General features: G+C 37.4%; 13 protein-coding genes, 3 long non-coding RNA genes, 1 other non-coding gene and 2 pseudogenes across 18 annotated transcripts; 15 read left to right on the top strand and 4 right to left on the bottom strand.

Annotated features, from left to right (window-relative positions):
- Positions 1–8326: 8326 nt before the first annotated feature.
- Positions 8327–13533, top strand: LOC126805030 (phosphoenolpyruvate carboxykinase (ATP) 1-like). Its single transcript, XM_050532119.1, has 13 exons — positions 8327–8447; positions 8710–9005; positions 9428–9612; positions 9737–9890; positions 9983–10067; positions 10786–10886; positions 11106–11404; positions 11574–11747; positions 11856–11921; positions 12420–12598; positions 12688–12857; positions 12933–13101; positions 13190–13533. Exons 2-13 carry the CDS (start codon positions 8719–8721, stop codon positions 13331–13333), a joined length of 2013 nt encoding a protein of 670 aa, XP_050388076.1. The 5' UTR covers positions 8327–8447; positions 8710–8718; the 3' UTR covers positions 13334–13533.
- A 1929-nt stretch (positions 13534–15462) lies between these two features.
- Positions 15463–17586, top strand: LOC126799796 (phosphoenolpyruvate carboxykinase (ATP) 2). The gene is made up of 8 exons (XM_050527062.1): positions 15463–15543; positions 15650–15750; positions 15868–16166; positions 16247–16420; positions 16554–16619; positions 16715–16893; positions 16975–17313; positions 17410–17586. Exons 1-8 carry the CDS (start codon positions 15478–15480, stop codon positions 17554–17556), a joined length of 1371 nt encoding a protein of 456 aa, XP_050383019.1. The 5' UTR covers positions 15463–15477; the 3' UTR covers positions 17557–17586.
- Positions 17587–18332: 746 nt separating this feature from the next.
- On the bottom strand, positions 18333–21286 carry LOC126791526 (uncharacterized). Its single transcript, XM_050517987.1, has 8 exons — positions 21233–21286; positions 20442–20500; positions 20244–20311; positions 20007–20147; positions 19580–19621; positions 19260–19387; positions 18695–18796; positions 18333–18608 (listed from the first exon to the last, which is right to left on the bottom strand). Exons 2-8 carry the CDS (start codon positions 20498–20500, stop codon positions 18480–18482), a joined length of 669 nt encoding a protein of 222 aa, XP_050373944.1. The 5' UTR covers positions 21233–21286; the 3' UTR covers positions 18333–18479.
- An 8629-nt stretch (positions 21287–29915) lies between these two features.
- LOC126782422 (uncharacterized) lies at positions 29916–33982 on the top strand. 2 transcript variants are annotated; one of them, XM_050507675.1, is made up of 10 exons: positions 29916–30108; positions 30346–30404; positions 30517–30770; positions 30951–31068; positions 31467–31541; positions 31636–31759; positions 31863–32578; positions 32672–32814; positions 33265–33351; positions 33460–33982. In XM_050507675.1, exons 2-10 carry the CDS (start codon positions 30384–30386, stop codon positions 33566–33568), a joined length of 1647 nt encoding a protein of 548 aa, XP_050363632.1. In that variant the 5' UTR covers positions 29916–30108; positions 30346–30383; the 3' UTR covers positions 33569–33982. The 2 variants fall into 2 exon arrangements, with proteins under 2 accessions (XP_050363632.1, XP_050363624.1); XM_050507667.1 differs by having other exon boundaries at positions 32669–32814.
- A 1542-nt stretch (positions 33983–35524) lies between these two features.
- Positions 35525–38579, top strand: LOC126798616 (probable starch synthase 4, chloroplastic/amyloplastic). The gene is made up of 9 exons (XM_050525628.1): positions 35525–35782; positions 36001–36135; positions 36357–36461; positions 36571–36669; positions 36999–37128; positions 37415–37465; positions 37549–37659; positions 38128–38237; positions 38339–38579. The coding sequence occupies exons 1-9, from the start codon at positions 35622–35624 to the stop codon at positions 38535–38537; spliced, it is 1101 nt and encodes a 366-aa protein (XP_050381585.1). The 5' UTR covers positions 35525–35621; the 3' UTR covers positions 38538–38579.
- A 422-nt stretch (positions 38580–39001) lies between these two features.
- On the top strand, positions 39002–40144 carry LOC126798644 (uncharacterized). The gene is made up of 5 exons (XR_007672552.1): positions 39002–39123; positions 39360–39587; positions 39690–39802; positions 39882–39943; positions 40042–40144. It is a non-coding gene; the product is annotated as an uncharacterized LOC126798644 (long non-coding RNA).
- An 862-nt stretch (positions 40145–41006) lies between these two features.
- LOC126801578 (probable sphingolipid transporter spinster homolog 2) lies at positions 41007–45928 on the top strand (annotated as a pseudogene).
- Positions 45929–46652: 724 nt separating this feature from the next.
- Positions 46653–48785, top strand: LOC126798625 (2-alkenal reductase (NADP(+)-dependent)-like). Its single transcript, XM_050525640.1, has 5 exons — positions 46653–46957; positions 47281–47458; positions 47540–47706; positions 47935–48017; positions 48104–48785. The coding sequence occupies exons 1-5, from the start codon at positions 46712–46714 to the stop codon at positions 48483–48485; spliced, it is 1056 nt and encodes a 351-aa protein (XP_050381597.1). The 5' UTR covers positions 46653–46711; the 3' UTR covers positions 48486–48785.
- Positions 48786–50020: 1235 nt separating this feature from the next.
- LOC126798636 (2-alkenal reductase (NADP(+)-dependent)-like) lies at positions 50021–52461 on the top strand (annotated as a pseudogene).
- A 5198-nt stretch (positions 52462–57659) lies between these two features.
- On the top strand, positions 57660–63690 carry LOC126787744 (kinesin-like protein KIN-8B). The gene is made up of 15 exons (XM_050513648.1): positions 57660–58008; positions 58134–58205; positions 58282–58398; positions 58480–58568; positions 58860–59004; positions 59087–59182; positions 59388–59479; positions 59962–60210; positions 60313–60463; positions 60834–60896; positions 60979–61215; positions 61544–61648; positions 61731–61844; positions 62127–62726; positions 63127–63690. The coding sequence occupies exons 1-14, from the start codon at positions 57961–57963 to the stop codon at positions 62652–62654; spliced, it is 2106 nt and encodes a 701-aa protein (XP_050369605.1). The 5' UTR covers positions 57660–57960; the 3' UTR covers positions 62655–62726; positions 63127–63690.
- Positions 63691–64107: 417 nt separating this feature from the next.
- LOC126792378 (COMPASS-like H3K4 histone methylase component WDR5A) lies at positions 64108–66444 on the top strand. The gene is made up of 2 exons (XM_050518811.1): positions 64108–64875; positions 65894–66444. Exons 1-2 carry the CDS (start codon positions 64153–64155, stop codon positions 66182–66184), a joined length of 1014 nt encoding a protein of 337 aa, XP_050374768.1. The 5' UTR covers positions 64108–64152; the 3' UTR covers positions 66185–66444.
- Positions 66445–69439: 2995 nt separating this feature from the next.
- LOC126791129 (transcription factor bHLH18-like) lies at positions 69440–71183 on the top strand. Its single transcript, XM_050517538.1, has 5 exons — positions 69440–69472; positions 69677–69736; positions 69836–70399; positions 70576–70953; positions 71081–71183. Exons 2-5 carry the CDS (start codon positions 69701–69703, stop codon positions 71153–71155), a joined length of 1053 nt encoding a protein of 350 aa, XP_050373495.1. The 5' UTR covers positions 69440–69472; positions 69677–69700; the 3' UTR covers positions 71156–71183.
- A 1856-nt stretch (positions 71184–73039) lies between these two features.
- Positions 73040–75257, bottom strand: LOC126797487 (uncharacterized). Its single transcript, XR_007672437.1, has 3 exons — positions 74977–75257; positions 74435–74498; positions 73040–73227 (listed from the first exon to the last, which is right to left on the bottom strand). It is a non-coding gene; the product is annotated as an uncharacterized LOC126797487 (long non-coding RNA).
- Positions 75258–79079: 3822 nt separating this feature from the next.
- Positions 79080–83320, top strand: LOC126784591 (uncharacterized). The gene is made up of 3 exons (XR_007670956.1): positions 79080–79341; positions 80129–82435; positions 82547–83320. It is a non-coding gene; the product is annotated as an uncharacterized LOC126784591 (long non-coding RNA).
- A 7656-nt stretch (positions 83321–90976) lies between these two features.
- Positions 90977–93747, top strand: LOC126791457 (transcription factor bHLH18-like). The gene is made up of 5 exons (XM_050517913.1): positions 90977–91087; positions 91576–91689; positions 91877–92446; positions 92725–93096; positions 93218–93747. The coding sequence occupies exons 2-5, from the start codon at positions 91651–91653 to the stop codon at positions 93290–93292; spliced, it is 1056 nt and encodes a 351-aa protein (XP_050373870.1). The 5' UTR covers positions 90977–91087; positions 91576–91650; the 3' UTR covers positions 93293–93747.
- Positions 93748–102455: 8708 nt separating this feature from the next.
- Positions 102456–105198, top strand: LOC126801569 (probable hexokinase-like 2 protein). The gene is made up of 9 exons (XM_050528963.1): positions 102456–102736; positions 102860–103016; positions 103152–103334; positions 103435–103509; positions 103610–103765; positions 103951–104049; positions 104140–104273; positions 104652–104733; positions 104827–105198. Exons 1-9 carry the CDS (start codon positions 102456–102458, stop codon positions 105196–105198), a joined length of 1539 nt encoding a protein of 512 aa, XP_050384920.1.
- A 12589-nt stretch (positions 105199–117787) lies between these two features.
- On the top strand, positions 117788–121567 carry LOC126790669 (leucine-rich repeat receptor-like serine/threonine-protein kinase BAM1). Its single transcript, XM_050517003.1, has 2 exons — positions 117788–120450; positions 120869–121567. Exons 1-2 carry the CDS (start codon positions 117840–117842, stop codon positions 121336–121338), a joined length of 3081 nt encoding a protein of 1026 aa, XP_050372960.1. The 5' UTR covers positions 117788–117839; the 3' UTR covers positions 121339–121567.
- Positions 121568–133670: 12103 nt separating this feature from the next.
- On the bottom strand, positions 133671–133742 carry TRNAQ-UUG (transfer RNA glutamine (anticodon UUG)). Its single transcript has one exon. It is a non-coding gene; the product is annotated as a tRNA-Gln (tRNA).
- Positions 133743–133981: 239 nt separating this feature from the next.
- Positions 133982–136729, bottom strand: LOC126800430 (malate dehydrogenase, glyoxysomal). Its single transcript, XM_050527801.1, has 8 exons — positions 136371–136729; positions 135970–136284; positions 135795–135884; positions 135624–135707; positions 134751–134786; positions 134547–134636; positions 134374–134468; positions 133982–134288 (listed from the first exon to the last, which is right to left on the bottom strand). Exons 1-8 carry the CDS (start codon positions 136653–136655, stop codon positions 134216–134218), a joined length of 1068 nt encoding a protein of 355 aa, XP_050383758.1. The 5' UTR covers positions 136656–136729; the 3' UTR covers positions 133982–134215.
- Between the last annotated feature and the right edge of the window lie 5114 nt (positions 136730–141843).

The following is a 141843-nucleotide window of genomic DNA, read 5'->3' as shown; positions in this document are numbered from 1 at the left end:
ACATATGTTGAAAAGTCTCAATGCCTTGACAGAGGAATTGTATGGAGTCCATGCAAAAGAAAAAGAAAATTCGAATGAAGGAGGTGCAATGATCAAGTATGTAGAAGGTCCTGAAAGCGCGCGAGTCCCTATTTCAGTCCAAAAGGAATTAGCCTGGTGGGAATTTCACTATAAAATCGGAGATGGTTAAATGCTGCCTTCAACTTTAGCAATAGTTTCTGGCCCATATTATGGGAGATATCTTGTAAATGTTCAAGCCGAACACCCTCAGAAGCAGAAGCTATGGCTCATTGAGAATGGTTTTGTGCACAATCTTTGGACTAAGTCAAACAAGGACCTAGAGGGTCTTTCAGATATCATAACTCAGGCAGTAAGGAACATTCGCCCTGATGGATGCATCTTGAGACTAAAATTCATTTCTACCCCTTCGGAATGGGAAGTGGTGGATGGACGCAGAAGCTACATTTCTCCATATCATTATGTGAGAATTATTCAGGGTCCGATCAAGAGTTCAGAAAGTTCAGAGAAAAATGACAATCCCAACAATAGCATTCTGTGGATGAAAGCCATGGCCATAATGTGCATCAAAAACATGGTTCGAAGAGATTATGAGTCCAGTCTTTTAGCTAGCGGAGAAAAAATCATCGTCACATGCTACAATCATCCTCCACCAGATGCATGTGATTTCTTCTCTGCCATTATGAGAAACGAAATAGATTGTACTCCATAGACAACTACATGGCTAAAAAAGGTATATAAAGAAAAAGGATACGTGATTCCTTATCATTTTCCCTACGACTCAGATCTAGATGAAAAAGAAGACATAGAGCAAGAAAGTGACCACGAAGGCCAAGATTCTTTGGCAGATTATGACTGTGCAGATGCAGAATATTACAGTATCATAAACATGATGGAAAAGTGAGCTGCCGACGCATCCAAACAAAGAACGAGAGCTGCCAACGCATCCACACAAAGAACGAGAAGCTACCGACACATCCAAACAATAAAAACGTCTCTTTCTGCTTTTGTGAAATAGTTTGCCGACGCATAAGGACAACCAGCTTTTAAAAAGAAGAAGATTCTTTGTCGAAGTTTGGCCTGAAGCTTGAAGTCTGAGCTCTATATAAGGAGAATGAACTTCTTTGGGAAGGCAGAAGTTGAGAGGAAGAAAAAATCAGAAGACTATAGTATAAGATTCAAAGAGTGTCGTTCTACCAAAGGTTATGAAAATAAAAGAAATAGATAGCTTGAGCGTGAATGTGAGTGTGCTATAGTTGTGTAAAATCTTTCTGCTGTATAAATCCGGTGTAGAGTGCATTTTTCAAGTAAGTTTGTATTTTAAATATGAGTAGCTAAACAGCTGTAACTGTTTACCTAAGAGGAACGCTCTGAGTTTTATATTTATAGTTATGTTGAATAAATAAACTCTATCTGGTGCCCTAAAATCCGTCGCAACAAATATTTAATTTTACTTAGATTTTTCTAGCACTGCATATGAGTAGTTAATTTATTTCATATGTGTTTATTATGCTCTATTAGAACCCAGTTTTGCTTTCTAAGACAACAGTGATTCCACTAAAAATAACAGTTTAGACAAATAGGTCATTTAAGTAATATTGGCATGTTGAAGGCTAGTTCCTAGGAAAAACAAAATAGGTTCAAAATAAGAGTAGTAATAAACTTTTACTATCTAGTTTTTACATTTTTCATGTTACTGTGCATAAATACTGTTTGCTACTGTTCATAAGCACTATTCACATTATATGCGGCGCTGTATTATATGCCGCGCTGTATTATAGATTTTCCCCTATCATTAAGGAGAATTCTTAAACTTAATAACTCTACAACAACCAACATCAGAATAAGCTGTGGAAGCAGTAAGAGGAAGAGCAATTTCGAAATGGAAAATTGTGGTAAGGACACAAAGCAAATGACTAAACATAAAACATGTCCATTTTGTGGCCACAGCTCAAATGATATTTCCATATAAATTAAGTTATAGTCTTAACTCTTTTAAGGCCTCATATTGTTGAGCTGCATGCTTTCACTGAATGGAGTCCATTCTCCTCGAAGCTCGGAACTTCCCTGTCAACATCAGCATCATCATCTCTGTTTGGTTTATCTCTCCAAGAAATGAAACCAGTAGCCACCTGCCCACCTCCCCCCAAACCAGACAAATCAAGGCCATCCCCTCCGCATTCACACTATCCATGAATTCCATTCCTCTAATAATTTGACCCATCAATGTCACACACCAAGAGAAAGAATCATCATTTGGTAGTGGCAACAAAGCATATACATGAACTCATGGAGTTGAGCCTCTACCACATAGTCCCTCCCCTGGTTAGTGCTTACTACTTTTCTCCTCCATATTTAAGAGCCAATTCCAACCAAACCAAACCACATCAGACACTTTCATTGGAAGTTACATTCACAGTCTTTAGTTTTATGGTTTTCTTGGTGCTTTCATGTGGATGTGTCCATTGCAATTTCCAAGTTTAGGTCATGAAATTATTCTTGTCCCCATGAACTTTTCCAGAAGGTGTTGATAGATGTGTGTTTACATGAGATTCCAAAGCCAAAAGCCGATTCATATCCTTGATTTGTGTGTATAACCTTTATTTGGTTAGGATCCATAAAAATGATACAGATGTGAAGGTGACAATTGCTATAGCTGATTATGGCTCCTCCTCATATGATTTGATGGACTATCTTTTAGTATTTTTGCCACTTACTCATAAAGAATCAAGGGCATGGCTACTCTTCAAATGACAAGCAATTTATTCAATTCCATAACGATAATGAGTCCAAATCCTAAACCGTTTGTTCAAAAATTGCAATAAGTGGATTTCATATCCAGAAGTAGGCCTCATCATTTAGCCCGCGGATTCGAAAAGTCTGAAGAGACCCGCAAGTCCGATGGACTTTTACCGGGTCCGCAAGAAAGCACGTCAAAACCCGTTTCCGTGGGTAGAGGGCCGGGTTTAGTGTAGAGGTGTGAAACCCGGCCCGGCCCGCTAAAAGCCCGCAAGGCCCGGCTCGTAAAAACTAGCCAAATAAACAAATATTATATATACATACTCTATTAGTTTTAGAATAAAATTATGGCATTATGAATAAACTATATGAATGAAACTTCTCGAAATCGATCGACACCAGCCGATATGATCGGTATATATATTTAGTGACTTTGTAAAAATTTCATCCAATTCGGACCTCGTCTGACGGTCAAAATTTCCGATAAACTAAAAACAACACTAATATGCTCTAAGGAATGACCTATTACCAAGATGCAAAGGCCAAAAGTCATTTACATATCTAAAATCACCTAATTTTTGTCACCGATCGTGAGCGGTTGCACCCAGGAAACCCATTTGGTGAAGCCCCGGTTAATGAGGTTTCAATATGTCAAAATGCATTTTTTTTGTTAATCGTAAGTACGAACGGTCAAACCATGTCTAAAACGGACGAATTTTTACGAGATCCCTAAATATATATACCGATCACATCTGCTGGTATCGATCGACTATATTTTGAACTGGAGTTGTTGATTGCCGAATTGTCTACTAATGAATCATAATCTTTATATTAGGTTTAGAATAAAACTATCGCATTATGAAGCAACTATATGAAGGAAATTTATCAAGATCGATCGACACCAGCCGATGTGATCGATATATATATCTAATGACACTGTAAAAATTTCATCTAATTCAGACCACGTTTGACCGTCGAAATTTCTGGTAAACCAAAAACACTACTAATATGTCCTAAGAGAAGACCCATTACCAAGATGTGAACACTAAAAACCGTTTGCATATCTAAAATCACCTAATTTTTGTCACCAATCGTACGCAGTAGCACCAAAGAAACTCATTTGGCAAAGCCCAAGTCAATGTGGTTTTATTATGTCAAAAACGCCACATGTTCAAAACGGATAAATTTTTTACATGGTCCCTAAATATATATATATATATATATATATATATATATCAATCACATCTACTGGTGTCGATCGACAATTTTTCGAAACTAGAATTTATTTGTGACTTTTTTTTAAATATTTTCTAATAATTCTTTTATTGTTCCAAACCCTTAAATAAGAGTGTTATGTTTTTTTTTCTAATACAAGCCCGTAAGACTCACTTTAAGTAAGCGGACTTGGATCTTCATATTTATGAAAATACCCGGCCCCGCTCGTCACTTATTTAAATTAGAACTTTTTGCACATAGAGTATGCACATAAGAGCTGAAGATTTGTATGTATGATTCTAATACGGAGCATGATATATAAGTATATATCTACTAGACTGTTTTCTTATTCTTAACTTCTCTAAGAAACTTCACCGATTTCTTACATCATAAATATGAACCATTTATCTCAAAAGCATGGTTTCTGAAATTATCAAGACCAAAGAGATCGGTTAGTACCAAGAGAACCAAGTTTACTTGGTATGCATCGTATCACTTTCCCATAATGATCTGACATATATATTACGGAATGTATTAATACATGTGCACGCAAACATACCGTACTGTTCCTAAAGACAAAGAACAGAAATATATATGTAACAAATTTAACAGTAATATACTATAACATTTTCTTCATATATACCTTCATTCAGGCATACATATTTACAGAAACCAGACCCTAAAGTCCTATAGAGTATTAAGTATGCATATCAGTGGAATTTATATATAACGTTGTTTCTGTTCATGACAGGCCAACTCCGAATAATATATATTTCATCATCATGATTCACGAAAGATATCCCATCATAAACCAAATCCAGAAAAATAAATAAATCAAAGACTATTACAAGGCACAAGCTGCTTCCAAAAGTAGTAACCGACTCGTCTTGTTTTCAAAGAAAAAGAAAACGAAACAGAAACAGACCAACACTATTCATCCATATATAATCCAACCAAGCAAATTGGTGGTGATCTAAATTCTAAACCACTGCCAAACCCATGAAATTTCAGCAGCTGTTTTTTTTCCTGATTCCCTCTTCGAATGGTCCTTTTCATTTCCATAGCTTAGCTACCCAGCCAGCTATGTATAGATATAGTCTACAGGCACTTATTACTATACCGTCCATACGTGATCGATATATTACGCGGATAGTACATGTATGTGGAATGAACGATGATGTGCGTGGAACTATCACAATTGTGATGGTGTTTTATGGACCACGAGCAATATTGATGAATATCTCCAATCAGACCAAAGTTCAATCCCCATGTATATAATTGGTTTACAAGCAAATTTATGTAGAATAGATGAGATTGCTACTTAATTGATCAGGTTCTCCTAGATGGTTTTGCATGGTTCCATTAATCGAAGTCTTTTTATAAGACGCCCTGTATATGTTGATTCTCCTACATTAATCAAATTAAACCGGCCTATATCATATTTTTATACTAGCGAATACACAACTAATTCGCAACAAGTATTTGCCATATAAACGTTTTAATAACGTGTAATAATCTGAAAGTATAATCGTATATATAAATTTAGAGCGACATCATGCATATCGATTATATTCTAGAGGGGAACTTCGTAATGTGTTAAACCTCAAGTATCTTCCCAGGGAGGAGATGCCAGGACTCGACGTGGTTGTTCAGTTGGGCGGGACTGCCAGTTCAAAACTGATCGAACGATAAGCGGCTGACATGGACATAGCACAGAGCAGCAACTAGTCCATAATGGAATTGATTCTTATCAAATACCAATTAGTCCCATCGACTTTACTCGCACGCAGACACAGTCCCTGCCATTGCTTTTGTATGCTTCGGAAGAAAATCAAGAAATCATATATTCTTTACCAGATCTTCTTCACTGGTTGGTATTATCATTGTCCTTGGAACATTATTGAGACAAGTCAGACAACCTCTCTTAAAAATCTTGTCTTCTTTAAATTTTTGTTCCCATGTTAGATCTATAATTTTACCTGATGGAGTGACGATGTTACCTATGTCAACTATTCCACTTGAATTTCATGTACTTAGTGATTATGTATAAACTACTTCATTCTCGATCAGGTAATAGATAGCTAGTTGTGCCAGTCACCAACAGAGTAAACGAAAAGGAGTAAACATATCGGTTGCGACTTGTGAGTTGTGACACACATTTAAGTGAACGCAAATCTATCTCAATCTTCCATCTCTTGTTCAGTTCACATAATTAATCCCTTCAAAACTATAAGTCATGTTGTGTAACATTAGTCTATGATTACATGAATTTTGGTCTAATCCACGCATCTCATGCTAGTTACAATACCGTCTTGATCCATTTCACCTCTGAATGAGAAACCCAAATACAATTAATTACAAAACCCACCTTACCTTTCACTAGGGCCGAGATTTTCGGAGCTATAGGCGAAACGAAAAGAGGAGGCTCTTTTAATGTAGTCACAAATTATTATTTTTCTATGAATACAAGATAGTTTGTGAATTGAAATTTGCATACAAGAGTTATCCAGAAGTTGAATTCAATAGTTTTTGAAATAAAAAAAAAATACAAGAGAACCCCCATAACACGACTGTTAGGGAGATAAATCAAGTTGAATAATTAAATTTAAATTGTTATTTCTCTATTGACCAATTTCCAAATATGTTGGAAACTAAAAAAGAAAAAAATTGATTTTTTATGAAGGAGCAAATGACGAACAATTATAATAAGATAAAAATAATTAAAATATAGCCGACGAAATAATAAAATCAAAATATATAACAATATAAAACTAATTAGGATTAATTAGAACTCGCATAATCATAGCTGCAAAAAAAAAATTAAAAAATCTAAAATTCCATACTTCACTTTAACTTTATGTATATAAATAATATTATTTTTAGCTAAAATATATATACGAATTGTTTTCTTTTCAGGAGCCTATTTGAGTTGGGTGGCTAAGGCGGCCGCTGCTAAGCATAGCCCAAGAGCCGGCCCTGCCTTTCACGTTTGCGTAAAAATGTAGGGAATAAGATCAGTGTGGCGAAACGAAAACGCGTTCTGCCTAGGACAAGGTAAATATAGAAGTCATCTCATAATTTCACGAGAATCTGGCGGTAAAATCATCGGAATCGAAATCCAACATAAACTCGATTTAATAAATAGCGATTGCCGCGACGGTTGGGATAAACTCTAGTGCTGGTGTGCTGCATCCTTCACTGTTTGCGGATTCCATGATGCAGTAGTGTTCTGCTCTTACGCGGCTACCAAATTCATTATCCAGAACCAATCAAGAAGGCGCAACACTATTAACTATACCCCAGTTCTAAAAATATTTTTCATTGACCAAAAGCAAAAGAAATTTGGATAAACATTAGTCAAAAGGAAATCTGAGGAGGCATCTATATTTTATAAAACAAAATTGGGTGGTTTTTTTATATTATAATTTTGTTTTATTTCCTTGCAATTAGTTGGATCAATATGAGTAGTTTTACAATACATTAATGATTTATTTATAACACGAATGTAGAAATATTATAATATATATGGATTACATAATGTAGAATTTTTAAAATAATAAAAATTAAAACAATTTAGAAAGATTTCAGAATAAATACCCATTTCTGATGGAATTTAAGTAGGAAATTTCTATTTTAAATTCCCATTTTCTACAAAAATTTCAATTTCCACTTTTCAATACAAACAAAAAACTTTAAGGCAATAAATCCTGAAATACTGATTTTTATTTAAATTCTAGGAAATTTGAGGCTATCAAAACACACTGCTAATGTAGTTTCGCATTTCAAATGCATGAAAAGCTATAATCAATTAAAATAAACAAAGCTGGATCAAATTAGTGGTGGAACTATAAATTTATGTTTAAAAGACCATAACATAAATTTTTACCAATTCCCATTAAATTTATAACCAAATACATATGCCGTAAGAAGGATTTTCAAAATTTACAGAGGCCAAGGCCTCCTCCGGTCCTAATTAAGATACGCCGGTGAGCAACATAAAGATAAGAGTCATAAGGCCAATTAGATTTCAGAAAAAAAGAAAAAAAGAAAAGATAACACCAACAGTAACTTCTTCTTCTTCTTTTTTGATACAAGATCAACAGTTACTAAATCTAACAAATTTGCCCAGGTGTATACAGCTTAGCATGGTCTTCGGACCACAGGATCCTCACGTCTTTATCCTCCCTCGTTTAATGGGATTTTGGATTTTTCGCGTTCCGGGGAGAAGAACTTGACACCTGACCATGAGGGATAGGATCTAACCCAACCACGGTTCACTCTAACCCAGAGTCAGCTTAAACTCTGGTTAACTCGGGCCCCTTTATATACGACTCCACTTCGTTCTCATTTCCCTCACCACCTTATTTGCATCACAGCAAAACTCTCATACTCACTTTCATGGTCGATCACTCCCTCATTTCTATTTCTCATTAGCTCTCTTGCTCTTTCATCCCCCATTTTCGTCTCAACTTCTGGTTCGCCCTCTCTCTATCATCTCTAGGGTTTTTGCTTCACCATTATCATCAAGATTCAAGAAAATGGAGAATTGCCAATATAGTTTTCATGTAGCACTAAAATTCTGACAAAATGTATACGCAAGCCGGAAATATACGTATAAAATATTCATGCCTATATTCCGAACCTTTCGAATACAAAAATGGCGTCAATATATATACACACACACACGTTCCGCTGAGCTAAAATATGATGTTATCTTTGTTGTTGTTTTTGTAACAGTAGATTAAGATGGCGTCGAACGGTAACGGAGAGTTCAGCTTCAGCAAAGGACCGGCGGCGGCGAACGGGAACGGGACGGGGAGGAACGGACTGACGAAAATTCAGACGAAGAAGAACGGGAATGGGATATGTCACGACGACAGCTCGGCGCCGGTGAAGGCTCAGACGATCGACCAGCTTCATTCTCTGCAGAAGAAGAAGTCGGCACCGACGACACCTGTCAAGGGCACTCAGGCCGCCTTTGCTGTCGCTCTCTCCGAAGAGGAGCGCCAGAAGCAGCAGCTTCAGTCCATCAGGTACTCTTATATGCCATGCACGTGTCAAACCATGACGCATGCACCCACCATTTTGGACATTGCTCAAACAATATACATAGATAATTAAAAAGAATTTCTTCTTTTATGATTCGAAAATTTTGATTTACTACTTTGTTTTTTTAAGAGAAATATTATTTACCAACGACGCCGACGTGCATAATGATTTTGTATCGGCCAATAAGTGATTGACACGTTAAGGATGGAGGGATTCTGTATCTCTGGGCCTTGGACTCTAGTTAGCATGGGTCCCGATTCCCAGGAATCTTAAATCATGATTTTTCTTTACTAAACGACTCAAAAGTCCGGCAAATATCTCGGAGTTAGTTTTCCGGCGGTGTGTGAAAACCTCTTGAATTGGGTTTGTGACTTAATGGGCTGGCTTTTTGTTTGGTTGGGTGCAGTAACTCTCTGGCGTCGCTGACGAGAGAGACAGGACCGAAGGTAGTGAGAGGAGACCCGGCCAACCAATCTGAAACGCCGAAGGTCTCATCCCACGTGGAGCACCACCACCACTTCACTCCCACTATTAGCGTCAGCGACAGTTCCCTCAAGTTCACACATGTCCTCTACAACCTCTCTCCTGCCGGTAACAAAAGAATCACATCTCAGTTTTACTGCGTTTTCGTTTTACCCAGAAAAATCAAAAGAATTGGAATCAAGTAATTTGTTCATTGATGTAAATCATGTAATATTGGTGGTATGTGGTGCAGAGCTATATGAGCAGGCGATCAAATACGAAAAGGGGTCGTTTATTACGTCAACCGGCGCATTAGCAACGCTTTCTGGAGCCAAGACTGGTCGGTCTCCGAGGGATAAGCGCGTCGTGAAAGATGAAATCACTGAGGACGAGCTTTGGTGGGGGAGGTAAGTTTATAAATCACCCACCCATATCCCTTTTCAATTTTCACTCATTGACCATTGAGGTAATTAAAGATGGTGTTTTTGATATGTTTTAGGGGTTCACCCAACATTGAAATGGACGAGCACACTTTCCTGGTCAATAGGGAAAGAGCTGTGGATTACTTGAACTCTTTGGACAAGGTTTGTGTTTGTTTTTTTTTTTTTTTTAAATTTCACTGCCGTATATGAACATCTTGCTGGAAATCTAAGGATATATATATATATATATATATATATGTGCTCATCTTGGAGTTTATTACTTTTAGGAGATAGTGATGGGTAATGGTGTATGTGCATCATATTTGTCTTCTTATTCAATTTGACTTTGATATCCATTGGGAGGAGCAATTTTGTCTTCTTCTGAAAATTTGGTTTTTTCTGGAATCAAATGTTATCTGCATAAATGTAATCGTTCATGTTTAGCGGGTGGTCTGAATTTATTGTGGTTCTATTCAACCTTACCAATTCCAGCAGCTATCTCTGGAACAGCCTATAGTTCTGGATATACACAAGACTCTGATAAATACTAGTCAGACTGATACGAGTACAATGAATTGGTTCAGTAGGATGACATCAGAATTAGATTCAGTTTGATTTCATTTGGTAATAAATGATTTACAAGATTAACAAATGTTTAGAGTTTAGAGTTTAGATCCCTCTGCTGTGAATTATGAATCTTTATCAGCTTAATATGGTAATTAGATGGTGAAAATGGGAGAAAATTAGTTGGTTGGTATAAGTATAACCCAAGATGTAATGATGTATTGGCACGGATGATTTTAATTGAGATATGCTATTATGATTCATGCGTAGATATAGAACAGAAACTATATAATGGATTTGAACTTTTTGTTTACAGGTCTTTGTAAATGATCAATTCTTGAACTGGGATCCAGAAAACAGAATCAAAGTGCGGATTGTGTCTGCCAGGGCTTACCATTCTTTGTTCATGCACAACATGTGAGTAAAACATAAAACTTAATAACTCTTTGTTATGTCATCAGTATATGTATCTCTATACCTTCATTGAGGTATATGCCGGCCAGATAAGTCCTCTTAACGTTGACGTGAATTTTTGTTGAGTATTATCGTCCCTAAATAGTCCAGTCCAGGAGAATATAGGTAGGGGGCATGTGTGTATTAGCTTAGTGTGCATTCGATAACTGGGTGGGATGACAGGTGTATCCGACCCAGTCCTGAAGAGCTGGAGAATTTTGGTACTCCGGACTTCACTATATACAATGCTGGTCAGTTCCCGTGTAATCGTTACACTCACTACATGACATCCTCCACTAGCATAGATCTTAATCTTGGTAGGAGGGAAATGGTCATCCTCGGCACCATGTATGCCGGGGAAATGAAGAAAGGCCTTTTCAGTGTCATGCATTATCTCATGCCTAAGCGGCAAATCCTATCCCTACATTCTGGCTGCAATATGGGGAAAGATGGAGATGTCGCACTCTTCTTTGGATTGTCAGGTATAGTATAAATGATCGTGGTAAACTATGGCTCTGCTCTGGCAGCTACCCAAATGATATGTGCCCTCTTACTCTGTCTTGCCATCCTTGGCTCTTTTACGTGTTTGTGACAGTAGAAGGTGGTTCAATTCCTATTAATAAGTTCTAATTCTGTTTTTTTTTAAATCAGGTACTGGGAAGACAACACTGTCTACTGATCACAATAGATACCTAATTGGAGATGATGAACACTGTTGGACTGAGACCGGTGTATCAAACATCGAAGGTGGTTGCTATGCCAAGTGTATTGATCTTGCGAGGGAGAAAGAACCTGATATTTGGAATGCCATCAAGTTTGGTGCTGGTAATATTTCATTCCAACGCATGCATATGTAGAATTGTACTTTGTTTGGTCTTTTCATAATCAAGTGATCTCATCAAGAAAATGATTTGTTTTGATCCTTGCTTGCAGTGTTGGAAAATATTGTCTTTGATGAGCATACTCGAGAAGTAGATTACTCTGACAAATCTGTTACAGGTAATTGTTTATTCATCTGAGGATTAGTCCTTTGTGTTTAAATAACTAAACTTTTGACTTATAGATGTTCTAAATGATAAGTATCGACCTGGTCATGCCAGGGAACTTCTGACTTCGAATTATGTAGTTGTTTCAGAAGATCATGTATTAAAATGAGAGTTGACAAAATTAAAATCATATTGAACTTCAGCATGACAAGGTACAGCTTATCTAACTTCCGTACTTAGTTGTACTAAGTCACCGGGGTCTTAGTTCTATTCAATAACCAATTTATTGGTTTGTAATTAACTCATCTGCTTAATAATAATCTATCTGTGATATAAACTATCAAATTGAGATAGAGTGCTCAATTCATTAAGTTTAACAGCCGCTAACTTTGGTATAAGATAGAATAGAAGGAGCAAGTCAATTAATGCCATCTATTTTTGACGAAACAGTGATCAAAATAATAGAGTACGTTATTTAGATTTTACTGAGTCCTCTTTGGTTTGCTGGCAGAGAATACTCGGGCAGCCTACCCTATTGAATTCATCCCCAATGCAAAAATACCATGTGTTGGTCCTCATCCAAAGAATGTGATACTTTTAGCTTGTGATGCATTTGGTGTGCTCCCACCTGTGAGCAAGTTAAACCTCGCACAGACCATGTACCATTTCATCAGTGGTTATACTGCTCTGGTAAGTTCAACTTTCAATCTTATTTCTTAATTATGAATAAATTGGATTTCAATTTACAGTCTCCTAATTCAATAATGAACTACTTAAAGGTTGCTGGAACTGAAGATGGCATTAAGGAGCCACAGGCAACATTCTCGGCTTGCTTTGGTGCTGCATTTATAATGTTGCATCCGACTAAGTATGCAGCAATGCTAGCTCAAAAAATGCAGCAACATGGTGCAACTGGATGGCTGGTTAACACTGGCTGGTCTGGTGGGAGGTATGGAAATAAAAATATCATTATAAGTTAAACCATCACAAGTGATGCTGAACTACATATTGTTCTCTTCTCCAGGTATGGATCGGGAAAGCGCATTAAGCTACCCTACACCAGGAAAATCATTGATGCTATACACTCGGGTAGCCTCCTGAATGCAAATTACAAGAAGACTGAAGTGTTTGGACTTGAGATCCCCACTGAGATTGAGGGAGTGCCTTCAGAGATACTTGATCCTGTGAACACTGTAAGTGGTTAACCTATTCTCTATCCATTTTAATGCTTGATGTCATTCGAAATTTCTAATTTTATTTTGACTTGAATTGTGATTGTAGTGGTCAGACAAGAAGGCATACCAGGAAACACTGCTGAAGTTGGCTGGCCTATTCAAAACCAACTTTGAGACTTTTACAAACTACAAGATTGGCAAGGACAACAAGCTGACTGAAGACATCCTTGCCGCTGGTCCAAATTTCTGATGAAGTTGTGGTGATTGCAGTAGAAAATAAAATAGAGGGGTAGTCATCATATTATAGATATTATACTGTCCCCTTTGGGTGAAATCATCATGTGTTCAATAGGTGTAATATTGTTATTGTTCAGTAATTGAGCAAAATGACCCTCTGTAGCTCTATATTTCTAAATTCTAATACAGTGCAATGAAAAAGCCTTTCCTATGTGTCATAGCTCCTGCCCTTGTCCAAATCGCTACTTTAAGTTCACAAATTAGAAAAAGTTGGAACAACTTCAAGTTCAACTTTCAGAAGTGTTAAAAAGAAGGGAAAAAAAATCGAAGCCTAAAAGTATTACCAAACTTGCTGTAACAAGGGGGATTGGGTAGAGCACAGTCACTGCACTAAAAAATTATGAGCCCTTTCTTTCATTTCTACAATCTCTGTTACTAGCTAGGCTGTACTATCCTCTGTCCAACAAAAGACTACTATTTCCTCTAGTTATTGGCTCCTGGTTAATTTTATTTTTCTATAAACTTCATTCATAATATTTTACTGATTAGAACGAATTTGGGGCAACAATCTGGATAAGATTGGCCACACTAGACTTCACACCTGAAATCTATGTTGACTGAGCCACACAGATGACTTCAAAGATCCTAGCATGATCGATAATTTGCCTGTCTAACTCCATAATCAGATGCAAGCTAGAAGTAAAAGCAACAAGCTAAGATCCCGGGTCATCAAAACAAAATAGTAAGAATAAGAGAATTAGTAGATTAGGAGAATGGATAAGTACGTAGTACTCGGACCACAAGGCATAATACTGACATACTGTTTGATGTGGATTATGCCGGCATGAGATCTAACAACTAAATTCACCATGTAAGTTTTACGGTTAATCTATATATAGTAGCTACAAGCCAGCTTTACAATAATCTGGATTAGAATCTGATCCCCTATTCTTCAGTTTCATTTCAAACCGCTAATAGTGTAATATGCATGATATGGTAAACGTACGTAGTTCAGTAACGAATAAGAAAAAGGTGGAAGTACAGCTGAGCTGAGAGTGTGTTTAACCTATAACTAGACAACAATTATCCTTATTCAACCCTATAATTAGCAAAACAGATGAAGAAGACTTGGATAAGGAGGATATAAAGGAAATTACCTACTTTGATATTGATCATCTCATACTGAGAGTATTTAGGCCCATAATTAGAACTACAACCACATCTGAAATGTTCTAAATTTGGAACATTTCCTCCACTCTTCTCTCCATGTCAGTTGGGACCTTTCTACCAACTACGCTATATAAAACGTGATGAGTAATAGAGAAATCTACTAGCTCTCGATTTTCCATTTCTCTCCGTTTGCAAACAAGTTTGAATTAGCCCTCTCTGTTCTCTAGCTCGATATCTAAGTTAGATAATTTAGTACAAACAAGACAATGGCTATCGGTGAAACCATAGTCCCTCAACAGGAATGCCAGGTTTGTTTTTTGCCTTAGTTCAGAGTTTCTAATTTTTATTTTCGCAAATGATCGAGCAATGTCATATTAACTTTGGAGGTAATTGCTTATAAGGTTGTGAAAGGAGATCTGTCATCGAATATTACTAAGGCTGATAACCTCAAACGTACTCACCATTTCGCACCAACTATTTGTGTTGCTGATAGTGCCTCAAAGTTCACTAAGGTCCTATATAACCTCACTCCAGCCGGTAAACATCTCTTCTTGCATTACATATTCAGTTGGAGCAAGAGCAATGCTTGTTAGTCATATCTTTATAAAACTTGTTACATGTTAACAAGAGAAAGTAACGCACAGAAACATAGAGGTTCTAACTTCTAAGGCCACGTCAATGGTGGCCTTTATGAATGTGGTGCAGAGCTATATGAGCAGGCTCTTCAGCACGAGAAAGGGTCTTTCATCAGTTCCACTGGCGCATTGGCAACTCTCTCTGGAGCAAAAACCGGTCGGTCTCCGAGAGACAAACGTGTTGTCAAGGATGAGTCCACCGAGCAAGAGCTTTGGTGGGGAACGTAAGTGCCCATTTTTCTTTACTTTTAAGTGCTATATTACTAATTACTTCAGTGTATGAATGATCTCATAACCTCATATATTGATCAAACTCGGTGCTTTCAATTGTAGTGGTTCACCCAACATTGAAATGGATGAACACACTTTCATGCTCAACAGAGAAACAGCTGTGGAGTACTTGAACTCTTTGGACAGGGTAAATTTTTTGATCTTATTGTCAAATTGTTCATGAATGTGTTTATGTTCTTATAGGTTAAAAACATTAAGTGACATTCTCGGTCTTGAATATGTAATCATTGCAGGTCTTTGTAAACGACCAATTTCTGAACTGGGATTCTGAAAATAGAATCAGAGTGCGGATTGTCTCTGCAAAGGCCTATCATTCATTGTTCATGCACAACATGTAAGTAAAGAATACAAGTAATGAACAATATAATCTATCCAGTACTATGATTCCTGAAGAGGTTCAGCATCATGTGTATCATTTTGATGTAATACAATTGGCATGTGTGGGTGGCAGGTGTATCCGACCTACTCCTGAAGAGCTCGAGAATTTCGGTACTCCAGACTTCACTATATACAATGCCGGTCAGTTCCCCTGTAACAAATACACTCAGTACATGACATCCTCTACTAGCATAAACATCAACCTTGCTCGAAAGGAAATGGTCATCCTTGGCACCATGTACGCCGGGGAAATGAAGAAAGGCCTTTTTAGTTTAATGCACTATCTCATGCCTAAACGACGCATCCTCTCATTACATTCTGGCTGCAACATGGGGAAAGATGGAGATGTTGCCATTTTCTTTGGATTGTCAGGTATCATCATCTTCTCAATGTTTGACAGATAATTAGATATGACATGTGTTACTAATGTTCTGGTAATTGCTAATGAGTAGGCACTGGAAAGACAACTCTATCTACGGATCACAATAGGTACTTAATTGGAGATGATGAACACTGCTGGGGTGAGAATGGTGTATCAAACATTGAAGGCGGTTGCTATGCTAAGTGCATTAATCTATCAAGGGAGAATGAGCGGGATATCTGGAATGCCATCAAGTTTGGCTCTGGTAAGACCTTATTCTCACATCTTGTATAATGTAAACGTGAAGATGATTGCATTATTGCATGTAATATCTCTGTTTAATCTTGTGTTTTCTACCGAAGTCCTAAGAAAGTCTGATTGAAATGTCCCATTTGCAGTGCTGGAAAATGTCATATTTGATAAGCACACACGAGAGGTGGATTATAATGATGGTTCTATTACAGGTAACTATCAGCATTTTGAGTTTCAATGCTAAAATTATATGTGAAGTTCTGATACACCAGATTTGTGAACTGAGATGTGTTTAATATGGTTGCAGAGAACACTCGAGTAGCCTATCCCATTGAGTACATCCCCAACGCAAAGATACCATGTGTTGGTCCTCATCCTACGAATGTGATCCTTTTGGCTTGTGACGCATTTGGTGTACTCCCACCTGTGAGCAAGTTAAACCTGGCACAGACCATGTACCATTTCATCAGTGGCTACACTGCCTTGGTAATTTTCATATGCATCCAAATCTACAATTAAAACAGGTTAATGCAGTAGAGTCTGATGATGCTTTTTGGTAATTCAAAGGTTGCTGGAACTGAAGAGGGTGTCAAGGAGCCACGAGCGACATTCTCGGCTTGCTTTGGTGCTGCATTTTTGATGTTGCATCCTACCAAGTACGCAGCAATGCTGGCTGAGAAGATGCAGAAGCATGGTGCAACTGCATGGCTGGTTAACACTGGCTGGTCCGGTGGAAGGTACGGATCCGGAAAGCGCATCAAGCTAGTTCACACCCGGAAAATTATTGATGCCATACACTCCGGCAGCCTCTTGAATGCTAAGTACAAGAAGACTGAAGTGTTTGGACTTGAGATCCCCGATGAGGTTGAGGGAGTTCCTAAAGAGATACTAGATCCTGTGAACACTGTAAGTAGCTTGGATGTTAATCTTTTCAGTTTATATTATACTGTTTAGTGTCATTCCATAAATCTGATGCCATTTCGATCTTAATTTGAATTGCAGTGGTCGGACAAGAAGGCATACCAGGAAACACTGCTGAAGTTGGCTGGCCTGTTCAAGATCAACTTCGAGACTTTCACAGACTATAAGATTGGCAAGGACAACAAGCTGACCGAAGACATCCTCGCAGCTGGTCCGAAATTTGAGTGAACTTGTGGTTGTTGCAGTGGAGAATAAGATTGAAGAGTAGTCATGGTTTTCTTCTTTTTTCTCGTGTGAAATAATCCCAAGTCATATCTTGACACATTTTTTCAATAGGAGAAGTCGTCATTTTTCAGTAGTTGAGCGTATCAATTCTCTGTAGCCCCCGTTCCATTTCTAATATGAAGGATCGTTTATTTTTGGCTTATCTCTTGACCTCGTCCATATTGCTTCTTTTGGTTAACAAATTAGAAAACATAATGCGTAATGAGATGCAAGCAAAAAGTAAAAAGAAAAACAAGATCTCCGGTCATAAATCCAACCACCAGTTTGACAATAGGAAGAACGAAACTACAGAAGAATTAGGAGATTAGGAGAATGAAGCATGACTTAGAAGTCGGATCAAGGGCTTTCAGCTCTGAAAAGATAAGAGGATCAAGAACTTAAAGGAATTTTATCAGCGTCAAGAAGAAAGAAAGCTGCTAACATACTCTAACAAGACAGTGACTTTTGTTTTGAAGAGAAGACTGTGAGTCTGTGACCTTATACTACAGTTATCAAATACTTGAGACGATCATTAATTGAAGAAAATGTTTGTGTCCCAATGGCTAAGATCACATATCAGTAAGAAACTCTTGCTTTCGCAAAAATAAAAAAGATGAAATCCTAATTGAACACCTAAATCTCCTCCCATATTGAACACCCTAATTGCAATTTCAGAACTTTCACTGAGCGTATCCTAATTTACAACCAGACAATTTCCTAATCCGTCAAAAAGTAAAAGTTTTAAAGAATAAATATCTAATTATTACTCTCTGATATTTGTTTGGTTATTCTACAAGAATCTTTCAGCTACAAATAACTTTGACAAATCATGAGATTACAGTAAGAACCTCTAGTAAAAGTTAACATTGCTACTCAAATTCCGCATTTCAGTGTACAAGTTTCCAAGCACGACCAATAATCTCTTCGTCTATGTAAGGACGCAAAGACCACATAAGGCAGTAGCTCTCTAGTTCTCCTGAAGATAACTTAAGACTTAAAGCAGAAACAACTCTTTCCTGCAGCAATGTGAGACATTTAGGCATATGTAGAAATCGAAAACATTGTACACAAGTGATGGGGAATGGTGGATGAGAGTTTATACCTGCATCATATATTCTTGCTTGATCATACTATAAATGACTGCCATCAGGACAGCATAATCAGAAACTTCATTTTTTCTGGGATAGGGCATGGCAATTTCCTCCTACATAAGATGTTATGTTGGTATTTTGGTGTTTCACATATACATATCTGAACTAAGAATGAAATAATTCAGACCATTTTAACACTAATCAAGGGAAAATGAACAAAACTTGAGACAAATAAAAGTTCAGCCAAACTATCCTGAACTCAATGAAGAAAGATAGAGCGTACTAAAGACTAGCTATATTAGAACTCCCTCTGATGAAAGTACCTAACTATGGCCAAAATGTCTTGCTTACATGTCTTGTTGGCAGTATTTGCTTCTATGCTACGTGTAGGGGATTTCAGCTTATGAATACAAAGAAATATAAAGAGATGCTATGCCAAATTTCTCATCCCCCGTGCAGGAGATTCATTTTTCAGTTGGAGTCTCAACAAAATTCCAAGCAAGCAATTATCACATATACGAATTGAAAGTATTTATAGCACAAAAGTAGTCCTCCAAAAATAAATGAGGAAGGTACCTTGTCATTGATAGTTGCTTGTTCATTCAGCCTTTCACCCAAATCGTCATCCTGGAACAAAGATATATCTTGCATTGCACCCCTTACATCTTCTAGTAGGCATTCCAGTTCGTTAAGTATACCTTTTCCTATTCCACAAGTTGGCCAAGTGTGATAATGCAAAGAGTAAGATAATATGCCAACATCTATGTAAAAATGAACAACCCAGATATACAAACAGATATAACAATTTTGATGTCATGGTATCAGAATCTCACTTTCCCTTTCTTAGTAAAAGAAGTTCTGATACACAACTGAAGAAACAAATAGTGGTAAATCACCTTTACATATATGGTCATGAAGTCCAAGTTGGCATGATTGCACTTCTATATGCGTATGTCCCCATGTAGAAGCATACATTGCATTCAGACCAAAACTTATCAGTTATTTGCAACACTCAAAGTAACGAGTCATACTAATGCAATGAAAAAGTAGCATAGTAGGTGAAAATTGAAACCGCTAGCAAAAACAGGGCAATAATTAGAAATTCAAATATTCAATGTAATCAATAGATTGAAGTATGCTGGAGAAGGTAGCAAAAGTAAGAACAGTCGAAGTTAATAGAGTCAAAGAAAGAGAATTGAGCAGACTTGAGATAAGATCATATTTTGAATTGTAAAGAGTAGTTGGAAAAAAGACTGATACAAGGCTAGGAGGGCATCAAATTATATGGTATAGAACCCAAATACCAAAATCATCTGCACTTACACTTGGTTATATTGTGCTTGCCATCATCAGTGTTGATACATCCAGCTTCAATGTATGATTTAACCCTCTTTGTTTCGTTGGATTGGATTATATTTTTAACCAACTCAGATGATTTATCTATCGGTGGCCGTTGAAGAAACTCTAGGGAAAAGGTAAATTTTGATAAGAAAAATGGCAAGGAAAATATAGACTCGTGCAAATAAAAACATCACGGAGAAGAAAAAACAGAACACCTACCCAGTGCATGCTGAAAGCCATTGAGAAATGTGCCTCCCATCGGCACTAGTTCCTCAAACTTAGCAATCCTACGACATTGAAGGTAAAGCATTATCAGATATAAAACAGACAGACAAAAAAAAATACACAGCAAAATGTTGATGAAAATCAATTTCTCATAGTAGAGCCCACGACACAGCAGCTGAAATAAGCAAATACCCCATCATAAATTCTTTGAACAAGCTGAAGATCTTTTCCTCTACTTCAGAATCCGACATCTGCAAAGAGAATGTTTTTAAGATTTTCTCAATGTAAGTAAACCAACTTCAGAAAAGCCCCAACCCTAAAGAGTTGAAAGTGCAGATAGATGGGTTATTGGACCAAGGGTTCATTAGACCTAGTATCCCACCTTGGGGTGCGCCAGTGTTGTTTGTGAGAAAAGAAAGATAGTTCCCTGCGGTTGTGTGTGGACTATAAGGAATTGAATAACACTTTTACTCAACCGTAACAGCAATTATTGTATATGGGGTGGAGTTAAACCTCAAAACACAAAACACTCTCTCGCCGACTAAATTCTGTCTAGTACTGTCTGAACATGATTCCAGAAAAGCTTCGAAACTCAGACACCCAGAACAAACACGAGTTCCTGTTCACCCCCAGTGGCTTAATATTCGATATTTCAACTCGAACATTAACAATAGTACAGAGATGAAGCGCATATTGACATAGGTTTATCTCATTCTTATGAAAAACACCAATCAATTACTGCTACTATGCATTGCTTATGAAACTCATTCTTCACATCAAATTATGCAACTTTGGGTTCTCACTTCTGAATCTATGAACTTAAATAGGAAATTAATCCCTAAAAAAATAGAAAAATAAATTTTCCCGACCAGTTTAAACCCTTTCAAGCTGAAATGTTAAACCCTTAAGCAACAAAACAGTAAACTAAAACTAACTATTGGAAAAGAGAACAACCTAAGAAGATGAGGAAGAAGAAGAAGTACCTGTACAGGTGGTAGAAGGCTAGAAGCTAAACAGCAACACAAAGCCTCCCAATAGTTAGCTAAACAGAGAATTGATTTCGTCTCGCAGTCAAATACTAGGACTTATATGAACACCTAATAATCTAACGGTTCTTATTAATCCCTAGAGGGATCCAACGGTGTTTCGGTTTCGAATCATCGATCTCTGACCCTGAAAGAGACAAGGCTTGGTTTTTACTTTTTATCAATTTTATTTCAATAACTTATCTTTATTACTATAAAACGAGCATCATAGTTTTATCAAATTACGAACGGATAGATTTACATTTTTATATTATAAGTTTTTTCTCTATTATAAGTTTTTCATAAACAAACATGTGACTATCTTTACTTAAAACTAGCAGCAGAGTACTATCAAATTACGAACTGACTGATTTATTTATCTCTATTATAAGTTTCTCATAAGGGATGTTCTATTCATACCTCCTAAATCAGCCAAAATATTTTTTTTTCAAAGTTGGTGTTGACTTTGTCAATAGATGTGAAATTACCGGTACAAATAATTATAAATAAAAAAATAAAAATTTCAATATAATACAACTGATTTCTCAATTTTTCTTTACAAAATAATAAGAGAAATTTCAAAAGTAGGAAGATCTAACTATACTGTGATATTCTTGTGTTCAATAATTTCATATATGGATCGTAATAAAAATATTGTTCTCACTTTATGTTCTTTTAGTTTATTGTGATCTGTCCGTTTGAATGCGTTTGTTGTTATACATTGTATATAAAATTTATTGTACTATGATTCTACTTAAGTTTGAGAAATTCGATATAGTTAATTAGTTATAATGCGTTTGAACCAAATGAATTATAATAGATTTGAATTAATTGAACAAATTTTTAAGTAAAAATTAGAATTTTATTGATTTTGTTGAACTGTGGACATTTTTGGAAAATTAGAGAGATCTAAATATCATTTGAGAAGTTTTAAATACACACCCATAAACTCTTGATACACACCCATATTATTCAATAATTCAAATAACATTTTGCATGTATGTTGAATGACCAAAATAGGTACATGTAATAATTCAAAAAAATTAAAAATTGTTTCAGGATGAAATAATTGTGTATTATTGAATGATATGGGGGCCTATATATAGGCATTACCAAACCACAATCCCGTAGGATTCGGAGTCCTAATCTATTACGGAGATGCTAATCTATCTCCTAACAGGAAACCTATTAGGTTAAGACACACAAGGGTAGAATAATAATTCTCCCGAAACACTCCCCCTTGTGTCACATGCCTAGGTTGCATGGTGCACACATCGTTGCCTCGGTAAAACCTTGTCAAGCAAAATAAAAACCTCTTGGGTAAAAACAAAAGCTTGATCGAAGGGAAAAAAAGTACAACGCACCGTCTACATTTGATACTTTGATAGCATCATGTGAGGTAGACTCCCCCTGAAATCTACGAAACAACTCCCCCTGATTAGTGCCATAATCATGGAGTACAAAGAACAACGTATACAACGTTCATTACATGCTTCTCAAACGTAGTCTTGAGCTAATGATTAATCATTAATCTAACCGCACATCCTTAGATCATCCATGCTATACATAGCCAAACTTAGATCTTAGGAAACAAGATTGCATAACAACTCAATACAAGAGTTTGCAATGAAAATCAGATTCTCGGATAGAATGACCTTCACTCACTTAAATGGCCATAAATTCTTTGTCAACATAGGTATCAGCGAACCGTAAAATGTTATGAAAAGTAGACACCCGTGGCTTTCCAGTGACATAAGGTTCACAACCTCATCCGATCGGAGCAGTTCACAATGCTCTGTCGAAGTTGACTGACTTGCAAATTTCCTGACAGAACTGTCATACTTTCCTAAAATGGCCATAACTCACTCAATATGATAGCTATGAACGAATGGTTGGTGTCCCTGGAAAGTAAACACATGGGCCTTTCCAACGGTACCAATTTCACCATATTTCATCGAGCGAGCTGTCTTGTATGTCTCATTGAAGTTTACCTACGAAACTGGACAGATTCTGATTTGCCACATTCAATGTGTCTTTCGCAAAAAAGAATGGGGGAATTGACAAATGAATGACTGATTTTGGTCCGAGACGGAACCGTACGCATCCTCTACGCTACCAGTGTCAACTACTACACCAAGGCGTACGTTGATGTTGCTGGAGCTGCTGGCGGCGTTAGTGTGGATAGGATTTGTGTTGGTTCACTAAGTGTAGAACTAAACCCATGTCAAAGAAGCAATGCAAGTCCAATGACGATGCATAGGCGCATAATAGTGGCCCAACAACACTTACATATATGAATCTATTGCTCATTGAATCTCTTCATTATCTATACTTAGACGTAATAGAGAATCAAGAATTAGCTTTCATATGAACACATATGGGTATGAGTTCTTGCAACCGATTGTACTACGTTCTCTCGAACGTCGAAATCTGGTTACATAAGCTCTCCATGGTCTGGAGGCATTTAAAGTCCCTCGGGCACTCTCATATCTGCGTCAAGATCCCTTTACAGATATTCTATGACCACTATCATATGCTGCAAATCAGTTTTCATGGACACAACTACTGATCAAGTAGCGGAAAGCAATTATGTCCATAACGAGATAATATAACTCATCGTAGTCAATACTAGGATAATGAGACAATCTTTGCACCATAAGTCCGGCATATATCGCATGACTTCATCTTTCACATTACACTTACGAACAACGACCAACATAACAAGTCTAGTTTAGCCTATATTGATTCTTTCCACTTCGGTCAAGTTGCTCATCGTTGATACTTTACAACGGAATAAGAGCATAAGCGAATATATCATCAATCATGGGAGATCAATCCATTAAACACATGCGCGCGTTGTCTACGATCAATTTGTGAGAATTCGATTCTTCTCTAACATCAACAAAAGGAGTCTGTAGCGTCCCATAGAAACGTAGTTGATAAACATGTTTAGAGAATATCTCTTGATGATGAGCGAAATACTTGTGCCTATGCATCTCGCTTCTTTCTGGTTTTGATTCCAGAGAATAATGGTCCCCCCTCATCTAGGTAGGAGCCAAGACCGAAGCTATGACCCTTACTAGTCCATCTTTGCGTTTGCCACCCTTGTTTTGTGGTGCAATACCACGGGCGTCGACAACACCACAGCGTACGATGGTGCCATCGCCGGCTTCCTTCCCACTATCAGGGATGGTGCCAACGGTGCTAGGACCTGGTCATATCAAATTCTCTCATATTCTTAGAGTTCCAACCTTACCGGCACATCACAACATTTATGTGCGATCTCGTCACTTTCGCAATATCGGTAAAGTCAATGAGCATCGAATCTTTGACTTTCTGGAGGTAGATAATGCGTTGCACATTTGCTCACTTTGAGTAGTGCGGGATCTTAATGAGACATAGTGCCACACCACGTCAATTCCTGGCGTTAAAATTGGAATGAGAGCAATCCATATCTCCCCCTAACGACGGGAAGTATATCTCATCAAAGTGACCGTCTGCTAATATCGTAGGATAGAGATCAACGGCTGTAGATTGGAAATAGCGGACAAGTGTTGGTGATTCATAAATCATAACCAACCAGAATACTTAATCATTTCAAGTAGACACAGTGAGATAACTACAATAGAGGCACATAAACAACTTTAACCAAATAGGCGTTTAATGAAAAGAACGTTTGGAGTGTATCCAGTAACCATCTGGTACGCACTAAACGCTTGGCAAGTTGTGGGTCTAAAACGAATAAGTGTCGTTGCATGCAACATCATTACATATCCCTATGCAAAAATCGGCATGTTAGTACCCATAACCAAGTCCGAGCTCTGCTGGATCGTACAGTGAATGAACATGAGGAATAATATGTTCAACGATGATCCCAGTAGACATGCAGAATGAAATCATCAAAGTCGTGGAGGTGAACTCTCCAACGGTATCAATCAAATAGATTTGAGAGGATAGGAAGGGTGGTGAGCCCTTAGAATGATGATCATAGCTAAAAACTTTAGCGAATGCAGCGTTTCTTGTGGAAAGCAAAGCGATGTGTGACCAATGCGTCGATGCTCTTAACATATACCATAAAAATACCGAAAAATGTCCGCATTCGGTTGGATATGGTCCACTAATGTCAGTTTAAGTACTTCGTAAGAATGGAATGTTCTCGGTTGGAGCCTTAGCAAATAAGGACTTCCTTGAAATATAGCAAAAGAACAAGCTTTGCAAAATGAGCGATGGGCATCAGAGATTGTCATGGAGGCATTAGAAAATACGGGAGGCATCACAAGCTCCTGTGAAGGATGGGATGTCACCACCGACGGCCTAAATGCCATGGAGCCACCGAGAGGGGTAGGCTCGGCCTCATCGTGCATGGCATAGATAGGCCCGGCCTCACCGTGTGGAGCACGGGTGAGGTGATCCTCTAATCGCTTCGTGAACATGAAAAATTGATAATCATGTGAATTGCAAAGAACTCGAATCATCATATCTTGTTCAAAATGACCAAAAAATGAGCATGTCAAAACCGAGGAGACAGCGAAACCAAACCCATGATTCAAAGAATCTTGAGTTACATAAAGCTACTGCTGCAGGCAAGCAAAATTATGTCTGCAGGCTAACAAAGCTATTGTCTAAGCTTGAAAAAGCTACTGTCAATGAAATCTGACAGATTTATTCCTCTCCATTCTTAACACAAATATCAAGATGAAAATCCATCATTGGCATGTATGGCCTTTAAAACTTAGCAAGGCACGAAGATATAGAACACAATCTCCACACGAGATCCGGAAAACAACTACCTGCGCCGTAGGACAATGTGGGTGGTTACGCAATTAGCAAGACACTCGATTTCACAGCGGGACATGCTCAAAATGAAGATTAAGAGAGTCAACGACGCTGTGAATTTCTCTAGACAATACGCCGTAGGATATTGTAAAAAGGGGGATTGAAACAAATCGTCATCCCATCGAGTGTATCACATGGCAATAGAACTACATTCTTCAACTTAAGAGTTGGAAAAACATGGTATTAGAGCAGTTGAATACCAAACAAATAAGGTGGAAAACCATCCATTTGGTGCGGGTGGTCACCAATAATAATAAAATCGTTTGAGCTATGAAACGACTTGGAGAAAACTGGAAAATTAACCGAAAAACCATGTCACAATAACTCAAAACCGGGTGAAATTTGGACTGAGAAAACGTGGCAGCAAGAACTGCTGAAATATGCAGGAAAAATGACGAGAAACGACGAAAAAAAAACGTCGGAAAAACTCGCCGGAAGCCGGCGGCACCGATTGCGGGAAATCCGGCCGGCGGCGGCCGGAGCTGGCCGGTATGGAGGCCGTAACTTCAGGTCCGACAGGGAACGCCGTCCAGAACCGGATGGCGGTGCCGGAAACGCCGGAAAATGGCCAGAAGGCGGCTAATACGCCGGAAAACGTTCCGGAAACGCCGGACCAGTAACCGGGAAAAACGACGACAATTTTGACGTTCCGAGGTCCGTTTTCCAAATTTCAAGGTCCAAAATCACAATGTAGTGCTATTGGGGTCCCATGTAACCCAAAAGCGGCCAATTTAAAAACCACGTGAGTTGCAAACGTTGACCATGCATGCTAAGCAAAGACAAATAAAATTCTCACGAGTCCATCTTGTAAACAAGAAATACGAGAAATTTTATTGAATATGCCAATATTTAATACAACACAAGTAAACTTCCAATTCCAATAGACGACTTAAGCTAAAGTCGAGCAATAATCATGGCAATGCCAACGTCATACTTGTAAAATAGTAAGCAGAAAACATAGTCAATATAGATTGACTAATTAAAAGTCCGTAGCAACAAAATATTGCATATCGGATTGGGCAGAACCTTAGCCTGAAGCTCAAAAATGTGCTTACTTGAGAATTGAAGAATGTTACGTTTCCATCTCCAAAATTCCCTCAAGAAATAGATACATGTGCCAAAAATGGCATGCGTTTCTTGGATGTGGAGTATGCATCAAGATCAACTCTGATAATACAACGTCATAGACGTTCATTAAATCACTTGAAGTGTGTCTCATATAATTCGTTATTTTTGGGATATTTTGTCAGCAAATAGTACTGTTTCAGAGTAATGAATTTCAACTCAAATAAAATGAGTACGTAGACCTTGTGATTATCGTTTATAGGCATGAGTTTAAGAAAACTCAAATATTCAAATAACAGTCGCGATGGCGACGCATCCATAAGAAACGAGGGTTGTATTGGTTTCGAATAATCGAAATATTCAAGTATGTAACCGGAATTAGGAGGGTTGTGATGTATATGGTCACAAAATAATCGATGCATATCGGCGATTCTCATGATCGCACCCAAAACAGCGGTGTACTCAGACAACCACACGAAATCGATTTCTTCCCTTTAAATAATAACGTGACTCCCCCAGGACCGTCACACGAAAAATATCGACCAAGAGGGGAATCATATCCCTCTTTGATCGTATCGGCGTAATAAGAAGGCCGGAAAAGAAGACATGAAAAAGGCTAATAGCGCCCGATAATTTATATATATATGTTCAAAAGCAGCAACTTTAAGAAAAACATACTTGTTGCTCTGCCAAATAGACCGCATATAAGTAAGTTGCTCTGCAAATTGATCGTCATGCATGAAGTTGCTTGATGAAGTCCTTTTCGATCTTTATCCGATGACATAAAAATCTTGGGAGGATACGATCAAAATCGTATGTAGATGACAAAAGTATCGTCCATCTCGGCATGAATGTCATCACCATAGTACGACGAGTGATGATTTTACCTATATGAGCACGTGAAATATCGTTAGAAATAAAAACGTGCCAATGAACATTTAAATAATGAAATAGGAAAAATGAAAAGGAAAAGAAAATATAGTATGAAGCCCAAATGACTATTGTGCTCGGTAGGCCATATGCCTAAAAGGGTAGAGAAGACGGGAGTAGCTTCTCTTGAGCGACGAATTTGCTTGTGCAGTTCGCGTTTCTTGCGTATATATGCGGGAGGATCAATTTTGAATCCTATGATGCGGGGTCTTGCGGGGCAAAAAGATGTTTATGCGGAGCGAATGCGGAAGAGACCCTGCGGAGCTGCATGCGGGGCTGCAGAGAGGGTCGCAAGGGCTGCAGGGTAGGATCTGCGGCGTGCGGGGCTGTAGGGGGGAGTCGCATGGGCTACAGTGCAGCAAGGGGGTCGCAGGGCAGGATCTGCGTGCGGGGCTGCGATGCGGGAGCTGTAGGGGTGCGTGCATGGGTGATGCAGGGGCAGCGGGGCTGCAGGAGCTGCGATGCGGGGCTGCAGAGGTAGCAGCGGGGGGGGGGGGGGGGGGGCTGCAGCGACGGAGAGCAGGGGCTGCGCCGACGAGGAACGCCGACGGGAAGATGTCGGAGGCCGGAGACGACGGCGGCCGGCGGTGGAGAAGAGAAAAAATTTCTAGGGCTCTAAAAGTTCAGAGTTTTAGGGCAAAGTGCGTGATAACGTGTTTCAGGATGAAATAATTGTGTATTATTGAATGATATGAGGGCTTATATATAGACATTACAAAACCACAATCCCGTAGGATTCGGAGTCCTAATCTATTACGGAGATGCTAATCTATCTCCCAACAAGATACCTATTAGGCTAAGACACGCACAAGGGTAGAATAATAATTCTCCCGGAACAAAAACAAATTAAATTATCAAAACTAAGAATTTATTTTTAGAAAAAATTAAAATAAGAAAATTTACAGAGAAATTTAAATTAGTATATATTTTGATGGAAAATTAAGTGGGAGATTAAAACAATCAATTCATTCCTTAATTTTCACCGAAAAATATCATTTCTATTTTTAGAGTTCCAAACAAGGTAATTCATGAAAAAGAATGATGATGTTTCATCCTTTATTAAATTTCATCTTCATATATTTTTAATAAAGAAATGTTCATCTTTTTCAAACAATCAATTCATCTATTTCTCTTATATATATATATATATTCTTCGTGTTGTTTATCATTTTTATGGTTAAATAATTTAAAAAAAAAACAATTACAATCTATAATGATTCGTAAGAACAAACAAGAATCGATATATACATTTATACGATGTTAATATATATATATATATTAATATACTAATCACTGTAAAAAGTAGCTTTGTATATCCAAATAATGACGTATTTTGTGATTTTTAATTCAAGAATATTTTAGGTTTTTTATGTGGTGTATTTAGTAAAAATATTAGAATGAGAATTGAAATATGTGATATATTAAGTATGAATGTGTATTAAGATATTTGAGCTGTGTATTTAAAATCTCTCGCATCATTTTTAGAAGTATGAATATAAATAAACACGTGGTTATAAGATAAAAAATAAAATAGTTAGTAATGAAAAGTTATAATTAAAATTAATTTTCATAAAAATATTCACGGTAAACTAATACACACTAAAAAAAGGGCGCCATTTAGTCATTTAGATACTTTCGTAAGGAAAGAAAAAGAAAAACATATAAATAAGGAAATTAATTTCCATTACCAAAATAAATGTTTTCTTTGACGAAATTGGAATTATATATATAAAATTTTCCATATAATGCAAGCTCCTCTCGTTTTTTTGTACAGTAATCGACGAGGTCCAAACCCCCCCCCCCCCCCCCCCAAACCTTGTTTTTAGAGCTCACAAGACGCTCGACTTTCTCCTCCCGATTCTCTCATCGCTTTGTTTTCATTGAAAAATTTGCTCTCTTTCGATTGCCCAGGTGTCAGAATTCGTAGCCGGATTAAATTAGGGTTTGGTTTTTGCGCGAGGCTTGGTGTTTTCGATCGCGATTTGGGGCCAGACGACTTTCTGGTAAGTAATTCGTGAGATTTGTTGAATTGGGTTTATGGTCTTTTGGGGTTTCTGTTTGAATTTGAGGATTGGAGCTTTCGATTTCGGATTGGATTGGAGAATGTTGAAATTTGGGGATGAATGGGATAAGGGTTTGATTTGATGGGTTGGAAAATTTGGGGGTTTTGTTTGGAATTTGATGAATCGGTTGAAAGGTTTGATTTTGAAGGTTTAATTTGAGTTCTTGGTGATTTCCAGGTATACCCAGAATTTGGAATTGTTGAGTTGGGATAGAAATGCAGGGGTATAGTAGACAGGTAAGAAAATTGTCAATCTTTGGTTTTGTTTGATCATTTGTTTATTTGTATATTGCTAGTTGTAATCTGGTTTTTGTTTGACAGAAATTTACTGGTGATTTTGTTGATGCAGAGATATGAGCGACCAGTTGAGTATGATGGTTATGGATACGAGGATGATGGGTATGGATATGAGGAGGAAGGAGATGAGTATGAGGAGGATGAGGAAGAGGAAGAGGTAGAGGAAGAAGCTCGAAAACCTACCAAAGAAGCAATGGAGTATCTCGAGTTGAGACAACGGTTGAAGGAGCGGGTTCGAAGAGAGAAGATGAAGAAAGAAGGTGGTTATAGGGCCAGCGGTGAGAGGAGACGACTTCCCTATGATAAGTGAGTGATTGCTACAACTGTCCTTATCCTGTGAATCAAACTTTGCCTCCCAAGTTCTTTGCTTGAGTACTGTAGTCTTCTTTTATTGTATTTATAAATTGTGGTAGTTTGTATTGCATACGAAAGTAGCAAATTACGGCTCTAGTATTGTTTCTGAATTCATGCCTGCTTATACTGCAGTTTTGGATCGTTCTTTGGCCCTCCTCAACCAGTTATCGCTGAGAGAGTGATTCAAGAAAGCAAGTCGTTATTGGAAAACCAGCATCTGGCATCTAGGGTCACAAATTCTGTCCATCATGTATGTACTGTTATATCTTTCTTTTGGAATAGCTTGTAGCATTACAATCTCTCTGGTCCACGTATATGCTTCTTGTTGCTTTCCGATTTACCCTCTTAATGGTTGTGTTATGTAAATTCTTGGATTGGGAAAGATGGGGGACCAAATCTAGATCAGTTGGATTGCTTAACATGTATTACTGCTGTTAATCTTTTTATTTGGTATATTTGAGGAGCATAAGATTGTTCATAGGGTTTGGTCACATTCATGTTTGCGAATACTATTCTTTATTTTGTGTATTTGCTTTTAGGATGGAACTTCACAATTTTCCCCTGATGGATATATAGATAGTGTTTTATGATTGTAATAGGTGCCTGGACTTGATTTAACTTTTTCACTTTTTTCACTTTTCTCTGTAGAACAAGAAGAGCTCTGGGTCCTCTTCTGGCTCTAAGCCCGTAGCACATACCCAGAAACCCAAAGTTATTGATGAGGTATGAGAGCAATTTGATTTTATGCTGTAATTTTTTTTAAAAAGTCCCTTTTCATGAGCTTAGTATATGTTAATGAATTTTCTGGTATTTGCAGCAAAAACTTAAAGTCCAAAAGCGTAAAGATACCAGGGATTACTCATTTTTGTTATCTGACAATGCGGAGCTTCCTGCTCCTTTAAAGGATTGGTCCCCTCGAAGTGCCTCTGCTCCAAAGTCTGGTAGTTACTTAAAAAATTATCTTGTTCTTGATATGTGGTGTTTAAAACCTCTGTTTCCCATTGAGTATCTTATACTTTTTTTTTCTTTGGTGCTGATGTGAAGAGGTGCGATCAAGTCAATCAGTGATGAAAAGTAAACATTCTTCCGCCAGTAATGGTAGACCTGTTCATGGTAGTCGTGAAAATGGTGTGCCTGTTCATGGCAGTCGTGAAAATGGTAGGCCTGTTCATGGCAGTCGAGAAAATGGTAGGCCTGTTCCAGGCAATCGTGAAAATGGTAGGCCTGTTCAAGGCAGTCGTGAAAATGGTAGGTCTGCTCAAGGCAGTCGTGACAATGGGAGGCCTGCTCAAGGCAGTCGTGACAATGGGAGACCTGCTCAAGGCTTTCGTGACAATGGGAGGCCTGTTCAAGGTAGCCGTGAAAATGGGAGACCTGGTCGTGATGAAACTCATGAAAGGAAAGCAGCTCCCACTAATGGGCAGATACATTCTAAAGTTGCGCCCACTAGGCCAAGTTCTGCCAGTGGCAGACCTGGTTCAACATCCATGGACTCTAGAAAACAACTTGGCAGCAACATTGCGAATGGCCCAGGCCGGCCCCTAGGACCAAAAGGTCTCCCATCAAAGATTCCTGCATCTACCTCAGAGAGGAGGGCTTCTGCACCTGGTTTGAAGAATTCCAAGTCTTCAGTGCAGAGGACATCATTAAAGTCAGAGTCTTCACTTCTGAAGCAGCCAGTACAGCAAAGAAAGGATGTACGAGAATCTTATAAGCCCACTATATTATCAAAACAGTCCAGAGGATCGCCAAAACATCAGGTCTGGTACTCCTCATCTGCTATGTATATATGCTTTTGTTTGCATGGTCAACTGTTTACATGTTTTATATCCGACTTTCATGGATTTTAGCAGAACCAAAAGCCGCAAATGCATAAGAAAATCCCACCACGTCCTATGTCACAAGAGTATCGTCCCAAAAAAAGGCCTACAAGTGGATTTGCACATGATGAGTATGACCCTGGGGATATTAGTCGTGAGATCAGAAGCTTGTTTGGGTAAGAAGTTGATGGTTTTTGTTAATCACTACTACTGCCACTACTACTACGACTAGTCTACTGATGCATTCATAATTCTCAAGTTAAATGATTTGAAATTGTTGGGTTGTAAAATTCAATTTTGGTGAAGAATACCTTGACCTGGTGAAACAATTTTACTCCTTTTGGCAGTTTTCACAGTTGACCACAATAATCACAATCCACAGCAAATTTCTTATGCTTTTGTGTCAGTGTGCTAAGTAGACTTTTGTATTGATAATATCATCATTCTATATATTTACCTTATTTAAATTTCTTATGCTTTTGTATTAAAATGGTGGAGGCATTGCAAGTTCATTCTAGGAAGGATTTAGTTAAGTGGAAGATGTCATTGATGTTACTTTTAAAAACTTAATGGTTGTTGAGGAATTATTCTGTCCTGTTACTGAATAGCATTCTGAAAATTTGCAGCTACAATCCAAGCGCATATGCTGACGATGATGACATTAGTGACATGGAGGCAGGATTTGAAGACATTCAGAGGGAGGAGAGGAGAAGGTAAGCAGCTCATTTCCTGTTGATATTTTGTTGTTCCATGACTTGATTTCAATTCTAAAGTCATTTGGATTTTTAATTGATCTGGTATTTTGTATTACTGTGGTGTAGTGCAAAAATTGCAAGACGGGAGGATGAAGAACAAGCTAGGTTGATTGAAGAAGAAGAAAGGAGGGAACGTATGGCCGCCAAGATGAGGAAAAAGAGGAGACTTGAGTAGTAGCGACCATTCGGAGGGCAAACTTGCCTTACTATAAGTTGTTTGGTCACCAATTAAGTGGTCTGGTGCAAAAGGGGAGTTAAAGTGGAGTTGACAATGATTGGGCTAATTATTCTCCAGATGTAGGTTTACCTGCATTGATAATTCAAATGTATTCTTGGTGAATGATGTGAAGCATAAGAAGTTTTGGGTCTTGTTGGAGAGTGATTTTCTTTGCCCAAAGTTCGGTATCCTATCCTAATTGTATAGCAAAGAGGAAAAAAAGAGAGAGGAGAAGATAATGTGGTTAACATAATAACAAGATACAGCAGCAATCCATTGCAAGTTTATAGTTGTAATGTGTGGGAACTGGGAAGTGTGTGTTGGCGGGCTGACCTGTATAACTGTATTCAATATTGAATAGCAAATGGTTTTTCCTTCCCATGATTCTTTTTCTTTTCTTATTGTGGGGAAAAATTACGAATAATCTTGGCTTTTATTCGCTTTTGCATATCACTAGCTACACTTAAACAACTATTCGTTCCTGTGCTCCTTTCTAGTTGTGTAGCATACACAACCTAGGATGGAACTCCAAGCTGTCGAAGTGCCCACTACCGAGAGACCAACTTCTAGGTTTAGGGCTTCTTAAGCCTAGAAGCCCTAATCCTACTTGAGTAGTATCTTCTAGGCTTTCTAGTATCAATGTATGTTATATATTTCATATCCGACGGTTGATATTATTTTATGAGTGAGATCGAAAAAATTAAAACCGTTGCCACCTGTTGTCGAATGTGTGATGTATAACAATAACATTAACGTAGAAACTGACGATATAGAAATGGTAATTTCGGATGAAATATAAAAATGTAAATTTGGGTGGAAGGTAAATAAAAGTAGTGTGCTTTTTAATTTCAAAAGGAAGCCTCGTGTGTATAGTTTACAGAAAACGAAAAGAAGAGAGTGGACTTGAATCTCTGGTAAAGTTGAGACCTGGAAGCTTTAGAAGCTTCCGGAGAAGAATGAAGGCAACGTTGCTGATCCCATGGCAGCCTCCGCCGCACCACCACAAGCCTTTCAAACCTCTCTGCTTCTCCAAGCTTAACGGAGCCTCCTCCTCCTCCTCGCCGTCGTCACAAATCAAGTGAGCTTTCTGCTGCTGAATTCCGATTTCCATTTTCATCATTCTCATTTCTAGAGTTATCTGAGTAATTGCATTGATCTCAGGTTACAAGGTGGCGACGATGAAGAGGTGGCTCGGTCTCCGATTCAGGTAGTGAATTGAACTGCTTCAAAACGCAGCGTTTTAGTGTGTTACTGACGCTTTTGCTGTTTCTGGTGATAAATTTGAAGTCTGGGGAAGCAAAAGAGACTGACATTTGGCGGCTCTTCAGAGAAGCTCAGAAGAGTGAGTCCAAATTTGTTAGATCAAATTCGTGTGAAATTTGTGCTTCATTTTAATTTGCATTCATTTTGAGTCGATTTTCGGTTTCGATATGTAGATGTTCTGCAGTTGAATCAGTGAATTTGAGTACTTGTGTGTTCTAACATTAGATGTTTGATTCCTCAGATTTTTTTAGTTTGGTTCAGTTTGATGTGCCGATGATGATTTGTTGATGTCTTCATCATGTTTTTAGTTCAGCCCGCTGCATTTTGGTACCTTTAGTTGTAGTAACAACAAATTGATTCTAATAGACTTGCACTGAAAGCTTTAATCTTTCAGCCCCAAACAGAAAATTTAATTGGAAGGGTAGATTTGGAAAGCGTTGGAAGTGAGAGCTAACTAAAAGGCCACTTCGTTGGAACTTGAATTACAAGGGGATAAGTGGAACTGACACAACTATAGTGGGAACGGCTTTCAGACTTTTACGCTAATATAGCATCCCTGTATATCCACTTGAGGAAAAGATTGGTTCTTAAGTCGGCAAAATCATAGGGAAATTTTCTGTGATCATATTTTTGGGAAACTGGAAACAACTCCTGAGATGAGAGTGAAGCTTAATAGTGTCTATCTCTTGTGTCCTGTAAACCAGATAGGCTCCCAAGTTGTTGGGAAGTACTTCTTCGGATAGATTCAATGGTTCTCACTGGAATGATTGCTACCGAGGAGGCATCAGATTTGAGAAAGTTGATCATGGATCATAAAGTTGGTCTAGCTGAAATATTTAATGGCACCTTGCGAAAAACAGATGCCGAGCTTCTAGCAGAACTCAGACATTTCTTTGCAAGAAGTAGAAGGTAAAACTGTTATTGTGTAAAACCTTGACTCACGGAAGCATGTTATGTTTTTTTCTTATTTAACATCATCTTCATGTATGAAATCTTCTGCATAAGTGGAAATTATTGTGCATCATGATTCTTGAGATACCCATGTCTTTTCCTATTCATTTTGTCACCAATTTTATCTTTTCAGAAAATGATGTAGTCAATCTCATCTTTCTTATAAAAAAAATCAGGAATGGCTATCACATTGTGCACATATGTACGGAAATGGCACCGTTGGTCTCCATTGGATCTTTGGCATCATATGTGACAGGATTGTCTTGTGCACTACAGAGGAAGGGGCATTTGGTGGAGGTGATACTTCCAAAGTAAATTTTGACCTCCTTTCTCATTTCACTTTTGCTCGGATTGAGACATCTTGTTCTCATTTGATCTCATCAGAAAGGAGAAGTGGAAACTGTTCCAGTTATTCTCTTGCTGGACTATGTGGCTTCTATATCAGTTGTCATGTACCTGTATGTAGTATCTATTAGATTTTATGATCCATACGGTACAAATTGATTTACTAGATAAATGTATCTTGCACCAGGTATTCAAGCCTGGACCTAAATGAAGTTAAAGGGTTACAAGAAATTGAGGCAGAGTCTTTTTCATATTTCAATGGTCAACTTCATGGAAACAGAATTTGGACTGGGTAAGTTTCTGTTGCTTAGCTCCAATGAACCCAATTGTGAACTTCAAAAACCGCTTTCATTAGGTAAGGACATGACATTATGGTCTCACTTTAACTACTCATTGTACAGTGTTGTCTTTGGCGTTGGAGTAACCTTAATTCAACCTCTAGAATATTCTGAGTTTTTCAATCGTGAAAAGGTTTATGGCTACTCGGATGACTTTGAAAGGTCAGTAGAATCTTTTTTCAATAATATTCTTAACCGATGAAGTTAACTTAAGGTTCTCTTTGATGTCATGCTTGTTTAACCAAAATAGATAAATTCGAATTGAAAATAAGATATTCTAATGTTAGAGAAACTTGTAATAATATTCCAACTAGAATATGAAATTCTGACACATGAATACATGATATCTATGGGTTTAGTTCTTAATCACTAAGAGTTATATTGGGCTCTACGCTCTTTTTGTACAATAATCTCTGGGACCTTTGAGTTATGGTTTCTGGTTTTCCTCTACCATTTCTTCCATGATGATTAATCTGGTTTGATGCATTCAGGTTTACCTATTTCTCTCGTGCTTCATTAGATTATATTGTAAAATGCGGAAAGCAGCCTGATGTGATACATATCCACAACTGGGAGACTGCTATTATAGGGCCACTTTTCTGGGATATTTTTGCTAAACAGGTACAACTTACTTCTTTGTTCAGGATGTTTTGTATTTCTGTATAATTATATCCTAAGAAGATATGAGCGCCAAAGCTTTATGTTAAACATCTCTTAGATAACTGATGGTCCAAAGATGCTCTGGTTTTTCTTCCACATGGAAAATGGCAATATCTATTTGTTTTAAGACATCTCTTACCTAATTTTGTTTCAACACCTCTTCCAGTTACTGATTAGAAAATTTATTTTTAGCGTATTCTACAGATAGAATTATTTCCTGCATTTTAATGATTTTCTTTATATGTAGGGGCTTGAAGGTACTAGAATCCTATTGACCTGCCACAACCTGAATTCACAGGCAAGTAGCTCTATGTACTCATTTTTTCTTTTGCATATTCTTTTGGTTCTAATCAGGTGATGGCCTGTCTTGTACTTCTATAGTGTCTTGAGCATCCAGATAAACTAGCATTATGCGGACTTGATCCTTCTTCACTTCATCGTCCTGATCGCTTGCAAGATAATACTAAGTCACATTTGGTTAATGTTTTGAAGGTAAATATGATAGCCGACTATCTCTCATATCTCCACTAGTTTGGTAATTTATATTAGCTGATCCTTTCATAACTGATGACTTCTCAGTATGGTTCTTGCATATGATATCTATTTTGGCCCTTTATATGACCTTTCAACATCTATCGAATCACTTGTCAGTAAGAGTTGAGTCTTGTGAGGAACATGAGTTGTATACTGTTAACTTCCCAATGGATATTATGCATAGACAATGAGTTCACATGCAGACTTTCTAGTTCGTACAATATCGCCTCTTTTTAGTTCTGTCAAGTTTTTTTTTTGGTTCCACTAGTTTTTTTTAGGGGATGTAACTCTTGGGTTTTGGGCGAGCACAAAATCCAAGAGAAAAAAAACAATGGAGCATCCTGTATTGGATTCTTTTCCTTCCTCATTTTTATTTAGAACTATAGTCAAGGCCAGCATACCTTAAGGTTTCATTTGATTTTGCAGGGTGGAGTTGTTTACTCCAATAAAGTTGTCATAATGTCATCCATACTATCAAAGGGCAGGGTTATACATAACCTGAGTCATGGGTTGGACCCTACCTTAATCATTCACAAGTAGGTCCATCAAATTATTATGTAGGTTTTTTCCTTTTAATTTTTACTTTCTAAGACTCATATTGAAAGCATACCCCACCTTTTGTTTTCATTTTCTTCAGGAACAAGTTGATGTTTCTCCTTATGGATTTGACAATTCCACCTGAGATCCATCTGAGGACAACTTTATCCCCCAAAACTTCAGTGTTGAAGATATGGAAGGGAAAGCAGCTTGCAAAGCTGCATTGCAGCAACACCTTGGATTATTTGAGCATGCTTCTTCTATTCTTGTATGTGTGCACCTCAAGTTGTCTGAGCTAGAGTCTTGGTTAACTGGCACTTAATTTGTTAGACCCTAATAATTTATAGAGGTAACGAAGTTGATCTGCAGATGTAAAATAATGATCTTGCGATAGTATGCGGGCTTTCCTTTACTTCGAAAACAAAATTATTGAGCAGTTGTCAAAGTGGAGCTTAGACACAAAGAGGTACTTAAAAGCAGTAAAATTGAATCTTCATATAGGCATCTGCAAGCAATATCCACTGGTACATGTATTATGTATTACTAAAACCTTAATGTATTCCTTTGAAAGCCAAGTCCAGTAGCACCTAGGTACTTTGTAGAAACAATTCCCTGGGAAGGGCACCTTATTTAAGATCTTGAAAGACATGAAGTTTTCTAGCAGCATATAGGATTTATTTGCATTGTAACGTCTTTCCATTCATCCAATTTACCTTAGATATCTTTAAATAGCTAGATTATGAATTCTGTCTGATTTTCACTGGAAGCATGACCAGATTATGAATTCTGTTTGATTAGATTGGATGCATTCTGTCAGAAGTATTAGATGTTGATCTGGAGAACCTGAGGGAAGCAATCATGAAAGCTAGCAAGAGCGATGTACAGGTGCTACTTTTCTCCATATTTTTCTTTTCTATAAGGAAGATGCATTGCTTATTAGTTGCAAATGAGGCCCTTAGTAGTAGATCTAGCGAGGGTAATTTCAGAATGAATTATTGATGTGCTTGATAACAAGGGATGAAGCTGCTTTATTTTATAGATCTTTCTTTATAGTATCTGTTATGTGTCTTGCTCTTAGATATTATTTCTCGTGGTTGTGATTGCTTAGTGTTTTCGTGCAGTTCATCATCATGGGTAGTAGCAAAATATCAAGTAGACACAAGCTTGGATCGTTGCAGGAACCACTGAAGGCATAGACGATAATAGCTATTCTTCATTGCATCAATGGACACAACTGAATGTTACATTTGTCGGAAAGCACTGTAGAATATTGCCATTGTCATCAGATCATTTTGTTTCGGACAAGTTTCGACATATTTCAAACTAATTGGCAAGTAAATTGAATAATGGTAGGGTATCTCTTTGATGCCAGAATATAGGTGTCTTTTATGATTAACCTCTCACTGTTAACTTTAAATGCAACTTGGTATATATTGTGTCTATGGCTGCAGGATGAACAAGTGAAATTCGTAAATGGTGTGATGAAGCAACAACACATTTGCTTTTTGCCGGAGCTGATATTATCTTGTGCCAGTCTTTTCATGATCCTGTTCTGCAAGTTCCAGTTAGCTCACTTTTCTCTCCCTCAGATTTATATCATCACTTATTTGATGTCATACTCATTATGCTCCAAAATTATGTAGCTAAAGGCCTTAAAGTACGAAACTGCTCCAATTGCATTAAACTCCTCCCATGACAACTTCAGGTAAGTCTTTTTCGTCAGAATGACAACTTGGAGGTGTATGGTTGAACTATTTTTACTCAAAGGACGATCATGTATGTTTTCGTGATATTGTGTAACAGGAACTTCGCATAACATGACTACGAGACCACTAATTTCTCACGTTTCATCAGCTCTACATTTGGAAATACGTCGATAAGCAAAGCGCTAGATGTCCGAATTAGATGAAATTTTGTAGAGATGATCTTGAATAACATACCTAAATATTGAATAACTTATGGTGAAAACATTTGACCAAAAAGTGTACTAAAATTGGAACTTCACTCTGTAATTTAAGAGTGAAGCTTCACTCTGGATATGGACCGTATATATATATATATTCATGACTGCTTCTCTACTTAGAGAGAAAAAGTTTCAAATTGCACCTTAATTTTTTTTCAAATATGTGAAGAAAACCCACCCCTCAAAGTGGAAGAGAAAGATGCTGGACGCCATGGAAATGGACTTCTCATGGGATGCCGAGTGCTGCGACGTCCACAATTCTGCTTACACAGCTATAAAGAAATTGTGAATGTAAGAATTTTCTCATATATATGCCTCATTGTGCTTTCATTGTACAGTATGTAGATTGTAAATTACTAGCTTGGGTTTAGAGATTACTTACATATTAGGATTTCAAATAAAGAAGGGATCTGCATGTGCAGTTAGTATTCTTGTATCTAGTAACTTATAAGATGGGAAGAACTACTACATGGCCTGACTATACTACATATTATATATTATCAGCTTGCCCAACCTTTTTGAGAAGAAGGTTAAAAAAAAAACCATAAATCCAAGAATTCCCATTTGTGAGAACTGAAAAGAGGGGGATTGGGGAAAAGAGGTTGCTTGCGTAAGAAACAAAGAACCCCCTCTCTCCAATGATACATTAAATCATATCTTTCATCTTCATATTTGCTATTGATCATGGCAGAACCACCACAATCACCCTCAAAATTCACCCAAATCCCCAATCCTAATTCACTACCACCGATGACCAAGTCCCCCAAAGCAGCAATCTCAGCTACAAAGCCTACCTGGTTCTCCCCCCGAAAGGTAAGCCTTGAATACTCATTTGAAACATTTCGGGTTTCCTGAAATTAATTATGTACATTTCATCAGCATAAATGATTTAACAGGAAGTGTTTTGAACTTTTAATAGGTTGCTGTTAATCCTGTGTCTGGTTAATGTGATAAATTATATTGATCAAGAAATAGCCAGCAATGGGGTCAACGGGAGCATTGGCATTTGTGATGAGAGCGGAATTTGCCATGCCGGTACCGGAATTCAGTAAGAATTTTAATGAATGAATGCCATACATGGCATTTTAATGATTAATTCTCATGCAATCTTTGAGGCCTTAACTTGGACCGAAGGTTTACCTGAGTTAATCTGAGAGATAGCTTTTATCGAAGCTGTTATATTGGTCAGTTGGTGTAGGAAGGTTTTGCCTTTCACCACATATTAAAAGGATTACAGTGATGTTATAGCTGCATTTTTTTATGTGCTCGAAGTGGATTACATGCATTCATGGTTCCTTGTGTTCATTGACTGCATATGGCTTATGATATTGTGTTTCTGCTTACAAGGGGGGAGTTTAAATTGAACAACTTTCAAGATGGTGTCTTGTCATGTGCGTTTATGGTTGGCCTTCTTCTGGCCTCACCCATCTTTGCTTCTTTGGCAAAGAGGTGAGTGCACTTGTGTTACTGGATGAGTTTTAAAATTAGCTCATTTGGTTTATAAGTTGATGTGCACTATTGTTCTTGCAGCCACAATCCTTTTAGGCTGATTGGAGTCGGGTTATCTATTTGGACATTTGCCATAGTTGGATGTGGTAGTTCATTCAATTTCTGGTCTATTGCAATATGTCGAATGTGAGTCTGACTATGTTGACACTATGTTTTGATTTCAGTTGGCTTTGTGTTACAGCTAGTATCTCTCTGTATTAGATTCTAAGTTATAACTAGGTTTTCCCATTGTAGGCTAGTTGGCGTCGGTGAGGCATCTTTCATAAGTCTTGCAGCTCCATTCATTGATGATCATGCCCCTGCCGATCAGGTATGATTACTCTTCTACATCTATTTACTTTCCTATTGATTTTATAATTAGCAAATTGGGATTATGCCTAGAACTGTGAAATAAATATGATATACTTCTTGACATGAGTGTACCAACTGGAGTTGCTATAGGCTATGTTTATGGCGGATGTGTAAGTTTCTAGATTTGCCAAGCTATCTTCATATCTTTGTAATACATATGGATCTTTGTTGTTTGAGAATGGAATATCCTTTAAAGAGAATCAAATTTCCTACATGTTCAGAGTTGATGTTGGAGCTTGTTAATAGGGCTAATGAATACAATTTTAGATATGGGTAATTTGCAACCTGATTTTGGAATTCTGACTGTAGGTTTAATAGAATATTTGCCTTTACAGCCTCGTGGATGAGTATTTATTGGTGCTTTTACAATTTTTACGGTAATCATTATGAAAAAGCTAACCCTAAACTCTTTTGTGTATTTCAGTCATCATAAGGATGATGATTTTATTACTTTATGGATATTGATATACTGTAGATATGTATCAATATAACATCATGCTTTGACTCACTGCCCAGGTTGGAGAAAGCATAATTGGCGTTGTGCATTCTGGGGAGAGGCCCTATTAATGCTTCCATTTGCTGTTCTGAATTTTTCGGTGAAACCATTACAACGGAAAGGTGTCCCTTTTCTTGTGCTTCCTCATGATCAATAACTAATTTTGATTTACTGATCCATCAGAATTTTATTTAACCTTCTACGCAATATTCTTTGGTGATGTTGGTTTACACTTTCACATGGTAATATATTTCCACTTCTTTTAGTTCATAATTACCTGAATAGCCTTTATCATTAGGAGAATACAGTTTCTGTGGTTTTGTTTACGAGCTAGCAGCCTAGCAGTATGGCAGTTTAGTACGTAAACACTTCCTTAAGCTAATTACATTGAAACATCTTGCTAATCCAGAAAGACAAACAGCCCATCCTCTTCATCTTTCTAATTTCTTTGTCGTCATTCTGTGTGACACCATAAATGCTTTGTTTCTTGAAATTCTGGTTGGCTTCAAATTGCAGGTTCAGAGATCCCAAACATGAATGATTGTGATAGTTGCCTCCCATGAGGCTTCGAGGTAAGTACTAATTATATTTATATTGGCGTGCAAGTACTAGTTATGTCACTTGATCTTACACTATTATAAACTCTTTCAATGTTGACCAACCACAGAATCCATCACAATCTGTTTTCTTCTAACTCCTGATCGGAAATTACTAAAGTTTGCCAGTACTTGCACGTTAATTACCCTTTCTAGTTCACATCTTCAAAGATAGTTCTCATAAATTCAGATTAAGAGAACAAATGTTTCAATTAAAAGGCTGGACAGGTACACGTCTAGCATCCTTGTGATCATTCTCAGTGGTGTGTTATTGTTCCTGTTGTGTATCACAGGTCATGCCCTATAAACGAATATTTGAACAACTTTCAAGCTTCTCTAAGGATTTGAAAGTACTGTTGCTGGATAAAGTTTACATTGTTAATGTACTAGGTATTTCCTTTACCTATGTCTCTCTCCTCAAACTCTCATTGCTTATGTGTCTGATTTTAAGTATATGATTCATCAATCCAAGGATCCTCACATCTTGATCATGTGTTCATTTTTGATATATGTGTACTGATCCGAATTCTTTGTCAGGATGCAATATAACAATGTGATAGTTTCCAGTTTTATCGCCTTACTAATTCATTGGAAGCTTGTCTATTACCCCTTATATTATTAATGTATTTTGTGTTCCAAAATATGATCACTGGCAGGTTATGTGTCAATCAACTTTGTCATCGGAACCTACTCATACTGGGGGCCACAAAAGCTGGTTATAACATTTACCATATGGTATAGCTCTCTGCCAAAACTTTTTCTTAACACTGTTCCCTGCCTTGTTTTGGTTCCAATCTAATTTTCAATCCATTGCATGTCATTAATACTTGTTCAAAGAAAACTGGTTTTAGCAATTATTTATTATTCATCCAATAGGATGGTAGACTAACATAGACGCCTACAACAGTTTTGACAAATACCTATCTATTGGAACTTTTGACAGAGCAATCCTGATCTGATGTTCGGAGGTATTACTATTTTCTCTGGACTTGTTGGAGCTTTATCTGGAGGTCTCATCCTTGATGCAGTGGGTGCCACGATTCAAAATGCTTTCAAGGTAAGTTCTGCATTTTTCCAGGACCAGATCACCAGAACTTGTCCTTTTGTAAAGCTTACAAGTGAGTTCCAACTTCCAATTGCTGCTTTTATAGCTTCTCGCTGGAGCAACAATGCTGGTGGAATGTTTTGCTTCTGTGCGTTTTCTGCAAAGAACTTGTACACTTTTGCAGTCCTTTCCGCTCTGGGGGAGCTACTTCTGTTTTCAGCACAGGTAGCCTTTACTGCGCATTTCTCTACTATATATACAAAATGGGACTAAATTAGTTGTTGATAAGTACGATATAGTAGATTGGAAATATTTTAATATAAAAAACTTGTGGGCATATGCAAAATAGAAGAGTATACAAACAGCAAGCTGGCTGACCTGCAGATTCATATGTTGTCATTGCTGATTTCTGATGACTAATATATGCTTAGCGAATTGATTAACCTCATTTCTTTATCTTTCTGCTTTATCATGAACTCTGTTCATTTGATGCCTTTATTTTTTGCTTGTTAATGACTTTGGCAGGCTCCAGTAAATTATGTGTCTGCACTGTGTCAAGCCAGGGCTAAGGCCATTGTCTATGGCTATCTCGACTCTTTCCATCCACATCTTTGGTGATGTTCCTTCCTCACCCCTTGTCGGAGTTGTTCAGGTCTGATTTCAAAGTTTCTTCAATTCAAATTTAAGGAATTGGAGAGTATTGCTGATATTTTAGTTGATACAATAAGTGTACTGTTAACACTGATATTGGCAAAAGCAGAACCTGACATTATGCTGGCATGAAGAGAATCCAGTTTATTATGCTGATAATTTCTGCTTTATGATACACTAATTGCACATGTTAGTGTCGTTGTCAACATGGTTCCTATGCGACTATAAATCTCCACAATGACATGAGTACAAAACTCCCATCTTCTTTGATTTTTTGTGTGTCGTGTTTTATGATCCTTCTTTTAGTTTATTTCTTATGACATATTGCATATGCTCAGCACTAGAGTAATTTTCCTATATTGCATCTGCATCTGCTCAGCACTATAAACCTCATCTCTGATGTAATCGTTTTGAACTTTTCATATACAGAATTATGTTGAAAACTGGAGGAAAACGACTCTAATTGTTACTTCTGTTTACTTTGTTGCATCAGGAGTATGGTTCATACTTCATAGGTTAGTTTAGCTGTATTTTCTATAAATAAGTTGGCCAAACTGAGTATTGATCAGAGTTTAACGAAGCTTGTGCCATCTTTCATAGGGATCTTCCTTAAAAGTGTGGACAAGTTTGAAGAAGATGATGAAGATGGTGAAGTCTCTACAATAGTGCAAACCAACAAAGAACCCTTGCTATAAGACACACAAGTAAGGGCGGGCTAGACTCTGGTGAACTATGATAAGTTTTCGTTAGTCTATGTCTTCAGGTATTTTGCTTCATCTCTGAGGTAATACCGATTAAATAACTTGTTTGCATGTTTATTTTACTGCTCACTTAAGCTGGAAGTTCCTAGTTTACACTTGCATATTTGTTGGGTTGCTTCAGTGAAAAAAAAGAAAAAAGATTTAAATTACATTTCCAGCTTATTTCAGTCAAACAGACATGCAAGCAAACTATGAAATTTCAGCACCAGAGAGCACAAAATCGTTACATGTTGTTAATCTTAGGGATATGATTTCAACAGTACAGTGTTGTACAGCGATGTATATATTTGTTCCTAAAATGTCTAATGGAAAAGTTTGGCCAGATTTCCATCTCTCTCTCTCTCTCTCTCTCTCTCTCTCTCTCTCTAACCCCTTGGAATCTGATATATAAAAAGGATACATATGTTATATTTGATTTCTCATGGATTGCCTCAATATTGCATCCCATTTTTTATTGGCAAACTAGATGAAAAGAAGTTGGTTATGCCGGAATGTGGAAATGAATCTAGTTATTTTTACCTCCAAATGTTACAAGTTCCAGCTTTACTATATATTAATTTGACAAACACTATTTATGACACTGTTCATAAACTTTGTGTAAATTACACTTTTATCCTTATTTTATTTTAATCACATATTTACCACTGACCAATGTATAAAATTCCATATTGATTGTGAAGGCGCTGAAGTTGCTTTGATTTTCATGTTGAATTTGTATATATGAAGCTTAATTTTATTTTACCATTCTGATCATAGGCCCAATCGCAACACGCGTACGTATTCTAACATGAACATTAACATTAACACAACCGCAGCAACGTGCGGCCCCTATACCTAGTCCCTTCGAATTTCACCGAGATTGTAAGAATACTTTACAAACCACTGGCAACAATAAAAGTGTAACTGGAAATTAGACTTTTCTGGACGGCTAAAAACCTGTCTATTCTTGAGCCAAAAGTCAAGTATATATCACTACACGTGGCCCCTACCGGCCCCAAGACCTCAAAAGGAGACGTTTTGAAAAATCAAACTGGATGAGCATAGTTCATAGTTGTATTATCGGTGTGCTAAGGAACAGACATCGGATCATAGAGTTCAGCAATGGCAAGTAGTGGTGAAGAGGAGGTGAGGAACAAGCAGGTGATATTCAGGGACTATGTGACCGGCAATCCGAAAGAGTCGGACATGTATGTGACTACCAGTAGCACCATCAAGCTTAAGGTTCCACAAGGCTCAGCTGCAGTGCTGGTCAAGAACCTTTACTTGTCCTGTGATCCTTATTTGAGGATCCGGATGGGGCGAATCGAGGGGTCTAGTAATGTCTTCACTTCCTTCACCCCTGGCTCTGTAAGTTCTGATACCCTTACCATGTATTGGATTTCTCAAGCTTGTCTTAATCTCCAGCTAGGTGTATCCATAAAATTGGGCTCTTCTTCCTCTGTCAAAGGTTCTTTGTCTTTGTATGTATATTGGTAAGATCGTAGTGAAGAACTAATCATTAATATATATGTTGTAAAAAGAATTACTTTACTGATACAGTACCTAAGGGATTTTCTTCATTAAGCACATTTTACTTGACTAAAAAGGGTTTGATATCATCAATTGAGAGAATGAAAGAAAGTTAATCTAGTAGTAAAGTTTTGGAATTACTGATGCATTCACCTTTGCAGCCATTGAGTGGGTATGGAGTGGCAAAAGTTTTGGATTCGGGGAATCCTGAGTTTAAGGAAGGTGACTTTGTTTGGGGAACAACCGGATGGGAAGAGTATAGTCTCATCACAGAAACAGAACAACTCTTCAAGATCCATAACACCGATGTGCCCCTTTCCTACTACACTGGACTTCTTGGTAACTTAATATACACTGTTCATTTCAGGAATCATTAGATTTCACTGTGATTAACTCTAAGCAATTTCCTTTTCTCATTAGGAATGCCGGGTATGACTGCCTATGCTGGTTTCCATGAAGTGTGCTCGCCTAAAACAGGAGATTATGTGTTCATTTCGTCAGCAGCTGGTGCAGTTGGTCAGCTTGTTGGGCAATTTGCAAAGTTGATGGGGTGCTATGTTGTTGGGAGTGTTGGAAGCAAAGAGAAGGTGACGTCGCTACAATATTGATGAACACTTTGAGATATATATATATATATATATATATATATATGTGTGTGTGTGTGTGTGTGTGTGTGTGTGTGTGTGTGTGTGTGTGTGTTTGTGTGTAATCTTATACAATAAAGATTCATTATCAGAGCTTTTAGATGCTTGCGTTTGTGTTTGTTTTGAGACCTAAAGTCTTTCAATGTTTCATTATGATTTTGGTTATTATAGGTTGATCTATTAAAGAACAAGCTAGGGTTTGATGAGGCTTTCAACTATAAGGAAGAGCATGATCTTGATGCTGCTTTGAAAAGGTCAGTATTTCCCTACACTCCAAATCGACAAAGTTCGATAAGAGTATGGAGATAATAGTCATGCTTGATCAATTGTGACCCTGCAGGTACTTCCCGAAAGGCATTGATATTTACTTCGAAAATGTTGGAGGGAAAATGCTGGATGCAGTGCTTCTTAACATGAAACCTCATGGCCATATTGCTGCGTGTGGAATGATCTCACATTACAATCTGAGTCAGCCACAAGGGTTTAGCAATCTCATATCTCTCATCTACAATCGAATTCGTATGGAAGGCTTCAATGTTTTCGACCACTTCCATCTCTATCCCAAGTTCTTCGAAATGGTGTTATCTTACATCAAGGAAGGAAAGATAGTGTATCTGGAAGATATAGTTGAAGGCCTCGAGAGTGCTCCGGCTGCTCTAGTAGGGCTTTTTAGCGGTCGTAGTGTCGGAAAACAAGTAGTTTTGGTTGCTCCGGCCAGCTGAACGAGTTTCATGTATCATCCTTTCAGGTGCCTTGTTCATCATATTCTCATGGTGCCTATAATGCCAGACAGCGGCATATATAGTTGGCGATTATGCATGGTTAGGGTTTAAATAACTTGTGTTCAATGTGACAATGTTTGGATTTCTTGATTGAATTTGTAGATGTGCTACATTGTAACTACAAGAATATGATGAAGGTCCACTAGATAATAATTGTCGTATAGTATAGTAAGATATATATGTTCGTCTTGTATGGTCTAAAATTCATAAAATTAAGTACTGAACCGAATCACGAGTTTAGTTTTTTCGTAATTAATTTTTCTTATGAAACATTCGTTATAGAGAATGAAGGAATCGATATATAGACTCATTTTCATATGTCATTATTAGACCTAATCGACATGTAACATCAGTATTCAGTATTCAGTATTCAGTATTCACTAACATGAGCTTGTGGAGAAGGGTATTTAATTTTTGCAAAATTGCCAAAATACACCATAAATTTGACTAAAATTGTCAATTTGCACCTCAAACTTGTATTTGAGTTAATTTACCTCCTAAACTTGGTAAAAATTGTCGATTTGCACCCCATCTGTTAAATTTAATTGTTTCTATCCAATTTTGCGTCACATGTCATGCACATGAGGGGTAATGTTATTATTTTCTATTTATATTTTTCTTAAAAACAAATAAAAATATTCCTTAAAATGAGGATTATTTTTTAATCAAATTATTTATTTATATTTTTTTCTACATACTTAACCATACTTCGAACTATATATTCAACATACCTACCCATTCAAATATAGTGTGTTGGGTATATGTATATATATATATACACATAGTTGGAGGAGGAACAAAACGAAAATAATAACAACGTAATGTAACAAAACGTAACCGTTTAATTATTGATAATGAGGCCTATATATAGGCATTACATAACCACAATCTCGTAGGATTCGGAGTCCTAATCTATTACCAGAGATGTGAATCTATCTCTAACAGGAAACCTAATAAGGCTAAGACACACACAATGGTAGAATAGTAATTCTCCCAGTACACATTTATTTTTAATTTTCAATGTATTTATTTATATTTTTCTAATATCTTTTAACATATCATATCACGTAAAATAAAAAATTTATAAATCAATAACATGTTTCGAAAAAAACATTGTAACAATTGTTTATCTTAAGTAATTTTATTAATTTATTTCATTATTAAATATAAATAACTATATAATGACAATATTGCCCCTCAAATGCATGACATGTGACTTAAAATTGGATGGAAAATATTAAATTTAACGGATATGGTGCAAATCGGCAATTTTTACCAAGTTTAGGAGGTAAATTGACTCAAATACAAATTCATGATGCAAATTGATAATTATAACTAAGTTTGGAGTGCGAATCGGTATTTTTACCTTTAATTTTACTTCGCTATAAAGTAAAAACCACAGGACTGTCGAAGTAAAATCTCATTCTTCTACTCTATAAGTTCATAACTATTCTTCCCCGTCTCTTTAAGCTAAGAAAGCATTTTCAATGATTCATATGCCATGAATCGTTGAGTTTTAGAAAGTCTTGGAATTGCTATTTGGTTGTTGAGCTGCAATTCCTGCAAATGTGAAGAGTGGGTCAACACTATACCCAGAACAAGAAGAAGACACCATTCTTAGTTTCCTCACCGAATATCATATTCTGCAATCAGAGAAATCGGTAAGAATAATACGATTGACTGGGTGGGGGGCAAGTTTATCAGATACTCTAAGAAGTTGAATGGTTACGATTCTACAGCAACCGGTTTGTTCATTTCTCTTTTCTTTTCTTGGGTTTCTTAAACTTTATTCCCTTTTTTGTTTTTCCTCTATTGTTCTTCGCCTCCTTGATGTCTCTCTTTCTTATTGTGCCACTGTGTTGTAATTTGTCCAGGACATTGAACATAATTGGAAGTTGAAGTGTTGGTTATGCTTTGATGTAGTTGAGCAGTTCCCAACTGAAATGCAGTGATATATAGCTTTGGTGTTCAACTGCTGATGGGCTTGTTCCTAATTAGTTCCTGTTATCCATTTCTTTGATCTCAATTATTAAGGACTACTGTTTTGGGATTAGGCTTTTCCGGATAGCTTCAGAGTCACAGAGCTGTCTGTGGTGGAACCAGGACGTAGCTTTCTCGAGCATAAAGTTCAGATAGACGGATACAGCTCTTATACCTCAAAAGTACACAAAGAAAGTTAGGAAACAAATCAAACAGGATAAGTTGGTGTGCTAAGGAAAATACAGGGTCATAGAGTTCACCATCAAGCTCAAGGTTCCACAAGGCTCAGTTGCAGTCCTTGTAAAGAACCTTTACTTATCGTGTGACCCTTATTTGAGGATTCGAATGGGGCGGCTTGACGCTTCTAATTTCTTCACATCCTTCACCCCTGGCTCTGTAAGTTCTGAGGACTCTCGCCCTGTTTTGCATTTCTCAGAGTCTTGGCTTAGTAGTCCCTATGAGTATCCATAAAATTGGGTTCTTATTCCCCTGTCACAAGGTTCTTTGTCTTAGTTTGTAATTTTGTAATAGATTGTAGTCTCTGTGAAGAACTAAACATAACATGTATATACACTTATTAGTATATAGAACAAATAGAAAGAATGAAAGAAAGAAAATGATGAACGAGTGGTACAGTTGGATACTGAAGCAGTGAAGTTTGAACACAGACCAATACTGATGCATTGATTCATGCAGCCATTGAGTGGGTTTGGAGTGGCTAAAGTTTTGGATTCCAGGCATCCAGAATTTAAGGAAGGTGACTTGGTTTGGGGAACAACTGGATGGGAAGAGTATACTCTCATCACAGAACCAGAACAACTCCTCAAGATCCACCACACCGATGTGCCCCTTTCCTATTATACTGGACTTCTTGGTATACATATTAATATACATTGTTCACTTCAGAAGTCGATAGACGTGACTGTGTCTTTCATTGTGAAAATAACTATACTCCTTCTCCTTCGGATCAGGAATGCAGGGTATGACTGCCCTTGCAGGTTTCCATGAAGTGTGCTCGCCTAAAAAGGGAGATTATGTGTTCGTTTCTGCAGCAGCTGGTGCAACTGGTCAGCTTGTTGGGCAATTTGCAAAGTTGATGGGTTGCTATGTTGTTGGAAGTGTTGGAAGCAAAGAGAAAGTGAGCTTGCTATAATTTTATCTATATATGTCTGCTCATATACAATAAAGATTTGTTACCTAGTAAAGCTTTTATTTGTGTTTGTTTTGGAATCTCAAGTCTTTTAATATATATGTTACATTATTGTTTCGATTTTTATAGGTCGATCTATTAAAGAACAAGCTGGGGTTTGATGAGGCTTTCAATTATAAGGAAGAGCATGACCTTAATGCTGCTTTGAAAAGGTCAGTATTTCCCTACACTCAAAATAACATACAGTAGTTCAATTTGGACATGATCGATAAATCTGAACTATGAAAAATTTATGATGGCTCAATTGTGACCCTGCAGGTACTTCCCAAAAGGCATTGACATTTACTTCGAGAATGTTGGATGCAGTGCTTCTTAAATGAGACCTCATGGACAAATTGCGGCATGTGGAATGATCTCACAGTACAATAATCCCAGTCAGTCACAAGGCAATAGCAACTCATGTCACTCATCTACAATCGGGTTCGCATGGAAGGCTTCACTGTTTTCGACTATCTCCATCTCTATCCTAAGTTCTTGGACATGGTGTTGCCTTACATCAAGGAAGGACAAATAGTGTATCTGGAAGATACTGTTGAAGGCCTTGAGAGTGGGCCGGCTGCAATTGTAGGGCTTTTTAGTGGTCGTAATGTCGGAAAGCAATTAGTTTTAGTTGCTCCGGCCAGCTGAATGAGTTTGATGCATCTTCCTTTCGATCAGGGTGGCTTCATCATATAGGAATGGTGCCGGACGGTTCAAAGTTGTGTTCAATGTGACATTCTTCATTTTTTTAAATAAATGTGACAATCTTCGTTGTAACAAGAAGAATGTGATGAGGGTCTATTATTATCACTAGTCTATAGGGGCCGCGCACTGCGCTGGCCTTTGTGTTGAGTCTCAAAAATGCAGTTCCAAATTTTGCATACATCTGATATATACATTACACTGAATTTAAGCTACAAAGTAACCATGGATACAAAATAACTCAAAAACCTTTTCATTATAATAATGTATTGGGTTTTATGATGTTCACACGACACGGCACAGCAAAAGCAAATAAATCAAATGAAAAACAGTATATGGTCCCCTTGCCACAAAAGGCAATATAGTGGAACTACAGTACTATATAGTTAGAGTCAATGTATCCCAAAAAATTTTGAGGCTCGTATACAACTATTTGGGATTAATGGCCAACACCAATAAAAGCTCACTTAATCTTGCAGCAATAAAACACCCCAAGTAAATGTAGAGTTCCACAGACATTAGTAACCCAAAAGCAATCCTATCGAGCTATCCAGGAAGCACAAAATATAGAAAACACAAAGGGAATGAAAATAGTAATAACACTAAATAACAAACAAACAAAATTACACTTGTTTTCACACTTGTCCAAAACATTTCAACTTATGTAACATTGATTAATAGTGAGCCACTTTACAAAACAAAACAGTGATGGTAAAATTCATGTTGAAAAGCTAGTTAATTTTGTTGGAAAAATGGTTAATAAACTATTTTAAAACCAAATTTTAATTGATTAATTTAATTAAGTTAAACTTATAATTAATCAAAGATGAACATAGATTTGAGTTCTCCATAATGAGGGCTACAAGATCATATGTTTGTTTGTGTAATTTGGTTTGTGGGTGAATAAGAAATTGTCACTCAAAGATGACTACTTAGAATGAGGGAAATCTGAGGGAAATGTGTTTGTCCCACATAGGAAAAGAGAAGTGTTGAAAAAACTTTATATAGAATCCATTGTGTATGGATTGTAAAGTGTGTAAGCCCCCTTATACCCTCTCGCGCACGCGCAGCGGGGGTGCAAATCTCAGGTCACAAGGGAAACTCGTGTATGCCCGTGCGACATGCGGACACAAATGCAACACCGAATTGAGGGTCGGAACGCATATTTTTTATGCATTTCAAATTATTCTTTTGTAACAATTGTGTTATTGTGTGTGATGGAGAATTATAACAGATTGAAATCAGTGCTTGTAACATATGTAACTCATATCTGTTATGATTTTTTAATTTCTATAACAGCCATCTTATTCATTGCTGATTGCAAGTCCTCACTGTATAAATAGCCACCATCCTTTCTTATTTTTTCATCCATTCGAAACACAATTTGCTGTCCCACTCTCAAAGTTCTTAGCTATTCTCTGGTGATAGAAAAAGGTACCTTTCGAGTTCGTTGATGGTTCTAGTTAGTAGTGCAACTTCCTATAATTGTTTAGTCGTTATATCCTGGGAGACAAGCGCTAAGCATCCTTGCACCGGTAGAGGAGGCGTAAACGTCTTAAGGACAGTGTGGTATCACACACGTCTCGACTAGTTCTTCCATCACTAATTATTCGGTATTTTGGTTGAATTTCTTTTCGTGTTCTCAGTTTAAGAGTTACATATTTAACTTCTGCTTTTATAATTATTTATAATTCAGGTTATTAAATTATATACGCAATATATCACTGTTTTTTCTAACAAATTTAACCTACGTTCCAGCAGTTTGACATTAGATGACTTAATTGCATTACTTCAAAAGTGCAATCACAATTGGTACGTGACTCCATATATAAAATCGTGCTAGCAGTTTGACATTGGATAATCTGATTGCCATATTTCAAAAGTGCAATAATAATTGTTGCGCGACTCCATATATACAAAAGCACCCTCTATACATAGGGACACATATCTGCCTCCACTCCACCTTTTCTTTTCCAAATGGTTCCCAAGTTGACAAACTTATTGCGGGGAATGAAGTCAATGTTGTTCCAATTGATATATATTTATGTGGAATTTATATAATCATATTATCAACATAACAATCTCTTTATTTAAATTAGTACCTCTTTGATTTTTTTTGTCCAGATCTGCGGCAGTTCTTGTCCATGACTTGTATCATTTGATGACCGTTGCCGCTGCCTTCGGACACACCTCCTACGTTTACCATTCACCTACGCTCTGATATCATCTCTTTGTAAAAATAATTCCACACTTGCTATTAAAAATCAACCATCTAATTTAGAAAACCAAATACATATCATAACTCTTAAATACTGATTACAACTACCCAAATAACAAGAACAAATATATTACTTGCTCGTCAAAAAGCAGATAATGTATTCCACCAAAGTGGTGAGCTTGAAATTTTGTTGGTCTCCAAACTCGGGACACGTGAACCCATCTAGTTAAAATACTGTGAATCTTTTATAGAGGTTAGTGTAGTTATCGACAATACTTTAGAAACCTACCAACAACAATAAGTATGAATGCAGAACTTAAATGAGATAGAAGCAAGTATATAAACAAATGTAAATAACAACAATGATGCCATAAAACCCAGACACAAAATAGGCAAAAACCAACAGTTGCAAGGATTTTTCAACAAATTGACAAAGTGGGCAGCAAATTAACAAAGAATCTAAATTACCCACTCTGTAACACCGAAGTGAAAGATGCTTATGATATTCAAAACAAATCAATAGACAATTGATCAAAATAGAATTATGAGCTATAAAGATCTACCCAGAGAGCAGATACTTTATAAAAAAAAAAGGGGGAGGGGGAGGGAGAAGAAAAAAGGAACTATGATCAATCAGCCAAAAAGAAGAGATGAGAACCAATTCAACTATCCTAATATCTTTTACATCCTAGCCTCTCCAATTTCTATCCTTTTATCATGTAATTGTTACTTATATTTTATCTATCAAATTATTTTGTTTTACCTTCCACATTATGATGATATTGAGGGATGTTGTATTGGATTGATTTAGCTCTCAACCTTGTTGTTGAAAAGAGACGGAAAAAAGAGAGAAAAACCATTAATATAATCAGATAGGTGGACAAATAAATAAAAAACCACTGATAGAGTAATTATCAATTTATTTAGCCACTAATTACTCACTCCAATGAGAACAACAATGCTATAAAGCTATGAACTTGAGAACAAAACAGCTGCCCACCGCAAATCAGAGATTGCTATACAGAGCAGCAGCACAACCTACCCAAAAAAATATAACTAACATTAGGGTCAAAAATATATAGAGTAAAAATAAAAATAGCATCTATTCACATCATATCAATTCACAGTCCTTATAATCCATCTCAAAAAAAAAAAAATTCAAACATGCAGTAACCAATCACTTCGGAAAATTATAATCCATATTTAATGTTCAAGCCTACTCCCAAGTTCTGTTGAACACTTGAACATGTACTCTCTCACTTTCCCTCAACTACAAAGAAAAGTCAAACCAATTTATACCAAATGAGCATGATTATAAATGCCTAACATCTGCTATCTCTGAAACTTATATAACACCTAAAGTTTCCTATCACAGTGGCGCTGGACCTCCTCCCATGCCTCGAAGGATCTCTCCACCGACCTAAGGGTCAAAGATTGGAGCTGTATCTATTCCTTTGGATTAGGCAGAGCTTATTCATAAGGGTGTGAGCTTTTCTGGGGTTGTTACAGTTGAGAGGAAATAAGGTGGAGTCTTAATGTAAGAGATGATGGAAGATCATTGGGAAATGATTTCATAAGAAGAAAGGAAGTGAGAGAAAGGGAGAGACATGGAGGAATAGAAAACAACACAGCCTTGTTCAAAAAAAAAAAACAACACAGCCTTGTTCAAAAAAAAAAAACAACACAGCTAGCAAAATAAAAAAGCGTCAACTAAAACTAAATCGCGTTGAATGACAAAACTGTAAATAAACTAAAAATTCTTATAAACAATACCATTTTCACGGCGCTTAATAATTTAGTAAATTTTCACGGCGCTTAATAATTTAATAAATATCATATAATGCGCCTTGTTTATTTTTTGTTCAATAAGGATTGCTGGATTGATTTGCTTGTTTAAATCCGGAAATAAAATCTTCATACCGTAATTGCTGTCTTATCAAACACAAAAGGATGATCGTCGGCAGGAAACTGGAGCAATTTGAAAGAAAGAAGCTAGATAATCCAAGATTTGAATACTGTTCTTGTTGGTATTTGCATTTAGTTCCAAAAAAGAACCTGCATATATAAAACAAGAACAGACCATGAAGAAACTTCTCAACAGATCCAGCTGCCGTGTTCCTGACATATTAGGGTCGAAGACATCCAATTTCAATTTAATTGATTCCTCCTCGGTACCTAATAAGTACTATATACTAATCATAGGCTACTGAAACTCCAGCAATTAATAGAAAATAAAAAGAATCAAATCTCTGCAACACTATTTTGTGTACTCAGTTCTGCTCAACCCATTTTAAATGCCAAACCCATACATGATACATGCAATGCACTAACGACCAACAATAATTTTACTATATATTTGGCTTGATGGAAACCCCACTCGACAACGAAAGCTCACCCGTACTTTGTGGTTGCGAGCAAGGTAGTAATAAATCGAGTCCAGCCAAACAGTGAGATGTTTATGTTCGACTCGCATTAAATCTAAATTCTAAATTCATAAGCAAAGTTTCATCCTGACTGCTTCAACTAGTCAGGTATTATCCACTACGTCCTTAATATATTGTTTCTTGCTAACAAAATGAACGTCTCACTATTTTTTTGATGATATAGAAAACGAGCCGAACATGAGTTGAATTCGATTCTTATCGAACTTCTCCATTTTGGTCACGTAGAAGAGGTATGCAAGGCAATACACTTTCCCACTTCCCATTCCTGTACGCCACATGCTCAACACAAGGTAGCCATCCCCCATTTTCAACCCACAAACGACCCAAACACACCACTTTCCTAATCATCATCATCATCATCATCATTTCCTAACCAAAAAAGGCCACCGAGAACACTCCTTAGATCATCATCCTAATCATCAAAATCCAACGGCTCTTCCCCACCCCCGTTTCTCACTCCCCGCGTTAATTCCGTAAACCACCTCCCCAGCTGGGCCCCACGTAGCTTCCCCCATTTTATATTACAATAAACTTTAAACCAGAGTGCTCTCTCTCTCTCTCTCTCTCTGAGCTCACCACTGTCCTATTACGCCGGCGAAGCACCGAATCTTTGCCCCACTGAAGACTTCCTTTGTCTCTTCCTCTTCCTCTCAACGCGTCGTTGAATCGTTCGCTACGGTTTCTCTTGATTCACGCTCGGATTCTGGTCCAGGTCGCGCTTTGAATGCACCAAGGAGCCGAAGCGCAAATGACCTTTTTAACCTCCTGATTCTGAAACCGGCCGCATTTCAACTCCTTCCGGCTTCACTTTGGCCAAGGTTTAGGATTAGGTTTTGGCTCGTTTTGGTGGCCGGTGCTGGCAAAAATCGATGTTGATCAACCATGCCGAGCATTAGAGCTCCGGCGGCGAAGAAGGCCACAACTCTAACGGTCAGTGATTTCAATTTTCGTTTCTATTTTTGTCAAAACTGAAAGAAAAGCTTCTGGTTCGAATCGTTTGGCTTTGAATTGGTTTTGGTTCAGTAGATTGATGCTGTGGCTGTGTTTTGGTGCAGGTTGCGGTGAAATGCAGGCCGTTCAGGGAGAGAGGACTCGGCCGCGACATTGTTAAAGTGATTGACAATAAGGTTTGTGGTTTTTCGAGCTTTTTCGGTTGCGATTTGTGGAGTTTTGTGATGTGTGGATTGGATTTTGAGGGTGTAGGAGGTGCTTGTTTTGGATCCTGATCTGTCCAAGGACTACCTGGAGAGGATACAGAATCGGACCAAGGAGAAGAAGTATTGTTTCGATCATGCGTTTGATGCTGAGTGTACTAATTTGGTATATTGATTTCTCCAAACTCGTTGTTGATTTTGGTTTGTTGTAGTAGTTTTCAACTGTGTTTTGTATGTGTATATGCAGGATGTCTATACCAAATGCATATCGTCGGTGGTCTCAGGGGTTGTTCATGGTCTGAATGCCACTGTGTTTGCGTATGGTTCTACCGGAAGGTACTAAGAAGTTGTATTATTGCGTTTTGTTTTCTTTCTTATGCTCTCTGTATGATCTGTGATGCTACTTAATTCACCAACTTGGCTCAAATAACTGTTCATTGTTGTTTTACTAATATTGCTGATTGGGGATATTCGTCTGTGTTCTGAGGTTTGATGTCCAAATTTTAAGCAATTTGTTGGAGTTTGTGATTTCACCGTGCTTTTTGTCATTTGCATCGTCAGTGACTTGTTTGATGTATTCGATAATGTCTTACATCTTTCTGTTTCTGTTTCTGTTTCTGTCTCCAGTGGTAAAACATATACTATGGTGGGGACACAAAGTGATCCTGGACTCATGGTTCTCAGTTTGCATACAATATTTGATCTAATAAAGAAGGACAAGTGCGCTGATGAATATGAAGTTACCTGTTCCTATCTTGAAGTCTATAATGAAGTGGGTCACGCAATCGAATTTATTAAGCTTTACGTATATTCTTTTAGAAAGTTGTGTAATAGTCTAATCTTATCAAATATAGGTTATCTACGATTTGCTTGAAAAGTCATCCGGCCATTTGGAACTCAGAGAGGATCCGGTGCAAGGAATCATTGTTGCTGGCCTGAGGTGTATAAAGGTTCACACTTGGCCACTTACTTACATCTCATTTGACTGCCATAAGCCCATAACTATTGTCAATCTACCATTCTGCCATAGGTTTTCTTAAAATATGTTAGTTTTTATATCACATGAAGCAAAATATTTATTATTTCAATGTGCTACTATGACTGTACTGTGGCAGAACTTTTACTGATCTTTTATGACATGTGCCACCAATTCAGGTTCAGTCAGCTGATAAGATCCTTGAACTCTTAAACATGGGGAATAGCCGACGGAAAACTGAAAGCACGGAGGCTAATGCAACATCATCCAGGTAGGCTGAATTCTTCAGTAATTCTTTAAATACTTGAACATGCAACTAGTGTTGTTCCTTTATAAAAAAAAAAAAGTTTATACCACAGAGCCTACTTTCACTTGAATGCTAAGAGATGTAGAGGTTTTAGGTTAAAGTGCCTCAGTGCCTGTTCAAAAGGTTATTTGAATCATTCTCTAGATAGGTATTTGGGCTTTCACATGTATACCTCTTCTGAATAGTACAGCGGCTACTTGAGTCGTGAATGTGCTCATCAGATAGCAAAGATTATTCTGGTCTGCAGTTTGTTTTCAAATGGTAAGAATTTCTACCACTAGATTCGCATTTCACAGAATGAGTAACAAAACAATCTAAAGTAATTGGTGCTATTACTAGTACTAATCGAACATTTTTTAATTGTTTTATCTCTAGTCATCATCAATACCACGTTAAATTTGAAAATTTTGATGCAGTCACATTCTTACATAGTTATCTCTCCATAGGTCACATGCAGTGCTAGAAATAAAAATTAAAAGAAAACAGAAAAATAAATACCGGAATCAAATCATGCGAGGCAAACTCGCTCTTGTGGATCTCGCTGGCAGTGAACGAGCTTCTGAAACAAATAATGGAGGCCAAAAGTTAAGGGATGGCGCCAATATTAACCGTTCACTTCTTGCCTTAGCAAACTGCATAAATGCTCTGGGGAAACAGCAAAAGAAGGGTCTTGCTTACGTTCCATATCGCAACAGGTATTTAATAGTTCTTCTGAAAAGTTAGGTACTTGATGGTTATTACTTTCCATTTTTATTGCTGCCTTCCGAGCAACAATAGTTAATGTGACTCTTTTACAGCAAATTGACACGAATACTCAAAGATGGTCTGAGTGGTAATTCGCAGACAGTCATGGTTGCTACTGTATCCCCTGTTGACAATCAATATCATCATACCGTGAATACTTTGAAGTATGCTGATCGAGCAAAGGAGATAAAGACACACATCCAGGTGAGAGACATTATACATAGACATATCTAACTTCAGTCTATAATACACCATTTTGGAACTTATTTGCAGCTTTCAGTGGTTTGAACCTTTTAAATAATGTACCAGTTGAACTATTTATAGTTGGTTCTCATTCTATCATAGCTTAAATGAACTATCATGCTATTCTTGTCTCATTTCATAATCAACTAATAATTTCTCTTATAAGTGACACTGGATCAGCTTCTACTTGTATTGCACATGATACTGGTAGTATGTTACTTCCCAATGGGTTTCTGTACATTTGCAGCAGTTAGTTAGAAAGCTTCTTTTTCTTATGTGTAAGACTTATATTTGTTATACAGACAATGATATAAGTTTCATTTCCTTGTAGAAAAACATTGGCACTGTTGATACACATGTATCAGACTACCAACAAATGATTGACAGCCTTCAGGCAAGCAGTTCAATTATATTTATCTGTTGAAATTTATTTATGATTCTATTTTTGGTGAGGGATGACATATTTTACATTTCAGATTGAGGTTGGCCGTTTGAAAAAAGAACTAGCTGAAAAGGAAACACAACTAAGTGTCAAACCAGTTGAGAAGGCTGCAGACGATGAGCTTTCTTGGTTAAATATTTTGAGCCATGAAACCAGTGAAAATGTTCAGGAAAGAATAAACCTACAGAAGGCATCATTTGAGCTCGAGGAAACCAACCGTCGTAACCACACTGAACTACAACAGCTTGACGATGCAATAGCAAAACAACAGGTCAGAATGTCTCACTTATAATGTTACCATATGAATAAACTTTATCCTACAATTTTTATCACCTAGAGTCCTCCTCACCTTTTGATACTTCTAACAAAAAACTTGGGTTATATTCCTCAGAAGACATAATTTGGAGGACTGAGATCTAGTATTACTCTTTTTCCCTTCTTACCACTTGCTTTGTAAGGACTGGGTTTGTCAAAAGGACGGCAGAAAAGAAAAAAAAAATTAATGATGGATCATCATTCATCTAAACAAAAAACATGATGAAAAAAACAACAACAACAATAACAATAGCTAATTGCTGGATATTTATTCTGTATCTCAGACTCTTGGAAAAGATGGAGAAGTTGTAGGCGCTTTGAGAGCAAGACAGCAAGTCATTTTAGATAACATTCGTGACAATGATGAAGCGGGTGTCAATTACCAGACAGTAATATCTCTGTTTCTACTTAGACTCATAAACATTACAACAATAGTTGCCTTCTAATCTCATTACAACACCATATTTACAGGAAATTGAAGCAAATGAGAAGCATAGATTTCAACTCCAACATATGATTGAGGAAGCCATCAGTAACAATGGCAACAAAACTTACTTGCGCATCCTTAGCCAACACAGGCTATTGGTGAGTCAATACTAAACCAATGCTGAATAGACTCTTTTTTGACCTGGCAAAGTAAATTGGAAGCAAATGTTTTCTATTTAATACAAAAAGTTGTAAATCTCAAGGAAGATGATGGTTGAATGTGTTATACAGATATTTGGATACAAATGCAAAAAAAAAAAAAATAGTGGTTATCCTATGAGTTTTGGTTTACCAAACCTAGATTTCTAAAGGCTCAATGTAGGATTCAGATATATGCTATGGATTTTATTTACACTGATAGTTTTGCTTTATTACCCATAGGGAATGGCTAATGCGGAGCTTCAATTGGAAATGGCAGTGAGGGATCAATTCATTAACAACCAACGGGAAACACTGAAAATCATGTGGGACTTGCTGATGGGGTTAGGACTTGATGAAAGGCAGGTCTTGGATCTTGCTGGTAAGCAGGGAATCACAATAGAAGATGGAGCCACAACTCCCCTTGGTCCTTCTGCAAGAGAGCAGTCCCCAGATTTAGGTCATGGCAGCAGACATACTGCTTTTGGTCATTCTCCTGGCATGGGGCAGTTGTATTCTAGATCATCTTGTATCTTTCAGCAAACTCAAGACTTCGGTTCGAGGTCATCCCCCCAGGGACATTCAGATATGGCTCAGTCTTTTTGCAGGGAGGAGCGCTCCTTCTACTTAATGTCTCATGACCATTCCCCTTCAGCATTTATGAGGATGAGGAGAAGTAGTGAGCACTGGATCGCTGGCAGGCCTAGTTTGTTTGGTAATCTTGATCAAAATCCTCAAGGTTCGCAGACTTCATATCCAGTCAGTAGGTAACACAAGCTTTGCCTTGTAGTAAACTCAGAACACCAGCTTCATCTCTGGGTGATTTTTGACAAGCAGAACAAGGTAGGAGCAACTAATTGTGATGTGATGGTATATTCTTTTTCCTTAAAATTTTTATGGGTTTCATTGCCGGGTTATCGTGTTTCTTAAATAAATTTAAAAGGTATGGGGACTGTCTAGCACAGAGCAGAATGTTTATCTTTTGGTGTGTGAGTGTGTTTGTGTGTATGGGGAAGAGGCGGAGGTTCTATTATTATGAGTCCTACTTGTGGGAAACAGATGAGTGTTTGAAGCATTTTAGCATCATCATCCTTGTTTACCTTTTCACAAAAGGATATATATCCTAACAAACAGTGTTCTGAAAATCCGATTGGTTATTGATTCCTTATTAACTTGTATTATCATCTTTTATTGCGTATAGAAGTGTTTATTAATTTCTAAATTGAATTTGTCTTCTGCACAGGATGGATTAAATACTACTCTGAGGCAACCCACCTCCACAATATGGATACATCCCATTGAAGCAAGATCCTGACATGTGCAGCTCAAAGTATACGGATTTCACTGTATTGAAAACCTTATACTTTCCAGCTTGCCTCCGGTTACAGGGTGGAATTCTTTTGGCTCCATTAACTGCTTGGTGTATCATTTTTCCACCCCATCTCTTCCTCATTACTTTCTCAACCCTCTCTTCTTCCACTATTGTACATATCTCTACCGTTCTTGGGAATTCACTTGGTTATGCAAAAGAGCTGGGGTTTTAGGATAAGGAGGAAGAAGAGAAGAAAGAGGGTAGATAGCACATATGACACTTCTACTTGCAGAACGTAGTTCTAGATCTTTGTACGTATATTTTGTTAGCAGGATCCAAGTCTGACGTCAGGTCAATCAAAGCGAGAGTCTGTACAGTGCTAAGAAAAAGTTGTAGCATAGAACACCCTTTCTTTTCTTTATCATGAATCTCCTGGATCAATTTCCTTTGTATATTCAGTGCCGTGTTCTTTAATTCCTCTCCCGTTAAAAGACCCGGAGTTTCAGCTGTGTACAAAATGCAGAGATCCAATTCTAACCCTCCCTTTTCTTATCGAATGAGCAAACTGAATTTGGATCTAGAGTCATGAAACGCAATCTATGGAAGCCATGAGAAACCAACAATGCTTCAATCTGGGGATGAACAAAGATTATCACCTTTTTTTTGAACAAAAATTGCTATGTTGTTTACGTTGGAGGGAATTGGAACTTTGATATTTGCCCAATTGATCGGTTTCCTAAAAAGGAAAAGAGCCTTGGTTCCCTCCATTAACATTTGATTCTACTTCATTTCCCCGCCAAAATTTCTAACCTAAGCGCCAATGCATTTAATTTAATTTAAATTAAAAAAAACAAATTCCTGCTTTAAAGAAAATCTTTAATGTCTGAGTCTAGAACCCTCTTACTAAACCTTTTGAGAGTTGAGACTTGAGACCCCAAAAATAGTGGAGAAACGACAATGGAGCCAATGGCTTCGGGTCTAATCTCGACCGACCCGAATCCGCCAATGACGACGACGGAGCCTCCCTCCGATTACAAACCCTACACTCTCTTCCAAACCCTAAGCCGCCACACCGGCGCCATCTCCTGCATCAAATTCTCCTCCGACGGCCGCCTCCTCGGCTCCGCCTCCGCCGACAAGACCATCCGCACCTACTCCCTCGCCTTCTCCGACGACGACTCCCCCACCATCACCCCCTCCCAGACCTTCGAGGGCCACGACCAAGGCGTCTCCGTCTCCGACCTCGCCTTCTCCGCCGACTCCCGCCTCCTCGTCTCCGCCTCCGACGACAAAACCCTCCGCCTCTGGGACCTCGACTCCGGCCGCCGCCTCCAAACCCTCCGCGGCCACACCAACTACGTCTTCTGCGTCAATTTCAACCCCCAGGCCAACATGATCGTCTCCGGCTCCTTCGACGAAACCGTGCGCATTTGGGATGTGAAGACCGGCAAGTGCCTGAAGGTGTTGCCGGCGCATTCGGATCCGGTGACGGCGGTTGATTTCAACCGCGACGGGTCGATTATCGTGTCGAGTAGTTATGATGGGCTGTGTAGGATATGGGATGCCCACACTGGGCATTGTATCAAGACTTTGATTGATGATGAGAATCCACCTGTTTCCTTTGTCAAGTTTTCGCCCAATGGCAAGTACATTCTTGTTGGCACTCTGGATAATACTCTGGTAAACACCCCAATTTAAAAGCCACATCATTCATTTTGTGTTCATTGTTGGATCAAGTTATTCAAAAGATTATAGGAGTGTTGAGAGATTAAGAAAGTAGTGAGATTTTAGAAGAAACAGTGTGTTAGATACAGGCACTTGAACTACTGTGGAGAGACAGAGGGTTTAGACCAACAAGGGTTAGGCTTAGCCACAGAGAGGATATTTCCTTTTCAGTTAACTCATGGCTGATCCTTTTATTGAAGAATAGGATGTTTGTGTGGAAAGGAGCTCATTTTAATATACTGAGTCTACACAGATTCTTACTAAAGTTTAAATCTTTTTGGGTGATGCTGGTTGGTTTAGAGTCATTGAGAATTTGTAGCTATGCTGATCCAGTGTGTCTAGATTGCAGTTATCTTTAAAATATGTGCAGCTGATAAATTTCAAAGTCATTGGTATGCTGTTAGTTAAGAATGACATTGAAAAGGCTGAGGTTTAGCTTTAGCTTCAGGGCATCAACATTGAAATGTGGATTACTATTTGTGTGTGTGTGTGTGTGTGTGTGTGTGTGTGATATGCACGTTTAAGCGCATATGGATGTATAAGCTGCATTACAAGTACATGATAAAAAGGGAAGATGTCACTATGTGAATAAATTGAAACACTTATTGTGTGCTCATTTGTTAATGCTTACATTTTTTTGGTCAAAAAAAAAATGAGGCAGATCATAGACAAAGAATTGGTGTGAGTTATGACATAAGAAATGAAAGCCATCTAATTTTTTTTTTTTTAGTCTTGGCACATTTTGCTTGTCCCATTCTCTAGCCCTTGTTACCTAATTGTCTCTACCCCATTCAATTATCATAATAGATAAGAGAGAACAAAGCTATTCGTGTGTCAAGATTTTTTGTTTAGTTGACAGTAAGTTGCAGGTACTTTTTTTTTTCCTTTAGTAGGGTTACGGGAACATGTTTTCTTTTAATTGTTATGTCTTTCAAGTTATAACTCATGTGGGATTTCTGTGATGTCTCTGCAGAGGCTCTGGAACTTTCAAACTGGCAAATGTCTAAAGACATACACAGGCCACAAGAGTTCAAAATTCTGCATTTCTTCCACCTTTTCTGTGACAAATGGGAAGTATATTGTAAGCGGTTCTGAAGATCATTGTTTATACTTGTGGGATTTGCAAAGCAGGAAAATAATTCAAAAATTGGAAGGTCACACTGATACTGTTATATCAGTTTCTTGTCACCCTAAAAAGAACATAATTGCATCTGGTGCACTGGGAAATGACAAGACGGTGAAAATCTGGACTCAGCAGAAGTGATCAATTTCAGTGTGCTGTAAATGTTTGCAAGTCTCAAGGAAAGTCAAGCCGTACTTGGCCTGAAAGTTGAGTAGTGGTCGAAGATAGTCAGATAGATTGTTGTATAAACAGACCGTGTCCCTGCAAAGGCCATTGCTATTAGTTTCTTACCTTCTAACTTAGTTCAGTAACTACCTGGTTGTATTTTTGAAGATTGCATTTTTTAAGTTATCAGTTTTTAAACTTGATCCTCTGAATTATTAAGCCATTCTGTTTTATTTTGGTTTGATGTGTCTGGTGCTCTGTGGTGGATTAGGAGCTATGAAGCTCAAATGCTCACATAACCCTATTTGGCTATTTGCCTTGATGTATGGTAAACTATATTTATTTATCTGTCATAACAAAGTGGTAAATTAGGTTGTGCACTATTTTGTATATCTTATGTTTGTGTATAAAAGTTTGACAGAATAGTAGGTGTGAAATCTAAAGAATACTGAAGAGTGTTTGGTCTGCTGGCTCACTCAAGGAGAAAGATCGTGCGGTATGAAATTCGTGCGTAGTCCTGGTTTTTGAATTTTTCTGTCCTACAGTTTACCCATCATCTTCAAAGATCTGACTTGAATGATCTTTAGTCTCTGATGCTTACAAGATGATGTGCATATGTACCCATAGATCAGTTTACTGAAGGAAACCAGGTACCTAACCTAGCCTTGGCCTCTTTATGCTGCTTTGGAATTACTCTTATCATTCATTGACTCCTATTTGTTGAATTAATCACAATGAAAATTTTGTATTGCAAAACGAAATAATGAGTGGAACAGAAAAGATCAGGTGCTTGAATCGACTGTCGGAAGAAGGAAAACCGAATGCAGGAAGATAAAATGTGATTCTCCTATCGGATTTTGGTAGGGGATGCCAGAGAAGCGTTAGAGCTTTCTCTCACATCTTGAACTGGATGTCATCTGCATCTGGAGAATTCATCTGTAGAATGTAGATAGATGGCGATACCGTACTCTACCTAGACCTGGTGTGGAATGGGATATGGAAAATCTAAACAGCACATTACATACAAATTGCTTACCAAATAAAACTTTTAAAACCCATTACTGATCTCAACTCACCGGACAAAGACAAACTTGGACTTGCTTGCTTCCATATCCTCCTATTCTTTATGTGGTTTTGCCAGATTGTCCCGGGAATTCTTCAACGTGACCTTAAAACAACCAAAACCACGGTGCCCCATTCGTGTGGGAATCAAGCCATTACCAACTTTCTAGTTTATACTTAAACCAAAGATACGGATCTGAATAACCAATCTTGATCATCACATCTAAATACACAATTAATTTAAGTACACACTAATCATGTTCCTAATTTCAGTGACGTGGTCATTGAATGGGGAACCTTTTGTATCCACCTGAATAAAGAACACTTCAGAATTGCGTATCACCTGCACATGTTAAAATGAGCATCAAATTTTCGTTTCTAAGTTTCACCAAAAACCCTTGGTTTGTACTTCTTTCTTGGTGAGTATTGCTTTGCTGGTTGATAACGATGACCGGAGACTTTCCTTTGTCGTTATTCGGAAGTTTGTTTGACCATCAGATGAGCATTGGGTGGTATAGCACATTTAAAATGAGTCCAATGATCATGGACAAGATCAATTTTATTATTATTGCATTAGCTAGGATCATAACTATGACAAATTGAGGGAATATATATTAGGATATACTTGATCAAGTCTCCATTTAGTATTTGTTTACTATTCTGATATGCATTGTTGATCTGTTCTCTGTACCTTTGGTTTTTGGAGTTCAAACTAGCTTTCTGATCGAAATTTTTTATTTCAGTAGCTTAATCACAGTGAAAATCTAGTGAACTAATTCTTCAGGGGTTGTTCATCCTTGCCATATTTATTGAGAGTTGGAGCTAGCTAGTTTGTACAGATATAATGTAGGTTAGTATGACTCAGAAGGAAAATGTATGCACCACCATATAATAGCAGGCACATGCAGCTTTACAGCATAGGAATATAGCACAGTAAACTAATCCCTTTGATGTGTTCTTCACCAAAAAGAAGAAGAAATCCCTTGCACATTTGAGAAAATATATTTTGAAAATCTGCATAAGAATGATACGCAGACTGTCGCAATCTGAAGCTATCCATCAGAATCACAGAGAGTTTAGGCCAAAAATTTAGCTACACCGAAGAGTGTGATTGATTCAATATCTTTTGCCATCACTTGGTGAAGAATCAATCTTTGACCATATAACCTTAACATCTCTCTAGTAATAACTTCTGAATGGGCATATTTTTAAATCCTGTAAAAGTTAAATTTAATCTCAAGCACTCTTTCTTTTTATCAAAATAAGGCTACAGAATCAAAGAGAAGAAGAGGGCCAAACCTCATGGGCATAGGAAATTTAATATTCACTTAAATTTAAAAGCAGAAGTAATTTCATCTAATGATTGTAGGATGGCATGAACAATTCCGTTCCAGAATTTTATTACCTCCCCTCATCTTCCACAAGTACTTCATCACAACTCCAAGCAAACCAAATAGCAAAGTATCACAGATTTTAAGTACATGAAAGTAGATTCAACCAGTAACTTTAGCTTTCACTCTGGTGGCCTTTCTGTATCATAGAACTATGAACAATCTCTTCAACCAATACTTAAATAGTTTTATTACTTGCTTTGGTCGGTTGAAATTCTTCTGCTGTCATGAAACCAGAGTAAGGAGGACAATACTACAAGGCCAAAACAAAAGGAAACAGACAGCAGTACAACCGCCCCTGGTCTATGAAACCCAATCAAAAGGAAATCCAGTAAATAAATTTGATATCGACCCATGATTACTCATCAGCATGTAATCATTAAAATTAGCTGTATTTCTTTGTCAGAAAATTCATAGAGATTCATTGGCCAGAGTAAACAATTCAAGTAGTAGAACTTCAATTTTTATATTGAGAATTTGGTTGGCAAAGTTATGGGAATAGACAATATAATGTTTCTTTTGTCATTTCTAAAATCTGTCAATCTCTTCACAGATCAAGTTGTCAATTTACTTATCCTGCCCGTATGATTTCACCTCACATCAACGACTATGTTATGTGACAGACAAGCTAACCCTACTTATCTTTTAAATAATGATTCTCCAGAATAAACAAGTAAAATTTTAATTCGGATTCAGAATTAGAAAACCAATCATGGAAGGATGTTCAAATACTATAAAAAACGCAGTTGGAGTTCATATTAGGCCAACTGGAAAAATAGTAGAGCAGTTTGTGAATATTAAGGAAAAGGGGGTAAGCTTCTATTTCTCCCTATTTCTCTTGTTTCATTTGATTTTGGTGTCAAAAAGACCTTTGGTTTCATCCTTTATTCGATCTGAGATTCAAAGACTTTGTTACACATCTCAACCTTGGACATTCGATCTGGACATCTGATTATGTTTCTCATGTTCAGTTTTCATTAATACTGGTATGTTGACATTACTTCTTGTTTTTCAGGATCCTTTGTTCCATAGTCACATAATGGACGTATCATCGGCAAAATGGTTTTCATATTTGGTAATTTTTTTTCAACATTTGGTGCGATAATATGTCTTTGCTAGCAATTCACTTGCTCACAGTTTCTTGTAGCTTATTCTGTGTACTGCGATTTTTCAGGGATTAGATGATTACAACTTCATTCATGAAGGGCTCACAGAACAGGACATAGCAACTGCACTTGGGGGAAATTTCAAGAAATCTTTCTCTAATGAGAGTTATTCCTCTTATCCAACTTTGGCTACCCAAAATACCACTACAAGTGGTGGTTCATCTATCAACGAGACTAATTCCCAGACGAGCTTTGAGAGACCAGCCAAACTGGTTAAGACCAACGGCTGGAACTCTGGTATTACAGAACATTTTTCACCAAAGCCTTCTTCCAATTCTTCTTCCTCCCACATTCTTTCTTTCGAGAACGCAAATTTGAATTCTTCACCACCTTCCAAGCCTCATCAGCAGTTCCCTAATGGTTTTGATACCACCCTGAAGCCAAAAGATGAGGTACCATCCCAAATATGTATGCAGTTTGAGAACCAAGCGTATGGGACTAATAAGAAGCCTTACTCAATGACTAGAACACCTTCACATGCTCAAGACCACATAATGGCTGAGAGGAAGAGAAGAGAAAAGCTCAGTCAGAGATTCATAGCTCTGTCTGCCATTGTTCCTGGCCTAAAAAAGGTACTAGCCCTTTTCTTTTTGTATAATATATTGGATGGATATTATTGCAGGATATTGGTCTTAAAACTTAAGCTCTTAGAACACGGAATACAATTGATTGTATTAACACGTAAATTGAAATGATCATACTGGATCCTGCCTAATTAAAACTACTATACTGACATCTTTGGTTATAGATGGACAAAGCTTCTGTTCTTGGAGATGCAATCAAGTATGTGAAGCAGCTCCAAGAAAGTATCAAAGTTCTTGAGGAACAAACCAAGATAAAAACCATGGAATCCGTGGTGTTCGTGAAGAAGTCTCAGCTGGTCTCTTCTGACGATGACACTTCTTCATGTAACGAGAACTTTGATGGTTGCAGCTCTGATGAACCACTCCCACAGATTGAAGCAAGAGTTTCAGAGAAGGATGTATTGATTCGAATTCATTGCGAGAACCAGAAAGGATATGTGGTGAAAATTCTAAGCGAAATAGAAAATTTTCAACTATCTGTGGTTAATAGTAGTGTCTTGGCATTTGGAAAGTCCACTCTAGACATAACCATTATTGCTCAGGTATATAACTTCACTGCTACTATTTCAGCCAGTCTGGCCATGGCCATTAACTAATATCATTTAACTTCAACTGTACGTCCAATCACTGGTGTAGTACGTAAGACATACGTTTACCATTTTCTTGCAGATGGATGATGAGTTCAACATGACTGTGACGGATCTTGCCAAAAGCTTGAGAGTGGCTCTGTTGAAGTTCATGTGACATGCAATGGGGCATGTTCATATGTTCTCAAAGTAGCTGCAGTTTCTCTTTTTTTTTTTCCAACCTCTAAAGACTATTCTAGTATGCCTGTGAGTCTCTCCCTCCAAATTTCAGACCAATATCCACCCATTGCCAAAGCTTGTTTTGCCACGAGGGTTTCTCTATGTGTTTGCTGGAGGTTCTTGTTCCTTTTTTTTTTTTGCGTGGTGAACTTGCTGCTACCACGTTGACTTACCCACCAGCTGTTACGAGCGAGGAACCCCAAGGCCTGTAGAGTTTTATACTTCTTTTTTTATGAGGTTTGATTGTTCATGTTGGCAATGAATACCTCTTTCCCGCTTCTTTTCTGGCTTTGTAATGGAATCTAAAACATGGTTTAGTTTCTTCTAGCTAGAGGGGGAAACAATCAAGCATTTGTAGAGGTTGGTTATTCCACTCTTTTTTATTTTGTTGGCTTGATCAGTGTGGACTTGTCGGTGAGGCTCAATGTAATAACTTTTTCTTCAATTTAAGCTGTTTTTTTACGCAATTTCAGAATTTTAGTTCCCTATTAATCTATTATGCAATAGATCATTGCAAAACTTGTTCCTCAATTGTTAACCAAACAATAGATTGAACCAATTATTGGAGGTCGAAAATTATTTCACATGGTTGGGTCTGACATAGTAGAACAAATTTGGACAAGAGTAAAGCGAAGCTCTTGCACTGACTAGATGTTTACAACGATAGTTCAAGAGCATTCAATTCTTTTTCTTCATATTGAAAACTTAAATTTATACGAGACCCCTTTCCCTTAAAAAAAAAAAACTTAAAACTATACTCCAGAAACCAGTGCTATTTTGATTCTTGAAAAAATGAAAGTAACGTTAATTTTCCGTAGTGAACCAATCTCATTAGAATAAAAATACCGAGTTAATAATATCACATTAGACAACCAAGTATATATTTATACAGTGATACCTGAAATGACTTTGGAGTAAGATGAGAATGACATTTATAGTTTTATACCAGCTTTATACGCCAAGTCCTAAATCCTTCCTATCAAACTCAGTTTGTAGGGAGCTTCTAATAACTTCTTCAATTATATTAGTATTTCATTAATTGTCGCCTGTAATTATAATTTCATCCATTTATTAAAAAAACAAGTAGACGTACACTCAATGATCCTGACACTAGTGGGGGCAAAATATTCTCTCCGTCAAGTTCGGAGAGGACAAAAACCAAACCCTAGGGTTTGCGTTGAAGGGCAGCGGCGGCTTCGTGTCTCGCCTGCATAGGGTTATTTCCGACGCCATTCTCTTCTAAAGGTGTCGGGTGAGAGCCCCTCTGGATTTTTTTTTTTTGATATAGAGGTGTTGAAGCTGAGAGTTTGCTGCTTCACTGTGTGGAGGTAGGGTTCCGGGTTTCTTCTAAGCTTGTGACGTGCGACGCATACAAGGGAACTGAATCGGCTTCGATTTGGATTTATAGCAGCGCATCTATGCAGCAGTGGGATTTGAGTTTCAGATCGCAACATATCAGGTTTGTTTGGATTTTGATTGAGCGGTGCCCTGCTTCAAGCAAATCAGTAACGTCGGGGCCTGTCTTTTGAACTCTCCGTCTGGTTGCATCATGGCTTCCAGGCCAGCTAATCCCCCGAATTGAGGTGGCAGCAACACCCCGATGGGTAGAGGCCAGCTGGATCTGCCTGTAGGGGGGGGCTCGATTTTTGCCCCTTAGAGGCAAAGATCCTCCATATTCCTAGTCTTCCCAGATCATCCAATCTTGGTGTAACGACCCCAAAATTTCGAGCTTAAAAACTCAAAATTTCAGAGTCGTTAGACACCAAACAATTTCAACGAATCATTTAAAATGCCACAGCGGATCATCTCTGAGTTTAAAATACAACTCAGTTAAACCGATTATTACAACCCAAATTATAATTCAATATTATAACAAATGGAATTGCGTAATCCTCACAACAAACTCACAAGATAGTCACACAAAATCCTCACACAAGCTGGAGATAAATAACTTCAAGTCCTCTGAGCGGTCCGTCAATTCCCGCTAATCCACACCTGCGGAGTTATCCACTACACCATCGAATTGGTGCACCGGGATTGTAAACACAAACCCGGTAAGCTTTACAGCTCGTATGAGTAAAATAAAAATATATAACTCGCATATCAATATATACGAAAATCCAGAAATCAAACAAATATAAATGCACTCATGAGTCAATGGACGGCCCATCTGGTTGTCCCAAAGAAATATGAAAAGAAGCGCTCATGAGAAATTAAGTAATCCTTCTGGTTATCCAAATGCATTTATAATACGGGTACCAAGAACGCTGGTACACATCTGTTACCCCTCTCGTAATACACCGCCGATATTGAATAGCCACCCGCTACCCAACATCCAAAACAATCTGAGTACCCATGAGCAGATAACCACCCGTTACCTCACATGCAGTACTACGGCAGACAGACTAGAGCTCTAACTGTATCGTAACTTTCGCCCGGCCAAAGGCTAGGTTTCGACTTGCCAAACACGTACAATAATCTCACATCATATTGTACCAAATCACGTCCGAAGACAAATCAACATTTTAACAATCTCAATGTTAAAATCACGTACAATAATCTCACATCATATTGTACCAAATCACGTCCGAAGACAAATCAACATTTTAACAATCTCAATGTTAAAATCACGTACAATAATCTCACATCATATTGTACCAAAAATCAAGTCCGAAGACAAATCAACATTTTAACAATCTCCATGTTAAAATCACGTACAATAATCTCACATCATATTGTACAAATCAAAATCACATGCTCGATATATAAATCTCGTCATCAAAATGACATAAAACACGATAAAATCATAACAGTATATTATATAGCAAACTATATATATATGTACATATTTACCATTTATACAATATATATATAATCCATTATATCATATACATGTCATATTTCATAAACACGTCCGAAGACAAAACGTTTCAACAAACACCATGTTAAAACCACGTACAATAATCACACCTCATATTGTACAAATTAAATCACATGCTCAATATTTAATTCTCGTCATCGAAATGACAAATCCCAATGAATTTATAACAGTATATAATATAGCAAACTATATATATATATATGTACTTATTACCATTTATACAATATATATATAATCCACTATATCGTATACATGTCGTAATTCAATATTAAAAACTCTTGTAAAATCTTAAATCTCCGCAAGGGTAGATTCGTAAATATGTGAGATTTTACTCACCTTCTTTCCTGCGTGCAACTTCCACGACCATGAAAGTAATTTCCTCACTCGTTTCGTCAGTCACCTAATAGCACGATAAATGCTTAAAAATGATACTTAAAATATCAGGTGACGAGTTCAGCACAGCTAAATGTTGTTCATAAAACATTGTTCACGGGAACACTGTTCACATTTACTATTCACTGTTTTTACTAAACCGCTGTTCATAGTACTGTTTTACCACGCCACTGTTCACATTTACTGTTACAGATCACTATTCACAGTACTGTTACAGATCACTATTCACAGTTACTGTTACAGATCACTATTCATAGGTACTGTTACAGATCACTATTCACAATTACTATTCATTCGGCGTTACTGTTCACCGACCGCCACCAATCATCACCGAATTTCACCACCACAACCTAAACAACATTTCCAACAACTTCCTAGTTGACACCAAGGTCTAAATCCGAGCCTAAACAGTCCAAACAACGAATAACATAAAATAGGCACTATTCACAAATCCTAGAAATTGAAATTTTGATTCGGGTACTTACACTTCGATTTGGCTCGATTTCTTTTGTGGGAATGTTGCTGGGACTGAGACAAGCAAAACCCCCCAAGAATCTCGAGCCATGGTGGCCGGAGGAGGCGGCGCCGCCACAACAGTAACTTCCGGCGGTTGCTACACCGTGTGTGGTTGTCGCCGGAGTGCAAGGCGTAGCCCAAAAGATGGAGCTCGTCGAGCCCGTCAGTTTGATAGGTGGCACGACACGAGGCGACGTCGGATGGTGGAGAAATCGGCCGGAGAAGGTTTTTGGGTCGGGTGAACATTACCCGAGCTGATTTTTAGAAAAAATCTGATTTTCTGATTTTTAATCTCCTCTCCTTCCTTTTATACTATTTCCAAAATCGGAAACGAACTTCCGACGTTAATAACTTTCGCGTCCGACGTCCGATTCGAACGCATGACGTGTCCACGAATTCGTATCGATGAGCTCTACGACTTTCGTGAAGGAAGTTTTCACAACCGAGCGACGGAATAAAAGTCGATCTATACGTTGCGGTAACGTTACGTTTCTAATTAAACGATCCGAGAACGTTTCCGTTTTCGTTTCGAAATGTCGCAAACCTCCAATTGTCGTCTTGAATTAATTTCACAAGTTTAACACTTTGAAAATACTCGACATTTAGTTTCTAAAAATTCGAGTTATTACACTTGGGTCCACAATTGTTGTTTGGCTCGATTTTTGTTGTTCTATGTTTTCTAGGTTTGGTAGAGTTAATTAGCTTGCTTTTGCTTTTAGTTTGAACTCTGGTAATATCCGTTATTTGGACGCATTTTAATTTTTGAATTTTTGAATTTCATTTTTTTTCAATTTAGTGCCTAGTGTTAGTGCATGCATGAGGTGGTCTGTCACTTTTTATGTCTGATCCTTGTGGTTGTCAATGAGCCTAATGCTCGAAGCGACTTTTCGCCAAATGAATTCGTTGCACTTGTTTAAAAAAAAAAATCCTGACACTTCAACAAAGATAGAGCCAGAGGGGTCTGCATAAGAAAAATGAAACCCAATTGTTGGAAGAATGCTTGTGAAGCTATGAGCTGATCTTGAATATTGAGTTATGGACAATTTTTTTAAAGAGGATTATGGACAATTTGAAATTAATTAGTATACTACGTACGTTTTCTTTTTGGTTTTAATGGACCGGAGGATGCGTACTGATTGAAATCAGGTACATGTTAGTTTGTTAAGTCGAACTATACAGTTAACGTTACTGGAAGCCTACGTACTGCATGCAGGTGTTGTCATAGAAACTAGAATGCAAGTATATAAGAAATTTAGAATATATGTCATCGTTGCAGGTTGGATAAGACTGAGATTTCAGATTTCACCGTGTTAACCGTTTCAGGACACCTAACAGGCTAAGTGGCTAACTGAACCATTCAAGGGGATGGGATCGAAAACAATTGTCTATGTACCATTGCTAGCTATAATTCCTCACTCCAAACTCAAGAAGTTCGATACAACTAATTGATGATATCCTTATGACATGTATTTGTATCTCTTTTTATTGGACGAACATGTATTTGTCTCTTCATTAGGCCAAAATATGGATTAAACATACCGGATAAACAATACTTACTAAAATAACTATTGTCTGAATTCTGGAGAACAACAACGGTTTTAAAGTGATTATTGTTTGGAAATATTATAGACAATGGTTTATCTTGTACATGAATACCATTGTTATGGATTTCGCTTCCAACAATGGTTTTTATTTTTACCATTGTTTGTATGTTAAGCATAGACAATGTTTTTCCATATATACGTAGCATTGTCTGGATGATTTTAAGACTGGTCTTTATATTTATTCAAATTACATTGTTTTAGGTTGAAAGAGACAATAATTTTCAAAACGTTAAGCAATATTATGAGAAACCCTCGCTACTTCTTTGTGGCGCCATCTAAGATTTTTTCTAAAATATTCTCCCGTCTACCCCATTGATTAGATTTGAAATTTACAGCTAACCGTATCACTTACACCGAAACCAGAGCTCCTGTTTTCATTGAAACGTAGAGCTCTCGTTTTCACTAAATTGAAGCCCATTTCATGGCAACCAATCTCGGTTTCACTCAGAGCTCTCTCGACATAGCTTATCTCGTTCTTCATAACAATCTCTCTCTCTCTCTCTCTCTCTCTCTCTCTCTCTCTCTTCTCTCTCTCTCTCTCTCTCTCTCTCTCTCTCTCTCTCTCTCTCTCTCTCTCTCTCTCTCTCTCTCTCTCTCTCTCTCTCTCTCTCTCTCTCTCTCTCTCTCTCTCTCTCTCTCTCTCTCTCTACTACTACAATATAGTCATCAAAAGAATTAAAACATGACGTTTTCCAACAAATGTCATTGATTATTTTTAAGAAACTATATGTGTAATGGAGATAGCATTTTCCAAACGCCATGAAATAATTGTATCATCAATAGTGTTTTAAAATGCCATAAAATTTTGATGGCATTTGAGAAAACACTATTGTATCTATTTGTAATACCCCGATTTTTCGGGTTTAATTCGTAAAATTCCTCTAGACTATTAAGCTCGGTAATTTGAGTAAAATTGCATTTTTTGCCTTCTCGTCGAGGTCAGGCGAAACAAAACTGATTTCAGAAAAATTAAGTTGAAAAACGTTACGTTTTATGTGGCTTGAGAGTTAACTTTTATTCCGTCGCTCGTCTCTGAAACCTTCCTTCACGGAAGTTGTAGAGCTCGTCGATACGAGTATGTTGACACGTAGCACACCTTAATCGGATGTCGTATGTGAAAGTAATTATCAACGGAAGTTAGTTTCCGATTTTAGAAGGCTATAAAAAGACTTTTTGGAAACTTTCCAAAAAAATAAAAAATTCCCCAATTTCTCTCTCCTCTCCCTCGACCCTCTCTCACGTCGCCGATTTCTTCACTGATGATTTCCCTCCTCCGGCCACCGTGCACGACACCGCCGGTGTGGTTGGGACCGCACGACCGAGTCATGTTGATATGTGGTAGTGGCGAACCACCCCGCACCGTGTCGCGTCGTGTCGCCACCGAGGGAGAGCAGCTGCTGCACCGGCGAAATTGTCATCACCGGCGACGCTGGAGCTTAAGGCCACGACGGTGAGTCCTCCTTCTTCCTCCTAGGCGCGGTTCCACCGGTGGTGAGGCATCAGCTCCGATCTTCAAATCTTAATCCAAGATGTTATGGCGGCGATTTCGGCGGTTTCCAGCCGGCTTGGGACGAACTAAAGGTATGGTTGTGTCTCTCTCCTTGTGATCTACGTTTTTCATGTTGGGAGGTTGTTGATTGGAGGAGGTTTGGGCGGAGGTGGTGGTGGCGCGCGTGCCGCCTTCTTGGCAGTGCGTGGGAGTAGGTGAGGGTGGTAGGGGATCGACTATCGATCTAGGAGGGTGTAGGAGGAGAAATGGCGGAGTTTTGGGGGCTGCGTGTTAGGTCACCCGTTCCTGTTGGTGAATAGTAATGAATCGTCGCCTGTGATTTTACGTATGATGTTTTTTTTCTAAGCACTTTATCATGCTATTAGGTGACCGATGAAACAAGTGAGAGAATCATTTTCGGTGTCTTGGAAGTTGCACGCATGAAATAAGATGAGTAAATCTCACTATAACAAGTCTACCATTACTAAGTAAATCTCACTTAGCAACTCACTTATGTTAAGTCAGCCTTAGTCCTGCAACACCTGGTTAGAACAATTGAAAGGCAAAGAGAATATCTCTAAAAAGAACTTGTATTGAACAAAGAAAGCTTACAAGAGTGTTTACAAGTATGCTTGAAGGCAACTTACTTGATGACTCAAATGTGAGGGGTGCCTTGCTATTTATAAGCATCCACATCCTACCTCAATAGTTATAGAGAATTCTAGGACTATGTTCAAGTGTAGATGACTAGAGAATTATATACAAGTCTACATAAAGCTAAGAGCTACCTTGAGTATTCTAGAGACTTCCAGAGTGGTTTTGTTTCCTTAACCTCTCTATAATTCTAGAGAAATTCGGAGATGTCTCAAGGCTTCCACATTTTCCGGAGACTTCTAACGTCCTCTAGATTATTCTATGAACTTTCAAAGAGTTCTAAAGAGTTCTACCATTATCCGGATCCGCGCTAAGTGTTTCAAAAACCATGTCCGATCTTTCCTCAAAACAAATTTCACTCTCTTCCCTCCCCCAGCAATCCTTTGCTCCAAACACATCCCCAAAATCAAAACCCCCAAAATCAAAACCATCCTCTCCATTCACGACTTTGAAGGTTTTGACAGTGATGAAAATCTTTGTATTCCCATTGATTTGCAGATGGGACATCGATCCCCTCCGCCTCTCTACGACTTCGAGGTGATCGAGCTCAACCTCTACAACGATTCTCCGCTCTCTATTCTCTGCTGGTAAGTCTAGAAATGTTTCAAATTTGATTTACTAGATTCCCGATTTGGATTGGGAATGTTCCTCTTCGTAGAACCTTTGTTTGTTTTGGGATCCATGATTTCCCACCGTATGAGCCGGTGGCGGTGGAATCTACTGGGGTAGCAAGGAGACTCCGACTCCAAAGGCATCTTTGTCAGGGTTTTGGTTCCCGACCGGTACCTGAAGAGCTATCGTCGTCTCGGTTGGAACTCCCTCGTCTGCCAATCGTTTCTGCTTTTTCTATTCTACTGTGTTTGGATCTCGTTGTTCTCTTTTTCAAGTTTATTTTCGCCTGTTTGGATCTGATTAGGTCATTTTTGGTTGGTAGATTGTTCATTGTGCGGAATTTGTTTTTTTGTTCTTTTGAATTTGTATTTAGGTTATGATATTTAGTGTGATTTTGAAGTTTGGTATGAGCTTCAGCGGAAAGCTGCTCTAACTGTTATGTTTTTGGTGCATCGATACGATTTGTAGAGTTAATTGAGTGTACACATACAATTGAGCTCGAACAGAGCCGATATAGTGTAGCATAAACAGAATTTATGAGATTCTTTGCGGCATTATGACCCTAACTGGATGTTGCATTGTAGGTTGGGTAGATTGGAATTGCTATAATGCATTATTGATGTACAACTTTAGCTTTGGTATCTTTGTTAGCTAATAGCTGTGCGGGAAGGTTCTTTTGGTTTTGGAGATCTTGTATGTTTCTGTATCAATCACAGTACTTGTGAGTCGTGACTGATGTAAAATTTGAACCTTTTTCCACAGTGCCCTTTGAAGAAGATGACAAGGACCCAAGTATCTGGTTTCTTGATCACAACTACCATGAAGCCATGTAGTCTATGTCGGAAAGAATTAACCGTACTACTAATTATATTTGTCTATGTTCGTTTATTTCATGTACAAGATATACTTTGAGATCGATTTCTTTTGGTGAGTGACTCAGTGTTTGTTTTCATTCAATCATTTATTAGGAAACTTTGGAGCCTGGTAATGTTGTTGAGTGTTAACTCATTGGTTTTGTTGGGGGTATAACATGCCAATTTGGTTATTCCTTGTTGTTATGTTTATTTTTTTCAATTGAAATTCAGCAGATTGTAGGCAAGATGTAACTGACATGTGTTTCTGATTTTGTGTTTCATTCTAAATTTGATTCTTTAATTTTGATTCTGTAAATTGATATTTTAGTTCAGCTTTTGATTCATTGATGTTTTGCAGCAAGAGAACCCAGCCAAAATTGCATATAGTTATAATAAAATTACATTCAGCCCATCTACTCTACTTTTTCTCTGTAAGTGTCAATGATTATTGGTTGAGTGCATATGCATTAGCAGGTTGCATATATAATTCTTTGTGTTTATAGTTTTTTCACTTGCATGGTCATGTTGCTAACTATTCACATTGATTTGAGCTTGATTAATCCATTTAGTTTTTCTGTTGGGTGACTACTATTCACTTTGCTTCATACAGATGGTTGATGATTTACATCCTAAAACAATATATGCTTCTTGAGGATTGTATGAGGTTGACCCTTATTAATTCTATCACTAGTATTTATTATACTTAACTCATGAAATTGTAGTGCATATTGCCTCTTTTGTAGCTTTACTTCTAACATTCACAAGTTTTGTAATCCTTCGTTTTATTTTAGTTTTGCAGCCATAATGAGATTTGCCAATGTCTATCAATCATACATTGTTTTAGCTTCCGTAGACCGACATCTTTTCTCTGTCATTATTTCCACTTAGCCAACAATTGTGAATTTGTGGAGGAACTTAAACATTCCAATAATGTACTTGTCGTACGGCGCCGTGTTCTCACGCGTTGTGCAGCAGAAGCGGGTAGCGCAGCAGGAGGCAGAGAGGTCTAAGTGGGCAAGGCCGAGCAGGAGAGGAGGGCTGCGATCATCAGGGCTCAAGGAGAGAGTGAGGCTGCCAAGCTGATTCGGAGGCGACTGCTTCGGCTGGGAATGACCTGATTGAGCTGAGGAGGATTGGGACCAGCAGAGAGATTGCGGCCACGCTCGCCAAGTCGCCGAATATGAGCTACTTGCCTAAGGGGAACTATGTCCTCTTTGGCCTCGGTCGTTGAAGGTAATGCCTTCTAATTCACCTCAGTCGATTATGTTAGGCTTGTACTTCAATTTGTTGTTTCAGTCGATTATGTTATGCTTTGGTTTTCTATACATTTGCTTGACTTTGAGTTGAGATTTGAAGATTATACAGCAACACCCTATATATGTTTTCATTGTGAATTGATAACTGATTGGCATGCATCTTTGTTATGTCGGACTACGGTATCTGCATGTGGGTTTTCAGTGTTGTACGTTGCCAAGAGTAGTTTTTTGGTATTGAAGTCTGGCGTAGTCCTTTTTCTTCAAGGTTTATGCATTCAGATATTCCACATTTAATTCAGGTTTTCTGAGTACTTGTTAGTTTACTTTCAAAAAACATTATGCCATCTTTTGTAGGCTATTTCAAGTAACATGCTTCTGTTGTATAGGTGACTGTTATCGATTCTATTCTTTATCTAAATATGATCACCTATGTTTTCATCCTTAATGCATGTCAGTTTGTTAGGAATTAGTGTTTTTCATGTAATTGTGTCATATTTCATGCAGTTATAGATAAACAACAATACTAACTAGTAGAGAAGGTCATGAAGGGTCTGGGATATTAGGATGCTTGATGATGATTGAGAGACTAAATGCTAACCATCTTTATGTTGGCTCAACTGATGGTAAGTGTCCTACTGTTTTTGAGTTTTTATTTTAGATTTCATTCCAGTACTTTTCCCATTACTAAGTACCTTTACATTATAAAATTGGCTTAGAAAATAAACTCTTTCTTAAAACAATTGTAGCTAGTATCAATTAAATTCATCCATCTTCATCAATAATTGATTGAGATCTTTTTCTCTCTTTGAATGTTTCATTTACACCCTCACATGGGATGGGGCAATCATTTATATATTATCTTACTCATAATCAATGGTGTATCTCTGTGTGGTTTATACGCATAAAGAATATTACGAACACAAGACAATATAAAGCTTGGAGGAATGCACCAACATAAGGTACAAATCAAAACCCAGCTGGAATCTTATATTGTGAAGTTATCTGAAAATTATCGGCTTATATATTATGATTTATAGAATGTGTAATTGGCTACTTTGTGTAATATGCAGGCAGATCAGTTTGTCTTGTAATAGAACTGTCATTCAAGATTCTGAGTTAACTGACATTTGTTCCTTTCTTTTAGTTGATTGCAGTTCAAGTTGTATTCATACATAAGAATGTTCTATAGACTGGAATATTGATTGGTACAATGACATGCCTCTGTTTGTTATTTGAGTTTTAATATGATCACTTATATGCCTCATGCTTGAATGATTCGATCAAAACATCGGAATTGATGGAAAGTTTCTCTATTTTTATTTGCAAAAACTTAGTGAGCTTCCAAACATTAAAGGAGTTTGTGCATCCCCCTAAAGCTCAGCGTCTCATAGTCAATTTACTAGTTACTGATGGACAAAGTTTGTACCAACTTGACCACAATTTATAATTACTAGTTATGTGTGTTTAGGCAAGATAATGTAACAATATTTGATGGAGATTTGATTCTGATTATATATATATATTATGAATTGGTATATGCATGTTGTTGGTTTAGGTCTGAATTGGTTCAGATGGATTTGTAATCTGTTGGGACAATATGGCAAATTTAAACTATTGTCTAGCAATTCCATTTCTAAAATAAAACCATTGTCTATAGATAGGAAAACAATAGTGTCTCAAACCTTGAAAATTAAAAAGCATTGTTAGAATGACCTATACGACAATAGATTTTAAAGAAAAAAACATTGTATGGACACCATATAGTCAATAGTATAGGAGAATAACCATTGTCTTCTGTCATTTAGACCATGTAATGCTTAGTCTGTATCATTGTAAAACATAACCTTATATAATGGCTTTTTATAAATATGTATGATTTGTTCTAGTATTCAGACAATACGTATTTTTTAACCAAGCATTGTCTGAAGTTCCTTTTAGACAATGTTTTCCAATCACTGTCCGAGTCGCATATCAGACAATTGTTGAATAGACAATGATCAAGAGCTATATTAGACAATAGTTAAAAACCATTGTTAACATTAAATTTTGGCCAGTGCTTGTTCGTTGGTTCCATAAAAAAAATCATGTCATCATGATTTGTAATCACTGCACCATCACCAATCTAGCTAGGGCGGTTGCCCCATCAACGTTCAAATTCCACGGAAGCCTAGAAGTTAATCCATATATGTGTGTCTGCGTACACATACTTTTTCATGTTAAAAACTCAATTGCTAGGAGAAAACAAACAATCGTTGAAGCAGTTAATTAGGAAAAATCTTTATTGATTAGTCACCCGGATACACTTAGTGTTAACACATACAAATAAGGCATACATGGGTGTTGTGTGTGTATTTATATATACATGGCATTTTTAGTGAGAGATTCTTTTTTTTTTTTGCTTAAAAAATGGATAGGTCATTTGATTAACTTCTCGATTACATTTTCACATCTCCACCATTCAACTTTTAAAGTCTAATGTGTAGATCATCTCTGTAAAATTTCAGCCAAAATGTAGGTGTTTAAGACATTTAAAACTGGAATTTAAACTTATAAACATGAACGGTTCATGTTTGACGGATTTTGTGCCTCCATTACTTTTACCAAGTTTGATACCTTAACGATCATCATTTTGATTAAAATTTTACATATGTGATCTACACATTAGACTCTAAAAGTTGAACGGTGGAGATATAAAAATGTAATCGAAAAGTTAATGAATGAGCTATCATTTTAAAATACCAAAAAAAAATCCCTTAATGAAAAAGCCTGATATATATAGAGCGGCTGCTCTAAATTTTCATGTGAAACAGACTGATCGATTGGTCGTGATACACACTATGATCATCAACAAACATAGAAAGCTATATATGATGAAAATGAAGGACGACGAAGACTTTAGATTTATACCTTATCAATATGGAGACAAAAAGAAATGTGTATATTTATTTGAGATAAAATAACTCTAAACTTGACCTATACAGACAGTTCTAGTTAATATAAGCAAAAGAAATGCTCTTTTTGTTTTTGCATTCGTTTTCTGTCTGACGCCGAGTACAAGAAGCTTCTTCATTCATTTCCTCAAGCTACTCAAAATTCATCAGCACCAAGGACAGAGCCAGGATTTCATAATAGGTTGGGTTAGAAAAAATTTACGATTATTTATGAACTATATATAGAAATTTAGGATGAGCTAATATTTAAAATTAAAAATTTTACACTAAAATTTAGCTAGAAAGACAAGTTTTTTAGTAATTTGAAGTGGGCTACAGCCCATCGTAGTCCTGTGTAGCTACGTCATTGATCAGCACTCGACCTCCCAATAAATTTACCAACCCTAGCCTTCTTTTAAATATATGTCATTAGCCATGCTTGTATTTCAAAGTTAGAACTTATTATATATTTCAAAGTCGAATCGAGTTGATCAATCAAAAGCTCAATTTCACTGGATGACAGATGAATGCAACAAAGTAGAAGGATTAATATATATATATATATAGAGAGAGAGAGAGAGAGAGAGAGAGCAAATTACTGTTGTTAGCTAGGTGCGTGGCCGGTGGATGGATCGATCCCGGTTTGGAGATAATTATTGATCAATAACACGTTTATCATGTGAGTGAAGCCGGCTTTATTCCACGACCAATATATTCGTAAAACAAATACACATCTGGATTCTGGAATACATTTCTTTCCGTATTTGGATAGATCTTAGGTTATAATCTTTCTCAATCCATCTCCTTTCGTAAATCATTTTCCTTACATCATCAGTTCTGACTACGATTGCTAAACTAACATTGTTAGGCTACTGCAGCTTTAATTTTGCCAAGTAAATGTCCCTATATAAGAAAGCATACTTCCAGAATGATGATTCCATCCGAAGTAATTAAGGTTACAGCAGGATAACCGGATAGGTGTCTTTACATATTAAAAATGAAAATGGACTCTCACAAGGATGAAACTTTTGAGTTTTCTGAAGGGTTATATTTGTTTCTTAGTGATCATGGAAAACACAAAGCCAACCACCTCAAGATCGTGGTTCACTGATCGGGTACTTGTACGTAACTCCTGGAATGACCGAGTGATAGAGCGTTCTAAGACGTCTATAATAAACCATGTAAAACATCATCGTTAGTATAGAATAAGCATGAATCGTTCAGTTTAGAGAATTGAAGAAAACTCTAAACTTTTAGTATTAACAAATAATAGGGGGTTTAAGATTGATTATTAACTACTAAAATAAAACCTAAATTACTATTTACATGATCGACTTTTCTTTACCAAACTAAACTAAATTCACTAATGCACTAAATAATTACAAGTTTGGTTTTATCATGCATTATAATTCATCTGATTACATACTTTTAGACACCAATACAATTAGAGCCTTAGGGTAACATCTAATCATGCAAGATTTTTATTGACGTTTAAGTTGACTTAGGGCCTCAACTAAATTGCATGCAATCAAGTTTAATAACACTTATGGTAGAAATCAAACAAGATTACATTTAAGCACCAAATCTTTGTTGGAGACATGTTTTATGTATGACGTCACCCACCATGGTTTCACATGTAAATTTCCAGAATTTTTACCACTTTTAATCAACACAAACCGAACCTACTTAGGGCATGATTCGATTTGTGTCAATATGGTTGATGAATCTAGCACTCAAACACAATCTTAGGGACTGCATCCAAGCACTAAATTCATATGCACATATATGAAAATTATCTAAAAGTATGAGAAAGATGATTAGAACACAACAATAGAAATACAAACTTTAATAATTATAAGAACATAGATTCGGCATAGTCTCAAAAACATATCAAATACAATCTGAAAATTCTAAAACAAATACAAGACCAATACTTCCACATAAACAACAACTTACAATCTTCATAGACAAAGAATTGTAGATTGACACAAATAAACGAAGCCATAGAGATGAGTTGTCTGAATCACACGTTGTAGGAACCTCAGAGGTACGGCTACAATAGGTGAAACTCAGTGAAGATGATGATGGTTTTGGGGTGGACGGTTTGGCTGATTTGTGAGAGAAGTTTATGGTGGTGTTTTAGTAGAGTTTTGGCTCTTAAGTGCTAATGAGAAGTGATGATTTTTCTTTGTGAATGATGTGCTATTTATAGAAGAGTTTTGGCTCCTTGAATATTATAACTTGGACTTTTTCTCCTCAATTTCTTTCACATATTTTTGTCATTGGTGGATGCAATCTCCTTTGATAAATTTCTTCTTTTTCTCCTTTGATAAATTTCTTATTTTTCTCCTTTTTAAGTGTCTCATTCTTTCTCTCAAGCATTATCTCTTTTTATTCTCTTCCTTTTTCTTTCTCCTCAATTTCTTTCACTTATTTTTGTCATTGGTGGGTGCAATCTCTTTTGATAAAATCTTTTTTTTTTCTCCTTTTTAGGTGTCTCATTCTTTCTCTGTTGCATTATCTCTTTTTATTCTCTTCATTTTTTTCTCCTCAATTTCTTTCACTTATTTTTGTCATTGGTGGGTCCAATCTCATTTGATAAATTCTTTTTTTCTTCTTTTTAGGTGTCTCCTTCTTTCTCTTTTGCATTATCTCTTTTTATTCTCTTCATTTTGCTTTCTCTCTTTTTCTTTTACTTATTTTTGTCATTGGTGGGTGCAATCTCTTTTGATAAATTCTTTCTTTTTCTCCTTTTTAGGTGTCTCATTCTTTTTTTATTTTCCTCATTTGCTTGACTTTTCTCTATTTTTTTCTTTCATTGTACAATCTGAAAATAATAAAAGACAAGATAATTCATATAAAAAGATCAAGTAAGTTACTAGAATATGAGCATAAGATTAGGAAAGTTACGGAATAAAAGTTAAAGTTCAAGTAAGATTTTCTCAAATTGTATGTTTTCTAGTCTAAAAAGGATTCCTAATACAAGAAGGACTCTCAAAATATCGCCAATACGACCAAAACGTAGAAAGATGAAGACTCCTAATCCAACTAGGTTTCCTAGTCCTACAAGGATTCCTACTCAAACTAGGAGTTTAGACCAATTCTGCGTTTTTAACTCATGTAAGCACAAAAATGCATCCAATATCGCCCAAGACTCTTACTACGACTCAATAACTCAATAGTACAACAATAAGGGCTAAGCAAAGTACAAATGGAGGTAAAAACATGTTAAGAACATCGCACAAAATGCTTATATCACCGAGCTCGACTGTGTTTAGCCAGAGTTAAGATGGTTAAACAAACAAAAAGTAAAGACTAATACTAATTCAATATGATCAAGCCAGGGCCGGCTCTTAGTGTGTGCAATGTGGCACTCACACAAGGCTCTTAATCTATGTAGTACGGACACGTGCATTCACTCACGTATCGCGTGTCCGACACGGATACGTAATGGACACGCCGTATCTCGAATGCACAAGCGTATTCTCTAAATTGAACACGCGAAGATAATAAATTCGGATAAAAATACACATGGTGTGATTCGAACTTGGGTTGTAAATGCACAAGGGGAACTTCTCACCATTTCTACTAAATGTTTTTGTTAATAGTTATGCACAATTTAACATATATAACAATCTAAATAGTTCTATAGAATATAAATCGATTTTTTTTTAAGTTCATCAATATCTTTTTTTATAATGTCAAATTTTCCTCAAAAATCAATATTTTTAGTCATTGGTTTAACTCTTTGTTTAAATTTTTTAAGTTAAGAAACTATATCACTTATGTTTTAATTTTTTTAATATTCATATATATTAAAAAATAATAATTAATTAACGTGTCCACAACGTGTTCGTGTCCAAAAAACTTTTGATTTGCCGTGTCCTCGTATCGTATTGTGTCGAATACGGACACTCTGTTCATTCTAATTTTGGTAGAGGATTAAGAGGTGAACAAACCATCTGTTCATTCTAAAATTTAGGGCCCCAAACTCATCGATCCCTTCTGATAAGGTGAGTTTTCACTTCCCAATAATAATTGTTTACACCTTTAGCTTATACTAATCTGGAGCAATAGTGTGCTACTCAACCTACTTTGTCTGTGATCTTCAGAGGTGATGATATTCTTATAAGTTTGTTGTTTATGGCTTTATTCTACTGTTTGAAACAAAGATGATGAAGAAGACTCTTGTAAGTTGCAACATAGATGTTGTCAATGGAGCTATGTACGATAAGAGTTCTCAAGTTGTAAGAGGTTCAAACTTTTGTATTTTCTTGGCAACAACAACTTAATTCTTTAAACGCACGAAGGGCCGCATTTTGAATCTTTGCACAGGGCCGCGCGCAAAAAAGTTTGAGCCAACCCTGATCAAGGCTAAGACGTGCATGGTTCGGTTCAAGTCTTTGCCGATCGGTATGTTAGATACAGACAAGTGACAGAACAAACTGGAACTTAACCAAGGAATCCGACCACATGCATGAAGTCATTGATTGCCTGAATCGAAAAGTAGGTTAATTATACATAATATGCTCTTTAATTAATGATATATATGCAACTAGCTGAATTAGCTAGATAATGCAAAGCACAAGATCAAATCGATGCTTGCTTATGTATTTATAAAGATATCCTGAATTTTAATTAAATCTGCTCACCTCTGAATACAGATCTCTCGCACCTCGAATATCTAGTTGTTTTTCCTCACCATTCCCTATTGTATTGATCAGGGAAACCACCATTATATATATAAACCCTAGCTTGCCTTGTTTGTTCCAATTAATTATTTCCTCCTTGTACGTATGTATCTCAAACTTATTGTTGTGCTTTATTAATTTGGGGTCTGATTACTCTAATGTAATGTAATTGGTTGTCATCATAGTCGAGGAAGACTACTACTGCAGGAGGACTACGTATGTATGGATTTATAGCCCAGTTTTCGCCGTTAAAAGCTGCAGATATGCTCATATGCTCTAGCTAGCCAGGCTAAGGTGTACGTGGGTACGTACGTTAATGCATATATATACCTTCAAATTAAAATTTTCTTAACATCTCTTAAATCTCATGTGCGTAAATATCAGGGTTTTATATGACTAATTTTAGATTGGTTAGTGACCTTAATTGCAGCCACTTCGATGCCACGTTCTTGATCTACTCCGATATATATTTAATTACAGCATCGAATCCGTCGATCATATCCGACTGATTGCTTCAAGTTTGATCAGAAGTTCAGAACTGGTAACCTTTCTGCCGTGACAACTACACGCTACCGTCGGTCTCTGTTGGATAAGAACTACCTGCGGTGTGGCCTGCGATTTGTAAGCTAGGGCCATGAGTTTTGTAGTTCTGTTCATATTTTGATAAGAAGAAGAAGAAGAAGAAGATCAAAGATGATGATAAGATTTTTACGTAGTTCTGTTCTGAACATGCATGCATGAATGAATTGAATTTTTTTTTTTCAATTTTCTTGTTGATGACTGAGGATGATGAACTGGCGCTAATATTATCTGTGCTAAACTGCTATTATTTCAGATATTATTCAAAAGGGATGATCGATGAGATAGAGAACTAGCCATATATCACGCGACAATTCGTTTGGCCTGAACTGATTGAGGAGAAAGTGCATGCATGTGAATGCACCCATGTACTTTAATAAGCTAATATGTCTCATGAGTCATGACAAAAGAAGATAAAACCTGAAACTCTACTAAAGATGTATTTGGGACAAATTAACTCTATTAATAAAAATCATATCGCTCACCCACAGTTCTCTGATAATTTTCTTTTCTTGTATTTCCTTTGATCGATATCTTTAATCTTGTGCTTCTTTTGATCAATATCTCATATTTCAGCATGCAAACAAAATGCAACCTTATTTCAATGTTTGACTAAATACTTTGATCTACATGTATCTTGTTGAAGATGAGAGACCTCATATTTGAAGAGTGACAAATAAATTACAACGTATAAGTGAGTGAATAATACTCAATTATACCAAAGTCTTTTGAGATTAAACTTTAACAATTTTAAAGTGATTAAGTTTGGACAGTATCGGTATATTGATGATCCACGGACCACGTTTGTCATTTGACGTGCAATACATGCATACTGACTCCTACGTGTTCACCATAAATTATAATGTTTTATGAGTACATTTTGGGATAATGCTCGAGTTAAACAAGGGATGCTTAATTATGAGATCAACCGTGTAATATATGATGCAACGCGAATATGTTCAATTCCATCCAAGTTAGTTATCCTGCTCTGGCTAGTTATGAACCGAAAGACGATAAACAGATGCTCAAATACTAACATTTATTTATGTCTTTAATTGGTCAAATTCAAAACGTAGAGGAAAAGAGGTACTCAGAAGTTGACCAAGTGATCAAGAAAGAGCGCCTCCAAATGAACAGTGACAATTAACCAGAAAGCACACAAATAGTTTCACACGTGCCACTAAAATTGATATTAATAAATAATAAATATATATATATATATGTGAAAATTTCACACATACAATATTGTCAATTCTTGCTTTCTCCTCGAATCATTTTGCTTAATGTGGACCGCGTTCAACAATCATCTATAAATTAAAGCACTGCACTGCTCCTCTTCCCTGCGAATTGGAAAAGAACAATACAACTACTCCTCAGTCTTTCGATCTCATATTAAGTCTCAGCTCTCAAGGTAAACTCGATTACCTTTCTAATCCTTTCCGAAGAACTGCTTGGAAAGGCAGCTGTACTTAATTTCTGGGTGTTCTTTGATTCATTTCCTTAGTACTATTCTGAATCAAAAGGCAATAAATTTAATTTCATTGATAATTTTTGAGATTCGAGTGAATCTTCGATCTTCCTATATTATTATCGATCCATATCTTAGTAACCTTATTCATTAATTTGTTTTCTTTTGTCTGAAATTTTTACATATGATCATGATAATGATTTAACTTAGATGAAGTGTGATCTACACTATCCAGAGCTTGGATTCACTTTTCGGAAGATGATTTTATTTCGTTCTCTTGTTTCAACGGAAGAAACTGTGAAATCTGTGCTTGTTTAAGTTAGAAACACAAATTCATTATAAAAAATAATTGCATAATTAGATTTCACTGTCTAATCTGAAATACACTATCCCTTCGCATATCACTAATTAGATTTTACTGTCTTGTCTAGTTAGCTCGAAAGGTGCTATCAAGATCTACTGTGATCGAGCGAGGAAAGAACGTACAGCAGGAATTTTGAATATTAATGGAGATGATCTCATCAGCAAAATGGGTATCTGAATTGGTACGACGTCTATTGATTATGCTAGCTTTATCATAGCCTTAATTACCAGCGATCAAAGGAACGTAGTAACTAAGAATGGACCATGATTTGAAAGAAATTCAGCAAGTTCTGTGTCAATTTGACGTATCCAATGTGTATATTATTGTGCCGTATTTTCATACAAGTGTTTTGGTTTTGCTATTTATAGGAAATGGAAGATCCCACTTTCCTGAATCAGTATGAGATGAACTCTCATCTGGACTACTCATTTGAAGATCTCAATTTCCAGTCTTTTTCTACTGAGAGCCACTCATCTTACCCAGATTTTACCCCTCATCAAAATGATGTTGATCAAAGGCCAGCAAAACAGCCCAAGATTAACCACAGTAACTGGAACTCTTGCACTACCACTCATGACCACATAATTACAGTCCCAAAGGCATCCTCTTCTGCCTCCTCACACCTTATTTCTTTCGACAATTCCAACTCATCAGAATATGGATCTCTTGATTGCACTACTGCTGTGAGGCCAAGAACTGAGGTCGTGGGTTCTGGTGGAAAATTGAGTTCAATTCCAACTTTGATTTCAAAAGGTAATTCCTATGATCCCCAAGCTTGTTCACCAAACCGTGCATATGGTCAAGGGGTCAAGAGAGCTGCTACTGTCACCAGAAGTCCCTTACATGCTCAAGATCATGTTCTTGCTGAGCGAAAGCGCAGAGAAAAGCTCAGCCAGCGGTTCATCGCTCTATCAGCCCTAGTACCAGGTCTAAAGAAGGTAACCATCACCTCTTTACTACACATTCAGCACGTAGATTATTAATTAGGGCAGATGTTGTTATCTTTATCTGTTAAGTGGTTTACAACTTTGCATATCTGACTACATCAACATACAGTATTAGATATGCATGAAAAACACACAACGCTGTGTGCATAATCATCACAAAAATAAAATATTTTAATTGATCTTTTATTGGCATTTCCAGTACTAAGATATAGTAGCGTTGTGATTGAACATAAATTGTTAATGGCAAACCCTTTTTACAAATTTTCTAGATGGACAAGGCCTCAGTGCTTGGAGATGCCATAAAATATGTGAAACAGATGCAAGACCGTATGAAGATACTAGAGGAACAAGCGGCAAAGAAAAACGTGGAGTCGGTGGTGTTTGTGAAGAGAATTCAATACTCTGCAGACGAGGATATCTCCTCATCCGATGAGAACTTCGACAGCTGCTCCAGTCAACCACTTCCTGAAATCGAAGCTAGGGTTTCGGACAAAGAGGTTCTCTTGAGAATCCACTGTGAGAAAAAGAAAGGGTGTCTGGCTAACATACTAAGGGAAATAGAGAAGCTTGGTCTCACCATTCTTAATAGCGGCGTCTTACCGTTTGGCAATTCAACTCTTGATATTACCGTCGTTTCTGAGGTACATGTACTTTCTTGAAGATTATATATTTTCTGTTCTTCATGATTATAGTAAGGAATTAACATGTTCGATCAACGTAAGTACCTACAACTAATAATTGGTAGTATTCTCTTAATTACAGATGGATATCGAGTACAGCATGACAGTGAAGGAGCTTGTAAAAACGCTAAGACAAGCTTTGCTCGAGTTGGTTTGACCTGTAGAATATATGATCTTGTTCCCTAGACATCGGGTTTGCAAGATGGAGATTATTGTAAATTAGGAGAATAAATTCATGTCATGTATGATTAGTCTTTAACGAAGTTCTTTTCTTTTGGTTTTGAGGAAGGAAGGAAAGCCCTGTATACATCTCTCTCATGCACGCACAGATCGCTATACTCTATCAGCTAGCCAAGCGATATATTGCCATGGCGTGGCTTCTTGATCAGTTCGCTGCGGGGAATCGTGTATATGTTGGAGGAGGGTTTATCCATTTTTGCGTGGTTTACCGCGTTCAGTTACCCTCCTGCGAAAATTAACTTAGCTGCAGCTTTTTCATTTGAGGGATTTTTTGAGGTTATTGTGAAAACTTCCATTGTAATCACTTTGTTGTGCTGATGATTAGCTACTGTTGTTTCTTCAAGTTGTTGAATATTTATCCATTTCTCGGCTTCTCGCTTTAACATTCACTACTATACGTACTTTATTACATCAATGATTGAAATTTATTGATCGACCAAAGAAATGGATCTAAGAGGAAAATCAAATATATATACATACATATATAGCTAGATATCCGCTCAAAGCTTTCATTCTATTCTTTGCTTTAGACCTAATGCTTAATTACTTCAACGTTCTGTTAACTGAGGAGTTTCTAACTAACAACACATGAAATGATAAGCGATCATCAAGGTTCTAGACGTCTACGTACATGAACAGTAAAATGTTAAATTATTACGATTAGCTTAGGGTAGAAACCTCGAATTTGTTCCCATTCTAGCAATTCTATATTCTAGGTATAGATCGATGTAACTCAAAGTCTCAAACTGTTAACATATGACAACTATATTCTAGCAATTCCAGGTAGCGTTCGATATATTTTAACTTATTATAAAGCGTTTCTTCTCCTTCTCTTGCATGACAGGAGAAATTTGAACTTTATCAGCACTTTCGTAGAAATAACTCACTTTAACAAACTTTTCTTTTATGGAAAGAAATTTGACAAACTTGTTCTATCTGTTTTTCTGTTTTACATGACTAATCAGATTCATTTATCATACGATTTAATTTATTTCAAACTTAGAAATAACTAATCCAATTTGTAATAATTTATATTGAAGTGTCATATTCATATATCTTCACATAATCTGATTTAAGTGCAGTTGAAGGCACATCAATAAAATGATATGTTAAGTCCAATTATTGCTTAGGTAAGGGACAATATTAGCCCCGCTAGAGATTGTGCGATCTTGCAAGTTTGGTTTCTAGCTTCTAGATACAACCCGCAGCTGTCCTAAACTTAAGGTATCTGCAGTTTAATTATTATTACAAACCTCCAACATTATGTGACAATTATTTTGTTTAGATTAATCACACTGGGGTTATTATTAACAATGTCATGTCTTCTCGCTTAATTGGTGCGTATTTGTTGGTGGGAACTGGGAAGGATCAGATCATCTGATCATCATCAGATTTGTGTTAAATACTTAATAATCGTTGGCAAGGATTATCGATCATTAATATGACACTCGGTGGTGCTATTGTACGTAAATCAAGCGATGTAATTAGCCAAAAATAGAAATCAAGCAATGGCCATTTTTTATTGACTTGTTGCTGTAAACTATATGATATGCATCTCATTATGAAGAGATTGAAGTAAATTTTAAAGGATCGACTTCCATCATTCATAATATTATCTTAATTATAAATATATATATATATATATATATATATATATATAACTCGATCAACTACATCGTGTTTATTATTAGTTTTGGCAACCACAAGATAAAAAGAAAATTTGATGTAACTACCACCAAGCAATTTGGAGATGATGGCGAAAAATATGTAATAATTATAAATAAATATATAAAAAACCAAATGGTTTCTTAAAAATGTAACGACCCCAAAATTTCGAGCTTAAAAACTCAAAATTCTAAAGTCGTTAAACACAAAATAATCTCAACAAAATCGAAATCATTTAAGTGCACAGCGGATCATCACTGAGTTATCAATACAACTCAGAAAACCAATTATTATAACCCAAATTTATAATTTACATTACGTAAGTTGGAATGTAATAATCCTCACAATCTCTCACAAAATAGTCACACAAAATCCTCACACAAGCTGGAGGTAAATCACTTCAAGTCCTCTGAGCGGTTCGTCAATTCCCGCTAATCTACACCTGCGGAGTCATCCACTACACCATCGAATTGGTGCACCGGGATTGTAAACACAAACCCGGTAAGCTTTACAGCTCGTATGAGTAAAATCACAATACAGTTCGCATATCAATATATACGAAAGATCACAAAACAACAAATATAAATGCCCTCATGAGTCAATAGTCAGCTCATCTGGTTGACCCAAGAAATATGAAATAAAACGCTCATGAGGAAATTAAGTAACCCTTCTGGTTACCCAATGCATTTATAATACGGGTACCAAGAACGCTGGTACACATCTGTTACCCCTCTCGTAATACACCGCTGATATTGGATAGCCACCCGCTACCCAACATACAAAACAATCTGAGTACCCATGAGCAGATAACCACCCGTTACCTCACATGCAGTACTACTCTGATATTGGGTAACCACCCGCTACCCAACATCCAAAACAATCTGAGTACTCATGAGTAGATAACCACCCGTTACCTCACATGAAGTACTATGGCTGACAGACTAGAGCTCTAACTGTATCGTAACTTTCGCCCGGCCAAAGGCTAGGTTTCGACTTGCCAAACACGTACAATAATCTCACATCATATTGTACCAAAAATCAGGTCCGAAGACAATTCACATTTTAACAATCTCAATGTTAAAAATCATGTACAATAATCTCACATGCTCAAAATAATCACAATAAAATCATAACAGTATAATATATAGCAAACTATATATATTCGTACTTATTTACCATTTATACAATATATATATAGTCCGCTACATCTTATACATGTCATATTTCACCACACATGCTCAATTCACAAACTTCCGTCACCTAAATGACTATTTTTAATAAATTAATAACAGTACGTAATTTAATGAACTATATATATATATATGTACTTATTACCATTATACTATATATATGTAGTCCACTAAATTATATACATGTTGTAATTCATTTGATAAACACACTTACAAAAATGTTGAATCACCACGAGGGTAGATTCGTAATTCAGTGAGATTTTACTCACCTTATCGACTCGGGCGTAATTCCACAATTTCTGATGATAATTCCTTTTCTCGGTTTAACGATCACCTTGAAAAGATAAGAAAATAATTTAGATTCGTTTCGTAAACCTTTAAATGCCACAACAGTAATAATCGGTTACTGTTCAGCAAATTTTCGGTTTTACGAAGTTACTGTTCCGGGTTACTGTTCACTGTTACTGTACAAATATACCATTAATACGTATTTCTGTACGTATAAGTGCTATATACGTATTTCTGTACGTATAAATAATATATACGTATTTCTGTACGCATAATATTATATACGTATTATATACATATACGTACTGTTTAAAGGTAAATACAATCTCAGTAAATAAAATTTACTAAATTACCCTTTTACAAATTACTTTTACATTTACTGAAAGTAATTTATATTTACATTTACCGAAGGTAAAATTTAATTACATTTACCGTAGTAAATAAAATTTACATTTACATTTAAGTAAATTACCAAAATACCCCTATCGGAAAATACTGTCACACCGCCGCACGTGGCGGCGCGTGGGTTGCACGCACCACCTCCGGTAGGCAGCGCGTGGGGCCCACGCGCCGAGCCCAAATCCGACGCGTGTGACGTCACCACCACCCCAAAACTATCCTCCTTTCTCCCCTCTTCCTTCCTCCGATCCTAGGCAGCCCCTACGCCACCCAACACCTCCACACGCGCCGCCTAGGGCGGCGGTATCCCTATCTCTCCTCCTCCTCCGATCCTCCATCAATTCACCTCCGATTCAAACCAATTTCACAACAACAATCAACAAAACCAAATAAAATCAAGCCCTCACCTAATCGACGTCTTGAGAGTGTCGGAGTCGATCGTGCTTGAGTCAAGACGAGGTGGGGTGCGGCGGTTGGTTCCCCTCCGATTGTAGGTGACGACGCGTGATGCAGCGATGACCTCCGAGCTTGTCGATGCTCGTGGCAGTGAGGCACGGTGTGGGGGAACTCGGGGCTGCTTGCTGCGGAGCTCACAAGGCCGTAGGGGCGGCGGTGCAAGCCACGATGGACAGGGGTGGAGATCGGTGAGGGAGATCGATTCGGAAGAGGGAGGAACCGAGAGAGAGAGAGAGAGAGAGAGGGCTCGGGAAGAGATGAGAGGGAGAGAGGACTGAGGGAGGCGGGTGAGTGAGGGGTGAAAGGGTTTCCAATTATGGGAACCCTAGCTCCAAAACATTTCCTTTTATACCCCCTCCCAAAATCAGAAACTAACTTCCGTCGTTAATAACTTTCACGTACGTCGTCCGATTAGAACGCGTCACATACTATCGAACTCGTATCGACGAGCTCTACAACTTTCGTGAAGGAAGTTTTCGCAACCGATCGACGGAATAAAAGTCGATATATACGTTGCGGAAATGTAACGTTTTTCAAATTAAACGTTCCGAGAACGTATCCGTCGCTCGTTTTATAACATCGCAACCAATCACATTCATTCATATTGAAATTGCAAATTTTATAGAATTCAAATCAAACTTAAAATTGTTTGAAATTTAGGGTTATTACAAAAAAAAAAACAATTTGGACATGGGACATATCGGAGTAGACCCCAAGCTCAATCTTTAACTTATAATCTAGAGAAGCGGGCTAGGGCTAGCTAGCCCTCACCAACTTATGTTCAAAAACACAACCCCTTGTCAAGATTCCATATGTTTAATCTAGTTCGTTGTGTGTATTAGTTCATCACTCCAATTTTCGCATATAGAAAGGAAGAACAATGTATCTGTCTATATGTGTTGTTCCAAAAGAGAAGTTCTTTGATGTGAATGACGACGATAATAGATGGGTTCTAAAGACTAGAGCAATCAATTTGAAGGAGATTATGCAGAAGCCACTGCACTTATGATCGAAGCAACAAAAACACCGACCAAAGTGGACGGCGTCTGCTCATACATAGATAATGGTCAAAGTCATACCTACATACGTGTTCATTAGATATATTACTGCGTTGCTTGCCTTTTGAAAATTTCATTAGCTCTCTCCTACCGAGTTCTTGGGACTCTGTTGGACTTTTGACCCAAAATGGATCTAATTATTGGTCGGTGTTTATATAATTATAGATTAATTAGCAGAAGCTACTCAATTAATCAATTATTCAAAGAGCAAATAAAATTCACCAAGACAAACAAAGGGTTGACAGCACTATTTGGCAATCTTGTTTTAGTATAGTTCATAGTATTACGATGTCAACGAGGTAGCTAGTACGTATTTTTTAAGAACGATAGTAACATCATAAGTTCTAAATGTAATATCCCACATCGGTCAACGAAGAGGGGGTGATGCGCCTTATATGTACATGCACACCTCTATCTAACACGAGGCTTTTTGGGGGCTCAACGTCTTCGGAGGAGAGGAGAACTCCGAAGTTAAACATGCTTGGCCCAGGGCAATCCCAGGCTGGGTGACCCACTGGGAATGTGCTTCTGAGCTCCCAAAAATAAAACCGTGAGGGCTATGCCCAAAGCGGACAATATCGTGTTACGATCAATGGTCTAAATAGCGGTTACCGGCATCGTATCGGTTCCTTAAAATAAGGATATAACGGGGATATATCGAGATATATCGGATTTATTGTTTTTGTTAATTTTTAATTTAAATTTAATATATTTATAAACATATACTTCAAAATATTCAAAATATACCAAATAATATTAACTACTAAGTATTAATTGAACAAAAATAGGTGCACAAAAGATAGATTGAGATATTGATTATGCATTAAAACTCTCTCATCATCAGAATCAAAGTCAAACTCATCTTCTCCATTATCTTCATCCTCATCTTCTGAGATAAAATCATCTTCATAAATCACCTTCTGCCTATTTACGTTGAAATTCCTCAAAACGACATCGTGTCTCCTTAAAAAAATCACCGAAAAAATAATAACAAGAAAAAAAGTCAACAAAAAAAGTCAACAAAAAAATCATCGAAAAAAAAAGTCTCCGAAAAAAAAAGTCAACGGAAAAAAAAAGTCAAACAAAAAATCCACCGATATATCGCATGTTCACCTGATATTTTGAGTTGACCGATATATTAAGGCGATATGACATTTATCCTATCGGTTTCTAAATAACACCGATATATCCTAATATTTAGAACACTGGTTACGGCGGAGCGGTCCAGGTCGTGACATTTGGTATCAGAGCCACTCTGCCGTGTGGTGCGAGTGTGCCGACGAGGGCGTCGAACTCGCAAGGGGGTGGATTGTAATATCCTACATCGGCCAACGTAGAGGGGGTGATGCGCCTTATATGTACATGCTCACCTCTATCTAACACGAGGCTTTTTGGGGGCTCAACGGCTTCGGAGGAGAGGAGAACTCTGAAGTTAAGCATGCTTGGCCCAGGGCAATCCCAGAATGGGGGACCCACTCGGAAGGTGCTTCTGAGCTCCCAAAAACAATACTGTGAGGACTATGCCCAAAGCGGACAATATCGTGTTACGGCGGAGCGGTCCGGGTCGTGACATTTGGTATCAGAGCCACTCTGTCGTGTGGTGCGAGTGTGCCGACGAGGGCGTCGGACTCCCAGCGGGGGGTGGATTGTAATATCCTACATCGGCCAACGGAGAGGGGGTGATGCGCCTTATATGTACATGCTCACCTCTATCTAACACGAGGCTTTTTGGGGGCTCAACGGCTTCGGAGGAGAGGAGAACTTTGAAGTTAAGCATGCTTGGCCCAGGGCAATCCCAGGATGGGGGACCCACTCAGAAGGTGCTTCTGAGCTCCCAAAAACAAAACCGTGAGGACTATGCCCAGAGCGGACAATATCGTGTTACGGCGGAGCGGTCCGGGTCGTGACATTTGGTATCAGAGCCACTCTACCGTGTGGTGCGAGTGTGCCGACGAGGGCGTCGGACTCCTAGGGGGTGGATTGTAATATCCCACATCGGCCAACGGAGATGGGGTGATGCGCCTTATATGTACATGTGCACCTCTATCTAACACGATGCATTTTGGGGGCTCAACGGTTTCGAAGGAGAGGAGAACTCCGAAGTTAAGCATGTTTGGTCCAGGGCAATTCCAGTATGGGTGACCCACTGGGAAGGTGATTCTGAGCTCCCAAAAATAAAACCGTGAGAGCTATATCCAAAACGGATCGGGTCGGGACACTAAACCCTAAATATTATCATCGTGTTAGAGATAAAGGGAGAGATCGAAGAAAATTTGCTGGATTCCAATTTGTTATGTGGGATTGTGGGATATGGAGGTACTAATTTCACCTAATTTACCTGGCAGTTTGACTATATTGGATGAGAGAAATAATTATAAGGGGGGACAGTCAATACGTCCAAAACCACCTTTTACGAAAAGTAAATGATCTTTTAGCACACTTGATTTGACTTGATGTATTTGACAAAAAAAAAATTTGACAAAAAAAATGATTTGACTTGATGTATACTTTCGATAATTGATTTCCTTTTGTAAACCACCTTAATTAATTAATTTGTCGCTAATTAATCCACATGCATTTCTACTTTTAGGATTATATATGTTGTCAATAAGGACGTTGATCGATGGCTACATCGGCCTTTTGACGTGGTGGGAATTGAAATGTGAAGCCAGCTGACAGATTAAACGATAAAAATGTGCGTAACTGTGCTACGGATATGGATTGCAAGTTTGGATGTTTCAAGTTTTCATACTGTAAACGTACTGACATTCAGAGTTTTCATTCTATTACAAGTGAAAATAAATACAGCAGCGAATGCATAAACTTGATGATAAGAGAGTATCTTTGCTCCTTAAAAGCATTGAATAGTACTAAAAAGATAAAGAGGAAAAAAAATGGAAAATGCAGAGCTTCTTTGATTAAAGTATCTGCTAGGTTACAGAGAAGAGAGTAGCTCCAAATATTCAAACAGCTGTAGGCCACAAATGAAAGGGACATGCATGAATAGGACAATACTAATTGATACAATTAACAGACTACTAATGATGTCCTAAGCATAATTAGGTAGAAAAATGTGAAAAATGAATCATTTCTCTAACACTCCTAAATGAAAACTGCGTACGAACTCTACTGATGATGTCTTCATTCCGTTTTCTTACTTTCTGCGAACCAAATGAGATCGAAAAACCAACTTTTAAAGCATAGCCAATGAATTAACCGGCTAAGCATCACACCATATTAAAAGGGAACGAGTTAATATCACTCAACAGGATATGATCGAGTTCTCTTTTCTCCAACTCTCCCACAGCGGCATATTGTTTCTTCGGCACGTCTTTGAATTCCTATTTGCAAGGCCCATAGTTTCGGCCCGAAGTGACAACTAGCATTTGGATCAGAACTAACTTCCAAAAGACAATTTTGAAGTGTTTTTTTTTTATCTTGTTGTATCTCTTGTCATATTGGTTATAGATTTGCTATAATGTTGTCGCAGTTTGGACATGGCATACCATATATTCAACACTTGATACCAGAACAAACAAACAAAACAAGAGAAAAGAATGGTATATATTAAAATAATATTCAAATTAAACATTTCTATTGAAAATCAAGATTAGTCAAAATAGCAAATGCTACATGAATTATCAATCATAAATTATCTTAAATGTCTAAATTAGTCATTTGATAAATTAAAAATATAAGCGAATTTGAGTTTACCAAAAGTATTATCACGGCTTCTACTACAAACAGTCACTTATAAAAGTTAGTTTACCAAACACTCAGTTATTTTACTTATCAGCTACTTATTCTAAAAAATAAGCATAAATAAACTTTTTTAATAAGTTCAGCTGTATCAAACAGAGCCTATATATTATTTCCCTCCATCATACTCGTTCCTCTATGCACAAAAAACGGGTTTCTGTTACTCTCCCCTCTCAAATCACCAAAAAAAAACAACACAAAAATAGACGGGAAATGCAGAGCTTCATTATCATTCGGATCACACAGTACTCCTCAGATTGACAAAATGAGGAAGGAGGTGGTGGCAGCAGCAGCATTGACCGCAGCCGCTGCAATAACAGCCGTAGCTGCCTTAGTAAGGCATAAGAAGCGCAAAAGAGAGCAACAATGGAAAGAAACTCAGAGCATGCTACGCAAATTCGCCAGAGACTGCGCCACTCCTGTGCCAAAGCTATGGCTGGTGGCGAATGCCTTCGTTGCTGACATGCGAAGTTCCCTCATCGCTTCCAATGGAACTAACACAAGTCTTAATATGCTGATTTCCTATGTGGCTTCACTCCCATCTGGGTACTTAATTCGTATGATCTCTCTCGATCTCTTGGGAACTTTGCTAGCTAGGGTAGCAAAAAATTGGTTTTTATGGTTCATTTTGGTTAGGTTTTGATATTTGAGTTATTGATCCGATGGCAGAGATGAGGAAGGAATGTACTATGGAGTGAATCTGCGGCGGACCAACTTCTTGCTCTTATGTGCAAGACTTCGAGGGAAGAATGATCCCATTTCTGATGTACATAGGGAGGAGATTAACATTCCCACTAATCTCTTGGATGGTACCGGTAGTACTAAGGTATAAGATGCCTCTTGTACACTAGATTTGTATATGATTGATTATCTTAAAAAAAAACATACAAAAATAGATTGTGCATTATAGGCTTCATAGATTTGTGTACAAGATTGCATTTGAACTTTTCTGGCTTGTTAGGAATTGTTTGGTTTCATTGCTGTGGAGCTGGGAAAATTTGTTGAAGCACATCCAAATAGTGAAATGAAGGGTAAACCAGCCAAGTATAACAAGCTGGGTTTTATAATCTCATGTCCAGTGGACCAAGCTGTGGCCACTTCTGGAACCGCTATCACATGGAAGAGTTTCGCGGCGGATAGCACAGTTGAGTTTATTTGAAATTACCCCCTCTCTAAATTTATTTTTCATGAAGCAACAAAAAGAAATTTCCTCAAGTTGATTTATATGTTATGTATGAGATCAGTTGGGAAAGAAGTTGGTGAATGACTTTAATAGAGCTCTGGAGGAACATGGAGTAAAATTAAGTGTTTATGCAATGGTAAGCAACTCCTTTTGGTTTTGATGTGCATTAGTTCCAGGTGTTGCATGACTCCACTGCAACATATTGATTCAGCTATGTCAATAATCATGTTGAGCAGGTTGATGACACTGTAGGGACTTTAGCTGGAGGCAGATACTATAACAGAGAAAGCGTGGCTGCGATTACTCTAGGGATGGGTACAGATGCTGCTTATGTTGAACCAGCGGATGCAGCTCTGCAGTGGCATGGTCCGTCGCCTAAGTTAGGCGAGATGGTTAGTGACTACAACACTTTCTATGTAGTAGAGATGAAAATAAGAAGTCACACATGCAAAATTCTAAGCCGTGCATTACGAATTTGTTTGTCATCACCACTATTTTTCCCCATAGATTTTCTAAATTTAACATGTTTATTCGGTAGAGCAGCACATTCAACATGTATATCTACTTAGTTTTGCAGGTAATTAGTACACAGTGGGGAGAATTCAGCACTCCTCATCTTCCAATAACAATCTTTGATACTTGTCTCGATGCTGAAAGCTCAAATCCTGGATTCCGGGTAAGGCAAGAGATCCCTTGCATTCTAAGGTCGCTTTATAAAATTGACAATCTATTCTTCTGCTCTTGTTTTAATCCTGTTTTACCTCAGAGATTCGAGAAGTTGGTATCGGGAATGTACTTGGGAGAGGTTGTGAGAAGGGTATTACTGAAGATGGCAAAAGAGACGGCATTATTTGGCCACCGTGTTGTGCCTTCAAAACTTATGACTCCTTACCAACTCAGGTGCAGAACAAAATATAACGTCAATGCAGTATTGGTATTAGGAACGTGGACTTCCAAAACTGAGAATATACTACTGGGATTTAGCCAAAAACCTAATGGCATTGATTTTGTGGGGGGGGGGGGGGGGGGGGGACTAATATCTTATAAAATTTCACACCATCTGTGTTAGATGATGGAAAGCAAAATAGTATTTTACACCATCTTATACTTTCACTAAATGCTACCTCCTTAAATATAACAGAACAGTGACTGAAATGCTGCAACAAATTTTGAAAGCTGCATGCAGCACATATATAAGCACTTTTGTAATTTTGTATCTAAGAGAATCATTTCAGCTAAACTAGCTACTAATTAAATTTCACTTGCCATTTCTTCTAGCTCACCCGATATGGCTGCCATGCATCAAGACACATCAGATACTCGTGAAGTTGTCGGAGAAAAACTTAATGAAATTTTTGGGGTAAGGTGTTTTTAGTTGAAGCAGTTTTGATCTTTAACTATATGCCAAATACTTAATTACTTGAAACTTATATGCATGCTTCATCATTCCTAGATCAAGAAATCTACTCCAATGGTGAGGGAAGTTGTTGCCGAGGTTTGTGATATTGTCACAGAACGCGGTGCTCGTCTTGCTGGTGCTGGAATTCTTGGGATCATAAAGAAGCTTGGGAGAATTGAAAACAAGAGAAGCATAGTGACAGTGGAAGGCGGACTTTACGAGCACTACCGAGTCTTCAGAAATTACCTAAACAGTGGTGTCTGGGAAATGCTTGGGGATAATCTTTCGGACAATGTTGTTATTGAAAATTCTCATGGAGGTTCAGGAACTGGCGCTTTATATCTTGCTGCTTCACAAATGAAGGATGCTGATACATCCCAAATGCAGGATTCTGATCCTGTACAAGAAGCCAAACCTGAAATATAAACATGCAATTCTTTTGTCACTCCTTTTATTTTGAACTTTAAAGGAAATAAAATTGTAGCTTTGTAATGCATGTTTTTTGGTTGCAGAACAAATCAAGCCTGTAAACTGCAATCTCCAGTATTCAACTAAGATCAATTTTTCTTCTTTTTTTCGGCAAACAAACCATAATCAATAACTTTGTTTTCATCACGAGTGTGGGTCAAGACTTCGAATAAGATCATTGCACAGAAGAGAAAGAAAGAATTGAGAGTGACTTGTGCACTGGGATGATAACATCTAACAGATTAGACTACAGATTAAGAGTATCCAAATTTACAGAAACAACATAGAGAATTCTGTCACAATTTGTAGTTGAAGCTCCTCCAACACATGAAGACAGGCATGCAAACAAAGATTGCCTCTCAGTGAGTCTGAATTAGTGGGTGGCACGCAAACTATTACAAATTGGTGCAACCGAGTTTGGGTTTAGGTTGGAAGTATCTTCACTAAGAGATCAAACAAGTCCATCATAGAAGCCCACAACAGTTATTTTCAATGCAGCTCGATCTACAGCTGTTGTTAAAAAATTAAAAACTTCATTTGAGGATTGTTGGTGGAAATTGGAATTTGATTTTGGGCATGCAGTATGTATTCCAATTAGAGGCCCCCTTGAACTTTTATTGGCCTTATATAGCTGGACACAAATTACTAATGAAAATTGAGAAGAAAACACAAGGATTTAGTTACCACGAACGAGAAGGAATCCACTACTAGATAGGGGAATTGAACTACTGCTCTACTATGAAGGCCTCTTATGTGGTCTGATCTACCTAGACAGAATTCATGATCTGCTATACAGGTTACACACTTACAATTCATGATTGAGATTGTTACTTCTCCCACGTTATACAGAATTAGTTGTTTCCTTCTTGTGCATAGGGACAATGCAATTAAGTTGTCATTATGGAATCGCTAATTATATGCGTGCTTATATGCTACTAAGCATTTGAAAATCCCATGACAATGAATTATATCATTTTACATCAATAATCAATGTTCCTAGAGATGCTTCTTTTTCATAAACAAACTGTCATCACATCATTGCATTTGGCTCTGTAAATAAATATATCGACAAACATGTAAAAGATAATCATAAGGAAGAGGACTTGGAAATGCTGTTGTTACATGTTAAAAAGAGAAGAATAAATGGTAATAATTGTAGATAAAGTGATAAACACACACAAACACACCTTGTAGATAAATGGTAATTATACTTTTGTCCTCTTTTTTTTTTGTCAAGGACAAAAGTGAGTTTGATCCCAAAACGAACAAATAATCCACCAATTTTAACTGAATGAGATTGAAGGCTCTACGTAAACATGAGTACTAATCAATATGTTGAGCCACTTTCTGTCACATTGTGACTATGTACGTCCCTTTTAATTATTCATCAACATGATATGTGGCTCTTCTATGCCTTTGGCAAAGGGTAACTGGCCGGGTTATTAATATTGGTGATCGAAGTGCTTTGTGGGGGTTGGAGAAGATCGATTCAAGCTACATATTAAGCAACAAATGCGTGCATGGTGTTCTTGTTAATTTCATAGCCTTTCAGAGATAGAGAAATTTTGTATTGTTAGGATGATGTACGTGTTAAGCTAACTAGTATTCTGCCGATCCAACCATATACAAGGAAATGCAACAAATGTGCATATATGCTTCAACAAATGTACGTGATAAACAACCAATTACAGAACGATAAGTGTGCTTAAGTTTGGTGATGATAGTGTCAGCCAAACTACAATCAATGTGTACTTGTTTTTCAAATGGATGTAATGTGTGAATTGAACATGATTTTCAAACGAATGTAATGTGTTCGATGTACATGTTCAAAATCATTTACAATATCCAATTAGTGACAAACTTTCTACTCGGATAGTAAACATATATACCATGCTTCGAATCAAATGATGCTCATCGAAGCAATTATTCCATATGATCCACAATGACAAAAGAGAAAAGATCAAAGACTAAGAAACGAAGTGGCTTTTTCAGGCTCGGATTATTTGCCTTTGTGCTCGCGTCGTAATCATCGTTTCCATGTTATCATCCAATTCCCACGCTCATTCTTCTCTCTCATTCTTAGACTCTCACCCCAGGTCGGCAGGTCCCTCCAAATACCAAATCTAGTAGAACTGTAGAAAGAACATGCATGTTTCCATGACTCGGAAGTAATCAAGCTCTCTCTCCTAAACCCTAGACTGGAAAACGTACAATGCTTGTTATGGGACTCTGTTTTCTTTGTTTCTTCTTGTTTGTTGGTTGCCTATGTTCACTAATAAGTACTCCCCACTAAATCCAAAGCTCTATATCTTCTTAATTCCATCCCAGCTATGCTTTTTCAACTTGTTCACAAAGTTCAAACCCTAACACAGTTAACACAGAATCGAAGCTCAATGGTTATTAAAAAAATCGAGGCACCCAACTCATACCAGATCCTACACATTAACCAAAAGCCAGAAATATTTGTATACAGTTGGTGATCGAGTACTTAAAGACTATCATGGTTTTCAATGGGAATTTTCAATTTCAGATTTCTGGACTAGAGGGTTTATTTTCCAGATTTCCAAAGGTGAGGAGACAAGAGGAGCACAGTTCAAGGCTTAAAATAGTGATGCATGCAACGTGTTTTCTGGGATAAAAGAGCTTGGGGCTTAGGGCTTTTAGCTTAGCCCAAAGTTTTCTTTCTAGTTCTAAGTGAATAGAGTTTAACAAAAGCTTAAATGAAGATAGCTATCGAATCTCATCCTGCCCACTCTACCTTTATCTGCAGTTTGCATTTCTATATACACTTCTTTAGTATTTCCTTTTTGCCCTACCCAAATATATAATGAGTACCATTCTGTATTTAAAATTTTAAAGGTGTATTAGCTTCAAATTTCACAAAACAGAGCATGAAGGGAGGAGTTTAATTCTTTTTAAAATTGAGAATTGCATTCCTTGTGTGATTCACCAAGCAGAACCCTTCACACTCGCTAAGAGACATTAGAACGAAATGTTACATAATATACATTAATTGCATTACTAAGCACGCCAAAAATAATGGGGTACCAATCTACTCATTGTGCTAATATTTTTTTTTTCAAAAATTTATATAAGTGTTGAAATAATGCTCGTAAGGCACAATATTATATGCCATCCTCATGCTAAGTAAGTCTAGCATGAAGGCTACAAGCACCATGATGCACATCTTCATTGATTACGAGTTAGCTATGCTCGATCAGACGAGCTTGCACCATAAGAGAGTAACCTAACAACCTAACTCTTTAAGCAAATAATATGATTTAAAAAAACTCTTTAAACAAAATTTTAACTTCTTACTTAAGACCACGATCAATTGATGTACACCTAATAGACATTCTCTAAATTAGATTACAACTACATGTTGAGGCTAAAAATATGAGGCTTAATTTTACCCTTGTCCTTAGCATTAGGGCTTGCAAGCAATAGGATAGGTGACACTGGACTGCTTCCCCAACTTCTAAACACTACCACCCATCTCTCGATTCACCACCGTGTAGATCCAACCAATCGTACATGGCAAAAAAGAGTAAAAGATCCAATATATATAGATCGTTGTTTTGGATTTTATGATTGACAGGCCAGGCCGTGTTGCGAGACGCCGAAGAGAGCTGTGGCTTGTTGATCCGATTGCAAGGTTGGAGGGTCATTTCGGATTAAAGCTAGCATTTCTCTAAACAGAGAGTTTTATATCACTCATTGTACTCCTTTTAACGTTCAAATTACTCTTCATGTTGGTTGTCTTTAGTTGAACCACTTCTCTCCTTCACTTTGGTCACAAACTAACCAATTCAACCTAAAAAGAAAGTTGCAGGCACAATACACCACTGTTGAAGATAAATCGGATGGATATTACAAAATATGACAACACTATTCATATATGGTATAATGTAAGGGACGAAATGGCCATTCCAAAACCATAGTTGGTAAAATGGGACAAAAATGACATGTAGGTAAAACCCTAGAACATTTGGAGTTTGTTCTTTCCAATAATCCACCAAATACCACGCTATGTGTGACAAATAAGTTCAACCACCACATGTGGTGGTCCTTTTCAACCATATTTTGGGTGATGTCCTCTATTTTAGGCAGACGGTAACAGTTTCCCCCATAACATAAACTCTGCAGCACAATATTAGCTAGAAGGAAGTAGCTACTTCAAGACCAGAACCTCACCATTTGGGCACAAGTTGAATATTTTTACCATACTAATTTTACCCAATGGCTCAACAACCACATCCATGTTGTGGTCCATTTATCCCAACTTCAATCAATTGGTGATAAATTTACGCTTCACTCACTTCCTCTAAAACTTAGCCAAAATTAGGATCACAGTCATAAACCCTATACGAGTATACGACCTAGGTCAATCTCCCAAAAATTTCAAACTCGGAGTGAATATTAATTACCAATCCCGGAGACTTTTCTTACAGGCTGGAGTTCTGCAGAGAAAGTTACTATTTAGCCTCGCCAGCTAAGACTGCCCGAAGGCGACACTTGCTCTGAATGGCATAATTGGTCAGGCAAATACGGTATCGCTTTCGATGGCGTGGAGGGACTGAACGGTCATTTTTTGCGGCTCTTTTACAGAATGCAAAGCAGCTTCAGTGTCTGCTATGCGGGACAAATTTTACCATTTTAGGACCAGCCTGACTAGTGGAGCAGGGGCTGTACTATAGGAACCAAGACTGTAAAATTGATAGGGGTTTAGGGGTAAACGAGTAATATCGATGGGGGTTTGGTGGTACAGACGGGAGGATGGGTCTTAACGAAAACACCATGTCTCGGGGTCCCAACATGTCAGTCAACATTGTTTGACCAGAAAGCTTTATCCAACCCAGCAACATTATTACTGTTTAATAATTACCTATAATTGTCTTTAATCTTGATCCTTTCTTCCTTTATAATTTTGGGCCTCATGATCATTGATTTTATCTTTTTGCTCTTTCTCTATCTCAAGATTCTTTTACCCACCTGTAAAGTAAAAAAAAATCAGAACTTTGCACTTTAGACAAAGATGCAAAGATTATGAAAAGTGAATCGTTCAAATATAAACGCACGCGATGGTAAAACCTATGTATTTCAGTATTTCTAGTATCTCAAATTTCTTTAGACAGCAACGCAGTGAATTGACATCAAAAAGGATTTTAATAAAACCACTGCACAAAGTAGTGGATATGGTTTTCACTACGTTACTATATTATTTTTCTAAACCGATGGATTAAAAATTGGACATAAGAAATAAAAGTTCAAGTCATATTTCATTTAACTTGGAATGTTGGTGTAGTGAAGCTTGTAGGGTACTTGTAGTGAACATTATCTCGTACAACTATACAAGAACTTTAAACCCTTCAATAACACTTACCGAATTCACAACCATCTTAGACAATCACCGAGTTGCTTCAACCTTAAAATGTTGGATCACAAAATAGAAAAAATCTGCAGTCCAAACAAGTGAAATACATTCATTCACCGTACTTGTTTTTTTTTCAACTTACTCTAATTTGATAGGTAAATTCATCCTGGGATGGGCAATGGGACCCTTAAGGTAAATAATGGATTGCAGACGTGGCACCGTTATAGCCCCCGTTGATTGAACAAGATGGTCCCCACGTTTGAGGGATGAGAGAATATGTGAGATGACCAGACCGGCGGACCAGATGGATCGCTCAGCTCCAGCAACCAGATCATCATTAATCAATAAAGTTGAAACTTGAAACTGTATCATATCTATCCAGTTCATCATCACCATGATAATACACTATCACCCCTTCAAAGTTCATACGACTATAATGTATGCGAGTATGCGACTGTGGTATTTGACCGTATTTCTCAAAATGAACCCACATTTTTCGAAGACCCGTCTTTTATGCATATTGAATTTAACCGATGAATGCAAGTTTTCACGATGATTTGGTGATTGATCGAAGATTGTTTTAGACCTTGAATACACTAAACCACCATCAAGATCAAATCCCTACTTGTATATGAAATAAAACAACCGACTTCCTATGTTTGGTGTATCCGGCCATTCGTGTATATAACATTGCGATGTATTTGTTTGAAATATATGAAAACAAAAACTGTACGTACATTGTAGATGGATTGCATCGATCAATGATACGTAAATTATTGATGTTCAACACTTCAACATACTGAAAGGGATCCAAGGGCTTTCCCTCCAAAATGATAATCTGACATGACATGCAACACATAATAAAAAGGAGAAAACACATAGTTATAATTCGCTGATGAAACTAATGATTAATTCGATCATCATCAATTAGTGCACTTCTAAATAGTGAGCTATGACCCTAATTAGTTTAAGTGTTTAACACATGGGATTCACATTTTAATAATCAATGGAGATATCTCGTCGAGGAATTGTTAACGGCAATCATATGTTCTCCACTGTTTCTACAAATTGTAGATTTTTTAGTGCATTAATCTCACAATTAGTGAATCAGCCATGTAATTTTATGAATTGATATGTTACGTGGGGACTTAAATATGAGAAATTTGATCAACGAATATAAGATTACTTTTATCACAAATACTGCAGGCCTGTACATATTACTATCATGGTAATACGAATGGAAGCATTGCAGACACGTATTCTACATGGGAACAAAATTGCTGTATATTTGCACAATAAGAACAAAGAATGTTTGCCTTAATTAATTAAGCTAAACAAAATAAAGGACGAAAACTAGGAACAAAACGACATGTCTTCGTCGTTTATTTCCGAAAAAATATCTGATCAACAACCAGCAATAATAGACTGGGAAAACGAAGTACCAATATGTATTATTTACAATTATGGATCAAACAAAAAAAAACACTTGCAGGCCTGTGAAAACAAACCAGTGATCAAAATCAGAACAAGCTTGAAAGAAAAATAAGTTTGGTCTGTTCTGAAATTTAAGAATCCATCAAATGATACATGATATATTCGATCAACGTGTTTATACTAACAAAAAAATATAAACAACATGTATATGTATAAATTTAGAGGATGAGATGAAATATGTTGCACAATAATTTACGTTCGCTCTCTTTGAAAATATCTATAGAAACTGATTTATCAGGTTTATATTTAACTCAAGATTAATTGTGTGTTAGGGATTTTTCCTTGGCCTTGGCCCTTGGGGGTTAAAAATAAGCTAAAAATAAACTAAATTTGCCAGAAAAGACCAGTCACATGATTAATTAAGCCGCCGTGGAAAAATCTAACGTAGCTAATGCCGTGATGATTGCATGTTCTTACAACATATGGATCTCATTTCCTAATTAATTAGGCCTCAATATGGAAAACGGTGGTAATAACTATAGCCTATTAATTTCGATGAGAAATCTAATGGAAACAGTTGACAAAATCACTAGCCACACTGACCTAATTGCATTATTCGGAGTGGTTAATGCTCCCAGATGTTTTGGCGCTCTACAAGTACGTAATGTACTGGATTACCCAATTCTTGTAGTAGAGGAGAAAGAATTCAAGACTATTACACATAAAAAACACAAAGACCAAAATCACTGCAACAAATGCGTAGAAACAGAGCAGACCCTAAACATATAATTTGTTTTTGTTTCGAGTGGTGAATATAACCTCGAAACTGTTTCAGCAAGATTCGGAGTCTTAATCTATTACGGAGATGCTAATTTATCTCTTAACAGGAAAGCTATTAGGCTAAGACACACATAATGGTAGAATAGTAATTCTCCTGGAACACTCCCCCTTGTGTCACATGCCTAGGTTGCATGGTGCACACATCGTTGCCTCGGTAAAAACCTTGTCAAGCAAAATAAAAACCTATTGGGTAAAAACAAAAGCTTGATCGAAGGGAAAAAGAGCACAACGCACCGTCTACATTTGATAGCATCATGTGAGGTAGACTCCCCCTGAAGTCTACGAAATAACTCCCTCTAATTAGTGTCATATCATGGAGTACAAAGAACAATGTATACAACGTTCATTACATGCTTCTCAAACGTAATCTTGGGCTAATGATTAATCATTAATCTAACCACACATCCTTATATCATTCATGCTATACTTAGACAAACTTAGATCTTAGGAAACAAGATTGCATAACAACTCAAAACAAGAGTTTCCAATAAAAATCAGATTCTCGGGTAGAATGACCTTCACTCACTTAAACGACCATAACTTCTTCGTCAAAATAGGTATCAGCGAACCGTAAAATGTTCTGGAAAGTAGACACCCTTGGCTTTCTAATGACATAAAGTTCATAACCTAATCCAATCGGAGCAGTTCACAGTGCTCTTTCGAAATTGACTGACTTGCAAATTTCCGGACATAACTATCCTATTTTGCTAAAACGGCCATAACTCACTCAATATGATAGCTATGAACAAATGGTTAGTGTCCCTGGAATGTAGACACATAGACCTTTCCAACGGTACTAATTTCACCATAATTCATTGAGCAAGCTATCTTGTAGGTCTCATTGAAGTTGACCTACGAAACTGGACATATTCTGATTTGTCACATTCAATGTGTCTTTCGCAAAAAAAAGGGGGAATGGACCAATGAAGGACTGATTTTGGTCCGAAGCGGAACAATATGTATCATTTACGCTACCAGTGTCGACTTATACACCAAGGCGTACGTTGATGTTGCTGGAGCTGATGGCAGCGTTAGTGTGGATATGATTTGTGTTGGTTCACTAAGTGTAGAACTAAACCCATGTCAAAGGAGCAATGCAAGTCCAATAACGATGCATAGGCGCATAGTTAATCACATCATAATGAAAGCAATAGTGTCCCAACAACACTTACATATATGAATGTATACCTCATTGAATCTCTTCATCATCTATACTTAGACGGAATAGAGAATCAAGAATTAAATTTCATATGAATACATATGAGTATGAGTTCTTACAACCGATTGTACTACGTTCTCTCGAACGTCGCAATCTGATTACATAAGCTCTCCGTGGTCTGGAGGCATTTAAAGTCCCTCGGGTACTCTCATATCTGCGCCAAGATCCCTTTACAGATATTCTATGACCACTATCATATGCTGGAAATCAGTTTTCATGGACACTACTAATGATCAAGTAGCGGAAAACAATTATGTCCATAACGAGAGAATATAACTCATCGTAGTCAATACTAGGATAATGAGACAATCTTTGCGCCATAAGTCTTGCATATATCGCATTACTTCATCTTTCTCATTACACTTACGAACAACGACCAACATAACAAGTCTAGTTCAGCCTATATTGATTCTTTCCACTTCGGTCAAGTTGCTCATCGTTGATGCTTTACAACGGAATAAGAGCATAAGAGAATACATCATCAATCATGGGAGATCAATCCATTAAACATATGCGCGCGCTGTATACGATCAATTTGTGAGATTTATATTCTTCTCTAACATCAACAAAATGAGTTTGTAGCGTCCCACAGAAACTTAGTTGATACACATGTTTAGAGAATATCTCTTGATGATGGGCGAAATACTTGCGCTTATGCACTTCGCTTCTTTCTGGTTTTGATTCCAGAGAATAATGGTATCCCTCTCATCTAGGCAGGAGCCAAGACCGAAGCTATAACCCTTACTAGTCCATCTTTACGTTTGCCGCCCTTGTTTTGTGGTGCAATACCACTGGCGCTGACAACACCACGGCGTACGATGGTGCCATCGCCGACATCCTTCCCAGTGTCAGGGATGGTGCCAACGGTGCTAGGAGCAGGTCATATGAAATTCTCTTATATTCTGAGAGTTCTAACCTTACCGGCACATCACAGCATTTACGTGCGATCTCGTCACTTTCGCAATATCGGTAAATCATTGAGCATCGAAACTTTGACTTTCTGGAGGTAGATAATGCTTTGCACATTTGCTCACTTTGAGTAGTGCGGGATCTTAATGAGACAATAGTGCCACACCACATCAATTTCTGGCGTTAAAACCGGAATGGGAGCATTCCATATCTCCCCCTAACGATGGGAAGTATGTCTCATCAAAGTGACCGTCTGCTAATATCGCAGGATAGAGATTCACAGTTGTAGATTGGAAATAGCGGACAAGTGTTGGTGATTCATAAATCATAACCAACCCAAAAACTTAATCGTTTCAAGTAGACCCATTGAGATAACTACAATAGAGGCACATAAACAACTTTAACCAAATAGGCGTTAGTCAAAAGAACGTTGAGACCGTATCCAGTGACCATCTGGTACGCACTAAACGCTTGGCAAGTTGTGGGTCTGAAACGAATAAGTGTCGTTGCATGTAACATCATTACATATCCCCATGCAAAAATCGGCAGGTTAGTACCCATAACCAAGTCCGAGCTCTGTTGGATCGTGCAATGAATGAACATGAGGAATAATATGTTCAACGACGATCCCAGTAGATATGCAAAACGAAAGCATCAAAATCGTGGAGGTGAACTCTCCAACGGTATCCAATCAAATAGATTTGAGAGGATGGGAAGGGTGGTGAGCCCTTAGTATGATGATCATAGCTAAAAACTTAGCAAAATCACAATGTAGTGCTATTAGGGTCCCATGTAACCCAAAACCGGCCAATTTAAAAACCACGTGAGTTGCAAACGTTGACTATTCATGCTAAGTCAAGACAAATAATATTCTCATAAGATCATCTTGTAAACAAGGAATACGCGAAATTTTATTGAATATGCCAATATTTAATACAACACAAACAAGCTTCCAATTCTAATAGACGACTTAAGCTAAAGTCGAGCAAGAATCATGGTAATGCCAACGTCATACTTGAAAAATAGTAAGTAGAAAACATAGTCAAAATAAATTGATTAATCAAAAGTCCGTAGCAACAAAATCTTGCATATCGGATCGGGTGAAGCCTTAGCCTGAGGCTAAAGAATGTGCTTACTTAAAAATGGAAGAATGTTACGTTTCCATCTCCAAAATTCCCTCAATAAATAGATACAGGTGCCAAAAATGGCATGTGTTTCTCGGATGTGGAGCATGGTTCAAGGTCAACTCTGGTAATACAACGCCATAGACGTTTATTGAATCACTTTAAGTGTGTCCCATAGAATGTGTTAATTTTGAGATCTTTTGTCAGCAAATAGTGTTGTATCAGAGTAATGAATCAACTCAAATAAATGAGTACGTAGACCTTGAGATTATCGTTTATAGACAAGAGTTTAAGAAAACTCAAATATTCAAATAACAGTCGTGATGGCGACGCATCCATAAGAAACGAGGGTTGAATTAGAAGGGTTGAATCAAAACTATTCAAGTATGTAACCAGAATTAGAAGGGTTGTGATGTATATGGTCACAAAATAATCGATGCATATCGGCGATTCTCATGATCGTACCCAAAACAGCGGTGTACTCAGACAACCACACGAAATCGATTTCTTCCCTTTAAATAATAACGTGACTCCCCCAGGACCGTCACACGAAAAACGTCGACCAAAAGGGAAATCATATCCCTCTTTGGTCTCATCGGCGTTATAAGAAGGCCGGAAAAGAGACATGAAGAAGGCTAATAGCGCCCGATAATTTATATATATGTTCAAAAGCGGGAACGTTTATGAAAAATTTACCTTTGAATGTTTGTAGAAGACGGGAGTAGCTTCTCTTCAGCGAAGACTTTGCTTATGAAATTCGCATTTCTTGCGTGAATATGTGGGGGAAGCAATTTTGAATGCTTTGATGCGGGGACTTGCGGGGCAAAAAGATATTTTTACGGAGCGAATGCGGAGAAGACCCTGCGGGAGCTGCGGAGGCTGCGTGCAGGAGCTGCGAGGGCTGCGTGCAGGGGCTTGCGGTGGCTGCAAGGGGTCTGCAGCCGCGGCGAGTAGGAGCGGCGGCCGACGGGAAGATGTCGGAGGCCGGAGACGAATGCGGCTGGCGGTGGAGAAGAAAAAAAAATCTAATGCTCTAAAAGTTTAGGGTTTTATGGCAAAGTGAGTGATAACGTGTTTCAAGATGAAATAATTGTGTTTTATTGAATAATATAGGGGTTATAGGCATTACAAAACCACAATCCCGTAGGATTCAGAGTCCTAATCTATTACGGAGATGTAAATCTATCTCCTAACATAAAACTATTAAGCTAAGACACACATAATGATTTTATAGTAATTTTCTCGGAACATAAACATCATATTAACGTTCTCAAAAATATACGATTTCATTTCTTTCCGACAAAATTTACTTTGGTTACAACTTGTTCACGATCGATTGAAAAACCGCCCGAATGTGGTGCCAATTGCGGATAAAAATAGTCGCGGAACGAAAGGAATTCAAATCCGAAAAGACTCAACTCACTCAAGTCACCAAGGAACTACATCTAAAATATGATTTCCTACAAAAGAACAATAACAGTCCAAAAATAGACAAGTATTTCAAAACAAAAATCATTTATATAAAAAAACAATTAAAGAAAAAGACAATATTAAATCACACAAACCTCACCCTCCTCTCTACCTCTTATATTATTTACTTCCCTCTTCTCAGACAGAACCTCACTCACTCTCTCACTCCCCCCCCCTTTCTTCTTCTCCTTTACACACACCACCGCAGAAACCCCCCCAATAAAACACAATGCGGCGGCTCCTCCTCGTCTTCCGCCTCCTCCTCCTCCTCCGCCACTCTCTCTCCTCACCCCACCGTCTCCTCTCCACACCCACCCGCCCAGTGTCCGCCTACCGCGCCCTCCTCTCCCTCAAAGCCTCCATCACCGACGACCCCGACTCCCGCCTCGCCTCCTGGACACCCAACACCAGCCACTGCACCTGGACCGGCGTCACGTGCGACTCTCACCATCACGTGACCTCACTCGACCTTTCCGGCTTAAACCTCTCCGGGTATCTCTCCCCCGACATCGCCCACCTCGTCTACCTCTCCAATCTCACCCTCGCCGAGAACACCTTCTCCGGCCCCATTCCCCCGGAAATCTCGGCGCTCACTTCGCTCCGCGTCCTCAACCTCTCCAACAACGTCTTCAACCTCACGTTCCCGCCGGAGCTCTCCAGACTCACCAACCTCCGTGTTCTTGACCTCTACAACAACAACCTCACCGGAGCATTGCCGGTCTCGGTGGCCCAGATGAAGAACCTAAGGCATTTGCACTTGGGAGGCAACTTTTTCGAGGGCTCCATCCCACCGGAGTACGGCCAGTTCCCTTTTCTCGAGTACCTCGCCGTCTCCGGGAACTCCATCACCGGAAAAATCCCCAAAGAGATCGGAAACTTGACCCGGCTCCAGGAGCTCTACATTGGCTACTACAACAGCTACGATGGCGGCATCCCCGCCGAGATCGGAAACTTAACCCAGCTCGTCCGGTTCGACGCCGCCAACTGCAATTTATCCGGCGAGATCCCACCCGAGCTGGGCCGGTTGCAGAATGTGGACACTCTGTTTCTCCAGGTGAATGCGTTTTCCGGGTCTTTAACTTCTGAGCTGGGCAGCCTCAAGAGCTTGAAATCCATGGACTTATCCAACAACTTATTCTCCGGCGAGATTCCGGCCTCTTTCGCAGAGCTAAAGAACCTGACGCTCCTCAATCTCTTCCGGAACCAGCTCCACGGCGCCATTCCGGACTTCATCGGAGAGTTGCCGGAGCTCCAGGTTCTGCAGCTGTGGGAGAACAACTTCACTGGGTCTATTCCTCAAAGCTTAGGCAGAAATGGGAAGCTTCAAATCCTCGACTTGTCTTCGAACAAATTGACCGGCACTCTGCCGCCGGATATGTGCTACGGGAACAATCTTCAGACCCTAATCACTCTCGGCAACTTTCTGTTCGGCCCTATTCCGGAGTCACTGGGAGATTGTCAGTCACTGAGTCGAATTCGAATGGGTGAGAACTTTCTAAATGGGTCTATTCCTAAAGGCCTGTTGGGGTTGCCAAACCTAACTCAAGTCGAGCTGCAAGACAACTTCCTAGGTGGTCAGTTTCCGGAGTCGGAGTCTGTCTCTGCTGGTCTTGGTCAGATTTGTCTCTCAAACAACAGGTTGTCCGGTCCCTTGCCGCCGACTATTGGCAACTTCTCCGGCGTCCAGAAGCTTCTGCTTGACGGGAATAAGTTCTCCGGTAGGATTCCTCCTGAGATTGGACGACTAGACCAGCTGTCGAAGATTGATTTTAGCCACAACTTGTTTTCGGGTCCGATAACGCCGGAGATTAGCAAATGCAAGCTGCTGACGTATGTTGATCTTAGTCGAAACGAGCTGTCGGGTGAGATTTCGAAGGAGCTTACTGGTATGAGGATACTGAATTACCTCAATCTTTCGAGGAACCATCTTGTGGGGAACATCCCAACTCCCATTTCAGCAATGCAGAGCTTAACTTCAGTGGATTTTTCGTATAACAATCTTTCGGGTTTGGTTCCGGGGACTGGTCAGTTCAGCTACTTCAATTACACTTCGTTTGAGGGTAACCCTGATCTTTGCGGTCCTTATTTAGTTCCTTGCAAAGATGGGGTTGCAAATGCCAATCATCAGCCTCATGTTAAAAGCTCATTCACTGCTTCTCTGAAGCTGTTACTTGTTGTTGGGCTGTTACTTTGCTCGATCATATTTGCAGTCATTACGATAATCAAAGCTCGATCGTACAAGAGAGAAAGGGATTCCAGAGCTTGGAAATTGACTGCATTCCAGCGCTTGGATTTCACTGTTGATGATGTCTTGGATTCACTGAAGGAGGACAACATTATAGGCAAAGGTGGTGCTGGGATTGTGTACAAAGGGGCTATGCCTAGTGGTGAGAATGTGGCTGTGAAGAGACTCCCTGCAATGAGCAGAGGCTCCTCTCATGATCATGGATTCAATGCCGAGATACAGACTCTGGGTAAAATTCGACACCGTCACATTGTTAGACTTCTGGGTTTCTGTTCAAACCACGAGACAAATCTTCTGGTCTATGAGTACATGCCTAATGGGAGTCTGGGTGAGGTTCTTCATGGCAAGAAAGGAGGTCATTTGCATTGGGATACAAGGTACAAGATTGCCATTGAAGCTGCAAAGGGGCTTTGTTATCTTCACCATGACTGTTCGCCTTTGATCGTCCACAGAGATGTGAAATCGAATAACATCCTCCTCGACTCCAGTTTTGAGGCTCATGTTGCTGATTTTGGCCTCGCCAAGTTCCTTCAGGATTCGGGCACGTCCGAGTGCATGTCTGCCATTGCTGGTTCTTATGGATACATTGCTCCAGGTACATATGATTCATTCAGACTTTGGAATTTTGGTACTTTATTACTGTTGAAAATGTACTAAAACTCCCACCAGCTTAGTCTTGATTAAAATTTGACTTCTTACCCCGTAATATCTTGTAGGGAGGGTCCGGCATTTATTTCTTAGAAGTCTTCTTTGTCATTTGGTGAAGTTGATTTTTGACATGTTAGTCCTATATTGTTTTAAGTTTTGACAAAGAAAGTGTAGTGTTCTAGTAGGTTTTACTTTGAAAGTACATGAATTTAATGAGTTCCATCTCCCTACGAAATGATTGAGATTCTTAACTTGGAAAACATATCGTGACAAAATTTATATGAAGTTGGAAATTGCCCTGTACTGATTTAAAGCTTGCATGGCTTTTGGATTTTGATTGTGATCCATTATTCGTTTGTCTGCAGAGTATGCTTACACGTTGAAGGTTGATGAGAAGAGCGACGTCTACAGTTTCGGTGTTGTTCTGTTGGAGCTTGTGACTGGCAAGAAGCCAGTTGGAGAATTTGGGGATGGAGTCGACATCGTGCAATGGGTTCGCAAAATGACGGACTCAAACAAGGAAGGAGTCCTGAAGATCCTTGATTCCAGACTCCCGTCTGTGCCCCTCCATGAGGTTATGCACGTGTTTTACGTTGCAATGCTCTGTGTCGAAGAACAAGCAGTTGAGCGTCCCACAATGAGAGAAGTGGTTCAAATCCTTACAGAGCTTCCGATTCCACCAGGCTCAAAGCTAGTAGGAGAGACAACAACAATCGCAGACTCCCCTCAACAATCTGCTATTACTGCATTTGAATCACCGACTACCACAAAAGACACGAAAGACCAGCAACAGCCACCGCCGCAATCACCCCCGCCGGATCTTCTAAGCATTTGATGAAGTGTTAGTTTGCTGGAGGATTGAAAGTTTCTGTTCTATTCTATGAACTATCTTAGCTTCTTTCTTTTTTTACTGTTTTGTGTTCTTTTTTTGGGAGGGGTAATAGTTTGGTCTAATTTTCAGGTGTTAATGGAATTGATGTACAGTAGGACTTGGGTTAATTTCCGTAAGTTTGGCTTCTTCATCATGTAGCTAGCAGTACACTAGTACTGGTGTTGATTTCTACTTCACAGTGCTCTCTGTTTATGGCCATGGCTGCTGTTATTACTGTTTTTGACCCTGGAAAGATTAGTCCCTCAGTGAAAACACCTAGGGTAAAACTAATTTTAATCCCCCATGTTTTGATTGCTTGTGACTTGTGAGAGAGGGAAAGACAAAAATGTCAAGTTAAAAGGAAGTGCTTTTCTAAAAGGTGTTTCTTTTTAAATAAGATTTGTGATGACTTGTGAGAGTGAAAGAATTGGGTCGAGTATGGAAAGATGTGCTAAGGTTCTTTCTTCATCTTCTCCTTTAAAAAAACAAAAAATAATTTTCTTTTTTATAATCTGAGCTTAGGAAAACTGTTTAGTTAAGGGACAACCTGGCTGCACTACCAAGTGAGTGCCCTTCATTTTAGGGGTTAATATATTCAAGGCATTTGAGTCAACATTTGCTGGGTTTTGCCTTGTAAAATAAGGGTCTGTCTTAAATGACTCCACTAGGACTTTCCCAAGAACAATGGGGGGACTTCAAATTTGGGGCCATATTTCAGAGATAAGATTTTGGTTAGCATGTGGTAGGCCCTTGATTATCCTTTATTTTCATAGCTGCTTTTTAGTGAAAAGCTGTGTTTATTCTCTCTATTTATTTCACTTCATATTTTAAATTTAATATTTAATTTATTTATTTTATTCTCTTATTTTTTAAACTGTCTTTAGATGACATATTGAAATGAAAATGTCAAAAATATAATTTGTAGAGACAATTTTTCAATTATTTTACAGCAATATAAAAAGATAGATACAGTTTTCAAATAAAATCATAATATAATTTATATTTTTTTTTCTTAATTATATATATATTTTTAATTTATTCTATAAAAAATTAAGTGTTTATCTAATAATATAAATGCAAAAAAAATCATAGATTAACAACTTTGAGTTGTGAAAAAAAATCATAGATTATCAATTTTGAGCAATGAAAAAATATTGATTTTGGTGTTAGAATTTTTATTTATGATATTCTCTAGGTATTATAAAGATGTTAGTAAGTTAACAGTACTGATTTATGATTTGAATAACAAATATCAAACAGAAAAGATGAAAATTTGCAATGAATAAGAAAAAAATATTTTTAGATCGGGTGAAAAAAATTAATATTTTATGACAAATTAAGAATTATTATATATATATAATTAATTGATTATATATTTTTAAAAATTGGTGTACTTAATAATCATTTTATACTTTATTAATATAATCTTTCAGTAATTAAAATCCTTATGATGTGAACTAAAAAACTAGTGGGGTGACAATAATCACACCTTATATCAAAATGTCCTCTAAAAATAAATATTTTCAAAACCTTTCTATCAGATATTTTCATTAATGGAAATTATATGCTAATTGTAGAAGTATCTCCCTGAATTGATATTATGAGTATCTAGAATGGATGAAGTTTAGGAGAATCATGCCGGGATAGAAGCAGTGTCATGCTTAATTTTAGCAGCAGATTGATTTATGCTAACACTAACCACACCATTATTTCGTTGAATTTTAAAAAATTTCATGTCCCAGATAAAATGCCTTCGATAAAAAGTTTCCTGGAATATAGAGCAGTAACCCTAAATTACGTATTACCATAAGTACTGTATAATAACATTTTTTTTTTGGAAATACTGTATAATAACATGAACTAACTGATAATTGATCACTAATTTTGCTAACTCTACGGTGAGTGACTCAACTTTATCCCGTGCATGCATGCTTCATTTCTTATTAAGATCTAAGGAACATAACATCGTGTAACATTATTGGATAGACAATTCCAAACCTGCAAAGCCGATCAACTTTCATGATTGAGAATCATCAAATCAAGTCGGTAGTGCTTTCAGTTCATCCCAGCTACCCTCAGGGACCCTGACAAAAGCTCACACGTCCCATTTGACGCTGCTCTCGCTTTATTGCCTCTCTAAATTTAAATATATATATATATATATATATATTTTTTTTGGTAATGAAAGAAACTTCATTAAGGACCAGCCCGCTCTAAATTCAAATATAAACGTAGAAAATTAGCAAAGATGCCGCCATGACTTGACAATCCAAGTCTCTCTATTTCCTTTCACTTTGTTTTCATCAATAAACAAACTGAATGCAAATGTCCATGCCAATGCACAAGATAGATTAGATATTTGGATTGATTGATTGATTTATACAGCACGTCCCATCTCTGTAAGAAAGTGATAAAGCGGTGCGCACCGTTTTATCCATCAAGGTAACTATGCACACGGTAGAAGGATTTGTTCGGTTGCTTCTGTGTTTTGCTAGTTATAGTAAGCCAATGGGTTGGTAAATAGTTGAATTAGGGCCGGGAGTTGGTACCGAAAAAATGGTACCGAAACCGTTCGTCTCGTACCGAATTCTAACGGGACGGGATGAATCGGTATAAATTTTCAATCCCGAACCGATACAGATATCGAAAGTATATAATCGGTACGAGTCAGTTCTATTAGATCTGATACCGAATATACTGAACCGTACCGAAACTATAAAAACTCATATTTTGAGGGGGTTTAGGGTTCACAAAAGTCAATATACCCTAACCCATTCCATCGAAAACTCATCGCCTCCATTCACTTCGCGACTTCATTCTTTCACTTTGCGTCTTCACTCTCATTATCAAGTCTCAATCGTAGTATCTCGGAATCTCGATGTGATATTATGTCTCCGACGATATAAGTATTTGACTGTATTTCCAAGACCCTGGCATCTTATGGTAAAATGATTAATATGCGAGTATCGTGCAATGTCACATAATACAATGGTGGCTTTCTAATTCCCAAATTGTTTACGAGCATTTGTTGCCGTGGAGTTAAGTTTGACATTGATACTGAAATTGATCATTCATCTTTTTTTAAATGATTTTAGAAAATGAGACAAAAGGCTCTTGCCCCGTGTTGTATTCCTCTAACTTGCTTCACATTTTAGAAAGAAACATGTATATGTGTTCACTATTATCTGGTTCAACTTTACTACACTTATTTAGCAAATCTTTATTATTATAAAGCGAACATCAAGAGTTTTACTAAAAAATGAACTTCCGTATTTGCTCATCTATCACTTCCATTAATAAACAAACAAGCATGGCTATAACGGTAAAGAAAACAATATATATTTTCAAACACCTTGTTTCTACCGTGTACACTTTCTGAAACATTTTTTAGTGATAGATGAGTTTGTCAAAACCTTGTTTACACCGGTAAGAAACAAGAGAAACTTCTCTTAATATATGAGTCTACTAATAACTTGAATTCATACCATCAAATTACAATATATGATGTATCTATATATAGACATCGAAATAAACATATTCTTACTACAACGAGGAACTAATACCTTATTATATGCTAAGATTAGAAATCTATATTATAAAGGAAACTTAAAATCCTAATTAAAACATAAATCCCGAATTTACTCCAATTTGATTCAAGATATAAAATCTGACTTTTGCCAAAGTATCTCGATATATCAAAAATAGTAATTTGCGATTGATTGCATCATTAAGAAGCCTATTTGAATATCAATTTCTAATATTCAAATAATTTTTCTTAACGTGACGCTCTTTTTTTTTCGAGATTTTTTGTCGAAATTGTCCAAAATCTCATCCTATATCAGTCTCCTCCACTTCAAAACAACTCGACCTCGAGTTCATCTTGAATTCAGCTCGATCCTTTGTAGGAATGAAACATGATAATCCATTAGTTTTCATACTCTCGAATTTAGAAGGTATCACCATGAAACCAATACCATATACAAGTTTAGAATAAGCATCTTGACAGTTAAACTCCTCCACTTGAAAATAAATTATTTGTAACTCTTCTTTAGATTGATCTCGAATAAAACTAAGTACTCATGACATGGGTAACGATGTAGCGAATGGATCGGTTTCCTTGTCATCAATGAGTTTCTCTTTATGTTTGTTTTTACACAACTCTAGGTGATCTTCAACATTTTAAAGTAGCCTCTTCATGTTTCTTTTTGAACACCTCAAGATGGTCTTTCTTAGGGAGAACATCGTTAGGCATAATTCTAATTTTGGGCGAGTCTTGCCTAATCAAATGAGCCATCTTTGCAATAACCACCATTGATGCTTTAATGCCATGGTCTTCCAAAATACACATGAGTGTCGTCCATATCAATAACCAGATAAGGAATCTTCTCTTTATAAGATTTTCCCATAGAAACAGGAAGCTTACAAACTTTTGATACTTGTACACATCCATCAACCCAATATGGATCAATCAACTTCACTGTGGGCAATCGAAAATAATCCACAACCTTTTGTGTTACAAATTCTCTCGTAGCTCGTAATCAAGTATTACCGAGCATGCCTTATCTTTGATGATACATGTTGTTCGGAAATCGTTGTTCTCTGGTGTTGTGAATATCCAGTGACGTTCCATCATTCTCTTTCTCTCTGTTTATTTTTGTATTTTTTTTGTATTGATGAGGCTTTCCTATGGAAAATCACTTGGCATGTTCCTCTTAAATGAAATTTGGATAAATAATCTACGATCTACATCGAGGAGGTTGGCAGTGGTGAACTTCTCCCTTGGATTGTTGGTTTGTTAAAAAGCGGGCGAATCTTGTTCTGATACCAAATAATGCGGGAAGCGTGCATGGTAGAAATAAGGTTTAGACAAACGTCAAAAACCTAATGGAAAAACACTAGAATCCATTAGTAACAAACTAGCAACTATGGGCACACCCGTAAGAACTAAGAGAAACTTCTCTTAATACATGAGTTTACTAATAACTTGAATCCATCTCCATCAAATTACAAACTATGATGTGCCTTTATATAAACATCGAAATAAACCTATTCTTACTACAACTAGAAAATAATACCTTATATGCTAAGACTAGAAATCTATATTATAAAGGAAACTTAGAATCCTAATTAAAACATAAATCTCGAAGTATCTCAATCTCAAATTATCTTGATCTCAATTAAAACATAAATCTCAAATGAAACTAATCCTGACTTTTGCCCGAGTATCTCGATATACGAAAAATAGTAATTTGTGATTGATTGCATCATTAAGAAGCCTATTTGAATATCAATTTTAAATATTCAATTCATTTTTCTTATGTGACGAGATTTTTTTTTCTTTTCGAAATTCTTTGTCAAAATTATCTAAAATCTCGTTCTACATAAATATGAGAGAATAATAATTCACTCACTCACTAAACTGACAATAACCACTAACGTTTCCACACTCATAGGGTATGTGCAGTTTCTAGTGTATATAAATTAAAGAAAAATGTCTTGTAAGCAAAGTTATTATCTCATACTAATATATAATATATATGTTTCGACCTATATAGTGTTAAATAAATGATATTAAATTGGATAATTCGATCACAAAGAAAATGGAAATTCAATTCTGGTAGCCGACCGAACACTGTGTAGTAGAAACATGATCAATCATGTGGTAGAAGCATCCTTACTCTCCAGGTTTCTCCACAAATCTTCATAGGAATCTGAGTTGGAGGAATTTAGCTACGGGTTTTAGCCTCTGAAGTGAACTTAGAAGATTAATCTGTATATATATACAGACGGTAGGTTAAAAGATAAAGGAAGCGCCTATGATCAAACTTACCGACCTCCTCACCTGCCCACACTCAGATTATAAACTATATGCCATGATCTGAGCAACTAATTGTCAGTATCTCAGTGCCAATTAAGTAAACAAAAAGTCAGGTTGAAGTTGATATGTGAGTTGCTGATTTCGTTCTAAGCACATGAGCCAACAAAAACGTCAGTACAAAAACGTATGGTGTCAACTAGTGTACGTGAAGCAGAAATATATATAGATAGATCGGTTGATAGAATACCCTAGTAACTAATTACGAATATTCATGAATTAATATCGATCATTGCCAAATGAATTTGAAGATTTAGTTTGGATGAATTCCGTCATAAAAATCGTATCTTACATTTATATAACACCAAACAAAGAGGACAAAATTAATTGGTTCCAGCATACCATTAACCATGTCGAATTTTCAAATGTGGGTATAAGTTTTATAGTTTTGGAGAGAAAGTTTGGCCCCAACATGACAAACAACTTTAACAGAAATCTAATTAGAGCATGGGTGTCCACTAAGGCCCTACATTCTTTAAATCTGTCTCGTTAAATCGATCGATCGATCTATTCCTCTCTTCACCAATTTTGTAGAAATGAAAAATTACCAGAATTGTGCAGTCCTTAAGATTAGGATTAGATTCTCCTATTCGAATCTGAATGTTCCACAACTTCCACTATATTTATATATTTGTTTCATGCTAGCCTTTTTCGGTGATAAGACAAAACGTTGTAATGGGATTGCATTAGAAAACGCATGAAATTAGGAAATTTGTCTATGTTTCCCATTTTAATTTGTAGCCTTCTGATCTTTATTAGTAGTGTGGCATTATCAATTGTTCCAGACATTAATTAAGAAGCTTATCTACTGCCGTACAACTTGACAATGTTCCTTACAATTTTCGAATTTAAAACCTGTATGTTTTAATATAACACCAAAACTTGAGAAAATTTTAAGAATATACCATGGTGATGTTACTTACCCAGCAATCTAGCTCCTCGCGAATGTGTCAAAAAATTTAGATTCAATGTCATAATATCAAAACTAAATCCCGGTCGATATACACTTCACTACACTAATGATCGAAGATAACTGGTTCTAATTTTTAGTAAAAAAAATTTGAGACTAGTAATTTTAGTGTGGTTAAAAACGTGTAAACCGATATATTAATTAAGCTTCATCAATTGACAAAGGTTGACCTCGATCTTTTATTAATCAGCGGAAAACTTGGGTAGAGACATTACTACTGCATGAATGATGAAGAAATTTCTCCTTTTGATGGATACGAAGATTTTCTAACTAATTTACAAGTGTTTGATGAAAAAGATGAAAGAAAGATAGATCAGTCCTTCTCATCATTAAAATGCATGCAGCTCGTTCAGCTGGGAGCGAGGAAGTTCTGGTGTGTGTAATAAAAGCAGCAACTGATATCAGAAATACTGGAAGAGATCGAAGGGAACTACAACTACTGCAAGTCCACGAACTGGATAGCTATGGCTCAGCTAGTCTTATTAATTCGATCTCTTCAGAGTTCTCAGCCCACATGGATATGCATGTAACCCTAATTTATTGTAAATCGCCATCTTCAATCTGCTTCCTTGACTTCATTCAATGTTGTGGACCTGATGATGAACTGAAGTTGATGAACTTGTAAATGATGATAGCTTGAGACCAGAAATACATGATGAAGAGATGAATCCTAACTGAGAAACGTACTGGCCAGGAGGCAGCGTTAATGCGATTTCTTTCGAAGTCTCTATCACTGTAAATAGTTTCTTGAAACACTACAAAGAAGAGATGAAAGATATAAGATGAAGAACAGAGATAATTACCTTTCAACAAAATAATCGCCGACAGAACCCACGTACAACTATAGTGACAACATTCCTGAGGAAAATAATTGGTGTGTGTGGAATCTGCTCACCATTTCGGAAAGATATCATCCACAAAACAGAATTTGCGATGATGAACTCATCGTAAAATCATTCCATAAAACAGAATCAAAGATTTAATTTGAATCGACTATATATACAGCGGTAATAAGCCTCACATTTTTGCTGATGAAATGTCAAACATATTCTGAAACAGATGACTGTCTTTAGTTAAAGAGGTTACTAAAGAACTGGCAGGGGGAACTGTGGTCTTCTTGTGATACGTACGTAATAAGAAACAGTAGTTCATATTTTAATATTTATACACAGACGGGCAGCTGCATCATTAGGGTTTGGGGTAGTACGTACGTAGAACATGGACAAATATAAAGATCGACACGAAGGAAAACGTTGTATAAGCAAAAGGGATCGATCGAGCTAGGAACGGACGTGATCGACTACGCCTTCCAAGTTCATAACATTTGAAACTTCATTGCAATTATGCAACAGGTAGGCCAACGCAGGCTAGGACATATATACAAATCAATAAAGCTGTAATGCTGAGGGAGATTTTTTTTGGCCTTCAGGTTAGTTTTACTAGAAAGTACGTCGGTCAATTATACATGCAGAAAGTGGAAGCTAGTGCAATTTTACTGTAGAAAATGCAAGTGATTGATACATTTACGTAAAAGATAACGTTTTCGTTTTTACTCATCGGTCTGGGTAAATAAACTGCAGGTAATTAACTATAACCTTTGCAGTACTTCAGTATTTGAAAGAAGCATATATACTGTAATATATATCAACACACATAACTTGTATTAAATTAAAGAAATGCAGATTGTATCCAAATTGGTAGTAACTAAACTTTCATGATTTAGGTTCAATATCTTAACCAATTAAGATTGGTAGTACTATTACATGTTTGTAGTGCATGTTAGAATGTTGGAATTGATTAGCTAGCTAGCAGGCAGGAGATTGAGAAAGAGATTGATCAGAGAATGACAAATTGATTGGATGTTCTCCACGGATGTCTATAAATACAAAACATGTAGAATCGATGAATCGATCTCACAAAACATTAGAAGAATTGAGAAAAGGGCAGTTCCTACTTTAATAATGGAATTGTCTAGCTCTCTCTTTCACGGGCCCTTGTTCTTCCCAATCTTGCCAATACTGTGTTTTGCCCTATCATTCCGGGGATCTAGTCAAATTAATTCGAAGGTTCAATTGGTTGTAGATCTCAATCATATCATATCTAATGTTCTTCATCCAATCCACCACCAACCAACGAAACAAAGATCGAGCATTACATTTTGGCACGGCCATATATTCTTATGTTTTTGTGATGAACGTTAAAGAAGGCAAAGATTATGTTTGTCATGAAAAAGGAGCACACCACATATGTCTATGAACTTGTTTTCTAAACTTTATTATCACATCAATTACTCGCATGCAACAATTTAATTTTCTGTAATTCAAATTTACGACCTCTTAGTTTCTACACAATGTAAATCAAATTTACTAGCTTGATAGAGCACCAAGACTCTAGACCAAAATACCTCTATTGAGGGTTTATAGACTCCAAAACCACCGTCCGGTAACTTTGCCAAGCTAGCAAACATGGTAAATATATATGTCGTGTGGTTGACACCGATCATCGAAAGAGTCGACGAAAACAAACTCCCGCAATGATCAAATCTAACCCTATCATAGCTAGTTTCATCACTACTTGATCACTTCCATCGTTTTCATATACGAACATTCGAGGTTCACTTCAGTCTTCAGGTCACTTTGTTGTGTATGTATGCAGGGTACGTGAGAGGTTCGTCAATGTTTCATCGATCCATTTTCTGAAACCGGCGTAGCATAATCATTCTCGTGGCACATGATCGATTTAGCTGTGTCTCGAGAAATGAGTACATGAACAAACAAATTAAAAGACAATCAAATTTTAGGAACTGAGAGAAGGTCCAAAACATACAATTTCTCTAAACCTCAAAATCTTGTCAAGTCATTCGTAAAGCAAATCACGGGCCCTGGAGTAGGCATGTGCTGCTATACATTGACCTTATTCTTTATCATTTCAATTTCCAAGCCTGACCCTTCAGCCATGTGCTGCTGGGTTCATATCTTCATATTGAATTATTGATCATAGTCATCGTACACCGTTTAAAGTCGGGTTAGCACACTTTTTTTTTTTACATTCTACACATTCCTTGGGTGACTTTTACGAAATCACCCTTAAGGTCATGTTTACTTATTCGGAATGGAATTGAATTCTCCCGGAATCGATTCCATTCCAGCGTTTACTTGCGCATAGGAATGGAATTCATGGTAGGACCAACCATCAAAACCCGGAATCGATTCCGGAAAAGGCCCGGAGTTGTAATCCTGAGGGGGGAGGTGGGAATGAGGTGGAATGAAAAATTCTTCCAAAACTACCCGACCCTTTTTTACGGAACATAAATTTCCAAAATCTCAATTATAGGAACTTGATCAAAGTTTCACATGTTATGAACCATCTCCACCGATTTCCATTTGCAGGGGATTAACCAAACTCCATAGACTCTAAACAACCAAGGAGTTCTCAATTCACAATTCCATTGAATTCTAGCAAGCAACCATTACAAGGAAATCAACTTCAGATTCAAAGTTATAATTCTACCTTCAAATTTCCCAAATGGCAGAAGCTTCCTCATTAATTCGGTGAAGCAAAATCCATCAAGGTGAAGTCGGATAATCAACTCAGCTCAATGATACCTCACCAACTGCATACGAAGCCTAATGAATCCAAAATCGATCGAATTGATAGCTTGAATCCAAAAGCTTGACACCCCTCAGTGCAAATCCTTCGTCCATGGTCACCGGTCGGGAGAAATTGGAGTTGAGATGCGTCGGCGGCGCTGAGGAGGCTTGAACAGAGGGGACGCAGCGGCCGGAGCGTAGCTGACGATGGTGGAGGACGGCGTTGAGTCGTTGGGGTCGCGAAGGAGGAGGTCGGGAGCTTGATCTGTTTTTGGGAACACCGAATCCTTATTGTTTTCTCACCAATATATATATAGCTTGAATCCAAAGGCCGAGAGTTATTTGATCAAATTTCTACGGCCCAGATTTCATCGTAACAATTCTGATTTTCCAAATAATTTCTTTATGTTTCCATACTTCGAAAAATCATAAGGAATAACTCGGGAATCTAGAGAATTCCCCGAATATTTCTACGTTCTCGTTGTAACGTATACTTTAATACCATACTCTTAGATCAACGGACTCACATGACAAAAATCTCTAATAAACATTTTCAAAAATTTACTTCAATTAATCACCGAGATCGTAAGACAATTCAGAAGCAAAAGAGATTGTGAATCTTCAAGAAAAGAAAAAGGGTATTATGGTAATTAATCAAAATTTAATTATGATTCTTTATCGTAAGTAAACAACAACAATCGTAATTAGTTTCATTTCTATTCCTCTGTATTATTCAATTCCGTTTCTCATTCATTCCGATTCCTATTCCATATTAATTCCATTCCTATTCCATATTAATTCCATTCCGGGTGAGTAAACGTGCCATAAATTGAGACAAACTCTAGTCCTCTCCTGGACTTTAATCCTTCTATGAAAATCAAAACCAGCCGGAAAGACGAGTTCGTCTGGGTTATTGAGATGACGTCTTTGGTCTCTCTGCCATTGGTCGACCACATGAGGCTTGGTGAGATACAACGACGTCGAGACCGGCATTCCAAAACCAAGAACTTCCAGGATAGCCATAGAGGATTAACTGGTGAATGAAGTTGCAGATTTTCAGGTCAATATGAAGACAGTCTGGGGCTCTGGGTCTCGACTTCTCTTCAGTGGGCTACTTGCCAGAAGGTCGAGATTGGAGACGTAAGAGCGAGCTTGGCCATTTTTTTATGTGTGTGTGTGGAAACTTGTAATTGTATGTTTTGGCTTTTAGGGTAAGTGCGTAGTTCACTAGTAGCTTGAATTTGTTTCTACTGGCTCAATTTAAAAGATTCAGCTTCAACTAATAGTTGATGTCCATCACTATCACTGAGTTTTATATTTGATTTTTTGGGCAATGGTTTGTTCATTGGGATCGACAATGAAGGTGCATGACCGTGCATCATTTCTGAGCTTTCCAACTAAATTTCCTGGAACTCAATTGCATATATTGGTGGTTCTGTGAGTAATATAGCCTATTGTACAATTATGCATGGTATTGAGGGTTGGGGATGAAGAGTTCTATGAGATAGATGGAATTTTTGGTGGTGGTGATCAAATTTTAGAAATAAGTAATTCCATTTGATTGGGGATGTTGTTGAAATTCGGTTTGTACTTTGTAGAACAGATAGAGACGGAGAGAGAAGAGAAACCCCCTAATGTTTTTTTAACTTTTTTTCAATGAGAGAGAGGGGTAATGTTGGAAAAGAAATATTGTCGATAAATAAAGAAAATATTAAAATATACAAAGGTGTGCCAATTTTGGCACTCGAATCCGGTTCTTCATATATAATTGATCTAGGGAAGTCTTTGAGATTGAAAATTCCAGACCATCAAGGGAAAAACAGGCTACAAATATGAGTGCACAAATTCGTTCAAAAGAAAAAGGTCCTACCGGGAGTCGAACCCAGGTCGCTGGATTCAAAGTCCAGAGTGCTAACCACTACACCATAGAACCACAGATGTTTAGTTTTTGAGATTTAATAATCGCTAGATAAATAACATTAGGCCGGCCCACGGTTAGACCGGTCTCGATCAGATGATTCACATCTCAGATTGGAATAGAGTCGGAATAAGCATATCAAGGTTTCATCATTTTTCATCAATTAGCTGCGGAGGACTAGGAAGAGATGAGAAGGTGCATCTATTAATCCTGAAGATAACAGATTTTGTATAGACTTGATTGCATGAAGTAAAGAAAACAGTTCCTGCCGCAATTTATTTTTATTTTTATTTTTATTTTTTTGGAATTTATCCCAGTACAATACAAGCTGCACAAGTGGAAACCTCTTGTCATGCTCTTTTTACATCGGAGTTGTAAAGAGCCTCAGTTTACAGCAGGTTATCCACCATTTATTTTGAGCCACCGTGTTCTTGAGAAAGGAGTATGAATGGATTCGTCTATATCGGAAAAGCACCAGCAATTTTTGATCACTTTCTGATGAAAGAAACCCCCTTCTGAATGCTTGTTGCTAGTTCTTTCTTTGCCTTCTCCAAACCAGACCTGTTTCATATACAAAGAAAAAAAAATTAGTCGTATAGAAAGAAGACAAGTCGAATACAAGGGTTTTTGACTGAAAATTACAGACCTCTCATATTCATTCAGGGGGCCAAGGGGGTGTATTTCCTCAACTCCAGTACGGCCAAGCCGTACTTTGGATGCAAAGAAGGGAAGTTCAGTCACCTATGGAAAAGCAAGCCATGATTGTTAGGTCCAGGAGAACTTGTTTTCACAAAGGGCCATAAGATGCTAGAGACATACCTGAGAAGCGACAAATGCACATTCAATAACGCCTGCATCCCCTCTTAAGCCACGAAGGCATGCATCTGCAAATTTAACAGCTGCATATGCCTGCATATTTCACTTAGTTTGAGAATTTAAACAACTCAACTAGAGAATGGATTAATGATTTAGTAACCAAAAGATGTAACATGAGATAACTCAGAAATGTTAAAGATTACTAACCATTGATAATGTTGCAGAACCAGCTCCAGCTTTTGCCTGTATACAATGTCAAGATTTCCTAGTGAATTAGAATTCATTAGCATCAATCACATTATGGAAGCAGAAGATAGCCAAGGGTCTTAAAATGAGGGATCAGTTATTAGACTAGCTTCTTAGCTGATAATGATAAACAAGACAAGCCAGATGGCAGATAGCAAGTACAAATGAATTTAACAAGATACACAGAATATGTTGAACAGAGTGTAAGAAAATTCCCACTTTTTGAGCACAGATAATAGCCTATAGACAATAAAGCAGGCTGCTAGCTTCTAAGAAACATAAAGGAGTGCTAAAAATACTTAACCAGTTTATTCCATACATATGATCTGAGTATCACTTCAGAAAAATCTCCACAAATGCTGACAGAATAGCAAACGCAACAAATAATAACTGCATCCTTCAATGAGAGCAGTATTTCTTTTGTTCTTGATACCCTATTCGTTAGTATTTTATTTACAGATGAATGTGTATAATATTCAAACTTACCAAAAACAATTTAGCATGCCCTTATTGTAATTATTTCTTACTTCTATAATACCAAATTAAGCCTGACGTGTACATTATCCCTAAAATTTAACAATTTTTTATAATTCGGCATCTGAAGTATATTTCACTTCCAAGATACTTGATTCAAAGTACTCTTATACTATACTTTTGCATACTACTCAGAAATTGTAATTCTACTGTTACATCATTATTTCAGACATTCTATCAAACTAAATAAGCCGGGAAGTCAAGAACTATCCTCTCAACCTCAAGTAACATATATCACCATTATATTGTCATTAAAATTCTAGCAACTGCACAACAAGAGGCACCAGTTATACCACCCACCTCAACAACCTCAGTTCCACCATTCTGAATACGATCCGTTAGATACTCAACTTCCTTCGGGGTGAAAGAGCATGGAGGCTTAACCTGCATAAAACAACAACAATAATATCGGTTAACTGAACTCTATAGTTCAAACACATGACCAAAACTCGAAACCAAGTCGTTCCAAACCTGCGACAGAAGAGGCAAAATGGTAACCCCTGCATGACCACCAACAACAGGAACATCAACTTCCCTAGGATCAAATCCCAGAACCTCTGCCTGCATCAATAATTTACACTTCATCACAAAACCAACAACCAATACAATCAAATCATCCAACTGAACTCCAAACTCAAATGCCTACCATAAAAGTATTAGCTCTAACAACATCAAGCATTGTAACCCCTAAAAGCCGCTTCGGGTCGAAAGTCCCGGCTTTCTTGAACACCTCAGCCGCAATAGGGACCGTCGAGTTCACCGGATTGCTTATCAAGTTAACTACAGCATTAGGACAACACCTTGCAATTCCTTCACAAAGCGTCCTCACAATCCCGGCATTGATGTTAAACAAATCATCCCTAGTCATCCCCGGCTTTCTCGGCACGCCGGCCGGAATAATCACCAGCTCCATTCCGGTCAGCGCCTCCTCCAGCTGCTGCTGCCCTAGAAACCCTCGCACCTGTCACAAATTCAATCACTCAAATCAATCTCAAATTGAACTTCGGAGATTAAGAATTCGTATTTTCGGAGGGGGCTGAGATTTACCACGGCGCCGGTGTCCATGTGGCTGACGTCAGAGGTGACGCCGGGGGTGTTGACGACGTCGTAGAGATGGAGGACGGAGACGAGAGGGTTCATCTTCATGAGCAAGGCAAGAGGCTGGCCTATGCCGCCGGCAGCGCCGAGAATCGCGACTTTGAAGCCCGACGCGGCGCCCTTGGCGCGGCAGCTCAGTCGCCGGAGAGGTGCGGAGTCGTCGTCCGTATGGGGGTTTAGATGGGCGGAGATTCTGGCAATGCGTTCGGTGGCGTCTGAGCTCGACTGCGCCATTTTTTGTTGTTTTTTTTTTCGGAGGGAAGGTTTGATCTGATCGGAGGTGGATAAGTAGAGATATAAAGAAGAGAAGGATGGAGAAGAAGAAGAGAGACGTCAGTGATGACGTGAGGAATTGGGAAGCGTGAAGATGAATTGAGCTATCCTTCTTTATCCCGAAGCGCAAACCTTTCTATTTTGGGAATTTGTACTGATCAGTATTCTTATTTAAGGAAAGAAAGACTGATAACGAATTACTGTTATAAACTGTTTTTTTTGTTTTTGGGGAAAAACTGGAGTTAGAACTACTAGTTCACTTATCCTTGTTAGAAGCTCGTTTAGATCAAATTCAGCTGAGCAACGTGTTGGTCAGGTGCTTACTAATAACAGTTTTCAGCTGAGATTGACAAGAACTGAAAAAGGAAAAAAATTACACCGATCATAACTAAATTATAGTGAAAAAGCTCTCGGACTTTAAATCGAGATAGAATTACCCAATGATAATGTCGAACTAGTAATATTAGTGCTAACGTAGTATTTGGGGTGACCTCTATTAGTCTCCACTGATCGAATAAAATTCCCTAGTATTCTTTATCTTACTAGTTTGAAGTATATATTATAAGCTAAAGAAAAATCGATCAGATTCAAAACTTTTACAAGGCTGCTCTAACTTAGGCATTGTCAATCTATATAACATCCTCCCATCCTTTGTAGCATGGACACGTCCGCCTCAGCTACCGTATCGTGTGTCTGACACGGATACGTCTGGACACGCGAGTATCTGTATCGGACACGCACCAACTCGGCCCGGACACGCAAGTATACACATCGGACATGAGGACACGCAACAACTCATAATAAAAGTGAAATGGCTTATGCTGAGATTCAAACTTTGGTCATCTAAGACACTCACCAACTCCTCAATCATTCAAACATATTCAGTTTTTGTTATATTTATGCACACTTTAATATATATATGAAGAGAAACTCGTGATAAAAGTAAGAATGTTTGTAGTGAGATTCAAACCTTAGTTATCCAATGTACTTATCAAGTCCTTAGCTATTCCAATAGGTTATATTTTCATCATTTTAATGCACACTTTGATATATATATATATATATATATATATATATATATATATATATATTCTAAATACTTTTTAAATTTTATAAATTATTTTTTAAATAAATATATATTAAAATATATATTTAATTAACATTTTCATCATGTGTCCGTGTTTAAAAACATTTAATTTGCCGTGTCTGCATATCGTATTGTGTCCAACACGGACACTGTCCGTGCTACATAGCTCCCGTCCATATTCAATCTCTCGTCACTATTTACAAATGTGCTCTTAAAATTTTGGCCATTTATACTTTTAGAGCCTTGGTTTTGATTCTTTGCTAGTGTTTTAGCTTGTATACTCATTTACTCAAACACCAGGATCTGATGCTCCATTTGGAATTGTATAAAATCATGAGACACGTCACTACGATAAACGTAGTTTTCACATTCAATGTTGGGCTGCAGACCACCGAGGTCTGTCGTCAAGATTAGAACTGGATGCAAATTTCCAGACCCTTTGGGTATTAAGGCCCAAAAATTTATATACAAGGTGTTAGACTAGACCTAACGGAAGGGTTGCTTTTAAAGGAATAGTCACATTTTAGCAATGTTTTAAAAAATTCGCCTCAAGACTCGCATGAGGATTAAAAAGCTTAAAGCTACTTATATAACGCTTCTGTTTTTCAGTCTGGACACCGAGTCTCGCTTTTTACGCCTTATGTTACGTTTTTTTATGCCTTTTACTACGACTTAGGAAATAATCTTTTTAAGTATTTTTTTATATTTATTTATTTAATGTGTTTAATTTGATGAAAACTATCTAAAACGTTTGGATTATGAATTTCATTATATCTAAATGCAATAAATTGGTAAGTTCTTATGTATATTTGTTCTTTTTGTATGTGTATAATTATATATTTACACATTTAACTACTAATTTTTTTATAACATAAGTCTTACGCCTTATGCGTCTTAAGTTTTAAGGCTTAAGACTTTTAAGAAAACGCCTTAGGTTACGCCTTCGCTTTTTAAAACATTGCTTTTTAGAGTTCAAATATCTAATAGGATTACACTACTGGTATTTGATTGATGGAAGAGCACATAACTGGACCTAAACTAGTGGGTTGTAACATTGGAGCACAGAATCTTTATATGATCGTATGTACTGAATTGAGCAGGCAAAAAGACATGCGTTAATTTTGTTGGTCAAGAAGGCACTGAACAATCACTTGTTGTATAAATTGGGATCCAAGTCACACGAACTCCCTTCATTTTGTACGGTTGTTGGAACTTCAAGCTTCAATGGTTATGCATATTTATCCATGCACTCAAAGTATAAAATTTCAATCTTCTTTTCAAATAGTTAAATACCGTACATCAGTTATTCTTCATATGAATCGTGTTTGTTTCCATTGGATCCTAGATAGTAGATACTTCATCCGGATCAAGACAGAGGTTAATCTCTATCTTGATCGATTGACCTTTTCATCTCTAAAATTGGAGATTGCAGATAATTAAATTGAGTTTAGTAGCCTCAAAACTATAGGAAGAACGCTTAACGATGTGAAATATTTTGTCGGCCTTTCTGGTTTTGCATTGCTGGTAGAGGAGCACTGAAATGAAAAGGCACTAAAATAATGAGGTTCTAGGTAACAGCACGTCGCTTTTGATGTCTTATATTGTGGAGACGCTTTGATGGATATCTTTGAAAATTGTTGGTAGAGAATCATTGACGTTTAAGGCACAACACCACCTCCTCCACCACCACCTTCATTGTCCATAAGATGGATAGGTAATTAGATATATCGTTTCTTCAGCCAACATTTTACACCAAAGCAAAAAATATTGATATTGGATAATTTTATCCCATACTCCCCATAATTGTTCGTTTTCCGGTTCACATCTGCAAATGAACATAGAAGATTTCCAACAACAAAAGAAGCAGAACAAAACGCATCAATCACGTACAACCCATTATCGATTTTTTTATGATATGAATTGTGCTCCAATGTTTAAAAGAAAAGATAGCATTGATCTCTTCGAGTCTTCTGTGAAGTATAACCATACTGTTTTTCATGAAAGAACTATCTAACATTTGCAATGATGGACGAATCAATAAAGCTTGAAAGACATAACATAATTTACTATATGGAGTCAGTAACCCATTTTGCTTCATCATTGTGCATTTCGGAATTCATGCAAAAAAGTCACTATTGGTCTATTCGAAAACTCAATCAGTGATCATATGTACTCATACATTACCTTTAAAAGGAAAACTCCCAACCATATTATCTACTTATCAAAAACTCTGTTGGATACTCCTTACCAAATCGAGTTGATTAAGTTTGAGTAATTGAGAAAACATTACTCATTGGGGCAGGTTGGTGTGGCCAAGGATTGAAAGAATTTGAATATATAATTGAGTCATTTGAGTGAATGGAGCTGAAAACGGACCAGAGGGTAAGTTGAAAAGGGTGTTTCACCGGCCACAAAATGACACAAGGTCTATAAATTAATACAAATACTTTGCCAAATCTAGCCGCATGGCGTAAATGAAATCAAAATCCTAATGCTTCTTCATCTTCCATCATACATATCTTGGGCCCCTGCTATTCTATAAAACCCTATCTCCCTCTCTCTCTATCTCTCTCACTTCTCTCTTTCTCTCAAACACAGAAAAAGGGAGAGGAAGAAGAACCGAAGAAGAACAAAAGTGGTGGGTTCCAGTTGTTGGTAACAAAGTCAGATCAAGCAGTCATGGCTCGGGAGAAGAAGAAGAAGAAGAAGAAGCACTACATGTTTCTCAACCACCCATTTCTTGATTCGAGCGAATTGGCGTATCTGCCCTTGCCAATCATGGCTTACCCTACTACTACATTTGAAGATATTCATTCCTTGAGCTATTATGAGAGCGGGTCACTGTCGTCGTGCAATGACCCGAAAATGAAGAGTAGATCATAATCGCTTTATATATGTAACTGATCGTCTTTGGTGGTGATAATTGGTGCAACCAAGAAGATCAAACACCATTTGTTAACAGAAACTGTAGAGGCAGACAGAATGGAGCCAGGCAATCCTAGTTTTAGTTTTCTGAATTACTGTTACCTTCTTCTATTTGGTGAATTCTGGAAACCCTTTTCGTTTCTGAGTAAGTACTCTTCTAACTTTTATGAATCTAAAGGAGGTAAAGAAGGAATAAGACATCATGTTTAAAGAGTTCTTGGGAAGTATATATAGAATATATGGATCTGAACTTTATATTGCATGAATTTTCACTTTCTTGTAATGATATGAAGTTGCTGTTGTTTTTGCTGCAGTAGTTTCTTTCTTATTAATTTTCGTAGCTTACATCGTTGGATCTGCCATGGCTTCTCTGGCATTTCATCTTTGTAATGAAATATAGTTGAAGTGTAATGAAATTTCCAGAATATGTGATTTGAATTTTTCCATTTTTACTGATTTATAACTTACCAGAATTCCAGAAAGCTTTGCCTTAACTCTATCAATCTCATCTTCTCCAGCTTACTTTGGTATCCGCTTGAAAAGTTTAGTAATAGCTAGCAGGTTCTATTTGGAGTCGTTTCCTTTTATATATCAGAAAGTAATTCGTGCCATAGCTAGGACACTACGTACGACCTTCTGTAAGAGGAAGTTTCATGTTCAAACTTCGATTCTTCTCCAGTGCTCATCATTTTTTTTACTGTTTAGAACAAAGTTGATCCCACCGACACTTTTGGGATTGTTAATCGACTTAATCTCGATCCAATGTGCATGTCTTAATTAGGGTACAGGTAATAATCAGAATTCAAGTTTCTTGTTTGTCACGTGAATTGTGTATATATCATATTACGTTATTACTCACCGTATGAATTATCCCGATCATTTACTTATATAATGGCACTTTTATCAGTTTTATGCACTAGCGGCTTGAGTACTTGGTCAAACACTCGATCATGATGCCATTTTATACGGTAAGAAATTATTTTCTTTGCAGTTTCCAGAATAATAGTCCATCGTTCAAATATTACTGCTCTGCATTTCCACATTTGAATCTTTGAGCCTCTGTCATTGTATCTCGGTTGTTGTTGTATATTAAGTATTGGAGATCCTTAATTTCTAAACTTGAGGGAATCAGGGAAA

Source organism: Argentina anserina, chromosome 1 (genome assembly GCF_933775445.1).
Source record: "Argentina anserina chromosome 1, drPotAnse1.1, whole genome shotgun sequence".
Taxonomy (NCBI): Eukaryota; Viridiplantae; Streptophyta; class Magnoliopsida; order Rosales; family Rosaceae; genus Argentina; species Argentina anserina.
Note: the sequence above shows the minus strand (reverse complement) of the source record. Positions and strands in the feature narration are given on the sequence as shown.

Coding starts and splice junctions, on each gene's coding strand:
- LOC126782422 (XM_050507667.1), top strand. CDS start 30,384: ATGCAGGGGTATAGTAGACAG. Junction 31,069..31,466: donor TCACAAATTCTGTCCATCAT/GTATGTACTGTT, acceptor TTTTCTCTGTAG/AACAAGAAGAGCTCTGGGTC. Junction 31,760..31,862: donor TGCCTCTGCTCCAAAGTCTG/GTAGTTACTTAA, acceptor GCTGATGTGAAG/AGGTGCGATCAAGTCAATCA.
- LOC126799796 (XM_050527062.1), top strand. CDS start 15,478: ATGGATGAACACACTTTCATGCTCAACAGAGAAACAGCTGTGGAGTAC. Junction 16,421..16,553: donor TGCCATCAAGTTTGGCTCTG/GTAAGACCTTAT, acceptor TCCCATTTGCAG/TGCTGGAAAATGTCATATTT. Junction 16,620..16,714: donor TAATGATGGTTCTATTACAG/GTAACTATCAGC, acceptor ATATGGTTGCAG/AGAACACTCGAGTAGCCTAT.
- LOC126787744 (XM_050513648.1), top strand. CDS start 57,961: ATGCCGAGCATTAGAGCTCCGGCGGCGAAGAAGGCCACAACTCTAACG. Junction 60,464..60,833: donor AGATAAAGACACACATCCAG/GTGAGAGACATT, acceptor ATTTCCTTGTAG/AAAAACATTGGCACTGTTGA. Junction 60,897..60,978: donor AAATGATTGACAGCCTTCAG/GCAAGCAGTTCA, acceptor TTTACATTTCAG/ATTGAGGTTGGCCGTTTGAA.
- LOC126801569 (XM_050528963.1), top strand. CDS start 102,456: ATGAGGAAGGAGGTGGTGGCAGCAGCAGCATTGACCGCAGCCGCTGCA. Junction 103,017..103,151: donor ATGGTACCGGTAGTACTAAG/GTATAAGATGCC, acceptor CTGGCTTGTTAG/GAATTGTTTGGTTTCATTGC. Junction 103,510..103,609: donor AATTAAGTGTTTATGCAATG/GTAAGCAACTCC, acceptor CATGTTGAGCAG/GTTGATGACACTGTAGGGAC.
- LOC126800430 (XM_050527801.1), bottom strand. CDS start 136,655: ATGGCGCAGTCGAGCTCAGACGCCACCGAACGCATTGCCAGAATCTCC. Junction 135,885..135,969: donor TTAGAGCTAATACTTTTATG/GTAGGCATTTGA, acceptor TTATTGATGCAG/GCAGAGGTTCTGGGATTTGA. Junction 134,469..134,546: donor GTGCATTTGTCGCTTCTCAG/GTATGTCTCTAG, acceptor GCTTTTCCATAG/GTGACTGAACTTCCCTTCTT.
- LOC126798625 (XM_050525640.1), top strand. CDS start 46,712: ATGGCAAGTAGTGGTGAAGAGGAGGTGAGGAACAAGCAGGTGATATTC. Junction 46,958..47,280: donor CTTCCTTCACCCCTGGCTCT/GTAAGTTCTGAT, acceptor TCACCTTTGCAG/CCATTGAGTGGGTATGGAGT. Junction 47,707..47,934: donor GTGTTGGAAGCAAAGAGAAG/GTGACGTCGCTA, acceptor TGGTTATTATAG/GTTGATCTATTAAAGAACAA.
- LOC126790669 (XM_050517003.1), top strand. CDS start 117,840: ATGCGGCGGCTCCTCCTCGTCTTCCGCCTCCTCCTCCTCCTCCGCCAC. Junction 120,451..120,868: donor TTATGGATACATTGCTCCAG/GTACATATGATT, acceptor GTTTGTCTGCAG/AGTATGCTTACACGTTGAAG.
- LOC126791129 (XM_050517538.1), top strand. CDS start 69,701: ATGGACGTATCATCGGCAAAATGGTTTTCATATTTG. Junction 69,737..69,835: donor CAAAATGGTTTTCATATTTG/GTAATTTTTTTT, acceptor GCGATTTTTCAG/GGATTAGATGATTACAACTT. Junction 70,954..71,080: donor ACATAACCATTATTGCTCAG/GTATATAACTTC, acceptor ATTTTCTTGCAG/ATGGATGATGAGTTCAACAT.
- LOC126792378 (XM_050518811.1), top strand. CDS start 64,153: ATGGAGCCAATGGCTTCGGGTCTAATCTCGACCGACCCGAATCCGCCA. Junction 64,876..65,893: donor GCACTCTGGATAATACTCTG/GTAAACACCCCA, acceptor ATGTCTCTGCAG/AGGCTCTGGAACTTTCAAAC.
- LOC126805030 (XM_050532119.1), top strand. CDS start 8,719: ATGGCGTCGAACGGTAACGGAGAGTTCAGCTTCAGCAAAGGACCGGCG. Junction 9,891..9,982: donor GACGAGCTTTGGTGGGGGAG/GTAAGTTTATAA, acceptor GATATGTTTTAG/GGGTTCACCCAACATTGAAA. Junction 10,887..11,105: donor TCTTTGTTCATGCACAACAT/GTGAGTAAAACA, acceptor GTGGGATGACAG/GTGTATCCGACCCAGTCCTG.
- LOC126791457 (XM_050517913.1), top strand. CDS start 91,651: ATGGAGATGATCTCATCAGCAAAATGGGTATCTGAATTG. Junction 92,447..92,724: donor TAGTACCAGGTCTAAAGAAG/GTAACCATCACC, acceptor CAAATTTTCTAG/ATGGACAAGGCCTCAGTGCT. Junction 93,097..93,217: donor ATATTACCGTCGTTTCTGAG/GTACATGTACTT, acceptor TCTTAATTACAG/ATGGATATCGAGTACAGCAT.
- LOC126798616 (XM_050525628.1), top strand. CDS start 35,622: ATGGTTCTCACTGGAATGATTGCTACCGAGGAGGCATCAGATTTGAGA. Junction 36,462..36,570: donor GGAAACAGAATTTGGACTGG/GTAAGTTTCTGT, acceptor CTCATTGTACAG/TGTTGTCTTTGGCGTTGGAG. Junction 38,238..38,338: donor CCTACCTTAATCATTCACAA/GTAGGTCCATCA, acceptor CATTTTCTTCAG/GAACAAGTTGATGTTTCTCC.
- LOC126791526 (XM_050517987.1), bottom strand. CDS start 20,500: ATGTCGGATTCTGAAGTAGAGGAAAAGATCTTCAGCTTGTTCAAAGAA. Junction 19,622..20,006: donor CAAGCACAATATAACCAAGT/GTAAGTGCAGAT, acceptor CGCATATAGAAG/TGCAATCATGCCAACTTGGA. Junction 19,388..19,579: donor TCATGACCATATATGTAAAG/GTGATTTACCAC, acceptor CTTGTGGAATAG/GAAAAGGTATACTTAACGAA.